Below are 115,639 nucleotides of genomic sequence, written 5' to 3' on the forward strand. Positions count from 1 at the left end.
ATGGGCATTTCAGAACTGAGAGAATTCATTTACTTTACTGGCATGTTAATGATCCCTGCACCCCATGATAAGAATTTAAAATTACTTACCTATAATTCATGCATTTAAAAGAAAAATAGCCTCAGGAGGTTCATTATGGCATACAGCTTTATCCATGGCAAATGTTACATTCCTATCCTTAACAAGAACAACCTCAGAATAAGCCCACAGAAAGAACCAGAGGAGCACATATGTCACAAATAATGCATTTCCCTCCCTTAGCCAAGCATTTTTCTCCATTCTTTAAAGATGTTGTGTTGTCCACAGAGGATTGCTTTGGCAAACCAAAGAACCCTCCACCAACTTGAGTAGAGAGCTATTCCAGTCATCCTACTGGGAAACAGATCATGTGTCCATCATATGTTCATAAGTCCCCAAGGGACTATCTCCTCCTGTATTGACTTGCCCTTTTATGTCCTTCTGGAGCTGGGTCTCCACATGTTGATATGGATGTGAAATCAACAGAAAGGATGATGTTAAGGCATTTTACCAAAGCTTCCCTAATCTTCAAGGGTGACATGGTTCTAAGGGATCACAGCCATACAGACTGTGTTTCCAGGATTTGATCATTTCTATCAGGGGCATCACATATCTTCTTCACCCCCCAAGGGAGCACCAAAGACACCCACATGAACCGCCGTGCGTTCCCCAGTGCTCTCCACATTGCATGAAATGGAGGAAGAAGCTGATACAATAGGACCATTAATAATAATATACATGAGTTATTCAGCTCTTTCCAAACCTAAGCTACTGAGATCAAAATAGATTACCATCCTCAACTGCTTAGGGAGGGAGAAATAGCTGGGTATACAACATGGGTTAACCGGGATGGTCCTGGCCTTTTGTCAGCAGCCATCAGTGCCCTGCTCCTCCAACTCCAGAGAAAGACCACGCTGAAGCCCACACTGAGAAGTGCAGATTAACCTGTTCATACTATGCAGCAGGGTTGGACAGGCAGTGCTACTGTTGATCCAAGCCAGGCAACACAGCTGAGCAGTCCCCTTGCAAGTCCAGCTAGCTTGGGGAACAATTCTAGTTTAAAAAAAAAAAAAAAAAAAAAACGTGAACTGCAGTCACTAGCTCTTATACTTTATATCACTGTTTTCACCTTTAATTTATTTACTTGAAGTAAACATTAAAGGAGAATGGGGTAGAACATGAAAGAAACCTTTAGATGCAGGGCAATTCAACCAACCAAATTGCTGCCTAGAAAATACATAAAAGGTGTGATACATTAACATACTGGTCACGCAGCTCCAAAAGCAAGTAATGAACACCACCAAATCTATTTTATCATCTTTTAGGCAACATGAGATTTTCCCTTTTACTTGCTAATTTGTTCTGACCATTATACTATTCGACTGTATTTAAACCAGATGCAGGTTGTTGGGATTATTCCTTTTTGTATTTGTTGTTCATCTGCTGTGCTTGGCTAACAAGAACTGCTTTTGTTAAGAATTTTTGCTGCAATATATTTAAAGATCAGATGTCATCTAATTCCTTAACCCTAAAATCTTAAAGGCTTATCAGGATCTCTTTTTACTTTACCAGATTAAATCTGAAGCAACTTTTTTCTTGAAGACCGCAGTTGTAAGTAACACTATGCTCCTAAAACAGATAGATCTGTTATGTCTTATAACATTGTTAAAGGCACAGCTTGAAGGTTGCAGGATTTGGGGGCTTATCGCTTTCTCTGGCAGTCAGTGCCTGCACCTTCAACCAGAGAAGTGACTTGAAATTAGATGATCCTGCAGGGCCCAGCCTACAGCCATTGCCATTCTCTAGTAATCAGATGGTGTGCCCAGAGAGAGGTTTAAGAAGCAGGGTGATAATGCAAGCAGCCATAGATGTGGGGTCAAGGGGCAGAAAAGAATTGTCTTTTCCAGGACTACTCAGGGTCAGCTTTACAGAGATGTGCCCTTCTACCAGAATGCGAACATAAACATTGAGAGATTTCTCTTTTCTGGGTCTATTTCTAGCTCCACTAGTCCTTGCTCCCTTCTGCTTCCATGTGCCCCTTTCAAAAGGGGCAGCAAGCAGCCTGGAAACATCCTGCCTCCAAAAACCTGTTATCCCTTCCATGGCTGACATACAACCACAGAGGCCGTTGAGAAGACAATTTTCCAGATGCCCATCATGTAAAACTCTCACTCATGCATTTTTTGTCCTTTAATTTGGTCCTGCCAGGCAGCTACCAGCACAAGAAGCTTATGATGATAAGTTCATAGGAAGAGTAACTTTGTTTTAGAGATGAACAGTACCTGTGCTGACTAGCCTCACAAACCAGGCTACAAGCTGCTAGCTGCTTTTTGTCAGTCCTGTAGAAGTTCTCCTACTTCCTTACTAATATTAAGAGCTCCCAAATCTTGCAAGATGTCTTATTTCCCCCTGTATAGCTGTAGTCCAGGCTTTAAGAGCAGCATGCAATGGCAGCTGCTGGAGCCAGCCTGACAGAAAATATAACTGTCACTGCCATGCTACATTTTGTTCTGTGATTTTTCAGGAGAAAACAAGAAGAAGAACATTCCATTCTTTCACCATAGTATCTCTCGATTGAGAGGAAGGAAGGAAGGAAGGAAGGAAGGAAGGAAGGAAGGAAGGAAGGAAGGAAGGAAGGAAGGAAGGAAGGAAGGAAGGAAGGATGGAAGGAAGGAAGAGAGAGAGAGAGAGAAAGAAAGAAAGAAAGAAAGAAAGAAAGAAAGAAAGAAAGAAAGAAAGAAAGAAAGAAAGAAAGAAAGAAAGAAAGAAAGAAAGAAAGAAAGAAAGAAAGAAAGAAAGAAAAAGAAATACAATTTCCCAGGCACAAAAAGTACTTTTCTTATTGTTTCTTCATAGGATAAAAAGGAATTTCATCACAGGCCCCAAAAACTTTTCAGCGGATCCTTTGTCAAAATTAACATGTCTCTGGACAAAGAGTTTCATTTTTGAGCATTTTCTAAGATTAAAAAAAAAAATAGTGAAAATAATCAGTCTCTGCTACTGATGATACAATGTGTCGCAAAAAGCATTACTGTGTATTGAAACAAAACAAGCCTTTCCATCAAATATGAAAGGTCATTTAAATTACAGGTAGACTGCTCCAATATGGAGATAAGTTGCATCCTGCTCATTACTGACCTCATATTATTATATTACTGATACCTGTGAGCTGCCCTAACTGAGTGCTTCTTGTTGTCAGATAAACACAGCCATGATGAAAACCATATATTGTCACTGAGACAAATGAACAGCCTAAGAAAAAGAAAAAAATCTGTTGTAGTATACAAGTATATGCAACATATATTATATACTATGAAAGTATAATTAAAAATTATGTTACTTCTATCAAAGCCCAAGTCACAATTGCATATACAGTTGAATATAGTTTGGCAGAAATATTTCCTTTAGTTCAATGCAAGCAAAAATCTTGGCCTGATGTCTATTGGTTAAGTCCTTAAGGAAGTAAAGTAAAAATGGTTTTCTTGACCCCAAACTATTATTGGTGCTAATCACAAAGACAATCAAAAGATCAGACCATTTGGGGCACTTTTGTTAAAGGTGCTTTACAAGTGCCTGATAAGTGGAGTTTTATAAAAAATTACACAAAAATTAAAAATAACACAAATATGTAAGAATGCAGGAATATAATAATAGCAGTAACATCAAAAAAAAATAAAAGTGATGGACATTCCCTGTTCAGATGGAAGCACTGCTTTTTGTACTAGCAGGTGGTGGTAGTCCCCTTGAAAGACAGACAAGCACAGGAGACACATTGACCACTTCAAGGGCTGCCCTGGTGCTCTCGTGCTCTGCTTGTTCACGTTGCCCTGTGCCTTTCTCACCGGATAGGAAATAAACCCAAATCTCCACAGCTCATCCAGTGCACCACCCAACTAGGTCATCAGAGTGACTCACACTGTGCAGAGACATGTACCACAAGTGTGGAAGCCCTAAGCAAGTGGACCAGCACCTGCACTTTCAGAGGATCAGGAAGGCACGCAGAGAAATCCACACAAGAAAATTATTAACCAAAAATTATTTGTCAGAGGAAATTCTGGGAACATGATATTTTGTCTCCGCCACCCCTTCACAGTCACTCTCTGCCCCTGCTCCACATGGGGTCCCTCCCACAGGATGCCATCCTTCCCGAACTGAGCCTGCGGGGGCTGCCCACAGGCAGCAGCTCTTCAAGAACTGCTCCCACATGGCTCCGTACCACGGGGTCCATCCCCCAGAAGCAAACTGCTCCAGCACGGGTCCCCCACGGGCGGCAGCCCCCCCCAAACCCCCTGCTCCTGCGTGGGCTCCTCTCCATGGGCTGCGGCTCTGGCCCAGGGCCTGCTCCTGCAGAGGCTTTCCATGTGCCACAGACTCCTTCATTTTGAATGGTGGTAGTGACTAGAAAGGAGTCCAAAGTAGATGGTACATTCAAAAATAGGTTTAGAAGGGGTCATAGGCAAGTGGTCACTAGCTGGAAAATTTCACACGGTGTTAGCTTTTGATGGCCATGAGTTTTCCGAATCATTTCTACTTGGTTTCTCTTCATAAAGCTCTCAGAGAAGGTTCTTTATTTACAGCTCCAGATGGAATTTGTGCTTGGAGAACCTATTTTATACTGCTAACTAAAAAAAAAACTACTTAAATCCTCATACAAAATTTAATAGGAAAGTGGATCATGTGTAGGTTTGGAGAGCTTGGTTAACGCCTGGTAATTTAAACCACTGTTCTTGTGTTATTACAAAATGAAGTTGATTGTTGTTCTCACCCTCTCTTAACAAAAGTTACAAAATATTTCATATTATGATTCAGAAAGACTATCTCACAACTGCTAGGAAATTCCAATCTAAAGCAAGTAGTATTTTTCAACTTTAAGTACACTTTTTCGCCTTTAAGTACACACTTATCACTCCCACATGTACTATATGCCCTATGCCCTTAACGTATGTGCCAAAAGGGAGCCTATGCCTCTCTGTGGATGTCCATGCTGCTAGTCATTATGTACACCCATGTGACTACAGAGAGCAATGTAGTGGATAAGGGCAAAAGGAAAGCACAAGTAAATATGTACTGAGCCAAAGAGGATGGTAGTGGTTATATGGTTATTTGTGTTGGTTAAACTCTATGAGCGGCAGATCATTTTCCAGCTTAACATAATTACGTACTTGCAGAAGTTGTTGTTTTGTAGTGTTGGGGGTGGTTTTGGATTTTTTGTTAATTGTCTGAGGAGATCTCTTTTAATACTATTATCAGAGCAGCTCCAGTATTTAAAGAGGAAATTAAGATTATGAAATGTTACATGACTGTGGGAGTGTAATGCTATTCTACAGCTGGAACTCACAGAAAGTAGTTCAACAGTGGTGACTCAGGGTAATTAAATACCTGGACAAGCTTGAGAAGTGGGCCTGTGTGAACCTAATGAGGTTCAACAAGTCCAAGTGCAAGGTGCTGCACCTGGGTCAGGGCAATCCCAGACATGAGCACAGACTGGGAGAAGAATTCAGTGAGAGCAGCCCTGTGGAGAAGGACTTTGGGGTTCTGATGGACAAAAAGCTCAACATGAGCCAGCAGTGCATGCTTGCACCCCAGAAGGCCAACGGCGTCCTAGGCTGTATCAACAGAGAAATGGCCAGCAGGTTGAGGGAAGTGATTGTCCCCCTCTGCTCTGCATTTGTGAGGTCCCACCTGGAGTGCTGCATCCAGGTCTGGGGCCCCCAGCACAAAAAGGATGTGGAGCTGTTAGAGAGGGTCCAGAGGAGGGCTACAAAGGTGATCACAGTGCTGGATTACTTCTCCCATGAAGACAGGCTGAGAAAGCTGGGGTTGTTCATCCTGGAGAAAAGCAGACTCTGGGAAGACCTCACTGCAACTTTTCAATACTTAAAGGGGGCTTATAAAAAGGATGAAGGCAGATAATGATAGAACAATGGGGAATGGTTTTAAACTAAAAGAGGAGAGATTTAGATTAGATGTTAGTAGAGAATGCTTTACTCAGAGGGTGGCAAGACACTGGAACAGGTGGCCCAAAGAAATTATGGATGCCCCATCCACGACAGTGTTCAAGGCCAGGCTGGATGGGGCTTTGGGCAGCCTGGTGTAGTGGGTGTCCCCTGCCCATAGCAGGGGGGTTGGAACAGGGATGGTCTTTAAGGTCCCTTCCAACCCAAGACATTCAATGATTCTGTGATAAATTCTCTGTGGAAAAATGCAAACATCCTTCTAGAAGTATCTTAATTTGCATCAGACAGAGAGGTGACTCTGGTAGCTTATTAGAGTTGAAAAATAACATTATAATTGTTGGAATTGCCTCTGATCATATTTTAATTATAAATGTTTCCAAGCACTCCAGGAGAAAAACATAACCAGTTGTTCCCATTCTAAAGTGATTTAGAATACAAATTTAATGAAGTTATCACCACTGGAAAGCCATTTCACTATTTCTACTTGAGCATAAAGAGTAATGACAGCATTGGTAGTGGAGAAATCAAGTTCCCTGACCTTTATTTAAAAGCTTTCTGATATTTGACTTAAGGTGTTTGCATGTGATGACTGAATAGAACAGTTCCAACACAAATTCCTGTCAGACTTTGCCTGACTCCTCATGTCAACTACCGGACTCCATATCTAGCTCATATCTGCTATCCTAAGGCGGTGGGACTCGTGGCTTCAGGTCAAGCAGATCAATTAAAGTTTTCCTCTTTTCTAAAATCTGTTAAATCAGTCTAACGGCTTCAAAAATCTGAGCTGAACCAGGTACCATTCATTGGTACTGAGAAGAAAGAAGGCCAGTCACTACCTGCTATCCAAGACACACACACACACACAAAGGTTTTGGTGACAATTTTGATAGAAAGTGAAGAGCCTTCTGGCACAAGGAAGAAAAAGCATTTTGGGAAAAGGGAGCAGGGTAGTAGCTAAACCACACAGAAGTCACATATGCACATGCCTCGCCAGAGATTAGGTGAGGTGCTTAAAGTCTACATTTGAATACCCCATGTTTTCCAAGAGATGAGTGGAACCGGAAAAATGTTTGGTTCAAATCCATACAGGCAGAGGGAACAGAAGACCACTTTATACCAAATGAATGGAGTACCTTTTATAGATTCTTTCCAATTTCAGTTCAAATTTTTAATTAGTTTGCAATGCTAAAGACAATCAAAGGCATCTGTGTCTTGTAATCAGTCCAAAATTTGTAGTATTTTTCCTGGTGTGTTTTATCCCTTGGACAATCTGCTTGTATCTTATCTATTTCTTTCATGTACTATACATACAATTTACATAAAAGCTCATTTTCCTAACCGTATGTGTATATTTTTACTGTAAACTCTCTCTTATATAAAGACCATCTATGCCTTGCCAAACACATTTTCTTGAGCTGTTTCTTAAAGAAAAAAGCTGTTTATCTTGAGTAAGTCTGTAAGCATAGCTGTATGTGTGCTTTCCAACCTGTAAAAACCTGAAGACAACACACTACTATACAGGTATAATTAAGAAGTTGTCCTTTCCTCACAATGGAAAGCTGACACTATGCAAAGATTCAGTGCTCGTTTGCTTTTTGTTCCAACATTCAAAACAGCAACCCTGGGAGAAGTGGAGATTGAATAGCCTGAATAGTGGGAAGGAAAACATGATCTTTTTCACCCGCCCGGTCGTTGGTCTGAGTCCAGGTATGGGCAGCAGTAATCCAAGGCCATCCAGTAGCTATGTCGAAATCTGTGTGTCATGAATTAGTGGCCACCTGCCAGGCACTGATTAGGCATCGCTAACCGGTGGTCCTTGAAGGACAAAGTGATGGCACATTGATGGGGAAACGTGAGAAGCTTGTTCAACTGCTGCCTGGGCTGGACCAGCTCTGTGGGTAAACAGCAGACTTCGCACTCACAGACTTAAGTTTGGATCTTCTCACAAGCAGGCATTTTTTCAGATGCAGTAGTCAATGTCAATATTTTTTTTTGTTTGTTTTGTTTTGTTTGTTTTTTGTTTTTACCTTGTCTATTGTCTAACAATGCCCAATGTCTAAACATTACACTTCTCTCTGTTATCTAGCATATGGATCAGGGTGAGTTTAAAGGCACACCCATGACCCACCCACAGCACAGCCTTCCCAGCTCTATCCCAGAGCTGAGTGTAACTCTGACTCTGACTTGGCTTCTGAATTAGACTAAAATAACGAAACAGACGTGCATTTCAACCTGTCACATATCCAAGGACACAAGCATGTGCCATTTGACTGCCTCAGTAAAGTTTACATCGACACTGTCAACCACTCCTGGAAAGACAGGCAGACTCCTCTATCTGCACTTTATCAAGAGGAAGAAATTAAGACCTGGACCTACAGGGACTCAAAAATAAATGGATGTTAAGTGCCTCCTGCTTGTGAAAAGCTAGCCTGAGGCTTTTTCCACATCTCCCACCCTGGCTGTATCTGTGTGAGGTGAAAGTACTCCTGTCCCCAGCTGCTCTCCTTTTCCCCTTGCCAAAAGCTAACACCTGCCAGGGTCTACCCAAATAACTGCACATGTAACTTCCCCCTCGCACAGTTCAAGGAAAGTGGTATGGGCTAGCCCAGACTTGCTGTCTCATGATCAAGGAAATCAACTGAGAGCGTGGGTTGAGGTGATGGAGGGGACATGGGGCACTTTAAAGGGGTTTTGCTGAGCACAACTGCCTCCAGCTACCTGCCCAGAGCTCTACTGAGAAACATCTTTGATGTCTGTGGGCAAAGATGCTACTGTAACACCCACAGCAAATCTGCCTGGGCAAGGGCGTCGTCTTCGTCCTCTGTCCTGCTCCTAGGATGCCCCTGCCCAAGTGCTTCACCTCACTCCAGCTCCCTGCCCCAGGTTCAGAGAGGAGAACGTGGAAGAACGCTGGACGTAAGCCCAGTTCTCCTACATCCTAGGCTGAAGTTCCTCCTTCTGCTCGTAGCAGAAAGAGGCGAATGAGAAACTTACTGATCTGCTGCTAATCTTAGAAGAGCCTCATCCAAACCACACAAAATTGGCTTCCACTTCACAACAATCTTCCAGCCCAGTGAAAGCAAGTCTTCTCCAAGTACCATTTACAGTCAAATACTATGCGGTTTCTTGTAGGTGGAGGCACAGTCAGTGCTTGGCTCGGCACACAAGGTTTCTGGTCTTCCTAAGCGTTTGCAGTAAGCACCTCAGGAAATGGAGAGCACCTGGTATTAATGATGTAACCTCACTGACAGAGGAAGACACACATGCACACAGACACAAAAACATTTATAGAGGGTGTAGGTTCTCCTTTGTAGTTTCTCAGTCTTTCATTTCAAACATGGCAGCTATGGTATATCATCCTGCTTGCAGTGGCAAAACATCTGAAACCACACACAGATTCTTGCACAAAAAGTGAATTTATCTCTTGTGGCCCGTCTCATTAGAAACACATAATAGGTATTCCAAGGCTTCTGCAGCTCCTGCAGCCTTCCTCAAAGAGCCTTGTTTTCTGTTACAGATCAAGCGAACTGCCTTGTTCAAAGGTCACAGGGGGAAGTCTGTAAAAGAACAGGAATTCAAATTCAGCTCGCCCAAATCCCAAAATGACTATAACTCTGTAATTAATTTATTCTATGTAGCAAAAATGTTATGCATCTTATTTTATTATTTGGAAGTAGGGCCTTCTGATTTTTATATTTCATCATAGGCATCAGCTCCATAAATACTGTCTGCATGTGACTGATCCTACGCAGTGTCTCAAGTCAGACTACTAAAACACGTCTGCAAGATCAGGGCCTAGACTTGTTTTCAGTCATTCTTGTAAGGTAAGATTTAGGTTCAGAACAGCTAAGCCACATCTCGGAATGCTTTAGGAGGAAACCTAAAGGTTTGCCAGAACCTGAGCACATATCTGTCCTCTGTTCTTTTCAAAGTCTCCCAACAAGCTCTATTAAAGCAATGTGTATTAGCTCCACTGAAATGGGTGACAAGAAACACAAACGTATGATCAGTGATATCACAAAGTGCTACCAAACTATGTCACTCTTTTCAGTTGTTATCACTTGTTATGCTTGCTGGAAAAAACTTAGAAGGAGGATGGTCACGAGAGGGCAAATTAACTGCAATTCAGTCAACAGAGTGAGCACACAGCAACAACAAACCTTGATTACAGCACCAAGTTTCACCATAAATAACGAAGAGAGAATAATTTACCTGCAAAACGGCAAACTGGATTAAAAACGAGAAATTTCTAAGATTAATTTTTACACCAAGCCTCTAAAGAGCTATTCACGGTCCTTTACTGCCATCTACAGTCTTCTGATAACAGTAGGGTTTCCAAACCAGCAGACACGTGTATCTTAGTAAAGGCATGGTCCCCTTAAATGTTAGGAGTGTTCTGTGGCCATCAGATTTTTTTTTTTCCATGAAAATATCATAAGAAAATATGAATAATATCATAAGAAAAATAATAATAATATTAATAATAATAATAATATCATGAATAATATCATAAGAAAAAAGATCAAAATATTACTCCTTTTGAGTCTAATGTTCACGCTTTTTCCAGCCTATTGTGCTTTCTGTCTCACCTCTCTGTTGTCTTTGCTAATTGAAGATGCATGTCAGACCCAAAGGGATTTGATACACCAGAAAATGTTTAATATGCTGATAAAAGAGAGTGGTTTAGAAATTGCTACATACTGAATGTGTCTTTTTTACATGCTGATTTTTTTTATAATTATGCGTCATTATAGTTACAGCACTGAAAATGAGTTTTAATAGAATATATTCCTTAATATCTATTACTAAAAAAATACAAACATCTTTTCTTTTATGCAAAAGTTTCTTGGACTCTAAAAGCATGTTATAATACACTTTTTCAGTGGTGATGCCCGTCTCTAACTTTGTTCTGCTCTGGGTTATGGAAACATATCAGCTAAAACTTCATTGGGTTATTTACCCATCAGGGTGCAGAACATACAGAGTGTACAAAGGTATGTCAGCTTAGCAAGCCACCACATACCAGTAGTGAGCAACCACAACAAACCATGATCTTCCATGAAACTTCTCCCATTCTGTGAGGTAAAACCACAGCCTGAATGGTCATTGAAACAAACGAGTCTAACCCAGGTGTGTTGCAGGTAATACCTTTTGGCCATGCACTGCATCTCCTGAGACTAGGAATAATTTAGTAAGCCGTGGCAACTAGTTCATGTGGACAATCCGTTCAGCTCATTTAGAGTCAATCTGTCATGGCTGAGGATTGTAAAGCAGAGAATTAACAGGGTTTGCAGGGTCAGAATCATGGCTAGACCAGGAATGCTCTATGCTCAACCATAATGACTTTTTCTAGCCAAAGAAAAGGTCCAGGGTTAAGAAGAGAAAATAGACATGAAAATGTGGTTTTGGAAAGAATAGGCTGTTTTATAGTAATAAACTAAACTGAGAATAATAGTAATAAGCTAAACGGAGAATATTCACTGGTTGTCAAAGAGCAAATAAGGCACTTCAGAACACCAGGTTCTGCCTTGAAGGGAGCAGCTCAAGCTCAGCTGCACCATTTACATTAATGTCTCTAAGACCTGTTGTAGCTCAAGTGTAAGTCATACTTGCCAGAAACTGGGTGACTGATGGGTGGCTTAACCTTGTTTCTGCGCGTCTTGTACCTCTGTTGCTCAGAGGTGACAGTCAGTCTGTAGATACTGAACACAGTGTATGTGCCCACTGCAAGATAAGCTGTTGCTTCTGAAAAGTGAGTAGCAGAGCTGGGAACACCAAGCTGCTGTGGTATACAGCTGCCTGACCAGACCAGCCTTTCCCAAATCAGTAGTATCACCCCTCCCCATAAGGCAGCAGCTTTTGGCTCCTGCTGTGTTCAGAAGTCAGCAGGGAGGAGAGGTGTGACCTGCTGTCCTGTACAGATGCTTTTCTTGAGCTTCTGTAGCACCATGCTCCTGTCTCTGCCCTGCTGCTTCGTGTTTAAAATCCACCCACGCACCCTCCTGGGGACTCTTGCTTCTGGCACTAACCCCTGCTGTACAGCAAGTATTCAAAGTAAATTGTTTCAGTGTTTCTAGTACAGTGTAAGGACTTGGTAGGCTTTGGTCTGAAGCAAAGAATGAGCCTGAAAAGATCCATAATTTGAAGACACTCATTCAGGATGATTAGTATTTTCTGAAAGATTGAGTACTGTCTCGCTTGCAGCGTATGGGCCAGATCCTGTCTTCCAGACACTTGCAGCTATAGCCCTCTTGATGCAGCTGGGGTCAGCTTTATCTCAAGAGCCAAATGCTTCTTCTGGTGTCTGGTCAAATCACAGTGCCTAATACTAGTTCCAGGAGTCTATTAAGAGGCATGGGTTGACCTAGAGGCATATCTGACACAGGCATGTGAACAGAAAAAAAATCACATCAAGAAAATCATCAAGAAGGATTGCAAAACTGGGATCCAGCCACACAACTGATGGGGTCAGGAACCCTAGCTTGAACACTTGCAGGTCCCCAGGTATCAATGGCAACAAAAAAATATACATTTAATTGTTGGAGCAAAGGTCTCTGGAAAATTTAAACACTAGCATAAGGATCAAATAGGGAAATGGGGAGAGAAAGTGACCCATGGCTTGTCTAATACATAATGTTTTTATTGCACTGGCTGCTTCAAGGAAATGGTACGTAATAGTACATCTAATCCCTGCTGCCAGTATGTGTCCTTGCAACTGTTAGCACAGCAAAACAGTAGCCAAAAAGTAAAGATCAAGGACACACCAATATTAAAAACCACTTTAAAAAGAGGTAAATTACATTCCCTGACATGATTTTTTATCTTCAATATATTGCCCTATCTGAAGGAGTCATTGCAAAAAGAAAGGAGGTTTATGGTTATGTACATAAATGTACATATGGAAAAAATGCAGGACAAATTGCTCAGGTAAATGAAGAGATTATGTTACCAGAGACATTATAGTTAAGAATCATACCATACGAATCAGTGTGCCGTGCTGTGGCTGAATTTTCATGTAGCCACACTGACATCTTGTGGCTTGTGCAGAACATTTAACTATGCACCTGAGAATTAACTTGTAAGTTATTATGGCATGGTGAGATATTATTTTTTTTTTTCAGCAGAATAGTATATGTTGTATATGTATAGTATACATTAGATGTTCCAATATTTAAGGTGATAGATAAACTAACTCTCGTTTCAGTTTCTGCTTTTGCAAGCAGAACCTGCTCTGTTAACTTGGTCTCCATTTGCAAATCTCAGTCTAATGGTAGAGCTGTATTTAAAGTCAGTCTCTCAAAAGATGGATCTAGAAGTAAAAATTGTAAAAATGGCTTGGCACTCATGCCATTTTGAAGATTACACATGACTGTGGATCCTTGTTACTTTTTTTCTTTTTTAATGTCAGGATTAAAGTTTATGAAACACTAAACCAGCCCTTTTTGGTCAGCTGACAGGTGCCCTTACATCAGTCTCTAGTGTCCAGCAGTAACTGCTTACAGAATATGGTTCTGCCCAAATGAAACTGGAAGATCTGACAGATCTTAACTTCTACAGTCTTAATGAGACATCATCCTCATACCACTTATAATCCACTCTGACTGCCAAGAGCATAAGATTTTTCTTACGATAATTTTAGCATTTTAGGATTTTTCTTTTCAAGGATGGTGTTGGAGCAAGGGCAAGGAAGGACAAGGATGGAGTTCTGTCCAAGAAAGGCTGGATAAAAGAGTGTGTACTGAGAGGGTCAGAAGACACATCTGCACTGTGCCATGGTAGCCAGCACAGCAGATCCTCAAGCTAATAGCAGCCAAGTCAGCAGCATGTGCAGCCTCCTGCCCCTGCTGAATTCGGGGCTGGGGAGCTCAGCTACTCAGCTCTGGGCATTGAATTACTCCATCTCCTTTGGGCCACTCGGCGTCACAAGGACTCAAGATGAGCTCTGTGATCTTTGCACCATGGTCCACTTAGCTGTACAGGCTTGCTCCAAGCTGTCATTGCCATTGCACCAGGTCTTGAGCATCAAGCCCAGTAATCTTCAAGGGCAAGGAAGAGTTAGCAAGCATAAATTATAAAACAAGGTGAAAATCAAATTGGAAAGTAAGAAAGACAAAACCTGCCATAGGAAAAGCCAGTAATCCTCTCTTCCCTGTTTTCCATGGCTCCATGGAGAAAAAAGCAGCTCTCAGGTCTGCAGCATTGAGTTAAAGCTCTGTACTGACACTTGATACAGCACTGAATGTCCCCTGTGTCCACCGTGTGAATTCTTACAGACATTGAGGGAAATAGGGATTGCTTGTTATGTACAGTTCAGAACTGCTAATACAATAAATACCCTGTACCTTAGGAAAAGGCTCCTCCAGAGAACAATTCAAAGCAACAGCATACCTAAAGCTGTGAAACAGACAGAACTGTCATCTCCCTCTCTCTCCTTGGAGGATGCAGAAGGAGCCAAGAGACCTGTCTCCTGACCCAGGACACTTGGGTGACAGTCCCTGAAGTTAAGGACAGATGTCCTAGAAGTGCTCACAAGACCTTGCAAGCTCCCCCACACAGGAGCTGAGTGTGGGTGTAGTCCTCGATGACAAGTGGCACCAGCACAAGCAGAATGCTCTGCTAATAAAAGCTGGAGTTTTTTTTTTTCCCCCATTTATTTTTAACATGAGAGAATAGAAAGGGAGTAATTAATGTCACTGTGTTGAGAGAGGTATTTCTGAGGGCAGAATGGAGCCACGTGCCCAAGTAGCTCGAATGACTTCGGCTGAAGTTACAAAGAAGAAGCGGCCCGAGCAGAACTTGAGCAATAAACTTAGTTGAATGTCTCCCACACAGCTTCACTCATGTACCTCAAACACAGGCTGGATGCAATGTCCTTTCTGTCACAGATGGGATCTGCTTTTCATCAACAGCTGACATTCACACCAAATTGTAGAGTTTAACATTTATCCCCAAACACATAAAGCCTGCTAATAAAAACGGACTGGGAACTATTTGGTTACGGTTACTAAGGCACCAATAGGCAAGAGTGGGAGTTTACATCTCCCAGCCTCGGGCTGTTCCCATCGTCCCCGACATGCTGCTCTCAAGCCATCTCTCCTCCAAGCTTCCTTGCACTTTAAACAAATTTCCACCAGCCTCTGACTCTAAAACATCCAAAGTCCTCTCGCATGAAAAAGGGTGGGAAAGATGTTCCCTCAGCAAGCGTACTTTTTTTTCCCACAGGGTGATTCTGAAAGAGTGGAAGTATATAAAACTGGATTATTTAAAAACAGTGGTGTAGGGTCTTGGGGTGAGGGGATACCTTGTCTGTGTGAGGTCTGCCGGCTCTGCTCTTGGAGTTTCTGCGGCCACCTCAATAACATATCTGAAACAGTGCCTGCTAGGCACTTGTTTTCTCCTACCTTTAAAACTGAGTATAATAGAGGGAAGAAGGCAAGGTCATTCCATTGCTTATTTCCCATTTGTCTTGATAGTCCCTTAAAATATACGCATTATCTAAAGACTGAGAGATTCGCCTGACTTTATTGCTAGGCAGCAGGCAGTGTTTGCAATACAGACGCCTGCATAGATGTAGTGCTCAGTCTTCCAGTCTGTCAGGTCAACACATTTTATGGCTGGTAACAACCACAGAGAGTAATTATGAGCAGTGACAGTGTAACTGATAACTAATTTCAGGACCACTTTGTTCCAATAGTGGCAGCTGGCACACAGGTATGTGATTACAGCAACCCTCCCTGCAGGCCTTCAGCAGTCACCATATCTAGAAATGTCAAATGATGGTAGATGGCATCAGCTTATCATTCACTATGGTTGCAAGAAATTCTTGAGAAATTTAGCAACAGGTCTGTATTGAGATCTCTAAACTTCTCAAAATCTGAGCAACCATGCCAGCCACAACTGTCAGCACTGTCACTGCAGAAGCCCAGATCAAGTCACACACTCAACTCTTCTTCATAGTAGGGCTTGAAGCTGCAGAGGTCAGTTTTAAATGGAATAAATTCTTCTGAAATATTACTGAAGCTGCTAGGAACTATGGATGTAACTACAGCAGGGTTTTCAGGATGAAGCAATACCTTTTATTAGACATACTGATAAAACTGGAATAAACAGGCATGTTGTGAGGCACCCTAGCCGAGATTCTTCTGAGCCAAAAGGGACTTATGTGCCCCAAAGAGTGTCCAGTTTTTCCCATCAGTCTAGCAGAGGACCATACTTCTCCACAGAAACCTTCTCTCACTTATGGGAGATCATCACAGCAACATGATTACCGTTTGTGGCAGCACCACAACAATTCAAGGTCTTCTTCTGGTCTGAAACAACAGACAAGATGGAGACACACAAGCTCTTTTTCAGAATGATTGCTATGAAAAAAGCTTCTGCTCTATCTGCTTCTCACCACAGTCCCCATCTTACCTAACTAGACCACTATGTGGCAAAGCTTTTCCTTCAGCTCTGTTGATAAATATTACAGCACCACATGGTAGAGGACATATTTTTTTAAATGTCCAGACCCATATTGTACTTATCTGTGAAATGACAATGCTGTTGAGATCTGGTCCTGTCAGCAAAGTCAGTGTCTGTACCTCCATGAGGTAATACAGTCTGGGGAAGAGAACAAAGCCTGATAAATCTGAATTTGTCAAACACTGTCTCTTAGATCCTCATGAAGATGTTTAGATAGGCTTTGCAGGCTCTAAGAAGTAAGCTCATGGCTGTGGTGTCTAGTACTTGTCATATGTTATTATTGTATATAGTATTGCGTAGGGGAATAATTATATGTTTCCTTTGAGATACCATGAATTATACTGGTCAGGCTAAGGGACAGCATGCTGGTTTTTTGATCAATGAATCGTCTGACCAAATGAAGATATCCTATTTCTTGTACTATAAATGTGTACAGACTTTCCCTCACATGGACTTGCAGAAGTTAAGCTCAGATTGGCCCTGGATAAAGGAAGAGGCAAAATGAAGATCTTCAGCTTCCCTCAGCACCAAAGTACAAAGTGTTACTGGGAAGATCCACCGGCAGTCAGCATCATCTCTGTGTAGCCCTTTCAGGGCTGTATCCATTACAAACAAAGCCCCAGGGGTCAGATCCACCCTCCTCTGTGCTCCCCAGGTAAGTGGCATTGGTATTTATTGGAGTAGGTTTTCAGCTGAATACACATGGAGTTAATTAATGCAGCCCACATTGACGTTAATGACAGCCAAGCACCTAATCCTCCACATGCAGCAGGCTGAAAACGTTACCCTATGAAACTGCAGCTTCAGAGTTATTGTACTTCAGTTTGTGCAGTTTCCCTTACGCTGCACTGAATGGATTTTCATTCTGTGTCCAGCAGCATTCCAGTTCCTCCAGTAGCAAACAATAAATGAATCTTAGGAGGCTCTGGTGTACTTAGGAGGCTCTGGTGAACCTATCAAAAGAGGCAATTTATTTCTGAACTTGGCACTCGGCGCAGCATGCCTTGTAAATGTCAATTCGTGTATGTGTGAGCATCTGACACTACTCAGCAACACATGGCTGGGGCCAAGAATTTGACTGATTCTGGCTGATCTGCAAGCCTAAAAATATTCTCTTTTATCAATATCCATTTTTGTGCTTATTTGCATGCTAAGAAAATTCTAAGCAGCCAGTGGTTTCATGGATCAATCCACAACAGCACCGTGGAGATCAAGTACGTGATGACCTGCCATAAACTGTGCGATGACACAGTCAGAGCCATTGCATAAGAAATGGCCCATATATAGGCATACTTTGATTTTCACTGTTTGTCTGTTCTAATCCTGCAGGAATCAGAGACATTTTAATCTCTTTTATTGTTTTGTATTCATTTACATGTGGTGCCCAAAGGCCTCTGGCAAGCAGAGAGAGAGCTATATAAGTCAAATGCATTGTTGTTACTAGTGCAGCTCCTATCATGGGCCCAATTCTCTTCCCATTGACGTCAATGGCAAATCTTCCAATAACTTCAGTGGGAGCTCAATTAAGCCAAAAATCCATGATCACACCCTGTTTTGTTTTATACTAACAGTACTGTGGGCTCCAGATGAAAATCTTAGCTCATTACAGTATGGGAAACATAGGGGACTCTTACAGAGTTGTTGATGATAAATAGGTGTATTTACTTGGCAAGCTGCTCCATTTATCATTGGAACGTGGAAATGGTGGGTGCCAAAAAAGACCTTCAGACACACAAAAAAAAAAAAAAAAAAGAAAAGAAAAATCTCTAACTGTTTTTAGAACAACTCAGGAGAGATATGTGGGTTTATATGACAGTTTTGAACTTCAAGAATTAGCTGATAATGCTGCACTGTGGTAAAGCAATTCAATACTCAAACTACCCCATTAGTTTACAGCTTGGGAATACTATTTTTACCATTTCATCAATCCTCTTCATCTGGTGAATCTCAGTACTGCCCTATCACTTTTAGTTTCACCCACTGAGCCCCTTTGTTTATTTCTTTAGTGTTCATTTCTTTCCTTCCTTTCCCTAGCCTTATTACCCTTTTTTCCTTCATTTTTATACTCCTGTGCTCACCACTTTCCTTCTGTGTTTGCCGCCTCTCAAAGGCCCCTCTCTCTGTTACAAAGGAAAGTTAGCCACTTACTGCCACTCAGCTCTTCACACCTGAAAAACTTTTTCTGCCAATTGCCAGCTTCTGTCCTTCAGGACCAACATATGCATGCTGCTCCTAACTCCCACTTTTATCACTCCTCCATTTTATTGATTCAGATTTTATTCCTCTTCCTTAGCACTTCAAAATGTCCCACCTAAATGTATTGTTTTTCCACAATTTCTTTTCCTGACATGGAAGTTCAGTCTTCTTTTTCTAGCAGACTCTGCAGCCCATAAATTGTATTGACAGCATTGATCTCTTTTGAAATCCAAAGGGTAGGTCAAAACAAGTTGGATGGAAACCCAGCTAAAATTCCAAGCTCAAAGCATGATGGCTAATTAATGGCTGAAAACTGGACTGACAGCCAGCCACAAATGACATTCCTTGGGGGTTTATGTGGGGATCAATGTTATTTAACACAATTATAAATGATCTGAATGATGGGATTAAGTGCACACACCAAGTTTGTGGATGACACCATACTGAGAACAGAGGTAGATACGCTGGAAGGAGATGAGCCACCACACAGAGAGACTTTAACAGGCTGGAAGAATGAGCCAACAAGACTGTTGTATAACATGAGGTTAAAATGATAAATGCCTGAGGTTTAATGAAGACAAATGTGAAGTCTTGCAGCTGGGATGAAATAATCCCAACCAGCAGTCCAAGCTGGTGAATTGCTGCATGCAGAGTAGCTCTGTAGAAAAAGCTATGGGGGTCTGAGCAGACTGCAATCTGAGCGTAGGCAAAGATTGCAGTCTGCAATCTCAGCAAAGAAGGCAAACTGTGTCCCAAGCTATATCAGCAAGAGTACATCCAGCAAGCCAAGGGATGCAATTATTCTTCTTGCTTGACATTCATCAGGCCACACCTGGAATACTTCACCCAGTTTTGCTTTCTCCCCTCTCAAAAGAGACATTGAAAAATCTGAAACAACGTGGTAGATAACAACCACTGATAATTAGAATGCTGGAGAACTTGATGCAAAAGGAAAAACTGAAGGAGTTGTGCTTTCAAGCCTAAAGAAAGTCCATGGGGAATAAAATCACAGTCTTCTAACGCCTAAGGACACTTAGAGATATGGGTGCTAAGGGACTTTTTTTAGTGATGGGACTCAGTAGGTCAGGTTGAGGGCTGTTCTTGATGATCTTGAAGGTCTTTTCCAACCTAGATGATTCTGTGACTCTATGATTCTAAAAGGTAATTTTAGAGAGGTAGAGAGAGGTACAGAGAAGTATGCACTTCACATGGATGCACAACAAGGCAAGATGCAATAGGAACAAGTTACTACAGGAAAAATGCCATCTAGATAAAATAAATATAGATAAAATAAATATATATATATATTCACTATGAGAACAACTGCACATTAAAAAAGGTTGCTCAAAGAGGTGGTGGAATCACTGCTCCAGACTTGGCTTGACAGGGCCCTTCATAACCAAACCTAAGGTCCTGTTTTCAACAGAGGGTTGGTCTAGATGATGTCCAGGGATTCCTTCCAGTCTAGGCTATTCTGTGAAAGCATCAAGGAACAGACACGTATCAGATTCTGGATGTCTCCTTAGAATGAGGCTTAGAAGCCAAGGCAGGCAGGTGATATAATAGACATAGGAAATGTTCAGTAGATGAAAGTAGGTGAAAGTAGGTAACTTAGTACACTTGAAGAACAATGATCTCTCTAGGTTCTCCTCCCTGATGAACTCAGGGCTTATCTCTGACAGGAATAATTGAGAAATGGATGAGTTGTTTTTCACGTTACCACAGTGCCCAAGAAATTCAGCCATGGAGCAACACACTGCAGGGTTAGATATTGCCCAGAGAACAAGAGATGGTTGCTATCTGAAAGAATTTGTTCATGTATAAGACAGTGTAAACCAAGAGGCAAATGAAACATACAGACCCCATGGAGAGTGCCAGAGACGTAGTATTAGTCAACATGACAGCATTGGTTGGGAAACAGCTCTGGGAAACAGGAGCTGAATAGTTGATGGTGCTGAATAGTTGATGGTCAGGGTGTGAAGCTTCAGTCAGCAGCAAGTAGCACTAGATGCAAACTGAAGCCTTTGCACTCACTGTGAGCTGAGCGGCCAACAGCCTTGCAGCTCTCATCGTGCTGCTGAAAAGTTTCTGGAGCATGTGCTGATGAAGGCCTAATGCGTCATCTCTGGTGGCCCTGAAACATCCCTACCACCTTACAGCCTCCAAAGGCATCCTGCAGATAATACATGGGTGTGGGTTAGGATGGGCCATTTACTGAAATCTCTGTAGCAGCAAGGCAGTGGTGGTGGTGGGGGGGGGGATCCTATCTGAGAAATGTATGCAAGTGCTCAAATTGTGTGAAATGTTATTATTTTTTTTTTCCCTAATTCCTGGAAGGTCTGAGGTCTATCTATGAACCAGCAGAAAAGTCAGGCTGCAAATTAGGGGAAAAGGGAGATTGCATTTAATGTTGCACAGTAATGTCTCAGCATATGCCACAGGCACTACACCACTCTATGTTTCACCACAGACGTTCAATGAATTACTTTTACAAGTTACTTTCTTTTGTAAGTCTACAAAAGTGATGGTTGCATCAAGAGATTTCAGATTTCTGGCTGAAGAGGACTAGGTCCGTGCCAAAATCATTGTGCTGAAACACAGGGAGTGCAAAGTGCAGGGGACAGTTAGCAAGGTGCTTGACAAGATGTAGGCTCATCCCATACCCATTTTTCTGACAAGACCGCTCAGTTTCTGCTGCTAAGGGCAACTCATATCCCTCAAGGAGGAGCTGCAGGATCCACCTTCACATGTGCTACAAAAGCTTCTGCCAATGTTGGCAGAAGGCTTAATGGCACAGTTAGCGCAAGTCAGCGTTTCTTAAATCCAGGCAGACGTCTCCTTTTAACTGTCTGCCTTATTGCTGTGCAACAGGTCATCTGAAACAACTACGCAACTTCCCCCAACACTGAACAGCATAAATTGTTCACCTCTGAGGTATTTTCAGAAACAGTTTCAGGAAGCATGTCACTTGAGATACTGTGTAATCTCCTTTGCTGTTAGGAACACATTTTAAATGAATGACCAAGTGAACGACTGTACACATGGCCTCAAAATTATCTGTGTTTTCTTAGAAGCAACATCTGCAGGTTTAGAAAAAATCAAAACAGACACACAGGAAGAAAACACTGCTAACTGGAAGAAAATACTTCCTGAACAAACAACTTCATGACACTGTATTAATGAGTTTAGCAATTTGTACATGTCATCATCATGCTTTTAGTAGGTCCTTCTGGAAAACTAAAAAGAATAAAGATTATTTGCCATTATATAGCCATATAAGAAGACCAGCAACCCTAGTTATTGCAGTCCATTTTAAATGTGTTTACTCAAAATATTGCTTGTTTTTATTTTCATAACATTTCTGAGAAACAGGGAAGTGAATCATAAAGAACTTAAGTGACTTGCTTAAAGTGAAATTAAAGCGAAGGAGAGCCTTGAACCCTCTTGAGTGCTACATTAACCACTGGACCATCCTACCTTACACTCTAAAATACACATGGTGTCACCTCCAGCATATAACAGGAGTTAGAAAGCTAATCTGTAAAATGAATATATTTCTACTTATATTTAGTCATGATATTTTTCTTTTTCCTGAAGCAGATACTTATTCTAACTTCTACGTTTTGTAAGTGCTGCAAAGCCACATCTATTAAGAAAGAATGAGTTAGATTCTGCTTTGCATCATGTATCAACATGTTTTTCTCTTCTCCATCATGTATTAACAATTTTCTGTTCTGTATCATGAATCAATACATACCAAATGCAAGTCTATTATCCCCTGTCTCTCCAGACAGCCTCTGGAAGACAGAGAGTGAAAAAGATTAACTAGAAACAGAAACTGAAGAACGTGTGCTTGCATAAATGCAAAACAAGACATGGTTTGGCTGCTGGAAATTTATGGTGATAATGAAGAAGTCAAGGAGAATTCAGCTTGGATTTCAAGAACATCAGAAGTCTGCTGAGCTGGCAGGTGGACAAATATGCCTTGTAAACTCAACAAAATTCCATAAAAGCTGCTGTTGCATAGACATGAGGCCATATCTTGCCTTCTTTTCTGTGTTGTTTTTCAGAATATGACCTCAGTGGTGTAGAAAGTCTTCCAGTGTGTATTTTGCATTCACTTTTATTTTTTCTCTCCCCTCTGGTAAAGAAACAAAGTAAGAAAAATTGTGATTGCACATATAAATGTTCAATTTGTTCTTTCAATGTTACGGGATAAATTCACTTTCCCAGCTGAAAGTTTGGGGCCAGAGTTTTTGTTTGGTTGGGTAGTTGGTTTGGTTTGGTTTTTGTTTTTCTGCATGGCTGAGCTTTTAGGACAGCAGCACATCTGAAAACCCAGCAAAGATGGAAAGCAATAGCAGACAGAGGTGGTGACAACTGCATTTAAATAGGTCGTGTACAGTTTTCCTACCGGCACAACAGCAGACCCATGAGACAGTCAGGAAAACAAACCATAATGTTTAAAAAATATATAAAATGATAAAATAAAGCATAAGCCTTACCCCCAAATCTGTATTGACCCTGACGCCAGCTCCTCCATTAAGAGCACTTCAGTTTTATGTCATTGAGGGCAGGGGAGGGGTGGAACAGATAAATATTTATTTGTATTAACAGACATAGTATGTCAATTATATTTATATCCTTTTTCTTTTATGCTCACTTGGATGCTTACTCAAATGGTAGGAAACCAGAGTACACACACTTCAGCTCATGGTAATTGCAAGCACAATATAAATTGCCATCAGTGATAAATCAGGGGCTTAGTCACAAGATGTTATGGCAGGTGATCAGAGAAAGAAACATTTTGAATACTTCATAAACGGTCTTGGGGACATGGAATTCCCTGCTCCCATCCCAAGAGTTCAGATTTCTACAAGCTAATCAAGTCATGGTATTTTTTATAAAGATATCACAGCAATGTGGTACATTATGTGGTGGTTTTCTTCTGTGCATAACCACAGATTGCCACACATTGCAAGCAACTACAAATTGTAAGTGCTGCTGCAAGTATTTACAGTATCAGTAGTTCCTCAGACTAAAGAACCCTGAAATATTGGATCATATAGGCTTAAAAGTCATCTTTTGAGAAGAAAAAGCAACCAGTGGACTCAGCTGACAGACACTTAATACTTTATTGTACTTTAATCAAAGTCCAATTAGTCACAAGATAAATTCAAACAGATTTCAGCAATAAAATTGATGTTTCGGTTTTGTCTTACGCAACCAACGAGCAAAAGAATAATGTTTTGTTTTGTTTAGTTTTTTAATGGAAAACATTTTTGTTTGAGTTAAGGTACATTTACAAAATTAACTGCCAAATTTGAAACTATTTGAAAAAGAGAAATATTTTAATTGGCTTTCAAACGTTTTTTGATGTGGCTAATTTGTTATCTTTTCCATCCACGCACCTAAAACCATTGTCTGACTGAGAGTTCTTTCAGGTACTGCATTAGCACTGTGATTATTATTCCTAGTGTAGTATCTGGACTGTTGTAGTAGCTCTATAAAATGTGTTCTTGATGGTAGACAAATCTTGCCACCAAATATTCTTTAATACTCTCTTAGCTGGTGTGCATTAAAGATAAATAACTATCAAATGATACATGTGACTTCATCTAATATTCTTGGTAAAATATTTATTATGTCTGTGGCTATACGCTGGTCTCACTCTTTCTCCCACTCTTTATTTTTCACAATTTAGTGATTAATGGCTAAAAAAGACAAAACCTTCGCCAATTTGAACAAATAGTTCTAGGGACTTGATACATCTGGGCACAATTCCAAATTCAAGGAGGCGCCAGTAAACTAATGAAGAATGTTACTCATCTGTTCTAGCCACACAAAACCAGGATTTCATCTAGTACAAACTACACGGGGTCAAGCACAGTCAACATTTCGTTTGGAGTTCTCAAACTGTTCCTGGGTGTTGGTGACTCACCAGGCCAAGTTCAGTGTGTCTTAGCTTGGTCCTAGGATGCACCACTCTTGTACGTGAGTTAGCAAAGACATAGGTTTTTGAGTCCTCAAGGCCGATAAAGATTATGTTTTGTTTTTTTTTTTACTGTTGTTGTGAGACAAGCTCTGCTAAAGTCAGCTGTCCTAGACAAATTCCAGCTCTGAATAATTTATGCCCGCATAAGTGACCTATAAAGATTAAGCATATATGGTTTAATTTTTTTCCTTCCAGCACGGGAGCTGAACCCTGTAGCTATGGTAAAGACAGCTGAGAGACTAGAGACCTACCAGCACAGCTGATAAATGCAGTGTTTTGTGAATGAAAACAAGGGATCTCTCCTGCAACCTAGAGCCAAACAAGTTGGAGTAGTTTTGCAGAGGCTAGGGATGCCAATTTCCACAGCCAACAGTGCATCCACAGATGATAGGGCTTAGGGTCACACATGGCCATCCTTGACCAGAAAAGCACAGTAAGGAAGATCAAAGGAAGGAACACCTTCCATTACAGTCAGCTGGGACTCTTCTGTCTGGAAAAGAGATGTCTGAAAGTGAAGTCTACAAAATCGCATTATGACGTGGAGGGGTTGCTTCCTCTAGCAGTATAAAAAATATAAAGTATTTAATGAACCTTGTAGGATCCAAGTTCTGGACAAACCAAAGGACATGTTTTGTCATTCTGTGTGCATGCTTTCTGCAGAATGCTGTGGATACTAAAGTTTTACGTGAACCAAAGGGCAGATACAGCAAACACACAGAACAGAAAGCCACAGTAAATGATTTGTAAATACATGGAAACTGCATTTGATACAGAAATCTGGAAGCTGGGGAAATATTAGGTAAAAGTACCATATGTGTGTAGCCTACTCTCCTACTCTTCTCCAGGCATCTGGTTTAGGCTCTGTCAGGAAGAAAACCTGAGACAGCTCCACCTTTGGTATAACTCTATTACTTTTGCCATGACTGTTCTGGGAAAATAAAACACCCTTCTGCAGCTAGTGGTGTAAACCAGCTGGGTCTGTCTGCAGTGTCTGGCAAAACTGGGCACAAGGTTCAAATTCAGCTCTGCCATGTTGCCTTGATGATCTGAATTTTGTTAAATTCCGTGAAATAAGGTGCAGACAGTGAGGAATAGTACTAAAATCTTCAATCTCAACATTCCTGATGAAGTATCTAACAGACACTTGTAAGAGACAGTTTCATGGAAACAATGTGATAAATTTTAATCACTTGTGGATCCTGACATTTAATCTATTTTGGTTTCCATTAGATATGACACCATGATAAAACTCTTCACCTGTTTGGTAGCAGACATAACCGGATATCTTAACAGTTATTGGTACACATACCTGTTTCCATTGATTTGCAGCTGGGTGTTTCAGCAATGCCTGCTGCAATGCTTCTTGCACATCATTAGCAGGTCAGTGCAAACAAGCTTTCCAAGCACAGTGCTGGGTATCTCTTCTGTTCTCTCTGAGAGCAGCTAGCTGCAGTTGTCAAGGAAATATTTAGGATGGTGTACTTTGCCTTAAAAATGTGCAGTTTAAATGCAATGGAAAAGGAGCTGTGAGAAGATATTAAAAATTAACATTGACAATGGTGTATGGAAAGAGATTTAATTAAAATTTATAGATGTCTTCTATTTAATGTGAATCTCAGGCCTCTCTAAATCAAAATCACCAGCAGAAAATATTTTTAACAGAAAAAACACTGTGGTGGGCATAGTCTGCCAAGGCCCCAAATCAGTAAAATAACTTATGCCTGTGGTTAACGTGTTTGCTGAACAGGATCCTTTGTGCAACGCAAAGGAAAGCTACTAGACTGGGACAGGCAATAAACCGTCTCTTCAGCAGGAGACATTGTAATAAACTGCAGGCAAAATCTCTCTATTAATCTCTACTATTACATCTGTAGGATTGCATGATTTTTATTTAATCTATGTCAGATGAACACTTAATTTGCAAAAACAAATCTGCTTTTATACACATAAGTCAAATACAAAACTGTTCTGCAGTCTGCACTGTAAATGAGACAGGGACCAGCATACTTGCAGAACTGAATCATAATTCAGAGGCATTGAGGTTGTCCTGAAAATCTTATTACTGGCACTTCCTGGCAGGTGCTTAATTTTCAACCTGATGTCATAGGACTTTTGCAAATAACAGGAAATGGCTTAGGGAGTTTATTTAGTTGATTTGGACTTTTTGCCTTTGTCATCAGAAATATTTCTATAGGCTGCTTTCTTGTATCCCTGCACAAATTCCTGCCTGTGCCACTACTAAATTCTACTGGTACCTAGGCATAACCTGGTTTCAAATTTGTTACGCTTATCGACCAACTGACACCACTGGTGCCTCTTTGCACTGAATCTTGGACTGGGCCTGGGGTGCTGCAGCACCCTCACAGGGCAGCTACAAGAGTAAAACACCATTTCAGGCATCTCCAGTGCATGTTCAAAATGTCTTCAGAAATCTTAAGACTTCTCACCACACCCCCACTGCTCTCTGTCTTTTGTTATACGCTGGTGCACTCCATCTGACACAGCTCTGCTAACACAGTGTAGGAGTAAATGCAGCACAACCTGCAGGTAGAAGGAAGGAGGAGAACACCCAGTATATGAACGCTGAGACAAACAAGCAGTTTCTCAAAGACAGCACTAGGAATAACTGAAAAACCCAAATGTAAGTTCAGTATTTCCCAGAAGAAATAGCAGAAACAAGAACGAGTAAAAGTCTTTTAGCTGAGTGTGGATGCAGAGGGGTGAAGTATTTTATGTTAGAAAATCCCAGTCCGTGTAATTTCTGTTGTGACTTCATGATCTGCTGCTCACAGGATGTCATCCCCTTGTTTTGGTGGAGTGACAAAAGCAAAAGAGGACATGAATTAAACGAAGAAGAAAGGGAGCAGAACTATTTAGGGAAAAACTAATTAGAATAAAACATAGGCCAGTCTAAAGAACAGGGCATGTGCAATTGCAGCCATTAGCAAGCAAAGCAGCATCGGAGGAGCAGATCAGTAGGTCAGAGCAGTTGATGCTTAGGCTGTCCTTTAGTGAGGTATTAAGGACTCAAAAAGGATGTTGAGACAGCTGAGTTTTGCTAACTAAGGAATTCATTTCTCAAACAGCATGACCCAGAGAAGAGTTTGCCTGTGACACTTATCACCTTACTCGTGCAGAGGTTCTAAGTTCAAATCCTGTGAGGCAGAGGTGGGACCAAGCCTCCATGTGCCCTGGGTATCAGATGTGAGGACAGCACTGTCTTCAAGCCCACCTCCACCAGTTCCTCAAGCCAGCTCCTTTGTTTCCTTAGTTCCTGCTAGAGGTGTTCCAGACAGGAACGCACTGCTCCAATTCTGCTGAATTTCATACAAAACCCTTTCAAAATTATTGTAGGTTGAAAAACAAATTGAAGAACCTAATGTTCAGTACAACCCAAATGAGGCTCACTTCTGACTTTTGTTTGGCTGGCTGAACTGTACACTGACACAATCCCTCGAACATGGTGTGAAACCCTCTTAGAGCAAGGCTAGTACTCTCTGTTGTATGGTCACCCTCATGTCTATTCACGGAGGCAAGTTCACACTGCAGTGAAATGAACAGCACTAGTCGTTCTTCTCTGCTTGCTTCAGGAGGCTGTGATTTGCCTACTGTGCATCTGTACTGAGATAGACTGAGAAGGTTCAGATTTTGACAAGGTCTGAAGAGAACCTTTCCTCTCAGCAGAGACCCAGATCAGCTCTATTTAGAAATATGTAGATGAATCACTGTAAAGGCTGTATAAACAAAAGCATTCTTCCTGCTGATTTGAGGCAGGACAACTTAGTAACATATTTCTGTAGGAATTTAAATCTTCAGTTATTTCTGGAATTCTGACTGCACTGCCAATTAAATTTGTAATTCAATAAATAGTGTTTTTTGTATATTAATTAAAGACTACAAGTCACTCACTTTGTATCACCAGTCTAAAGAGTTGCACAAAAACATTTGTTTTGGATGTCTTCGAAGCTTGTTTTCCAAGATAAGCAATCAACGGTTAACAAACATGAATGGCATTTTTAAACAGAATTTAAGATGAGAAAATAAATAGATTTGTTTTATGGGGGAAAAAAAGGCCTGTACATGGACAGGAAAGTCCCTGCTTTAACTAAATACGGTAATTAAAATAACAAGCACAATCCTGGCAATAAAGCATTTAGTCCAAAAAAGAAGGAAAACATTATTTCACCATCTCCTCTGGAGCAGGAAAGGTAACATAATTCTACCTCTATTTTGCAGATGAAAACTATAATGCACAAGTCAGCAATATTTAAATTCAAAAATTCAAATAGAAACATAAAAGCCAAAGTAGACACCCAGAATAGCCTGGATCCTTACCTTGGGCTGAGTTTACCTGACTGTGCCACAGTTTAAGATTAGTGATAGTGACAGAGACCCTTGGGGAGAAAGGCTCTCACTATAACCATGGGTAAGGACCAGTAACTCCACTGGTTCCCAGTTCATGAGCACACCCTGGCACAACATTTGCTGCCTATTCGGCCAATCTGACATCTCCCAAAACTGTGACATATGATCACAGACAGGAGGGGAAGGTGATGACATAAACACATGTCCTCCAAGGACAAGAGTGACACCACCAAATTCTTTCACATAAATAGGTGACAACTATCAGGAGTTGTATGCACTTCTTTGGGACCTAGAAATATGTATTAAACTTAAGGAAATATCAAACCAAGTGTCTTTACAGCAATATGTATTTAATTTGATTTCAAAGACTGTGGATGCCATTTCTGTCTCTCCCAAAAAAGTCATGTCTCGTTTATTACAGATTACATGCTGAAGTTTATCTCATAGTGCTCCCAGTATCTTTGATGACTTTGTTTCAAGGAGAGACCAAAATATCTTCAGATTACTGTCCCTGTGGCCATGAAGACTGCAAATTATGTTTCCTAAATGACGCCTAAAAAGCAGGTCTGGGTGCCTGCGTTTATAAAGACACAGTGGCAGTGCTGGGTTCCTCTGCCCTGGCATCCTGTCCCCCATGGCAGGCAAAACGAGAGGTTTAGCAAAAAGCACAAGAAAACAGCAGCACACAGAGATGTTCTTCTCTCTGAAGAGATAGATAGACATTCCCAGCCTGCTGTGATTTGCTTCTCAGAAACCTCTTCAGACAGCAACTGTATTTAGTTTTGTGGAGATTCCATGAGCCTGTCCAGTCTCTCTTTGAGCCTGTGTAATCTCATAGCACTCACAAATGCTTTGACTGAACTAGGAAAATGTACATAAACGAAGGATGTGAGTCAAATATGATGTTCATATCATGCACTGTAGGCATCCAACATGGGTAGATATGACAGGAAGAAGGGAATCATCCTCAGGTCTGCGTTTCAGGTGGAGACTTCGACAGGGAAGCCATCTCCATAAGAGAGCAGTGCTCTACATCTTTTCTGACTCCCCTGGTGTCTTCGCATTCACCACAGAATGATTCTGAAGGTTTTGTCACATTTAGTTAAATGCATGTGTGCAAGAAAGTTTTTAATTTATAGTAATTACAATTCAGAGTTTAAAAAATTAAATGAGAATATACCAAAAAGTACATGTTTTTAAGTTATCCATTCGGATTTAACAAATAATTTCTAAGACAAAGAGAAGAGCTCACTTTGTTTTAAACTTTCTTATTATTTTAGCCTCTTTTAAATTCTTGGATTTTTCTTCTGAGTTCAGTGAGCTTAACAGTGCTTTTATAGAGCAAGTGTTTAACATGTGTTGACCATGCAACCAGCAGGGTAAGTTCCACAGAAGAAAATTATTTAAAGCTCCATAAATCAGAAGAGAATTTACAACTTTCGGTTCTTTTTTTCTGGGAATAGTTTGAATGTGAGACAACAAATATATACTAAAATAAAAAGCATATTTAAATATATTACAAATGAAAATCTACTGTATTCTTGCAGAGAGATTAGTCCACTAATTCACTGTCTATGCAGCATCATGGGAGTCCTAAATTCAGATATTATATGTGGTAGTTACATGTTTTCCACAAGCTGATTGTTTGGATGAAAATGAGTAGGGAAATGAGGAAAAGTATCTCAGTATGTTTGCACAAACTTTAGCATCCCAGTCAGTAATAAAGGTTCCACACTTGTTGCGTACTGTCAGAATCTCTTTCCTATTTGAATGGACATACATGTATTTGTATGGACATATATATGTAAAAGACATACATGCATTCTCATAGGATTTTAAGACAATCATGAAGAATGTTTCTTGTACGGACATGATAAACTGAAACACAATATGAAAATTAAAAATCTGTTGAAGCAGCACAGAATAACTGTAGTAGGTACAACCACCCATCTTAAAATTGTTGTTATCGCATTGACACCTGAAAGCTTAATCAGAAGTTAAACCCTAAACTCTAGATAAGCATGTTTGCAACATGAGCAAAATATAACTGTGGCATCAGGTTAGAAGCATGGTGGAGAAATACATCGTTCTTCTCTCGCGGGTGTTAGAAATCAAAATAATATCTTACTTCCAACACTTTCCTTTAGAAATCTGTCACGAGCCAAAGCTTCACATTTTTTACAAGTTAATTTATTATTCGTTTTGCAATCACTTGCTGCATGCCATATGCAGTGTTCTGTGAAACAAGCTAACTGATTACAAAGCCCTGAAATAAACTCATACCCATGTTCAGCAAAAAAATAAAGTTTCTTATGCTCTGTCCACTTTAAAGCAAGGTTTGGAAAGGAGACCTGGGGTATGGTGAACCTGGAACTCCGCAAGACATCAGAGGACTTTAAAGTATACATCCAGCACTTCCAGATGGGAAGGTCTAATGCCTGGTTTCTGAGATATCTTACAGATACCATCCAAGTCCTCAGAGATCATTCTGCACACTGCAAAGGCAATGCCCAATAGAGCATGACTGGCAGGTTGTATTCAAAAGAAAATTGAATATGAGATCAACAGTGGAGATGAGAATCTGACTATGACATCAGTGTGTGCGGAACTTATACAACGCCTGCACCACTCCTGGCTCCTGTCTGCCCCTGACCATGATATTCATTATGTCTGTTCATATAAAACATTGTGCTTGGTTTACAAAGGGTAATGAATTTTCATTAGACCTCAGCCTGGTGTTCCTTCCCCTCCCTCTTGCTAGAACAGGCTGCAGACTTGAAGCACCAGAAATACACTGGTCACTCTGATACCAAGATGAAAAAACATTTTCCAAAACAGGAGGAGGATGCTGGAAACACAAGCAAAACCTGTCAGCTACAACGCAGCAAAGATGACGGTGTAAGTGACATGGCTCCAGAGGACACAGACATCATGAGGCAGCTGCCCTGAAACCTCTGTATCAAAGTGGGCTGAGAGGAGCTGATCAGGAAAATGAAAATGCCTTGTGACTTGGCAGTTGCACTTCATAACTTCATGTATGCTCCAGAGTGCCTGCTCGTTTGCCAAAAATCCATCTAAGAAAAAAGGCCACACTGGCTATTTTCCATTCATGATGACTCTGACGGGTATCTGTTGTGGGGAGAGGGATGGCTGATGGGCTGTGAGGGCCATGTAAGGAGTGAATTGTGCAAACAGTACATGTGGGAAAGGACAAAGGGAAACTGTGCTATGAGCCTGGGGACACACTGGTCCCTGCCCATCCTGCATCAAAAGCAGCAGAGGTTGTGTTCATACAGAAGTAAATCATTTGCATAATCTCATGTTAAATTAAGCATGAACATAACTTCAAGCACTGTAAGATGTTAGTGTAATGTCTATACTTGTAATGAGTGGGGTTGTAATGAGTTTAGGAGACAGGAATAATTTTTCAGGTGAATTTATTATTTTACCTGTCGTATTTCCTCTGTTTGAACATTTTGCCAAGCCAAGCATCTGAGGGTGTCTGGTGCTGCTCTTTGATGATATGTGGGTTACTGCATTATTTTAAAGACCAGACACATTAAAAGGAAAATGTCTGCATTATGCAGAAGAACATGGTAGCTCTTTGGGGGAAATACCTGTAGAATCCGGAATCCTTTTGCATTGCCATGTAGTGATCTTTGCTCCAGTAAAGAAGCAACTGACTAGACATGTGATCATATCATTTTAAATTTCCTTTCTGTTTTTTTTCCTTTTCATTAAAAATCTTCTATGAAAACTTGTTGGCACATATTTTTAGTCTGTAACGCATACCATTGCTAATGAGGACAACTGCGGTAGGCTGTAAATAGAGAATCCCATTTAGAACATAAATGCTAACAGACTGGCTCTTCCTCCCTCAAAACCGCAGAGCAGGACTGGACCCCAAAAACTCTGCCACTTCCATTGATTCATCTCCAAGTGGCTTTGCATGGATAGCAATAAACATGACAGCAGTGGATGGGGAAGAAAGCATGCATATTAAATGAAGCGGCTGCTCTCAACACATCACTAAACAGAGCAGGCATGCTTCTGGCTGGCAGCTTTCCTCCCAGGGCACATTAGACTCTCTTAGGTTTCTCTTTGTCACGTCTAACTGCCATGACAGTGTCCTCCCCCTTAGCCATGGCAAGGGACCTGCACCTTTGGAGAGCTGCAGCATTCTTTTGTGATCCCAAAGAGACTCTGCTGCTGTGCCAAACTGACAATGGAGCTGATGTTTCGTTCACCTTTCTTGCAACTTACAGGAGACAGAATTGGGTCTCCTGACCCAGAGACAGAATTTTCCTTGTGAAAACCACCTATAGGAGACAAAAAAAAAAAAATTTAGACTGAGGATTCTTGGACAGAAAATTAGGTGGATCTGCACTGATGAGCTAAGAAGTTGAAAGCCATTTTTAACAGACTGATCTGACCACCTGAATAGAGAATCCTATTTAATTTAGATGAGCTGAATTTTCAGTGTTTAAAACTAAACACTGTTGCAAACATAAGACTTAAAACAGGGTCTGAAATCAGGACCTTCTATTATTCCTGTTAATTCAAACAGGAATAACGTCAGGCATGAAGGAGCAATGGTTTCAGTGAGCTGATACTTTTATGTTTTTTGGCAAGGCACTATTCATTACTTTCACAGCACAGCTGGCAATATTTGCCTAAAAATACAATATTGAAGAAAACGTAACTGCTTTCTGTTTGATAGCAATGGATGCTTTAGCTATAAGTTGCTTAGGAAATGACGTTTTACCTTGTAGCTATAACACGAAATCACTGTAGGTTACTTTTTAAATGTTACTGATTCTGCATTTTTCAGCGGCAGTGACTTGCATGTTCTTCATCAGAACTTTTTATAGTTTTGTAGTTTTTGTAGTTTTTGTAGTTTTCACTTTAATGGGCTAAGGTTTTCAGGGTTTTTTTTGTTTATTTGTTTGTTAGTTTTTCCTTTATTCCTATGCCTGATGAAAATTCAGTTATTTTACAGCAGTAAGAAGGTAGGTCCATTGTTAAAAAGTTCTTTCATAAAAGTAATTTAAAATCTATAATAATTTTTGTGTTCGGTGTCTTCTTCTGAAATTGCTTTCTTTATGTAAGAGATATGCAGTAGGCGTGCATACGAAGCCCAAACCAGGAAACAAAACCAGTGAGTTTAGAGAGTAAGTACATCTATGTCAATCTTTGATCTGAAGTCATTTCATTTCCCTGCTCTGTCACAGATCTCTTCATCAACCTGAACAAAGGCTGTCCATCTCTTTGAGCCTGAATTTCCCTATCATTATAAATGAGCAATAGTCCTTCCCTGCCTAAATAAATTGATATCATTTATACACTACAGACTAGGAGAGGTCAAGTACTATATTTATGAAGACTGTGCAAGTGCTTAAGAAAAAGAAAGTACTTTAAATGCTTAGAATTACTGTACCGACTTCCCCTGCATAAAAAGAAAGTATGCCTTGAATGTTTTACCCTGCAGTGCAAAAGGATAATACCCCTCAGGATACTTTTTCATTGCATGAAATAGCTCTATACTGAAGACTTCCTTTCCAAATGAAGTAATGTCAACACCAAAAACCAAGTTAATATTTTTTATTTAATTGGTTTTTGTTACATTTACTATTTGAAATTAAACCCCTCTGAAAATCAGAAAGAAAAGGATGATAGAAATGTATAGAGTCTCTTTCATTATATGCAGACATGATTCCATTAGTAAACCTGGATTCTAAGATGTCGTCAGGTTTGAATGGACAAATTGTGACACTTTCAAGAGTGTTTATTAGACACTCCATGAAAATACTCTGTATTTAAACTGTCTCTAGTTGATTATATGCAGAAACTGCAACACTGAAATGGATGATTATTTTTGGAGGTCTTGAGTTCAGAATATCAGTTTCTTTTTTGCTTCTGAAAAATCATTAACAAGTTCATGTATTTCACTTAATATTTGCAGTGTTTGGGCTTTTTTTAAGAACATATCCATTTGAATTGTCATGCTGCTAACACTGTAATCAATCAGGAGACACAGCTGTAAAAGATACTTAAGATACTTTGATCTCCATTTTAAAGGACAGCTATAAAAGTAAGACTATTCCTGATTAAATAAATGATCTTGAAATAGATTTTGTGATGGTGCTACTCAAACAGGAAAGAGTATCAGTTTAAGAAGTGTAATTTGGGGCAAGCTAAAATTTGATTTTGATTCTAAGAATATGAAGTTCTTAATTTCAGGGAAAAAATAGACCAGAAATAGCTTCTTCATTGACTCCTCTGTCACTTTTACAAGGTTTGTAAGGTTACTTTGAAGTTGCAAGAAAAGACAGCTTTATTACTCGTCTCATATTCACTAAGAAACAAAAAAGAAAAGAAAGCAAGGTAAGCAAGCGGGAAAATAGACATTACTAGAGGCACACAGAGCTTGGGCAAGAGGCTGACGGTCTACCACATATTTCCAGGCCAGATTCATCACTGCAGCATATATGATGCAAGTCACTAGTACAACACTCTTCCAGCTGGCAGTGGCCACCAGTTCAGGGTGTGGGATTTCACTGCATACGATAAAATTTACCTACTGCTGATTTCCTTACTCATTTTTTTTTTCTGAACTGCTTTGACATATCTGTGGCTCTAATTGTGTGACTCCTTTTGGTGGCCTATTTCCACATCTACTGCATTCAAATGCCTTAATTTACAATGGAACAAGATAACAAGCCAATATAGGATCATGCAGTTAATGTAGTCTCACTAGCACTTGCTCATATTACAAGAAATTTAAGAGATTTTATTCAAGATTGTTAAAACTTGGTAAGTAGATTACTCTTCCTTTTAAAATACATTTAATGGGAAAGGCCACAAGTAGACCAGAAAGCTAGCTCTATTCTGCAGGTAGGTACTGCTATTACTTAAAAACTTGTGTAAATATTTTTTTTTAACAAAACTATGTTTCTAATTAATTGTAATCAAATAAACACCTCAGGCCAAAAATGAAATGTTGCTGCCAAAGTTTTCATAAGCATCTGCAGTTACCATAAAATGTTCAGGCTTTCACACTTCCCTGACCCCTTGCAGGTCTACCTCATTACAGGTGCCTGAACACCCCCTGAAAATGAGGCTGCATTTAGCTACACAGGTGAATACAAACGTAGTCACCCCAACTAGTACGTCCTAGGCCTAATACTCAGGGTGCTCTGATTACCTGCTAAGCCCATAAAATTGCAGTTCACAGCATTTTCTTCCTGGTACAAAATTAGAAGGATTCATTTTAGCCTGAATTTCACGTGTATCAAGTTAACACTAAAACCTTCTGGCAGACTGAAACTTAATAAAATATCACTATACTTTCTTCACACAGGGAAGCATCATGAACTATTAAAATCCTCCCCACCCCCCCAAAAAAAAAAAAAAAAAAAAGCGGGAGACAAATAATAATGGTAGTTTTGGTGTACTGGTACTCAGATGTGAATGAAAATATATGAGTATTTCCTGTGCGTAGTTGGAATTGGAATACCGGAGGCATCTTCCTCCAGAAAGTAACAGCTGTAAGTTGTTTTAGATCTTGTAGGAGTGAACTGAAACTCTTCCATTAAAGTCTAAAGAAAATGTTAACATTTTTTAAATGTTCTGGCTAACTTAAGATGTGTTACTTAGCTGTTTCTCCTCCACAAACGTCATTCTCTGAGTGTCAGGAACCATGTCCCAACTACCAGAACCAGAAAGCTTCAACAACTGTTCAATCACAAGCTCTTTTCACAAGTGCCTGCTTCCTTTTACCTACAGATATAAATTGCTTGGAAAGCTGTGGCTATTTTGTAGAGCTGAAGCAATGCTTGGATATAAATATGCTCTCAGCAACCAGATATGGTATTAAAACAACTAAAAAATGGTTGAGTTTTCCTCCATTATTGTTAACCATCAAAACACAGCTCTTACTCTTGAAGACTGCAGACACAGACAGATTTTAAAGCAGTTGTTACAGCTGACCCTGTGAAACTCACTGTGAAACAGTGAGTTATTTCACACTGAACACTCCTAATGGATACACAGAAGAACTAAACGTAGTAGAAGTTACTTTTTCTCCTCTATTTAAAAGTGAATTATTCTTCACCATCAGAGTTGCCAGAACTTCCTGGCATGTGGGACAAGCCAGATGCTGGAGATACAGGACTTGAGAAAGTGAGCAAATGCAGTGGGGTAAGTCCACAGACCATGAAGTTACTCTGTTGAAGAATTTATTGAATACTTAAACTCTCAGGAGAGTCAGGGAATGGTGGAAGTGATGGAAGTGGTAGAGCCAGACTGTACCAGAATATTGGGTAGTGCTTAAGGAAAAGGACTGAGCCAATGCTTAAATTCTATGGAAAGATCTATCTGAGGGTAAGACCTGGAATAAATGTGTGGAAAACTATTATCCAATTACTTGTTCTCCCAGGCAAAGTGATGAAATCCTGCAAACTTGCCTCTGTTACGTACTGAGACCATAGGGTCTATGTCAACACTAGTATTGCATGAAGTACGTGTGTGATACTGACATTTATTTACTTGTTCTGAGCCAAATCCCTCACACCATTGCTCATACATAAAAACACATGCAATCCTAACAATAATTGGGTATATTTATACAATTTAGAAATCTTTGCCTTAAGACACCCAAGCGACCAACTGAAACAGTTTGAAAAGAATGTATGTGTGTGTGCGTATATATATATAAAATTTCTAAAACTTCAACTGATCTTGCTTGATTAAAAACAATTAGGTTGTGCAATCATTTGGCTCCATTGCTTTTGAAATACTCGGCTACATGAGGGGCAGAATAATTTTAAGCTCTAACTGGTCAAATGAAGGAACTTCTTTTGCTGTTACAAGAGCACCTTCTACTGCCTGGGTAATGGCATTGTGTTAGGAATGCAAAATCTTACAAAGGCAGGTCCCTCAGAACATGAAGTCTCACCAGAGCCTTCCTAAGAAGTTTTAAAGTACGATTGCAGGTACAGTGTTACAAAGGAAATTATGTACATTTCAGTCTAAAACTTGCATTTTTAGAAATAAAGATTCTTGGAGCTTCAGTTCAAAATCTCATATATTTTCATATTTATACACTTATCCACACAGATGTTTTTTCCCAATTTGAATATGTCATGGATTGTACTTATGTTGAATTTCTTGGTACCATTTCAGTTCATGAAGCATGGCTGTTTGTACTATTTGTAATTTGCTAGGGTGGAGAATCACATAGCCCACAAACCACCTATTAATAAAGCATCATTTTTAATTACAATATGTTTCCAATATTTACGCATATGTATTTTATGTTCTCAAGGAACAACAGTGTTCTGCCAATCTGTGCATTAAAAGAACACTAAAAGTTGTTTACAACCATCAGATACACTTTGCCTTTACAGATTCATCTGCCAAGGAATACTGAAGCTTTTTCTTCCTTTTTTTTTTTTTCTGTTTTTGTTCTTTGTCTTTTTGACAAATCTGCCCAAGCTGATACTAAGAATCCTCACCTAAATGTCTTTTTCAGGGCAAAAAAATAGCCATTCAAAAGCTGTATATTAAGGATTATATTAACTAATTCAATTGCAATAAGACTCCAGAAAGAAACACTGACCTTAATAAACCTCACGGACACTAAAAGCGATGATTCAGCAATTGAACACAAAACAATAGGCTACAGAAGTCATCCATTAAATCACTCAGTGGTGACAATCTTTTGTGTCTTGCAAAAGATTTGTGCGCACCATGCTATTTACAGCTTTACCATGAATTAGTTACCTGTTTCTCCATTAATATCGGGAACAACTGCCACTAAAGAGTACTGTAGACTCTTGTGCTAATGATTGGCACCCTCGCTGTTCCCTTAAATACCATTAGAGAGGCTGTATCCTCTTCAAGATCTGTTTACACTTTCTACTGAACCTCCTAACTCAAATCTCATCCTGATGTATTTCCATTCCTGCTCTTGATATTCCCTCTGCAAGGTCTCTCACACACACAAAGCAGTTTCACCATATACACCCACGTTGCCCTTGTAATTAATTCCTTCAGTGTCCCTTCACCCATGCAGAGAGACCTCTTCCCAGGGAAGGCTAGTTTCACCTCCCCAGGGGGCCTTAGGGGATGACTTTCTAAGTCTGCAGTCTTTACGGATCATCTTCTTGAAATTAAACATCCGGTTACAGGAAATAATACTTTTAAAGACATCAAATTCCAAATATTTCTTCAAAAAAAACACTCAAGCTCCCCTCTCTGCCTACTTATATGTAGATAACACGTTTGTTTGTGTTTTTTTAATTTTTTTTTTTTAAGGATAAATGTAAGGCAACTTGAAAAATCTAATCCAGAACTGTGTTCCAAATGGTTCCTATTTCAGGCATGCTGTGGAAAAAATAGCATACATGAATACTGTAGTACACATGGCCACCAATGGATGAATAAAGAAAAGAGACTTGTTTTCTTTGAATACCAGCTTGGGACTGGTATTGCAATAATAGTGTGTGAGTATGGCTTTATTCTGTCATTTTTTGATGTTAAGACTTCCAGGAGCTCTTCCATGAATATTGTCTTTAATGCTTTGCATAACCATCTAGAGGTTATTGTACTGTTTGATTAGGATGCAATAAGATAGCTTTGTATATATATTACTGTCACCCACAAACAGTGCACCATTGCACCTAAGCAGTAAATGGGAAGTCTGATTAAATATTTGTCAGAGATAAATATTCAGCAGAAAACTTAGCACCTCGTTTTTACATAATATTTTCCCTGATCAAAATTCAGCCAGTTTAACTGTTCTCCCTTTTCTAAGAGTGTCTGGATAATATCAAATGGTTGCACTTAGGCTAATTCTGCTCTTGTGTGAGGGAATTCATTTTGACATCATGCTAGACTTGGCATCATTTTCGGGTACATACCACTGGGGACAGGTGGAATTTCAATAATAACTCTTGTCTCCTTGGTTGTGTTATAAATCTAACCTGTGGAATCCAAGCAGATGAAGCAAAAGTGTGCTGAGGTAAACTGTATTTTATAGAGATTGAACTTTTTTTATTGAGTGTATACCTTAAATCCTATAGGTAACATTAGTTTAACCACTTTTTATGTTGTGAATCATACAGAACAGTGATTTGTTTTTATAACACGTCTTTCTTTTGCCAGCTTCTCAAATTATTTTGTAAGGGCCCGGATATAACAAGAATTTTATAGAACTTTTGTGGAATAAAAAATTCAAGGCATTTCTGCAGTTTGTTTATTTCTTTAAAATGAACTATAGTATAAAACTACTTACACTGCACTTAAAATATTTCCCCCATATGCTCTTAATAAGCAGTGCTGCTGCACTGTGCTGGTATGAAATGGATGAGGGTGACCATCTGGGGCCATTTCTCACACAAAGGGAAATGGCTGAATAATTTAGTCATTTAACATGACTGCTACAATTAGCCAAGATGTAACATAGTCATATAATTACTCCAAATATAGACTTTTTGAGAATTCGAAGAGCTTGGCTGGCTGTTTATAAAAATAGTTTTATTCCCCCCTCTCACAAGCAGTTTAGCAATAAGGGCTCGCGTCCGCTCCACTCTGTCTATTTTTGCCCCTGTGTGTTTGTGCATTGTGTGTTGACAACTGTAGCATGTTTGTACTACAAACTGTGCTTTGAATGAGGGCTTAAATCTGTTCAAGTTTCCTAATGTGAAAGGAATGTTGGCATAGCTAGAGAGAAAAAGAATCCCTTTTAGGACTCTTCCTGCATGGAGAAAGAAACTTTTTTTCTCCACAGTAAATGTGATTTGAATAGAACAGAAGGACTAATTGTTTTTCTCTTGTTCTGGCACATATGTTGTGAATCGGGTGTGACCATATTTAACTGCAGCATCTATTCAAACTGGTAGCAAGTAATTAAGCGCTAAATAATAGTTTTATTTGCAAAGGAGCTTTTGTACAGCCCTTGCTATAGATTTTAACACGTATCCTTTGAGTAAAATGCTTTTCAGTGTTTATTTATTTAAAGACAATATATTTAAATATATATATATATATATGTAATCCTTAACAGATAACTTAAAGGTAGGTAATGTAAGTGACAGACATAATGATCTTTGATTGCAAGGAGTAATCTTTTTTCTTGCTGTCTTTGGCGAAGACAACAAGGAGTTACAAGCTTAAACTGAAATGAAACAGGGTAGGCATTTTGAAAAGTGCTTCCTAATTTTAAGGACAACATGGAAGTGTAATAGATTGCCTAGAACATTACAGAGTCTACATCACTGATGTTTTAAGGACACACCACATAGGTATCTGTCAAGAACAACCATGATGCTGTTGATCGTGCTGTAGATGAGGGAATGGACTGCCTAATCCGCTCATATTGATGGAAGTGGGAGTAATGGTAGGTTTACGCATCTTTGCTACTGCTTCACCAGAAAGTGAGTCAGGCCCTTGTACAGGCCCTAATGCTACAGGCCTCTCCAAGACTGTGTCAAATACTCCACACATCTTTGGATGTCTTCAGCAGTATGTGCAACCCTCCCCTTACTTCTCCCTCCCCGCTCCACAGCTCCCATGCACCAACATTTGCAGATGGTCATCCGGAGAGAGCCCAAAGCTTCCCTTCCCTGTGCCAGAGCTGCAACAGTCCTCCTCTCCCACCATCAGAAGGGAAAGGCTGGTTTAGGTATTCTGGACGGATGCTGCTCAGGCAGGTAATTTTGGGCAATGGGAGTCAGTCAGAAAACTACAGTTCCTTTCATCACTTGTAGGTATGGGAAGATGAGATGTATTAGCAATGTCTCTTCATGTTTGTCCTGTTCTTATGCTCTTGTCCAGGCATCTCCTCTTGTCCCCAGCTGGAGCCAGGGATTTGATCCAGTGAATTGACAGTGCCTTCAGACAAAGTGGGGGCATCTTATTGGATAGCTGTGCCATGCTACTGCCCATCCAGACCAAGGCATGGTCTGAGCTTATGTGCTATCAGGGTGGCGCTGACCACCACGGGCTGCCTCCCACGGGATAACACGCAGCTAGCTACCTGCAGCACCTGCCGGCAGCTGCTTCCCACCCATCTCACCACAGCAGTGAAGGAGACAGCATGGTGGGCCCAGGGCCCCGCAGGCAGTGACAGCCCAACATCGATGGCCCAAAAAAGCAAGGGAAGACATAACCCTTGCCAGGTCTCATCCAAGGGTTGCCTGCTGAAACCAGGAATGACAGCAGTCCTGCACATGGACCTCTGTGCTCTTGCAAGCCTCCAGTCCCTCAGAGCCAAGGGGCAAGCTCAGTGCCATGCTGGGTCTCCACGGAGGGCCTGGGCCAAAGATATCCAGGGGCAGGCCTGCACCCCTGCTGTGCTTGGCACTGAAGGTGGGTGGCCGTGTAACTTGCGCTTGTGGGAATGCAGGTGATGGTGGAGAAGAGCATTGCCATGACTGGCTGCCCTTCCTCAGCTGATGACTACTGAACACTCAGAGACCCTTCAGCCTGAGCATGCCTTTCACATGCCTTGGGCAGGAATGGAGCTGCACTGCACTTCTGGGCATGGCACCATTCCCCTAGCCATCACCCAGAGTGTTCAGGGCAAGGAGGAGGCCCCAGAGCAGCATCTGCAAAGAGATACCTGGTAGGGCCACATCAGTTCAGTCCTCCCCCAGGGGGACTATTTCTAAAGGCAAGGCAGTCCTTGCAGCCAAACTTGCAATGTGCATCACTTCTCCAGAACTATGAGCCCAATGCCCGTCTCCATAACCCTCAAGTGCTCCCCTGCCACCCCATCACCTTAGCAAGTGAAAGGTATGAAATGTACAGAAATCTGCACGTTTCCCAGGAGCACTGGCACAGGACAATAGTGGACATGAGCAGGGAGCAGGAATCCTGGAGGATCTCCCAAATGGATGCAGCCTACACCCCAACTTATGGTATCCCCATCAAGGACTGGCATGATGCTGATGAGGAGCTTCCAGTTTGGATTCCTCTAAAGTGATGCCCATTCATACATACTGAAACCTCTCCACAAGCTGCATCAATGCATGGTAAAATGTAGGCAATCAGATCATTGTAAAAACACACTACAGTTCCAGAATAAATTGCTAGTGTTAATGCAGCTTTAACGCTCAGATGTCAGGGGAGATTCTCTTTTATTCCTTTGTATCTTCTTTCCTGCCATATTTTTGCTTTCTCATTCTGTGAATTCCTCAGCAGCAAAGCATAATAAACAAGATGATAATAGAGAGAATATGAAATCTCTCTGTACTGTTTGGAACAGGCTTTCAGAAGCAGTAAAACATTACCAGTAACAAAGAAGAAAAATATCAACATGAAGATCTTCAGACTAACTACTGCTAGTGCAGGGATATCCATTACCTTTATGGCAGGTTTTTGGTGATCTTTGTAATTTACATATATATATATATATATATGCACACACACACACAAATAGTAACTTATATACACACACCTTCTTCCTTTAAATTTCTTCTCTTTCTTATAATTTGCATTATGCAATTTAACTACACTAAAATAAAATTAAGGTTATGAAGTGAAGCATTCAAAAGTTAAGGTATATAAAATTTAATTTCATCTAGGAAATTTTAATTCAATGTCCTAACACTATGTATTATATTTTTGTTGTCTAATTGCATGATCATTTACTGTATTTTCTCGTGGGAAAATATATTGGATTGTTTGTTCTTTAGTCTATTAAAACCACAGTTATTCTATCTTCTGCATCTTCTTCCTTTAATGTACTTTTAATAAACATCATCAAATTGCTGCCATTAATGCATAATTACACAAAACAGTCCTTTAAGTAAGACTTTGTAAGTAAGGACTTTGGAAAATGTCAGTTGGCACTGAGCTTCTGCCAGTAATAAATGTATCTATGTTGCATGTATTTAGTAACCAAAGCCCTTCATTCATATATTCCTTTTCTGCAAGGAGGAAAGAAAGAAATCTTTGTTGTGATACCAAAAGTATATAGAACATCGTCTGCTTGTCTAAATAGCTATTCATTTCTAGAAGTCTTTTCAAGCTAGTTGCTATTAATTAATGACCAAATATTTGAGTACGTTTGCTTCAGATATGGGATATTGGGACAGAGATGGAAAAGCATTGAAAAGGTGACAAGTCATGCATAATTTTGACTTTTAGAGAAGTCACTAATGTTTATTGTCTGTATCACTGACATTTCTAAAAATGTCATTCATATTACAATCTCAGTGTGACATCAGAAAAAATATTTGAAAATAAAAAGAATTTTTAGATAAACTTTATGTTAGTGAAATGTCATAAGGTCAAAAAAAAGATATGGATTAAAAACATGTCTGTTTATGTTATGGAACAGATGAGACAACTGAGGTTTGCTACTTGCATGTTTTCTTAAGTAAGTTATTTCAGTCTCCCTGAAAGAAAATCTGCATTTTAGCTGGTAATCCAGTATGTGCATCAAGCTGTTTGGTATACTGTAATGGTGCTGCAGTTTATTTGAGATGGAGTGTATCTATTTGTCTATTCCTTCCTTCATTCATCCACTCACTCCTCCTTTTTCCAGCAGCCAGGCTGTCTGACTCCTGCAGATCTTCAGCCTCTCATCCCTTGTTACGGCAACCAGCTGCCACATAGCTGACCCACCAGCATCCACTGCTGTCCTCAGAAAACACATCCTTAGTAGAATCCATCTCTTTTTCTGAACATCTTGCCACTGACGGAAGATTTTTGTCCTTACCTCATCAGGTCACAGGGCCTGCAGAAATAAACTCTGTCAGTTCTTGATCTTTTCCCTTCTTTCTTCCACTCCATTACAAGGAACTACATCTGCACTAAAATCAGACTTTTGACTAACTTCTGAAGTTCTTCTCATTTTATCTCAGTAAAGTTCTCCTAGACCTTGAGAAAAGTCATATGGTTTTAAGTTGTGTATTATGAAAACATGGAAGGGAAACTTTTAATAAAATGTTAACTTTGGATGCAGCTTATGTTGCATGCAAATAGTTCAAAGGAAGGGTTTATAAAGTTATATATAGTGTGTGAAGAAATAAGACTTCTCCTTCTCATTAAAAAATATTTTTGCTGTAACAACAGTCCTTATAAAGTAACTGCATTTTGATGCTTTTGCTTCTCTTGGGAAAACCACTCCTTTGCTTGCTAAGTCCACATCTGCACAGAGCCAGAAACTACAGTGGAAATAAAACATTTAGTAGCTGGTTTATTTCTATTCCTAGCTTTGGTTTTTTTTGTTTTGTTTTCAGACTGGCAGACCTAGGAGTGCTGGGAAGACATTGAAATCAATTGCTTATGGGGGAAAAAAATGTCTTTCAAAGGTTATCTTTCTAGCTGGTTAAAGTACCACTGTTCTCCACATCTTCTCATCCAGTTTTCTTTAGCCAGAACACTGCTGATAAGCAATGCAGGGCCTAGTTAGGTAGACAAATGAAACGAGAAAGGCAAAAAGAATGGAAGATAATGTAAGTTGATATGCAATTACAAATTGAATAAGATTCTGTCTCCTTTGCAAAACCATTTACAAACATATCAGTAATGCCTGAGGGTTAAGAACACAGGCGTTTGTTGTTGTTGTTTTTCCTATGCCAATGGCTGTCTCATTGGCTCCGAGTGCAGAGTAGCCAGCTTCAAAAGGCCTGCAGGGAGCCCGTAACTATCCCAGCTGCAGTGGCCCATGCCACACCTGGCCCCTGACTGCTACCAGATACATGCATTCACAGCCAGCTGATGACTGTGGAATTTGTTTTTTTCCTGCTTTTCCTGCCATAGAGATGCTTGTAGATGGAGAACAAGCCTCCCTCCCCAGGTATGACTTCTTACTGTGGCATTAGCAGCAGGATAAACTTCATGTTTATCCTTACCTGCCACACTGCTTTGCACACAAGTATCTATTTACAAGCTGTTTCCGCAGGAGGCACACAGCCTGGGGCTACTTCACTTCTTTCCCAACCACATCTCTGTGCCAGCGGCAGAAGGATGCAGTAGCAGGGGCCGTGCTCAGGCACCCTGGGCACAGTCATCAGGCTTGTGACACCACTGGGCTCGGCTGTGTCACCTCCACCACAGGAGCAGTGGACTCATTTCTTGGGGGAAAAGGAAGCATAGCTAGATCCAAATCTAAGGGGAAGGCTTTTGACATCATGAAGTATTTATGTCTTCAAGTTCAGCTGCAATGATTTTGGGTTTTGCTTGTTTCCTTGTTTTCCAGAACCGCCCATTCAAGAAGCTCTAGAAAGGAATGTTGTATCACTTTTTTTTTTTCTTCCTGTTTGTTACTAAACCTGGAACTCTGATGTTCTTCATGCTAGGAAAGGCATCTCAGTTTTTCATGCTGTCATCAGGAACACAATCCTTAGCACAGAGAGAAAGGGCAAAATGGTCATCAGGAATGAACACTTGCTTCAGCATTAACTAGAATAAAACCTAATCTTCCAATTATAATCCCATATGGGGATATCTGTAAGGTCTTAGGCAAATCACATCTTCTCTCTGCCTCAAAACCTCCATCTATAAACTGTAGCTAAGTGCAGGAGTTAACTATGTGACAGGTGGACAGGGAAAAATAAGTGAGGAGCAAATACCTGAAATCCTTCTTACTAATTTTATACACTTATAAATGCATTGTTCTGGTTTGCACTATTTCCAGTGAAAGAAGAATGAATGGTACTTTGAAGAATTACATTGGCCTTTAAATACAAACTTGATAGCTGTTTTAGAAAGGCCCGAACTAAACAGTCGATGCCAAACGCTACACTAGTATTTTTCAATAATTGCTCCAGGACTCATACAGAGAAAACAGCACACAATGAATACAAGGTTCTTATTAACACTTTGACCAAAGTCATATGATTTGCCATTCTGCTTCTTAGAAGTTTGGAAGCTGTTTTTGCTTTGTTTTCTGCTGTAAGAGTTCCATAGCAAATATGTAAGTGGTACTTCACTCACAGTTCCTGAGGTTTACACGTGGGCTATGTAAGTAATAACAATCAAGGTGCAGTAAATTTCCTGAGGATTAATGACTGGCTGGGAGGAGATGAAGGTCAGCAGAACAGCCAAGGATCATTAACCCAAGCTGGTCATTAATCTCAAGAATTTACCTCACACCAAGGTCAGTATTGTTATTTTAAGCTGTAAATGAAAAAAATGTGGCCAAGTGGATTTTTATTTGATAGTTTTAACTGTAGTGTCTAGGATATTTTAGAAAAATTAATTATAGTCAGGTGAATTAGGTAATCAGACCACCAGCCCATCTTTCAAGAGTTTGATTAGTCTTGGTTTCTTTAACACATGTACTGAGCTATGACAGGCAGAAAGGATTTATAACACTTTTCTTCAATGTGCAATTGTTGTAGACCTATTAAATAGTGAGCTTGTTTATGTATCCATTTACAGGTTTTGTTTCCATCCCTAATTTTATCTCATAGAGCTTATTATCATCTCTCAAAATTTTTTCTTGATTGAACATCCGTTTAAATTTGTTAGAGTTTTGAAAGTGATGTTTCAAATAACTGTTATTTGTAAAGTGAGGGTATTATAGATAACTACAGGGTGTCTATAATTTAGGGAACATTTACTTCAAGATGTGCACTACTCCCCTTAGGTGAAAAAAGTAATGGCAAATTTGATGTATAACTACTATTCACATTTGCATTTATGGTAGCCTAGCATATAAATTAACACTGCCATTTCTGTATCATTTTCTGTACCATTTCTGTATCATCTTTATAGATACTCATCTAATTTGTATGTCTGTGCACATCTGGTGGGCTTAAAAGTCTTTAAATTCCCCTCGATTAGGTAGGATGCAGCCATCAGCTCTGTTGTTGGCCTCAGTGTCCTGCTTCAGGAGTGCAAACTTCCCCCACACTTTCTGGAAATAAGTCTCCAAAAAGCAAATGCTGCCAGTCCTTGTCTTTAGGCAACAAAGGTACCCTAGGAGATCAAATGTGCCTAAATGCCTCTCTCCTGGCACATTCTGATTTATTAACGATATAGGTGGCAGTTGAAGAACACACACACAGACTCTGCAAAAAGAAAACAAATTGTCATTTATCTTATACCATACAAAAAAATATTTGGATCTTTCTAAAGCAAATAATTATTTCCCTGTTTCAATGTGGAGTTTGCCTAGTGTTTTAAAATGTTTCCTCTTGGTAGAAAATTTGTCCCCTTAAGTTCCTTTTCAACTTCTCAGCCCTTGCAATTTTAAATCCCCACTCTTATTTTCCTCTATTCTCCCAGCTGGAGATTTGCTGTTGAAAGGGACCAAATGGGGCTTTGAGTTTAGTCCCTCAAGTTTACAAGCAACTGTGCAATAGGCGCAGACCTGCAGAGCTTTGACTGCATTTGACCCAACTCACCATAGACCACAAAATGCTTTCCAACATTTCTTAGAAATGTTAGCTCCACAGTGAAAGACCAAAGCCAAGGTGTAACGTGCTACACAAAGACAGCAGGAGTGACAAGGATCAGTTGCAGTCATTTTTCTTGCTTGGCTACATCCTGTTTCCATATGAGGTCAATATGCAATGCTTTAGAGCATGGCTTACCAGCCAGGCACCTTGAAGATTTTTAATACAATTCTAAATCACCTCATTTATTCTTACTGACATATGTTATGTCTCTACTTGTAACATATTTTTAGCATTTCCTTTAAAATATATTAACAGGTGTGCTTGTGAAAAAAAATGGACAGCTTAAGGAGACTGTTGTTGCTGGACGAAGACCCAATTTGAGTGCAGTCCAATGAAAATATTACATTATACAGCCTTACAAGCCACACACCCCCCCCGCAAAAAAAAAAAAAAAAAAAAAAAAAACACATTCCTCATATCTCACATTTTGACTGCAGATCAGGCTCTTTCAGCCAGAAAGAAGCTAATCTTCAGGCTCCTTCCCACAATATATATTAGTTTCTTCTTTCTGTCTTTTTTGTCTTTTACTTTTCCTTAAAAATAAAAATAATAATAATTAAAAAAAAAAAGGAAATGTGTTTAAATAAATGTAAGGTTAATTGAAAACCTGCAAAATCCGTGAAATACAGGATTGTGTCATAATTTATGACGTGCTAGCAGATGTTTTTTTCTATAGAAAGCTATCGCAAGTGTGGAGTCAAATCCATAGCCCTTAGCATTAAGTTAGAATATTTTAGTGGCAATCTTGTCTTGATTGTCTTGTGCTGTGATGAAGTCCTTCATTATGGGCCAAAATTCTGATTCTTTTTTTGACTGAACATGTGACTTCACAAATGTTTCTACTAAAATAGCTTTATATGAATACTCATCAACTGTCTACAGTATGTACAGCTATAGAGACAACACATATTTTGCACATTAATGTTTTTTTCCTATGGTCTGTCAAGATGCTTTATTTACATAACCCTCAAGAAAATCTTTCCTCTGATGTGCCTGATGAAATGTTCTATCTAGTACCTATTAAGCTTGCTATATCAATACTCAGAATTTTGCTAGACAGCTGCCTAAACTCCCCCTTTTGAATCATTAGTGTAATGGAGTCACTATGAAAGATATTTAAAGGTTGTTTTGAAATGAAAATCCTTTTTAATATCTCTTTATTAGATTTTCATATTAAAATACACACAGGGAAAACTGCCACCCAAAATGTAATTACATGCAGATTTTGTTTTGTTTCATAACAGTCGCGCTGACTATCTGAACACATTAACATTGTCCAGAAAATAATACGGATAAGACCGTGCTGGCAAAATGTTCATAATGTATCCAAACAAAAAGATAAAAAGACACATGATATTCAGAAATACAAGAATCGCAGCCTGTTAATCTAAGATCAGTGTCAATGTAATCAGTACCAGCAGTATCAGCCAGAGGAAGGTACAATCTTCTACAGGGTGGGTATTTTCCCTGATGTTTTAACAAGTGTGTTGTATAATAAAGGACACCCAAGCAAGTTTTTAGATGACAGCTAACTGGGGGGACCAGTTCTATGCTGGGAGGATGAAAAGCAATGGCCACAGGTTGAAACAAGAGAGGCTTGAGCTGGGTATAATGAAAAAAGCTCTCACCCTGAGGAGAGTCAGGCAGTGGAGCAGGTTGCCAGTGAGGTTGTCCAGGCTCCATCTTCAGAGGGTTTCAAGGCCGGCCTGGTTAACACCCTGAGCAGCCTGGTCTGCTTCCAGAGCTGGGTCAGCTCAGGGCAGGAGGTGGGACCAGAGACCTCCTCCCCACTAAAGTCACTCCTTCATCTGGTATTCAAAAGCCTTTTAACAGAAAGAGCAAGATTAAAAAATATCACCTCAAACTTTCTCGCAATGTTTGGATGTCCTTTGGATAACCAAGAATAATTTAGGATAGCTAAGATAACTCAGTTCAAATTGAATCACCTTGCCCAGTGAGTTTCTCCCAACATTCCTGGTGCAACCTCCTTCGTCAAATCATCAGAAAATGTTCGTTCTCTATAAACAACTCTCAGTAGTCATTCTTAATGTAGAATAACCCCATCAGAATTAAAGCTAAGTGCATAATTGTGCATATTTCTCTAATAACCTGGCTGTTTAATATATCTTATTCTAAATAACCATTTGTGGTTGGCTGCAAGCCTTGAAGCAAAAGGGTTGGTGTCTTAAATACCTGTTCCTTAAATAAATTGCTTCAAACTATTGGCTTCAAGTACATATTTTGAAAATTAGTTCTATTATTTCATTACGTGGAAAAAAAAAGTCTTTCTTACTTATGAGTTTTATGGGTTCCTGAGAACTCACATAAAGTTCCTATTTCTTCAGTCCGTGCAATGTATTTTCAGCATTCAGTTTTATAAGCTTCAATCACATTTTATTCTTATTCTTCCCTTCTCAAGCATCCTAATCTATTCTTCAGAAAGTCAGTTCTTTCCTAGCTTCAACAGCTTTCCATCAACAATTTACGAGCTTCTTTACAAAAATACACAATGTTATATATGTATAGATATACATCAGATAACGTACACGTGTATATATATAATTACATACATACTATATATGTGTGCATATATATAAACACCAATATATAATAGTATAACAGTATTTCTGATTTTCTTTTCTTTCCTATTCTAACCTAAGCTATTCTTATGCACATATATTAGCTTTGTTAAATGCTAATCTCTTGCATTTGTTAAACAGATTTTCACTGATTTCTCCACGCCAGCAACTGATCTGAAGAGTGCCAACTAATTCACTCTGAAATGTGCTTGCTGAATATGCAGCCTAAAAGACTTTTTTCTATTGTATACAGCCTTGGAAGAAATAACCTTCTAGCGGGTATGTTTTTCTCCCGTGTCACATTAGTCCCTACAGATGTACACATTTCATTAATAATGTAATTAAAAAGTCTGTTTTATGTATGCATACATTCACACACTTAAAACTGGTATTTCTTTGGTAAATTCCTTGCCTACTGAGCATGACTGCGTTACAGTTTTGCTATTTGCAAGAGATGCTAAATGAACCTCTTAATTTTACTGTAGGTGGTGATTATAGATAAAAATGTACAAGGAATACAAGTTGCTTTTTAGACTACGATGATTACTTCTGACAGACTAACATGGGGGCTAGAGTAACCCATGTTATTTTTAACTGTTTTAAAAAGACTCCCATTCTTTTATAATAATCATGAAGGAATATGAGTATATTGACATGTAACTGCACATTATTTCCCCATTTTCCTTCTGAATTCTCCATTCAGAGTCCTGAGAGACAAAATAAGAAGGCAATGTCTAAATTGCCAATCATGATCAAGCACCTTACTATTTGGCAGGCAGGAATTAAGTGAATTTCTTATCTTGCTGGTTTGTTTTTTAGATACCAGTTCTACAAAACATCTTTAGTCTTATTTTCCTTTCAAAACTAACAGTCTAAAAAGGAAAAAAAAAGGGGGGGGGGGGCAGAAATGCGCTTAAAATAGCTGAAGAAGCCAACCTGTCTCTTTGGGAGATCAAACATCATTCCTAACCTCTAAAGGAGGCAACGCTGGTAACTCAGTTATAAAAGAAAGCTCCACTACAACTCTACTGCTTGAGGTGTTGTATTTTAAGATGTAATGTAAATCAAAGGACTTGATAATTTGTGACTTCAAAATCCCGAGATTTTTTTTTTTTTTGCACTAGCAGAAGGTTTTTCCTTGACTTCTGGCTTAAATCCAGTTAAAATAATTATATATGACTACTTACCTAAACCTTCTCTTTCTGCTCAGTTGATTACGGTATTATTCATTTTCTCTCCTGAAGTGTTGAAATACTTCTGTACACTATTAAAATGTTTCTTGCCTTCTCCCTGAGGTAGCTGCATTTCAATGATGAGTGATGTAATTCCTTCAATACAATAGTTTGTAATTGGTTTGTTAAGTTTAGTATGCACTCTGGGATTTTTTCAGGAAGGGCTACAAACAAGTATCCATCATTCTTACTCTCTAGTATGTCATCTCTGGACCTTTCTTAGCACGTTTAGAAATTCCACAGCTGTGATTAAACATTACCATACCACGGTGTGTTGAAGCAATGTCATGATGTAAGGGCAAGAATTTTCATCAGTCAGTAGGGAAGCAAGGAAGTGAACAAAGATTCAATCTACTCACTGCAGAAATACAAAAGAAAGAGCAATATGTAAAAAACAACATTGACTCATGTAACAGTATCTGTGGAGAAGATTAATTGGAGTATAAACTCCAGAGTTTGGCCTTTGGTATGGCCAGGGAACTCAGTAATGCAATTAGAAAGGCAAATGTAATTTGGGGGGGAAAAAAATAATAATTATCCCAAGTCTTGGGAATGTATATTTGTAGGAATATGCTTAATTGGTTAAATAATTGTCTCAAGTAAGATATTATTAATATGCAGTGTCAAAAAGTAAGAGAAAATAAAATTAAAAAAAAATGATCAGTAAAAAGCTACGCCTTAAAAGCTAGAAAATACCATGTACAATAATCGTTAAAATCAATTTGAAACAGTCTTAATGAAGATATTAAAAAATAGAACAAAAAGTTTTGCACACATGTTCAAAAAGACAAGGAAGAAAGAAGCGGGCACTCTGTACCACTAAGCTGGGATAGAGATTAAAAACAAGAGGACAGGTGATGATTTTGGCTATGATGGCAATGGCAGTACATCTTGCTACATCACTGCAGCGTCTGTCTCCATTTTTAAGTAAGAAAAATGAAACACAATGAATCTACTCAGACTCCCATTCAACTTTTGATGTGGTGTTATGTGGAAAAGTATATACTAAGCTGGAGATGATGGCATTGGCAGAGGAAACGTGAAGTGAACAAGGAACTGAATACAGATGAGCTACTCATACATCATATTGAAAAGGGGCAGTATCAAGTTAAAAAGAAGTCGCTAAAGGTGGCTTCCTGAAAGATCGGTCTCGCGGCTGAATTCACTTAGTGTTTTTATTGCTATCCTTGCCACCACTCTGATAAGGGCATGAAGTCAGGAGACAACACGCACAGGAGCAAGATGACCAGAACGCGAGCAACAGACATGCAGAGCGGACTAGTAAAAATAATAAAATGCTACAGAATTCTCACTTTATAGTCAACTTTATATTTGGAAACCATTGAGGAAAAGCCTAAGGAAAAACAGATGAGCACAAAATGGTAAGAAACCACTTTTGTGAGGAGAACGCAAACATGATCCTGTGGTGTTCTGGGACAGATAAAGAAACCAGTGCATTTTGCAAGGCACCACTAGGGCATTACTGGGAATGTTTTGTAGAAGTCACGTTCAGGGTTAAGTCAGACTTGAATCCACAGGCAGAAAGACTGAAAACATGGTAAGAGAAATGAAGAGAATGTCTTATGACAGGAAACTTTCAAGAGCACGTCTTACATAGTGAAGTGAAACAAAGGCTGATGAGAGCCTTTCTTCATCTACTAATCCATCAAACAAAAACTGTGAAAGGACCTGTTTAAGCTGACACAGTTGCCAGAAAAATGAGTATAAAGCCTATCACCACCACATTAAGGCTGAGAATTACAAGGTTTCTAATCATTACAGCACTGAAGTGTTGTAACAGCCTTTCACTAGGAATACTGACCGTAAGAAACCTGGCTACTTCTATGAAGACATCTGCTCAGTTTACAAAAGAGGTTTTATGATGTAGTTACCTGCTGGACTCCATACGTAAAGCGGTTTCTTCCATATCACTCTTAGCAGCCCTCTCATTGCAGTGCTCCTGCTGGCACCACTGCCTCATGTGCACAGAAAAAAAAGAGTATTCACAGGTCCGGCACCGGTCTACATCTTTTTCCAGGATACAGAGGGCCAGAAGCAGCCATGAAATGTTTGAGAAGTTTATGATGGAGGTCTCTGAGGGCTGACAGGCAGCCAGGAAGTTATGGGTTAAACCTCGCTGTGTGAGAGAATCAGCACTGAATTCCAAATGGGACAGGGCCATACAGCTCAGTTAGGGTAAACAAATGGTTATGATTCCTGTCAAGAACAATTTTTCATCTCCATAAAGCTTAGTTTAATAACATGGCACGGGCACCATTGAAAATGGGACTATTAACTTTCCAACAATTTCCCCAAATTGAAATAGAATCTGTTTTGGCAAAAACAGTATAGTTGTCTACCAAGAAAAACATTTTAGGTAGTTATATAAGCAATAAAAATAAATGTTTTATAAAATTCACCCAGAAGGACTTATAAGTATTAAAACAAACAATAATAATTAACCAGTTTTCATGAACTATGAAACAGCCAAAACCAACAATTCGTACAGCTGAAGATGGTGAAGTCATTCCTTCTACTGCACTCCAAAGCCTGACCACCTGTAGAGATTTTAAAAGATATATATCCAAAGAATTAATTTCCCTAATAAGGACAGAGTGCAAAATTCTGTCACTTAACATGATTTTGCCAAAGTAACAGAATTTTATGCAAACTTAATATGTTTTATAACTACTTGTTCTTCTGGAGCAGAAGCAAATCGTTGGGAAGACGGGTGAAACAAAGGAGCATCTACCAAATTTCCTGTTGCATTAAAAACCCCAATATTGTCTCCAGTCAGGCTCCTACTCATTACTGCTCCCTGAAGCAGTCTGCCCTTCTCCGCTGATGAAGAGAAATTAAAAAGAAGAAACAGGTTAGCGTTAATCTCTGTTAAAATGTTCCATTTTGACACAAATATGATAATTTTACTGTGCATCAGTCCAGGACTTTCCACTGAAAGGAAGCTATTAGTATTTTCTTGTAGGCTAGGATCTCATTTAGCCTATCTGCAGACACCATGTTGAAAGAAGGAATAATTTACCAGAATGAATGTGGGACAGAGCACGACTGGGAGATAAACTAGGAGTAAACAACAGTTAATTTTGTTGGCAAAATGAAGGTTGGGATGGGTTATGACAATATTTCGTAAATGTATTTTTAGGGGGAATGAATCAAAGAATTACAGAATCATCTAGGTTGGAAGAGACCTCCAAGATCACCGAGTCCAACCTCTGACCTAACACTAACAAGTCCTCCACTAAACCATATCACTAAGCTCTACATCTAAACGTCTTTTGAAGACCTCCAGGCATGGCGACTCAACCACTTCCCTGGGCAGCCCATTCCAATGCCTAACAACCCTTTCAGTAATAAAGTGAAAAAACATTTTAAATTAAAAGGTCAGGTCCGGGAATAAATTTACTCTGAAAACTGAAGTTGCTTTAACTTTTGAATTTTCAGACCTGGCATTTTGTGCTAGGCAGTGGTGTAAGGAATCTAAAGTCTAAGATAAAGCCTGATGATTTCATTTCTGTGCTAGGACAAAAATTGAATTATAAACTCAACATTGGATCTCTGGTTATGGATTTCTGGCTGATTGCACTGACTTACTCCCACAGAGGGGACACACAGGAGAGATGCCCAGTACCATCTGACCACGCTGCTTTGTGTGTACTGCTACTATACTAATTATGACTCCCCATTAAGTTCCGTTGGCTGCCTGAGAAAGCACTGAGTCTGAGGGTAACGAGCAGGGTGCTGATTTTATTTGGCGGTGCTGAAGGCGGGCCACAGAACACTGTGACGTTACTGAGCTGCCCCACTCGCCTGACCGGCAGCCATGGCTCCGACAAGCAGGCACGGCCCCTCCCGCGCGCCCCCTGAGGCGCCGAGTCCACGTGACCACCGCGGCCGTTGAGGCGTGCCCAACGGCCACCGCCCCCGCGCTAGGGGCGGGGCGAAGCCGCCGCCGCCCTCCCATTGGCTGTTCCGGCGGCGCTCCGGGTGGCTCCCCGCCCCCTCTCCCATCCGCCTCCTCAGGGCCGTCCGGGCGGGTCGGCGCATGCGCGCCGATGGCGGGCCCGGCGCTCCCCACGCCGCGGTACGAGCACGTGGGGCGGTTCGGGGAGGTGTACGCGCCGGCCGAGGACACCTTCCTGCTGCTCGACGCGCTGGAGCGCGACGCGGCGCGCCTGCGGGACGCCGGGTAGCCGCGGCGGGAAGCGCGGGGGGGCAGCCAATGGGAGGGAGGGGGCGGGGCCTGAGGGAGGGGGCGGGGCCTGAGGGAGGGGGCGGGGCCTGAGGGAGGGGGCGGGGCCTGAGGGAGGGGGCGGGGCCTGGGGTTCAGTCATGGCGGTGGAGGGGGCACGTCTTTGCTGTGAGGGTGACAGAGCGCTGGCACGGGCTGCCCAGAGAGGCTGTGGCGTCTCCTTCTCTGGAGACATTCAGAACCCTCCTGGATGCCATCCTGTGCAACGTGCTCTAGGTGACCCTGCTCAGCAGAGGGGTTGGACCAGGTGATCTTCAGAGGTCCTTCCTGTCCAGCCCTGCCCATTCTGTGATTCTGTGCTGCAGTAAACCCGTAATAGGTGCTGTAGAAGTGCAGCCTGTGCTGTCGACATGGTGTAGTTAATGGAAACTTTAATACTGGGCACAGGGAAACTTGCACGTTTCCCAAATTGCCCTGTGATAAACAGGAATTAGTTATACAGGCACAAGCAGAGCTGGCAGTCGACATGAAGCAGACCACACAAGGTGGGCTTTGAGGGCCTTGTGGTCAGCAAGTATTTCAGCATGTCTGGGAGAAGGGGCTTCGGCAGCAGGTTTCATCACGCTGTCAAGAATAATTCTCTGTGTGTTGTAGATGCTTTTATATGGTGCAAAAAAACTCACCCAGAATTTTCTGTCTTTAGAATTGACATCTGCCTTGAAATAGGGTCTGGATCCGGTGTGGTTTCAACATTTTTAGCTTCCATTATTGGATCCAGTGCACTCTACATGTAGGTATAACAACACTTACTCAAACTGTTGCATGCAATAATAAAGAACACTTTGTCCTCAAAATACATATTTTTCCATTTTACAGTCAAAAGTTATACTTTTCACAAAGAAATGCTAGCTCAGTTCTACAGATACAAAAAAATCAAAGTGAAAGGAGCCTGAACTATTTACTTCAGGTTCTGTAACAAGTAAGCAGTGGTGTGGTTAAACTCAAATTTTCCACTTCTTAGACAAATTGCTGAGCTTACACTTGTGTTTTCCATGTTGAATCCTAAATTTTAGCCACTGAGTAATCTTGCTGAGTTTTGATGACATATCACTTCCCTGATTGTTCGCAGTAACTGAATTTTGTTTGTGACTGTATGCATATATACTTACACAGAGCTGGCATTGAAAAGGTAAACATCCTGTTAAATGTTTATTTTCACATACTTCAGGTTTCAGACAGTCATTAAAGAATTTCCAGGGCAGTGTTGAGTGGTATAACTCCTGATACATGGTATTTTCCTGGCTGTTTTTTGCTACTACTTGCAATGTAAAGGGTATTCACTGAGATTGTGTTAGCTAGCATATAGTTTGCAGTGTTAAACTTCCAGATCGAGTAGCCGTTAACTTACATTTTCTAATATTTTTATTTAAGATGTACAGATATCAATCCGATGGCAGCTTACTGCACCCTGGAGACAGCTCTGCTCAACAATGTTCACCTTCAGCCAGTCATTACTGACTTGGTAAGACAGATGTTTCAGTAATACCTTCTTCATAGTTTTCATTTTACTTTTTAGAGATACTGAAAAGTAACCATAAAGTCCAAAAGAACAAATATTCTCTTGATAAGGACAGATGAAAAAATGATGAAAGACCAAAGTGAAAGAATAAAATAATACCTTTGTGTCTGCTGTATGTCTCTCTCGCTCTTCTACATTTCATGTAACGTTGTCTTAAGACTGTTTAAATTGTTCAGTTTCTCTCGCGCTTAGAAAGTTCCTGAGTCAGGCTGAAGTGTTTGGAACCAAACCAAAGTTGACAGTGCATTGCACTCAAGAAGAAAAAAAAGGTAGACAAGGATCTACATGTACTTTTAACTAATCCAGTATTACTGGAGTCATGCAGCACAGACAGATGGACAAATAGCTTGTTTTCTAGAACGGTGATGTAGCCGCATAACAGAAGATAGGCTTCAAATTTAGATTACTGTCTTACATAAAACTAACTATCCAGAATTTAAAGAAACTTCTTAAATACTTTCTGGTTACTCCCAGGTCATCTGTAGGTCTGATTTCCATTATTACCTGATGAATGCTTAAGTGTTTTGCAACTTAATGCCACACTTTTTTTGTTGTTGTTGTTGTTTTTTAGGTTGGTCTGTGTGGCAATTTAAATTAATACAAAGATATCCAGGACTATGTAACTATTTTTTAAAAAATGTAAATAATGATTCCTTGTTATTAATTTCATCTGTAGGTCAACGGATTGTCACCAAGATTAAATGGGAAGGTTGATCTACTGCTCTTTAATCCGCCATATGTGGTAACACCCTCTGAAGAGGTAAGAAAAAATAAATTTAAAATCCACAATAAAAATAGTTCTGCTGTCAGAGGAGATGGCAAATCAAATAAACTGTGGTACAAAAACTCAGCTTGTAGTTGTTCAATTACCTTTTCTTAATTTGCAGTGTAGGCTCTTTGTTTCAAAATAGTAAATGGTTTTGTGGAACCAGTCAATAACTGTACAAGTTGTAACAACTGTTTTAGTGAAAATGATTTATTAGAACTGATAGTAACACTACATGGGAATAAAGATTGCTGGAGGTAATTTCTCCATCAAGACTTGTTAGACATGCACTTTCCATTGAAAACCTTCTATAAAAATATCTTAGCATTTTTGTTTTTCCTCTGCTTCCTCAGACTCTGTGTTTATGAGTCTGATTCTGAAAGAGTCAAAGGGTTCACTGGCCACCTTTCACTTGGCAAATGAGATCATACAAGAAAATACATGTAAAGCATGTGACAAAATGCATCTCTTTCAATTAAACGTTATAAATAGAACTTGAAACAAAAGCAATGCATTCATCTTGCAAGGAGTAGTTCTGAAGGAATTTTGCTTTATAAACCAATCTGCTGAATCAAAGTTACCAGAGTTCTAATGGCAGATGCCCAAAGGCAGAGATCATGATGATGTTTCTCTTCTAAGTACCACCAACACTTGTATTATTCTGTATTGAGTAAGATGGTCTTTGCTTTCATTCTTCCTAGGTGAAAAGCCATGGAATAGAGGCATCCTGGGCTGGTGGCAAAAGGGGCAGAGAAGTAATGGATCGAGTTTTTCCACTAGTGGCAGACTTGCTTTCACCAGGAGGATTATTCTACTTGGTCACAATTAAAGAAAATAATCCAGGTGATCGCTCTCCTTTGACCCTCTTGTGCCAAACTAGATTTAACACTATTCATCAAATTGTTGATCACAGCAATGTTCTGGAGGTTATCAGACCTCAGTAAACATGAGCAAAGAAGTACCCAATGTGATTTTAATCTAATGTGGCAATACCATATTACTTAAGATTGACAGTTTCAAAGTCTGAAATCTTCTGAACTAGGTAATGAAGCCTGTCCAACCCTTTCTTACAAAAGAGAATAGTGTTGTAAACTTATAGGTAAAAAAAAAGCCTTCAGTTGGAAATGTCAATTATTTCTGACCTGCGTAGAGAAGAGATTCGGAATTGCTCCTTCTGCTTAATAGGTTGTACATTATGAGGTGGTTGCAAGGACAGTGATTATTCCTTCACTGTTTTGATTGATTAGGCAGCTTTTGGGAGAAGGTGCTATGAATTTCAGTTTTTTCCTACAAATTAGCTTCATAAATGAACTTTTTATTGTTATAATACCAAAATACTGAACCACAGTTAGTATAACATAAACTTTATTTCTTCCAGATGGAAGACTACTTTGCATAAAAATTACTGTCTGAAAGAGTAAAATGACAAATTATAATCTTTGTACTGTATATTTTGCAGACACTTTAGCATTGCCTTTTATAGCTATATGAACTTTATTGTAACACTGTGCTTTCAATTACAGATGAAATTCTGGAAACAATGAAGAAACACGGCTTAGAAGGCACACGAGCACTTTCCAGACAAGCAGGACAAGAGATGCTTACCATCCTCAAATTTAGGAAACCTGGATAACTGTTCTTACTACATATACCAGACGTACAGGAAGTTGAATACAGACCATTGAAGCTGTCAAATCATTTCTCACACTCTTAAGGTGTATCCTCACTTCCTGACTACTGCAGTGAAACTGATCAAGACTGTTTTTATTCTAGAGGTCAACCAGCTTTTATCTGCTGTCAGAGGTACAGCTGTCCTCTGGCTTTCCACAGGACAGTTGCAGGTGAACTGTGAAATACCCTACCCCATCACATTTTGCACTTCACCACTTTTTCCCTCTGTAAATAAGAATTTGTATATTTGTCTTTGTTGCTTATTAAAAGAATGTACTTGATATAATGCTTCCTGTTTTAATAGTTACTCTGTACCTGTGCGGGGTTTAAATATTTGGTGTGACTCATTTTGGTGTAGTATGAAGCACTTTTGCAAGTCTAACGCACAGTTACTGAGTTTGTTTCTGTAGTAGGAAAACCAGATACTTCTGAACAGAAGGATGCAGGAAGTGCATCTCAGGAGCTGAAAAAAATAGCTACTGCTCTCCTGCTGTTTTGTATGGGTTGATTGTGCTCCTTTCTGTGCCATTTTACAAGGAGGGTACATACCACTGTAAAGATGTAGAGTTCTCATCTGTGAAAAGGCATTGAGGAAAAAAAACATATGAGATGCTATTAAGAAGGCTAGTTACTGGGTACCTGAAAACAATGAATATACGTAGAGAAGTAGAATGAGTCCTCTCTGAAAATCATTATACAAAACAGGAAGCTGTTTCCTGAACACGAGATCCTCACAAAGAGCTTTCCTCTGCAGCTTCCTCCCTGTGAAGTGCCCACAAAAGGTGCAGCATTATCCCAGGGACATTATGGTGTGAGGTGGGCACAGTCCTAGGAGGAAGACACTGCTCATGTGCAACACAAAGCTAGAGTCAGCGTAGGCGCACAGCAGTGCTAACACTGTCTTGGAGAACGCTTTCAAAGAAACTCTTCATTAACGTTTTGTGGCAACAGAACTTTAAACGATTAGCTCTCTCTTTTCATGGGAACTAAAGTCACAAGTTTTTCCGTAGGATGCTGGGGCACTGGAAAGACTATTCCGTATAAGACTTCAGAACTACACATATGACTGTCTACTTGCCCAGCCTGCACAAACATTAAAAGTTTTTCCACGTTTGGAACTGACCACCCAAAAAACTCATCTGGGAGATTGAAAAAAGGAGGTTATAGACAGGCAGAACAACATACAAGAAATTTAAGTGTAGGGCCTGTTAGAAGAAACACATGACTGCAAGCATAGCTGGATCATCTGAGGATTTGAGATACCATACTGCAAAGTAACACAAGAAGCTGCTTTTGACTGATACAGGTCAAAAGTTGATGCTTTTCTGGCATAAAGGTTATTCCTTGCACTAGCCTGAAGAACATACAAAAAAGCATTGGACAGCAGAAGGTGTGCACTCATTATTGTTTTACATCCTAAGGTCACCATTTTCCAGCTCAGAAGATCACTGCCAAACACAACAATTCAGCAATTCGAGCAGAGCTGGTACATCCCTTTCAGTAACTTTTTTTGACAGTATGTTTTTATATAGATGCATATGAACGTGAATATGTACACCCAGGAGGAGGGTGTAGAAAGCAGTTTCAGTCATACATAGGCTGTTGCTTGATATTTGTTATATACCAGACTCCCTACCACTTGGAACTAAGTCTAACAAAGTAAGTTTTATTGACCAAAGTGAGGCTAGGCTCAAGTCTTTGATTCTTAACTTCAGAATATCTTGTCCAAGGACTGTCAAAGGCGGGAAACAGAGATGAAACCTTGTGGCCATCTGTGAATGACATGTTTCCATAGTCTACTTCCAGTGAAGAATATAAGCAGTTTGTGTCCTTGCAACTTACCAACTGGTCAATTATAAGTTACACTTCAGTTCAACAGCCCCCTAACTCTAGAATCTTTTATAGTTGACAGCAGACCCTTTGCTAAGCAACACTTCTGGTTTTGTTCAGTTCTCCCTTACTATAAGGAAAGGAGGTTTTCTGCTCACTAATTTTGCTTTTATGAAGAATTATGGTTTTGGTGTTATATCTGTACTGCTGCTCCTCCTTAAGACAATTCTAGAAGGATAACTGAAGTTAGGGTGCTGTGCAAAGGTCACAACATCAAAAGACAATTTTAAGATGTAGTTTGATTTGTACCATTCATTTCTGTAATTTGCCACACAGAGGAAGAGAAAACAATCCAGAGACTACAAAGACTGACAAAATTCATTTATTCCTTCCCTTTTATTGACTTTTCAAAGAAATCCACCACAGAACAATACTATCCAAGTTAGAACATATTAGTACGCTACTGCTGCTTAAAAAAAAAAAAAAAAAAAAAAAGACTAGTGGAATGAAGACAATGTTAAATTCTGATATATCTGTCATATTCGCTTAGAACCCTTATTACGGGACACTGGAAGTAGAGGGTAAATTCAGTGGTATTTTATGTGCCAGCTAATGAAGACATTAACTGCAATAATGGCAACACAAGAATTGATCACAACACAAGAATTGTATGTCTTCTTAAAGGCCAGTCTGCACTACATAGGTAGTGGTTTTCATTGTCATGCAGGAATGATTGGGCTCTCTACTCACTTAGGCTTCAGAGTACTCAAGTTTTTAGGGTGCTGGATGGCTCAGGATTTTTGAGAATATAAGATGGTTAAAGGTGAAAGCTCAATTTATAAACACTGATTTAGAGCATGCTATGTTTAAATTTTATATTTTATATTTTTATTTTTTAATTTTATATTTTATATTTTTAAATTTTATATTTGAAAGTTATCGCCCTAATTCCATGCCTTAACATATAACAGCAAAAAATCAAGTCTTTATACCACCTATGTTAAATTCACCTGTTACATTAGGAGGCATGATCTGGCTTAAGCACATACCACCATGTTAGAATATACCTAAAATAAGAGGTTTTAATCAACTATGTTGTGGCTTAAACACCACTTTTTAGACATAACCCTACATTACTTTTGAATTTTTAACATACCTTAATATCTTAAAAATATACAAATTAAAATAAATTATTCTTATATATTTCTTTATATCAAAGAAGAATCTTCAAACTTTTACAAAAAACAGTCCAGAGGTAAATGTGTCATATCCCACTAGTCAAGAATTTAAAGTAACTGACATTATTTCCAAGTAGTTTGCTTCTTTTAACATACTGTTTATTGTCCCCTCTTCATTTATGACATAGCTCACAGAAATAAGGCAGACCGTTTTATTTCAGAAGAATGTCTCTCGACAAAGCGGACAGGTGGATTTGTTGCTGGATGTGAACCATTTGTACTGAAAGAGAAGTATGAGTGCTTAATATATGAATGCAAGTTGACTAACAAGAATATTGATTTATCACTTGTAACAAGCATTACTTGCCAATAAAGTTAACTATCAAAATATTCATTTTGCTTAAAAAAAAAAAAGCCAAAGAACAGTTAAAAATCCTTTCCTCTTATGTATTTGTGTGTGTACACAAAGCACAAAAGTTTTATACTGAACAAACAAATGAAAGAAAAACAAAGGAATTCTTGTCCAGTCTAATTTCAGACAGAAGTAATGTTTTCAAAGCAGCATGAATTCCTCTATTGTATGGCAATACAGATGCTAACCTGTACCAGCATACTCAGTAACCACGCAACCAGTGCCTATGATGACTTGGATATAGTTAACTGTAAATTGTACAGATCAGCAGGGTTTACTGAAGAGCATGCTGTGTAAACTAAATTTAAACTTTTCTGTTCCCGTATCTGAGCTGCTAACATCAAAATGCTGTTGCTACACCCTACATAGATGTAACGGCTGAATCTTAGAACACAAAACAGTTATTATCTGCTTAGTGTAGAAACTCCTCTCTCATTACATGCCTTTGCAGCTTAGTACAAAATCCATGCAAATTTTTAGGAATTCACTTAATCCCAGATAATCCAACAACAAAATGAGAAACTGATGGCATTTCACTAGAGGTATCTAGTTCAAACTATTAATAAATAGTTTGCCTATTTAGAAGGATTTAGCATAGCTACTTACCAAGCAAGCTGAATGAAACTTTTTCTTACATGTTCTGCAAGCTTTTTTGGGAAGAGAATAGTTGGAACCATGAATGACTGAAAAACAGATCATGCAATCTTCTACACCCTCAAAACGTTTATCCACGTTATTTTTCCACAAAGATAAGCCTTCCATAATACTTCCATTCTAACAGAGAAAAAACAGTTATTAATATACTATAGCACTCCTTCAGAGTATTCTTACTGTTAATTCACAAGCACATAGAGGAAACAAAGCCTCTATACTTTAAAATCTGAAATTACATGCAGTAATTTATAAAGCCAACCCATGAACTACAGATAGTAGTTTAACCTTTAGAAATGCAAGTAATTCTCACAACAAAAGGAATGCACTTCTAACGTCAAAAATTTCATTCAACATTTTCTTTGTTTTGTTCTAGCCAAAGATGTGCAACTTAACAACCACCAAACTTTTAGAATTTCATGTACTGTGTTTCTTTTCCAAAGTATAGTTAGAATGGCATAGGGTGAACACTGGCCCATCCCTTATGAGATCTAGATTCTCATCTTTGACTGTGGATTTATCAGGACTTACTAGGCAGGTAATTTTACCTACCTCTTTGTTTTAGCATCTGGAGAAAAGCAGATGATAAGAGTGATCAAATCTATAAAGTCACATTTGAAATCTGATGAGAGTCATTATATAAATCTAAATACTATATTATTAGGAAAATTTTTCTATTATCAGGACTACGTTTTCAAAACTAGGGGCTTTCTCTAAACTCACTTGATGCGTTAGGTATGTGCTTAACTGTAGCATCCAATTGCGCCATTGCTGAACAGCCACACCAACTCTCTTTCCACTCTCAACTGTTATGGACCCCAGCGGGTAATTTGTTGGAAGCTGTATTATTAGTTCAATAAATATATCATCAACTGAATAGGTAGCAATGACTTCCCGTGCAGCAGACCGAGCTTTTACCTATGAAAAAAAATGCAAGTATTAAAAATCTCCACAACCAGAGAGATTTACACACCATTTCTAGCCTTACATTAAATAATTCTCTTAGACCAGGAAAACACTTTTCTCAAAGTAGAAATGTTCTCATATATTGGCAATCTGAAAAGAAATTACCAGCCATTTTTCCAATCTAGTGGCTGATTATATTTTTTAATGAACCAAACAATCTTGCATTTACCGGAGTCCTCTATTTTTCCAACATTCATAAAATTTTTTTCTGAATGAAAAATGAAAACATTCATAAAATTTTTTTCCAACTTATTCTAATATACACCAACTTACTATATAGATAGCAAGCTAAATTACGTTCTCATCAGTCATATAGAACAACAAAAATGAAATCATATAAAATACTGTCATACAGTCTTGTTCTGAGAAGCAACATTTCTCTATAGATGTGCAAAAAATAAAAAAAATAACAAGAAGTCTCACTAACCGTCATGCCATTAAATAACTGTGTGCTAGTTTGAACAGAAGATATTTCCTGTGAAGAAAGCACGCTGCTGACATACTTGCTTGTAAATTTATCTACAACATTGAAGACACGTTTCTCACAGCTATTCCACCAAAGCCTAACCATGGCTGGCAAGTCTTTCAAAGTTATATGATACACAGTACAAGCCAAGTGTGGAATTTGGGATGACAGGGCTCCTGTTCCTGCGAGAGAAATAAAAGGATGTTGAAATACTATTAACAAATTAGTCACAAATGTTGCTTCTTTCACAACATATTCAAAAATATATATATATATAACTGTGGTAATAAGAAATTAATTTACCTGCTCCTTCTAACTTTGTTACTATAACTGGTTGTTTGACTCCACTTTTCTCTATGACTCTAGTTTCTTAGATTAACACTTCGTAGCTGGAAATGCATCTTCTAATTTAGAGATGAACTCTAGGTGGACTACCAGAAATCAAGAATAATTTTACATTCTAGAAATTACAAATTACTCACTTCGGAGTGATCAAGCAGTAAGATGTTTGGAGCACATCTGAGGTTTGCAGTGTTCTATGCAAGTATATAAACAAATAAGGAACATCCTTCTCTTGGGAAGCTGTGTTAGTAATTCCCCAAACTACCCTATTTCTACCTTTCTTACTGTCATCCAGATAAACAGTTCTGCAACATACAATGATATTCAAGCACAAAAATAAAAAATGAAAACTCAGTATCTTTGCAGGTACATAAAAAGGTGTATGAAAATTTATAAGGGTACATAAAATAGCATTTTCAATGAAGCATTTTCAATTTATTTTTTTTAAACAGAAAAGCATATTTAAGCTTCAACAGTATCAAAACTCGTTCAAATGCACAAATGCCATTTTTTTACTAACCTTTGACATCTAAATGAAGCTCTTCAGTAAAGAAGGTCTTTGTATCCTTATTCGGAACTTCTGAAGTTGGCCCAGAAAAGACAGGATTTTCAGGCATAAGCCTGAACAAGTGATAAAGCAGTTTATTCAAGCTTTTTGTTCTTCTAAGGTATTGTGAATAGAGAACTCGTAGCTGATAGTGTTAAAAAAACAAACAAACAAAAAAAACCAACACAAAAAGCAGATGAGACTTAATAAAAATAGTTTTCTCTGCAAATAATACAAATACGTTTCTGTCGGGAGGAAGAGCAATCCTGAGATTTGGAATTTGTGTTAAGAACGATTTAGCTCTCTGCAAACTTCTAAAAAACTAGAAAAGCATAAAATGTAGCAAACTTGTTTGAAAATGGCAAAAAGAAACATCTATTAATGAATGTTAAATTTTTATCAACGCTAATATTGCCATCCCTAACTATAGCATACAGAAATACAGATCTATTGATGCTTTCAGAATCCCACTAATTCCACAAAAAATGGAGGTAGGAAGATGCACAATTAAAAGAATAAAAAGGCTGAATGAAACCTCAAGGCTCAAACCACGTGAGCGTATTAAGAAATTCACTTTAAAGGAAAATGCTCTGAGTATATACCTGAGAAGAAGCCGCTTTGAAGAAAGTTAATGTTAACTTCCAAGTGAGAAGATATCCAAGAACAAGGCAGAACTCATCACTCAAGGGCTGAATAACTGCAAATTCTCCAACTGGAATGCATTCTAGGATGTTTTCTAGTAAGACCTCTTGAGTGGCAAGGACAGACATAAGAGCAGCTGGAGGCGATCTATGGAAAGACGTTATCTGGCATTGTAAACTCAAAACTTCAGTAGAGCATTAACTGAATTTATATTCACAGCCTTCCTAGCAACCTTTTAGTAAAAGCATGTACGTAGAACATCTAAGGAGGTCTTTTATTACAGGAAAAATTTACTTGCAGATTGGCACACTAGTGCTAGATTTTACCAGTTCTTTTTCCTGAAACAGACCGTTGGTCTCTTTACCTTTCAGAAGAAGAACATAAACTGAATGCTGATCCCAATCTGAAAATGTGAATTTGGTCTATGGCTGAGCTGATTTAACCCATGTCAGGGAACGCTTCAATTTCTTCTTTGTCAAGCCACCAACAAAAGAGCAATTGAACAATGGATCTCCTAACCATTGAATGTGTTGGGTGTGGGTTTTAGCAATGCATTATAACATCTTTTGCAGCTCTGTAGTAAAACATGCTATTAATTGCTGGGCTGAAGTTTTTTTTAATTTTTGTTTAAATCAATTATTGTATTCCCTCTTCAAACTGTTGACTTTATCAGATTCAAGATGTATAAAACACCCAGGTCAGTTTTGGAGGTCTTCACGTTTAATTTAATTCTTGGATAAGTTTGTCTAAAAGGAACAATCCAGGAAATTGAAGTTACTTGTGCAACTAGAAATATTCTCAATACAGCAGTCCCATATAAAAACTCTTGAGATTGTACAATGGAACATATATGCTCCAGTTACTCTAGTAACTGTACCCAGAAAACTATTAAACATTAAAAATGTTATTTCCAGTTTTAGCACAAAGGCAGATTTAATCAATTTTATTTTATATATTCAATATTTATACCCCTACTGTCATAACCATCTTAATTTTTTATTTTAACATCTTCTGACAGACACTACTCTGCTGCACATCAACTTTTCTAACAGATAATAAAAACAGGGAAAACGGTAGTAAAAAAATGAGGAAAAAATACACACAATGCTGATTCTTCCTCTTCGTCACCATAGGATTTGAGATCTTCATCATCAAATTTAGGCAATTCAGGCATTAATCTACAGAAACACAGAAAAGAAATGAAATTTAATTTTTACTATGTTCATAGTATGTGTGTAATGTACAGTTCTTTGATTATCAATGTCAACATTACTGATAATCAATATAATCAGGGAAATACTTATTAACACCTTTTTGTTAAGTAAAGAATCTTTAAGAGATATGTCATGCGAAGTTGGTTACAGATCGACAGAGCTTGTAGCCCTGCTCAGCTCTTCTCCAAACCTTTTAAACATCCCAAGTCATGCTAAAATAAATTTCCCCATCTCAGAACAAAGCTATACTGAGGCATTAAGTTGTAAGAAGTATAATGGTTGCTTCTTCTGCTCAAGTCTGCTGCTCTGCAGCCTGCATTTTGAGAAGTCAAATGCATACTGTTTTTCAAATTCTGTATTCTTTCCGTAATTAAAGATATCCAAAAAAGTTCACAAGAATACCACATATTTTTTTTCACTTTCTTACATAAATTAGTGAAAATAAAATGGTCTTGCTGTTTAATGAGATTGTGGTTACCAGATCAAACTTGGAATGTTTCAGTTTACACTTCAGGATTTATGAGCATTAAAAATAGGTGCTAAAGAAATAGCCTGCTAGTTACAACACTGATATCTATCTGTAACTATGGTACAGAAAATAAAATTGTATTTTCATGTACCGCAGTAGAATTTCTCAGTATATATTTAATCTGCTTTTATAATTAAATTTAGCATTCATAGCTTTAGAGCCTATACTCTGATCCAGAATACAAGTTGCCCAGTTAAGCATTTTCTCCCATAATGACACAAAACTTTACTAAACATAAGTGCGTGTTCTACGGTATACTGGAGAAAAAAATAAAAAAGTAAAAAAAAAAGCAGGGGAAGGAGATGAGGAGTGAGAAATTTGTTGATTCTTACTTATACAACATGTGGTAGACAGAAATCTGTACAGGTCTAGCCCAGAAAAGCAACAATGGAGACAGTGTGTTTAACAGAGTCTGTAGTTTATCGGGAAGATTTGTTTTCTGGCCTGCAACAAACTTCGCTGGCAATTTATGGTTTAACAACTGGTCCTTTGATATGTAAGTTAGAGCTTCACCCAAAGATGTTAATACAGAGTTCTGAAAAGAGCCTTCAGCCGCAGTTTTGGTTTCTCCTATTTAAAACAGAGACAGGTAAGCTGTGATGCAGAATGTGCAGATGATATCATAAACAATAATAATTAGAAACAACTCACATTGTGTTTAGAAGAATTCATCTAATATTAAGAGCCAAAGAATATAATTCCTTTACTAATTAACATGTGTTCAGGAAAGCACTATTTTTTAATGAACTATGTTAAAATAATATTCCTAGAAATTGAAAAATATGGCCCAGCAAGTTCTATTTCAGAATAGGCTGATATGTATCACTAACTAATAGCCTCCTTGCCAGTTACCATATACTCGCCTGTGACTTTCACCAACAGAGGTAACAGCAAATTGTGAATTCCCTCAGAAAAGAATTCTTTCCATTCACTGATCAAGTTCACAGGAAGGTTTTCAGTAGTCTCAGGAGCTGCAGATTCAAAGTAAGCACTAAGGGCAGATGCCAAGTCACAACTGACACAAGCAAAAATCTGCACAAGTGGGATATGATAGAGCGAATGGTTTTCACAGGTTGTCTAGGAGGAAAAAAAAAAAAAAGAGGAACATTTCTTAATTACAAATCTGCTTTGAAATAGTTTTTTCACATTCCCCGTCTATATCCACGAGTAATTTCACAGAAGATTCAGCTGCAAAGACTGTTTTATAACTATTTGATAAGAAAGTTTGAAAATGTAATTTGTACTTTAATAAAACATGCTGAAACGAATTTCTAAGTCCCACCAATGTTTCAAATTCTAGATTGCTTCCCTTATGTGACCTTCTTTATAATGACAGACAGAAACTGCCACCAAGTGGATTTGAATAGAAATGTATGCAACTGTAGACAATCTGTTGCACTTGTAGAGCCAAGCGAGCCAAAACTGCACATGAAGTGAGCTCACTTTTCTCTCCCAAATATAAAACAATCCATATTATGCCTGCATTTCCAAATCGTAAGAAGAAACTGACAATGCATTATTGGAAACTGGAAGTTATTGAAGTGATTATCAGGAGAATATTTTGTTTATCCTAAAGCAGCTCCTTTTAATTTTTATACTTACTAAATTCATCCCTCACACCCTGGAAAAAAACAGTAATATCATTAAATCTTAAAAATATTCCTAAGCACTTGATCTATGCAACAACTTTTTTGTAAAAGTTCTTTTACAAAAATAAAGTTTTAAGGCACATACTGCACAGGTAAGATTAATCCTGAGACCAAGAAAGATCACATGAAAGTTTCCATGCCCTGGTGGTATCTTCCACTGTCTTGCTGATTTGATTTTGGAAACAGAAGATCTGGCTGTCTTACAACTAGAGGCTTATTTCATCCTTCTCTATAGCAGCAAACCTCAAACTAGTATTGTTTGTGCTTTTAAACCACACATAAGCTTTGCCAAAGCTCAGTGAAAAAAAAAAAAAAATTCTGTGCATTCTGTGAATTTCTTAAAAATTCTTTTTAACATTATGCCAAATATTTGCTAAACTGAGATGACTACGTTCCTGCCACATCCAGGGAATAATCTAAAAAATTAGCTGTATCAATACTGAAAATGCAACATAAGCACTCCTGGTATGTAAAGTTTATATTCTTAGTTTCACTCTAGGGTTGAGATACAAGTTATCTTTGAAATGATCCTTACTTAAAAGTACTAGGAAATTAACACACCCTAGATGAAACAAAATTCATAGTATCACAGAATGGTTTGGGTTGGAAGGGACCCTTCAGGATCACCTGGTTCCAACCCCCCTGCTGTGGGCACGGACACCTTCCACTAGACCAGGTTGCCAAAAGTTACAACTGTTAAGACAATTGTCATTAAGACATTCTGATTTCCATTCTTCTTGGCAATCCTTATGTACCTTTGTTCAAATCTAACTGCTATATGTCATAGCTTCTACCATGTTTCACTGCATCATCCAGATATCCACCTTCCCATTTTGTACAGATGTTCACATGAACAGGTGAACTTTTAACATACAGCTTTCAAAGTCTGAGGATAAAATGTTGATCAGAGAGCCCACTAAGATAATAAAAATGGAGTTATTTCCTAGCCTATTTTTTAATTTTGAAATTCCTCCTTCCTTACCAGTAGCCCTAGCCAAAATTAGTCTAGAACCTTCAGAGGGCATTAGGAGATTGTATTAGGAACTGCAATGCAATGGTTAGTAACAGTCTCTTTCATCTTACCTCTAACCAAGCCAGCATGGAGCACATGATGAAGTCCCATTCATTATCAGCCAAAGGAGCTGTGGAATACTTCAGCAACAATGGAAGGTAACGGATCATCTCTATGTTGAAACCCAGCAACTGAGCACTTGTTTCTTTCAGATTGCTGAAATAAAAATACAGCTGAAGCTAACTTATTATCATGTTATAACCACAAGTATTTATTTTCTTGCCTTTGCTTCTCCTCAGACAAATTAGTCTTGTACCAGGCTCTTTGACCTAGGTGCTTCTGACACTGTATTTCAGAGCTAGGATCCCCCCTTGGCTACCGATCCTAAATAAGTCAGTCAACTGGTACAAAACAGATAATCAGAGGTACTAGCTCATTTGCATGTTATATTAACAGATTCCTAAAATTGTAACACTTACATGAACTGTGAAAATTAGCAATTTTAACTTAATCATTGCAACAACAAAAAAAATCTTTTTTTTTTAATTAAAAATTGACTTAAAAAATAAAAGCTCTCAAATGCCCCAGTACTGTATATTATTTTCAGATTGTGTTGCTTGGGTTTTTCTCACTTCACTCAAACAAACATCGGTGTATTTTTACTCCTTATTGGAAGTTTAGCTTTCCAAGTTACATTTTCAGGTGCAAAATTTAAAAAACAGACACTTAAGTTTGGTACCCAAGTTTTCTTTCTGCTAGCTAAATAAGGAATCAGAATTTTGAACTGAATATCCAGCTGCACCTGCAAAGCTGGTCAGTTCTGCATGCTTTGGAAAAGAGTTATCATCTGGATGCATAAACAAGCTCCTGGTTTCCCAGCCTTGATTACAGGTTTAATGTCAGACCAACTTTTTTACACCTATTTATCTTCATATAATTCCCTTCAGTAAACTAATTAGATACTTAGAGACAGGTATATTAAACTGAGGGATGCCGTTCAGTTCTACAAAGGCTTGAAAATGTAGTATTAATGCAGCAGATGACAGTTTTAACTTACAATTTGATTTTAAGTTAATAACCACCCTGTGTTTTTAAACTCTTTACAAATTGAAAAAATATAAAATAAAATTATCAAATTGTCTCAAAGTTGCACCCACCAGCTAAAGAGAAAGCTGTCCTCATTATCGTTTTTCCAAGACATTATGATTTTTAGTATCCCAGGTAATAGATGATCACAATCAATACTACTGTCATTCAAGCAGGAGTTCAAAATGGAAAGACACCCAAATGCTCCTATGACATAATAAAAACATCCTCAGTAGGTCTTAATTATCAGGGCAGACAAACATTAGAATGTGTGTCAATTGATTGGATACTTTAATATTAATATCATGACGTAGTTTGGATAATAGCTAAGCTTTTTTCTTTCAATACTTAGCCCACAGATGCCCTTGTTAAATCAAAATTACTGCATCCAACCCAAACTAAAAAAAAAAAAAAAACAAAAAAACTCAAACCACTAAACCAAAAACTCCTATAAGAGTCATACTTGGTTTACACAATTAAAAAAGAAAAATACCTGGTAAGATTTAAATTTAATTGTGCTATTAAAAATGTAGTATCCCAAACAATAATTTGGACAGATAATTAAGTAAATGGAAACACAAGGTATGAATTCCAATACTATTGCAAGAGCGATAGCTTTTAGTTTCACAGTAAAATACTACAGTTGTATTAGCATCGTTTTCCATTTTTAAGGAAAACCGCATGCACCCAGATCTCTTGGAGAACGTTTCTTACAGGCACGATAACACGGAACTGAGTTAAAGTACCACATATGCATAGCAAAAAACCACACACTTCACTTAAGCAGCAATGATTTACAAGAAATTTACCAGCACTTTCCTGATCTGAAAAAAAACTAAACCTTGAATGGTGAGCCCACATCCTACGTCACACTTAATGGGAAAAATTGCGAATATATTGTCTGTTCAGGAACCCCTAGGAAAATGAGAAGCAGCAGAAAGGAAAATGCAGACCAGAGTTACAAACAAGAGTACAAGGAACAGAGTAGCAAGGGAACAGTGAGGATTCTTCTTCCTATTTTCTGTTTAAAGTTTCAAGGCCCCATTTGGTTGGTTCACTGGTTCACACATAGAGTCAGGACAGCTTAACAAACTAAGTCTGAAGAGCAAGTGTTAAGGAAACTATAACTGCAGTAAGATTCAAGATTCCTCTCAACTGCTGCATGAAACGAATACTGAAAATTTTCACATTCTGAGGACATTCATTTGAAAGAGCTCATCTGAAAACACGAAGACACTGCAAAGGGACAGATGACAACAGTTTAAAATGACCAGTTTCTTCAATTTAAGTACGGTTCTGTTAAGAAAACAAGCAAGTTTTCAGGTTTTTATAAGACTTATGAAGTATGTTCAGGAAACCATGAAAGCAGTACTGAGAGAGAGAAGATAAGGTGTGCGTGTTTTTGTTTGTTTGTTTTAACTGCATAATAAGAATGTAGAAGGACTTTGTATAATTATTTCCAAAGACTGCTCTTGAAAAGCAGTGAGTTTGTGAAAATTAGCATTTTTTCTAAGGGACATTCAAGGCAATGTTGTAACACATCTCAATCACTTCATTAAGTAATTTTTCAAAAGCTGTTAAAAGTGCATGCACAGGAGCTCTGACTGAGCATACTATATCATCCCATGCACTGGATGAACTGTTCAAAAATTATACAAGAACTTCGAAAGAGTTTGGATGCTGAAGCATCTAAAATCAATCACAACACTACCAGTAGACAGCAGAAATAATTTGCATGCTATGTAAAGCCTAAACGATTAATAGAAAACTTTGATATTTACAAATGTGTCTAAATCAGAAAGACTGATATTGCTAAAAGTATTTTGATACTGCCTCACTCCTTGTTTGATCTATCTTTTAAGTTCTAATTTTGGACCAGGCAGCATAGCCTGTACTTCCTTAGTAAGACAGAAAACCGCTATGCCAAACAGTCTAAAAGAAATATGCAAAATGAAAAGATATTTCTTTCTAGTAAAATTGATACAATTATAATTAACACATCTTAGCTAAAAGCAAACATTATTACAAAGTGACATTCTTAAATTCTAATGAAGTGGGCTGAGGTAGAAAACATACTGACCATCAGTACTGGAGAGCTCTGTCTGTGCACATGTCATAAGTTTGGCCACGCAGTGGAAGACCAGTTCTTTCTTTTCTTCCTCAGTTAAAAAGGCTGATAAGCACTGAAGTGTATGCAATCTGCCCTCTGTTAATGGCAGAAACCTATTCATGCAAGCAGAATATCAAAAATAAACAAACCCAAAAGTTTAACTAGTAAACAAGATGTTGACTGGTTCATAATGAACACACAACCACGTTAATATTCTGTGATGTAACTAATTCCATACATTACAGTGTTTCACTTTTACACAACACATACATATACTACCACATTTTTGGTCTTCACATGTCATTCATTAGAATCAGTATCATTTACCATCATCAATATTTGCAATGTAAACTTTGCACAAAAGGTCATAGGCAACAGCATTTAGATACCCTTCACTTGTCTTAAAAAGATGTTTCATTTCACAGGACACCGCGTTTTCTGCACGAATCAGTTTGGCCATGGTTAAGGACCAGAGTCTTCCATGTTCCTCCGACCTTCAAAAGAAGAAAGACCCTGGTTAATAACTGCAGATAAACGATGTTTCACAACAAAAGTGTTTTATGAAGCATCAATATACAAAAGGAAATATGGTAACACTTAATACTCTATAAAAGGCAAAATACAAAGACAGAATTGTGTTTCAATTCAGGGTTGTACTTCAGTTGAGGTTTTACTTGCTCTTACATACCTATCAAATATTGTTTGCTGAAGGTCAGTTGTATTACTAAGGGTACTGAACTTCTCATATGTGATATGCATTTCTTCTAACATATGAAGATATTCAAGAAGCAAGTAAGGAGGATTCTCCAACTCTTCAATCCATTGTAATGAATACAACAGCTCTGCAACTAATTAAACAGCAAAAATAACTACTGAATATACTCAGTGAATATGCAAGAAGTTCCAGCTTTTTTTTTGGTTATGTTTTGTTTTTAATATATTTTTAATGCATTAAGAAGATGACATTTACACACAACTTCAGGTACTTGAGAGCATGAACTGGGTAGCTGCAATTGCATCATAAAATACAAAGAAAAAGTTACAATAATCTATTCTAGAAGTTCAGGAAATTTTAAACCCTAAATCCTCTCTTTTTATTTTTTTAATATACATTTCTTGCAGACAAGGCAATCAAGATCTAAATCAAAAAAAATAATAATCTGATGCTAAGAGCTAGCATAGGTTTTTCTTTTTTCCTTTTCCAACAGCTTACACGGACCTACACTGAACAACTACACTCTTCTTCACAGTGAGACTTTTGGAGGTAGAATTGTTAATTTGAAGATGCTGGCTCTAATCTGAGCATTCTCAAACAAAAAGAAATGAAATTCCACCTCGTTGAATTAAGAAAAATTGCTGCCTCAAAATATCTTTATGTTACAGCTAAACATTCAAGGCTATTATTTGATGGCATGGACACAGTTCCTGTTGCCCATTCATTCCAATGCACCACACATGCTTTGGCAATGAACAACTTAAATTTTAGAGACGCTTGAATCTACAATGAACTTCAAAGTTGTGTTGAGACAGCATGTATATACTAGCAAAAGGCTCTAAATTTAAATGTAAGCACTACACATACTCATACTTTTAAAGGAGAACTTAAGAAAAAAATATGTAAAGGGAAAAAGAATGATTTCTGATGGTTAAATGCCAAACTTTACCTATTCGTTTCTAATTATCAATTAATGTTGATATAGAACTAGTATAAAATAAAAATTTCTTTAAGTTTTATCACTAGAACTTACTTATATTGTCAATTTTCTTTCTTTCAGCATCATCATTTCCATGGTCCATACCATTTTCCAATACAAGCAACGCCATTTTACTTAATAAGGCTGAAGTACACAGATGCCCTGGAAGTTTAGTTGTGCCACATAGCTTAACACAGGATCCCAAATGCTCACAATTCATACTCAGCCTTCCTTCCAAAAGAGGTTTGTGCATCCACTGTAATATGTACATAAAAAGCATGTGAACAAATAATTGACATTTTAACAATACATATAAGTAGTAGTTAAAAATTCAGAATTATAAAAAGAAAAACATGAAAGATACAAATTTACACCGAAAGCATAATGATGAGGATCACCCACTCCAGTATATAAAAAAATACAGCAGTAACTTAAAACTGCATCGTTGCCTCAGAAATAAGTGTGTACCCTTAGAACTCTATACAACATTACAAAAAGTAGCAGGGTTACTAAAGATTGGTAGTTGGTCAGGAAATTATTTCTTTCTCCCAATCTATTCATGTCAGCATTTTGTTTAAGGTCAGCACATCATGTTCTTCTGCAGATATTAGTGTCTTGCAAAAAAGAATCTTACAGAATAATTAAGATAAGAACATCCTCCTGGGGTATATTCTCTCAGACAAGATTTCTGAGTTGTAAAACAAGTTGCTGGTATTCCATGCAGAAAAAGATAATTTCACAGATTTTGATTTTCTCCAGTAGTGGGAGAAATGTGCGCATAAGAATACAGATTTTGTCCTCCAGCATGGGTAGAGGCTGAAAAGAACCACTGGACAGATACATGTATTATCATAACTGCAGTACTATGTCAAAGACAGAGACTTAGAAACAGGTAAGACTGACTACAGTGTGAAAGTCAATTATCACTTTCATACCTCAGCAGAAAGAGACTCGCGCAATTTCACCCACTCAGTTCTGTTGGGTGTAACATGCTCAACATAAGATCCCACCAGACATCCCGACTGTCTGTCAGCTTCCAGAAGTGCAGACAATAAATCACTAACTGCAGAGATCAGAACCTGAAGGCTGAGAAAAAGGGAAAACGGTGCAAACAAGTTTGGCACTATGCAGTAAAATCCAGCTCTTTTATACCTTATATACAATGCTATTTACATGCTGTTTTAATTATGCTATAAGCCACAGTTCCCACCTCTGACAGGCTGAAAAAAGTAAACAATGCAGATGTATTACATCTTGTGTATTATGAAATGGACATGGATATTACAATTACCTTTTAACATCCAATGTGGAAGATTGAATTTGATTCTTGATCCACAGTGCAGATTTAAGCAAAAAGGTGCTGCTCTGTTTCTGCATACTCCGAAGCTGATGGACAAGTGACTTTACACCAGACATCCAAGTGTGTTTTAACTTACATACAAGTAAATCTATTACAGAAAAAAACATAAGAAATTATATCCTACAGCAATAATCACATGTCTAAAGGTACTAGAGCAAGAAAAGAATTCTCTTTTCTGTACGATTACGTATGATAACTGTCATACAGGCAAATATGTAGGTTTCCAGTTGTGGAACAATTTTAAACTCATGGTGGTCAGAAATATAAATTTTTTTTTTCAAATTACCTGTTAAGTGTGTAGCATCCTGCCTCTGAGCACACAGCTGGAAGATGGTAAGCAGCAAGTCTTCTGAGGATGGCATCAGTAAACACCCTTTAACTGAGCTGAAAAAGCTTGAGGCTACATCGCAGATGAAAGACACTGAAGGTTCAGTATTTCCAGCTTCTGAAAGGTCTCTAGCTTTAGATAGAGCCGCTTGAAGTTTATCAATAATCTTTTCGACGTAAGTTTCCCCAATCAAAGATTCTAGTAGAAATAAGAAAAGGACAGTGTGCTTTGATAACCTGACAAACATAATCACTCAAAGACATCATATTAATACGCACTTGTTTTTTATTTACTAATATTGAATGTAAAAATCAAGCAACAAAGTAGTTTCAGTCTAAAGTATGCCTAAACTCTCGTTCTTATTCAACAGCCATTTCAGATCACATAGCCAAGGGTCCAAATAACCAAATATCCCTTCTCTAAACCAACTTAAACAAAAGGCATGTCAACAGAGCACATACAGAGTGATACCTCTATCCCTTTTATGTCTTCCTAATTTCTGGCAATCCATTTTAACAAGCAAACCAACCCACAATGGGTCCACAACCACCAATTTTTATATTCTATTTTTGAAGGTAAATTTTAGATAGTATTGTTCAAAAGCCAGTATTATTTTACAGCACATCAGCTAATAAATCCATCTACTGAAGTTCTCCTCAATTTTTCAAACTTGCAAATCTGAATCTGTTCTTTATACATTGACCTTCGTTTACCTACAAAAAACAAAACAAAATGTGATGATCATGATGCACATGGTGCTTATGAAACTAAACTGGGCATGATGTTTGGCTCAAGTTAAAAAAAAAATAGGAGGAGGACTAGATGTTAGAAATTAAGTACTCTGGAAGATCTCAAGTTCCTTCCGATGTTCTACAAAATTAAGTGCAGTATTTACATTTCATGAAGTCCAAAGAATAAACATGCTTACCATTTTTAAAGCGTTGTGACAACACCAAGCTCAGGACGGTCCACCTTTCTGAAGAGGCTGATTGTGTTGAGGCTGGTACGGGTTTTAAACCGAGGTGACACAAATCATCTGCCAGCATTACAAGTCTTTCTCCAAGCGTACTTCCTTTCAGCCAGTCAGAGACTAAGGAAAGTTTTGTTGTACTTGAACATGCCTGAATCACAGGAAAGTCATTCTAATAATCTTTTGAGGTTATTAACTTTTATTACTAAGCATAGGATTAATATTCAGGCATCAGAAATAATACATAAAACCTACAAAAGCAGAGTGGGAATTGTATCACGTCACAAAAAGCCTTGTCTCTAAGCGCATGTGTCTGTGATAATTCCCTCCCCCCCTTAAATAGTGACGGATACCTAATCCGCCACTATTTTATGGCTTTCTAAAAAACATACATGAGCATACATACCCATTTTCAAAGCAAACATGCACACAGTGATAGTCAATGGAGAATGATGATTAGATGACTAATATAGATGATATATCTAAAATTATCAGTCTAATACCCAACCCTATTTTCTCTGGCTTCAAAGGAATGACCAGAAATGAATCAGATATCTGGTTCAAAGTGCAAATCAATCAAAAACAGAAGGTAAAAGATGCTTTTTAAGTATATATTTATATGTAAATACATTGTCATATATATATATATATATACACAAAATTATTTAATTTCAAAGACTAACCCCAGACTTAAATGGGGTTAAAACAACACACTGAAACTATTATTACATGATTTTATCATTACTTAAAAAAAAAAAGTCACTCTAACCCGTATAAGCAAAGCTAAAACCAGGGAAATATTCAAAACCATGCAAAACAATAAAGAAGAGGTACCTTCTGAATTATCTGAAGAAAAATAATCCATTTCAGATCCATCTGGAAGGAAAACAGAATTGCATAAAATTTAACAGAAATTCTTTGCTGAATTGGAAGCATTTAATATTTTTATTTTTGTTTGCTTGTTTTACAACTTCACTTTCTGCAGAAGATAAGCACGAATTACTAAGTTGCAGGAATAAAGTTATTGAATCACAGAACGGTTTGGGTTGGAAGGGGCCTTAAAGTCCCTCTAATTCCAACCCTCTTGCCACGGGCAGGAACACCTCCCACTAGAATGATTAGTTGATTAGTTATTTTGCCTCTCAAGTCTCTCTCCATCACATAGACCAATAAAGGACGGTATTTAAGAGAAGGGTTGCTGACAACCGATATAAAAGCACACTGTATAAAGAAGCAGATAAGAATAGAGAATTTCTGATGTTATTTATATATTTGTAAATATATTTATATATGAGACATATCTCATAAGCTTTCACTCCAACACTTTAACGTCAACATTTTCTAAGTCTACCTTCATTACACTGAACTTATGTCCAAATTCATGTAGAATACCTTCCATTCCACATCCCCAAAATAAAGATTCATCAACCACAGTCCATGAAGAGTAGTAACTTCAATAAAATCTAGTAAGAAAATTTACAATACCTTTGTTAAATCATCAAGAATGACTTTCCTTTCATCATTACTGCTGCAACAATTAAGCACACTGTACAAAATATCAACCAGAAACTGTGTGTCTTTCCTCCAGTCTTCTTTCAGCCAAGTTATTACATTCATATAAAGAAATTGTACAGATGGATTTTCACGATGAACTTTTGTTTCTTTCTGGGCTTCAGCAGTAGAGCTTGTGTCATTTCCCTGCTCTAAAAGTACTTGAAAAACTCTGTCTGAAGAAAAAGAACTGAGCAGGGCAGAAAGGAATTTCAAATGCTGCTCTGACTTCTGTTCATTGACATACACAATACTCAATTCAGAAAGGTTACAGACTAAATTTTCTAGTGGTTCTTTCCTTAGAAGTGAACTATGCTGTAGGTCAGCCTGAATTTCAGAGTCACTATTCTTTCTCACTTCTGTGAGCTTTCCATTTTCTGTGTTCCTTTCAGATTCACCCTCATCTTTAAATTTGATTTTCACAGATTTTCTGTTGTTTGGTTTTGTAGCAGTCTTTGGATTCTGAAGAACTTCTAGCATACCAGATAAGGCAAACAATGGTTTCTCATCAGCATCCAACTTATCAACATGAAGCACACACAATTTTAAAAGACGGTCCCAAAAATTTGTCAATAGTTTCTGGAAAACTTCTTCTGTACCATCATCACTGGAGACTTCAGCTTTAGCTTCCCAGGAGCTCAGTGTTTCTGCTATTTGATAAAATAGTGGTCCATTTTGTAACCTGGGCTCCTGAAGTACAGCATCGATGATAGGAACTAGCTATAAAGACAAAAAAAAAAAAAAGGAAAAAAAAAAAGAACATTGAACATTGATCCAACTAGGTAAGTATTTTGTTCTTTGTAATACCAGGAAATACTAACAATTTGAAAAACATTCTAGAACCAATGTCAAAAGCCTCAGAAAGAATCATGCTTATATACATAATAAAAATATACAGGATGCTCATTTTTTTTTCCTTTTTTCATGTAATTTAAACTGTGCAGAGGTATGGCTGATTTTATAGCAAGAAAAACATTGAACAACTTCAGTATTATTTTTTTCCATAAAATTCAGTGAGGTTTTCAACAGAGAAGTAAGTCTTCACAGAAATGTATGTTCACCTTTCTTTAACGTTGTTTTATTAAATGTATACACACAAATATTTAATAAATACCTGGTCATTTATTAGCATTTGATGGATTTGTCTTTGGTCATCTTCTTCATTTACTTTCTGTAGTATGGCAAAGCGCAAACATTCCATAAACGCAGTTATAATTGCTGAACTTTCTGAAGGACTGGCTATTGCTCGCTCGCTTGACAACCTGTTGAAAGGTAACACTGGTTGGGGGAAGACACTCAGTTATCTGTGCTTCTGAGAAGCCCAGTACACGTGCACTTCAATGCACAAGGTAACCTTGAGTATGTTGCTTTTATCCAGACAACACCAATATTAAAACACGTGTCAGACTGAAACAAATGCAACAGGACATGTTCAAAGAGTTAAAAACAGTAAGTCCAGGCATGTAATATAAACTACATTAAGATAACTTTTTAATTTTGTTTTAGCATTCAGTGCAGGAAGGGAACTATGTAACTTGAGGAAACTTAACACAGTCAAGTATACTGTCTACTGTTTCAGCTATTTGTCAAAACTCATCTGCAATTTTCTATATGCTCTTCAAAACCAATCCTTACATAACTACTTTCTCCAAGAACTCTGTTAATGACCATCCCAAAAATCAAGAACTGAATTTTGTTTAAATAAGTTGTATTTTAGTCTTTCAGAAAATGATGTATATATGCTTGAGTATATAATGCATAAATATGTAATATTTAAATTACATTTGATAGACAGTTGGTTTTCACATTTTAAAGGCAAAATATGATAGCAGTTCAAATCCTTTAAAATCTATATCATGAGAATTCAACTTCCTGCATACAGTAAATTTCACAACCACCACGCTAATCTTCACTAACCTCTGTAATAAAAAGTGAGACCTCTGCACTGGTGAGAGGTGCCTGGTATCTCAAGAGTCACTCAACTTTAAATTCATTTTCCATTTTAAAAGTTATAGAATAAACATTCTTATCTTTCCTTGTCAAAGTTTTATGTTTTTGGCAAGGGATACATAACAAAAAAAAGAAGGTTGAAGGTTTAAGATGACAGGGACAGCTGCAAAGGATTGACTCTAGCTTTGGATAAAAATATTTTGAAACTACAGTTTTCAAATATCATAATGGAAAGAGTTTTTTCCACAAAAATAAATGATGCATATTTAGTTAATATCAAATGATTGACATATCAAGATATGTCAATATCCTTGACATACCAAGTCAAAGGATATAAATGCTTAAAAGAAGATTAGTTCTGTTCCCAAACATGAAAGAGACCTATGATAAACAAATAAATACAGTTTGTGGTTCATACCCTTGAATTATAGAGCTGAAAAAAGTTCTGAAATATTCCAGCTTTGGTTCTGTGATGCCAGGAGGTACCTTGCTAATGAACGGCAAGAGATTTGGGTATATAACAGTAGCGAGGCCTCGTCCACCTTCACGAAGCACTGTCCATAGCTTTGGTAGAACTCCCTTTTTGGCATTTACATGACTCCAACAGTCCTATGGAAAGAAACATATTTATTGTAAATTAAATGAGAGTACGTTGACTTAGAAGAACTCCCTACCTAGACATTTAATCTACCTCCCTAAACTGTAGCTGAAGAAAGTTACTGTAAAATTTCAATTGACTTTCAAATATTTAAGGAATACAGGTATTTTTAAAAATTACTTTCTCCCTATTTCAGCTTGTGAATATTAAGAAGCTAGTGCAATAAAACTGTTCCAGTATTGTTTAAAATCAATGGAATTTTGAAAGGAAGGAGTGTGTCCCATTGATAAATTCATGTTAATAATTATGAGGAAAACACAGTCAAACTGTTCTTCCTTATTCTCCCTTCACAAAGAACTCTGGCGCTCACTCAAAAGTTAAGTGTGACATTCCAATAAAACACCGGCCCCTCAGGTTTATTATATTACCTCAACAGTGGCAATAACATAAAGCACAGCTTCCCAAAGGAAAGGACACACCACTGCATCACTGTCGTCAATGCTGAGAAGAACAGCAGGACAAACTCTTGGTGCTTCACCTTTCACCAGCTCAGGCAAGTACTGGCAAAAAGCAGAAGCCAGCTCAAAGAAAGCTGAACGAACCTGACAGGCCAAAGAAAAATAAAAATGTTAGGCAAATGACAATACATTGCCACTACACATAGATTTATAACAGTCCTTTTAAAGTTAAAGTAACTTACAACAGGCAGCCCTGTATTTTAGCACATCAGCAAAGGTTTGAATATTAATAAAAATAAATATTTGATAAACCTGTTTAAAATTTTAAATTCATTTGTTCAGGAATAAGACACGTTAAACATTTCATTTTATAATATATATCTGGAAAGGCACATTTTTTCCAAAAGCACCTTAAAACGTTTTAATAAATAACTACCAAAATAAATTCAACACTCTATGTAGCTATTGGTCTTGGCAGTAGCAAGATAAAACAGTTAAAAACGAAAATCTAGAAGCACTAAGAGCACATGCAGTAAACTATTTTTTTTTCTTCTTTATGAATTTGAAAGGACTGCAGACTGCTAAGAAGATGATTGTGATACTGAAATAATATATTAGCCTATTAGACAAATTTTAAAACAATGTTGTCTACTTAAGACCTAGAAATCTGAAGACTGTTTCAAACATAAATCAGCAAACTACAACGATCATTCGTGGAGAACAGAAGGAATTAGTACCCGCTTAGGTTCAATGCATTATCTTCAACTAAAATCCAACAAAATAAATAATTAAAACAGAATTACCTGTGGTGTGCTGTGTTTGCCATATTTCCAAAATTTGTTTTGAGACAGAAGTGACATTAATTTTTCCTCCAATGACTGCATCTCTTTCTTTGGCAGCATGCTAAGCAACTTTTTTAAAGCTAACAACGAACAGGTCAAAATCCGGAAAAATTTGGCTTCTCTTTCTTCCTCTGGTACAGTTCTAAGAAAAACAAAACAAAAGCAAAATGCAAATTAATCAACTGGCATTCCATAGGTTCTAAGGGTAACAAAGCACTTTATAAAGTGTTAGAAAGAGTTTCAAGTCATCCTGTCTTCCAGCTGTTCATAAATACTATTTCTAAAAGATATGAAAAAAGAATTGGATGACTGATAAGTATAAATGCTTTTGGAAATGTTAAGTCCCACAGAAAGCTACTGGGATCTGGACTCATGTAACTATTCTGTCTTTTGAAACAGAACTAAATCCACTGCCTCCAGGAACAAGAATGAACCCAATACAGACCAAGACCTAAACCACACACATTAAAGCAGGCTAACATACTGGGGATCACTGAGTGTATCAGGTGTTTCCTTCAGAAGGTGATCTTGAAGAACCTGGAGGGGAGAAAAAAAATATATAAATATACACACATACGAAAGAACCTAATACTTCCACGTGAATAATATAGTCTGTAAGTTTATTCAGAAACAGCTCTATAGTAAAACTTCAGAAACCGAGTCAAGTCTCTTAAACATATTTTAGATATGCTACTGAGAAAGGACACAATTTAATGGACCTCTGTTAAACACAGTACCTGTGGTACTGTACTGGTTGAATCAAAACTTCATAATACTTTGTAAGTTGCAGTCCTGTGGTGACATGCTTCTGGCAAAAAGAAGCCAAACTGAGACAAAACAACATCGTTATGTTTGTGTATGATGTTATGTTTGTGTTCAGCATTCTTTAATCACCTACCACTGCAGATAAACTACTCTTGCATCATTATTCCATCTGCCTGCAACATTATCTGATGACCAAGAATCATTACACGGAAATAAAAAATTACCTTACTGAAATTTAACCATGAACAGGTGGGGGAAGGATGAGTTTTAAACTCCTATTAAAAGCTGACATATACTCACACAAAGCTTTAAAGACATACTAACTTACATTAAGAATTTCATCTTTACAGAATGCTAAGGCTTCGGGTTGTTTGCTTGAAGGAAAAGCTTTTTCAAAAGCTACTTTTGCAGCAGAAGCAGCAGGGGAGTAAGTGTCACACTGAGCAATCAGCCAGTATCCCATGATACTTTTTAAATAAGGTGCCAAGTGTTTTTTTACTTTAAGAATCAGTTGCTCAAAAGACTGCTGCGTTGCTTCTCGAACACGGCGATCATGATCCTGTTAAAGCAAAAAGTGTATTTTCAATGCCAAGTAGTTCAAAACAGAAATGACAAAAAAAAAAGCTGTCTCTTAGTTCAGCCATTTTTGCAATGAATCAAGCTATGCGGATCTGAAAATACGCGAGTATCCCTACATCAAGGGAAGAGTCCTAGTGTAGCACCAACATATTCCCAATATATTGCACATCCAGAATTGTTACCTTTTCCTGATATCCATAACTACACTTGCTATCGCCATTTTATACAACCATCTAACAGAAAGGAAAAAAAAAAAAAAGGAAGAAAAAAAACAGAAAGCCTTGAAGATGCTTTTTGGATTAAAACAAGCATAAGCCTACACAAACTGTGTATCACTTATTTGCAGCCATCCATTATTTGTGTATGCATTAACAACATCATAACTGTCTAAGCTCTTGGCTCCCAAAAGAAACATTAAGAATTGCTTTAATGAACAGAATAGTGATTCATCTTCTTCACTATCATGTTCAGAACAGTATCCAGTCCAGACAGTTTGCAGATGTATTAAATATTCTATCAGAAAATTATGGATTAGCTGGCTACATATATACATATTTAATAATAAGTCTGGCCAGATATTAATCTTAGATCAAAAAGATATACAATTTTCTTAACAAAACAGCACATTCTCTTTATCTGTTCTGGTATCTACATAAAAGAACTTTTCAAGAGAAGAAATATTTTATAATCCTTTTAAGATGAAGGCCCAACAAACAGCACTTACAGCCCAGGCATCAACAGTTCAAGGTTCCACTTACTGCCTATATGGAAACATCTCAGTAACAAAGAATGCTACTTTTCTTCGTCTTTTTTTTTTTTAATTTTCTTCTAGAATAAGCCAGCAATTCCAACAAACTTAAATATATCAGTAGGACCACATTACAGGTTTTCACAGGAAGTATCCAGAAAAGTTCTTAATTTCGATACTTTAGTACTTACTAGTGAAATTTTACAATAAATTCTTGGCCAGTACGGAAGGACACCTTTAACCACTTCGGCTTCTCTTTCTTTGCACATCGTCCCAAACTCCTGCATAGCCTAAAACCAAGATATCAACAGCATGATTTAAGAAGTGTCAGATATACACATTCTCTAGTTTACCAGCTTCTACTAGACACTGCCTCTATTTTCCAAAATCAATTCATTTCTAGCAATTGGTTATCCATAGAGTTAATTTTATGAATGCTCTGTCAGCAGTGCCTGACAGACCTATAAGTCCTCCAAGGCACCTTCTGTACTGCAACTCTAGTAAATTTACTGGTACAAACATACAACTGGCTACCATGTTAGATTTCTCTGCCATCCTTAAGAAAAAACGAATGCTCTTCCAACAAAAATACTTTTTTTATGGGGGACAAAGGATACACCTACTTTTAATTTTGTTATGATGTCCCTTTTAGAGAGTTTTCGCAACACCATTCGAAAATCAGCATCCACCAGGCTGTCTATTTCCTCTGCTCCTTGAACTGCAGGAACATATCCGAGATCACTCTGAGACGTTCCAAAGCCAATAAAGCCAGGCACTGTTCCACGTTCTTTGGCGAGGAGCTCTGCGGCTCGGCCGCTGCTAGAAGGCTGACAAAAAACGGACACACGTCAGTTATACTTGTCAGTTACTTTATTTACTTTTGTGTGAATCAGGCATTCAAAATAATGATTAGTGAATATATAATGTAAATCATTACGTTACATAATTAGCTTTCTATTTAAACAAAGCCTCACAAAAAAGGCCATCCATACTTTAAATATAGAAGTTTGACCTAGAAAATTAGTTTTCTCTGTAGAATCAGCATTCCATTTCTTTGTCATGACTTTAATGCATGAATACTTTACGAGAAGCTACTTTACTTTTACACACGTTCAGAAAACGTAAAATAGAAAAGCCCTTCCATAAGTTAACAGTTTATTAAGGAACTATTTATCCTCCTTCACTACTTTTCCAGTTCTTCTTGTGTTACTGTGTATCGCAATACAGCTCCCAAGGAATGCTCATGTTGTCATGGGGGACAATTAAAACGTGCTTCAAAGCATGCTATAAAGTGGGTGACATTGGTACTTGGGTGATGGTTGGACCAGATGATCTTGGAGGTCTTTTCCAATCCTAATGATTCTGCGATTCTAAAGGGCTAAGAAGAATTCTGAGGAATGGAGCAAAAGGGTACGTGTGTAACACCGCGTAATGACACCCCATCATCGTTACAGGGAGTGCTTTGCAATTCAACTTGTCATCCAGTTTGTCCCAGTTAAGTCGACTCCTTGCTCATCATACGAGCGGCCTTTTTGGAAGTCTGTCCTAGGACCGAACGATGCTTTAAGGTTCTCTGTCACCCCTTACACTCCAAATACCCATTAATTCTTAATGACAGCCATAGATTCGATTTTTTTTAATTAACGCCAACTTGCCGAAGTTCACCGCATTCTCCAACTTCCTCGAGGCACGTAAGCCACGTTTCGAGCTCACCACGCGCCCGTTTTTTTTTTTTAACCCATTTTTTTTTTCCGCGGGGGAAGCCCCAGCACCGAGGACACCCCTCTCTCCCCCACCGAGGCGAGCTCCAAACTACGGAACGGCTCCCGCAGGGCGGCCGCAGCCCCCCCGGGGCCCGGGGCCCGGCACGGCCCGAGGGCACCCCCGGGGCCCGGCCGCGCTGCCCCCGCCGCTCCCGGTGCGAGCGGCGCCGCCACGTCGGGGCGGCAGCCGCCGCGGTGCCGGCGCTCACCCGCAGGTTGCCCTTGGTGCGCTGCTTGTTCTTGCCCCCCATGATGGCGGCGGCGCTTCCGGCGGCACGGGGAGCGCCGCTGCGTCACGGGAGGGGCGGGGCCACGGGGGGCGGGGCCGCGTGCGGTATTAGCGGGTATCGCACGGGCCGGCTAGTCGGCATTGGCATCTCCCACACGGGCCTGGTGAAACCGGGTACAAAAACAGTCAGCAAACTCCGGGACTCAACAGGGTACCCTTTATTATGCTGGAGTGCACTTCCAGGGAGCCCGGCCCCTGCTGTACCCTGTGCAGACGTAGCATCCCACACCCGTACGCACGCTTACCTAGGGAAAATTCTCGTGCCTTACTTAGAGAAGGCGCCCTACCTCGTCCGATTTGCATGAGTAAGGTGCTCCTATTTCATTTCTGTATAAAACATATTAATCTCATCACTTAATATACATTCAGGTAGAAAGTACAATAAAAGATTGTTACCAAAACGTCTTCATGTAGTGTATGTAAACAATAATGTCAGGTAAACATCTCATCTCTTCTCCTCAGATGTCCACACTTCATTTTTGTCTATTCCTACTCATATACTCATTCACTAAAACCCCATGTTCTGTAACTCTGCCCAGTCGGTTATCAAACTTATTTTCTTTCCTCGTAATTAGCTACGTCCCCTAAATTCCCTTATATAAATTATATTCCCTGCAATAAAGCATTCATTCAGTCATTTTCATTACTCAAATCGAACTGAATACTTGTTTTCATAGAAAACTGGATTTGTCGTATCAAGCAAGGATAATCAATTCCCTCTCTGATCAACAGCTGCAGAACAGCTAAGGAATCTGTTATGAGGATTAACTTACAAATGTAGGCACTTGGACCTATGGTGACCTAATGCCCTTCAACCCCAAAGTACATTTGAAAAATGTCAGCACATCCTTTTTTTTCTAAAAATTGATATAGCTGCCCCAAATCCATATGATTTCCTCTGGGACCATGCGCATCAAAACATTTTTCTTCCAAAGCGGAGAACTTTCTTTGCTTCTGAATCTCAGCATGTCCTCCACCTTCCAAAGAAACATCTTCTCTGTGCCGAATTAGTATTCTTTTCCACGTTAGTCTTTTTACTCTGAAAGCAAGTGGAGAAATATAAGTCTATCCATAAAATACAGACTGTTTCATAAAACACTATGAAATAGCTATTATCACAGAAATCAATACAATTAATTTGTACACAAATTTCTGGACAGAGATTATGGTTCAGATTATGGTTCCCTAGCTGGTCACAGGAATACTACCCACAAGCAAATATTCCCATAAGCAGCAGCTTGTTTCATTTTATCTCTGCCAAAAACATTAACGCTTTTCATCACAAAATAATTGATGAAGATGCAATTTCAATTTCATTGCTCACTTCTGCCTTGCCTGTGCTAATTCTCACGTTCTCATCATGCGTTGTCACTCTCTCTTTACTGTTATAATTAAATAGTAATGTTTAGTTAGTCTCTGCCATACAGAAACATAAATGATGGGAATAGAATAAAATATGAATGTAAGCCAATATAAACACATAAATATGTAACAAGCCTTGGTTACTGTAGTCCATTGCTATACCACTGACATACAGAGGAAGATAAAACAGAAATAAATGTGCAAGAATTAGTAACTTTGACTGCTGTATCGAGCAGTACTGTGAATATTCATAGTTGCAAATACATTATGATTTTAAAAAAAGTTCTTTGCAGACCTTTAAAGGCTGTACGGTGGTTGAGCATCCCACCAGTGGCCACAAACGCAACACATAAAAACACAACATTCAAACTAGTAATGGCATTTAAGCATAAAGAAAAACTAACCTTGACCAGAACTCTTCACAATTACTTTGTAGACCTTCTACACAAACAACGCCTGGTTTCCCCGGCATACAAAACCCTGACAGAGAGAGCTCCTTCGCCCATTCAATAATATTCTTTCTTTTTTGCTTGTTGTAAATGTGGTGACTATAGATCCACAATCTAGTGAAAATGACGTCCTCAGACTGCGTGGTATTTGATGTCATCACTGAGGAGGCTGAAAGCTCTCTGTCAATGTAAGCAGATGCATGGTCTTTAACCCATTCTCTTGCACTCAACATGCAAGGCTCACCACTGCAGTTTTGCATCAAATATGTTTTTAGATCTGAGTTCAGCTGAATCTGCTGAGAGCGGCTTAATAATGGTGACCTAAAAAAAAAAAAAGTGTAGTTGTAATATGCTTATGATTTATCATGCTATTCAAACAGTTTACTTCAAGCTGCCAAAAAAAAAAAAATAGGCCACATGCACTTACTATTGATACTTAAGTCAAATTAGCTACAAAAAGATCATAAATAACACTTATTGTGCTAACTCTTGAGTACGCATATAGTACTACCAATCTGTACGAGAATCAAGACAAAGGCACATAAGAAGTAAGCAAGGTGACTGAACTGATTTTATATAATGTTGAATGATAGAAAGTACCTCTTTAAACAGAAAAGTTCCCCCCAAAATAGTCTGGGAATAACAGCATTTTGAAAAGGGAAGAATACGACTACTGGGTAACTTGTTACTCTTTTAAGTAGTGTTAAGCCTTGTCAAAACTGACAAACAGACTTACTGAGCATCAAACCTATGAACAGCTACATGTAACCCCTTTGTACAGAAGATGGCACTCCTTGCTTTTCCTATTTTTCTCAGTTATTTGCTGAAGCAACTGAAGAAATCATATCCTTGTAGGTTTTTCTTCAGCATCATTGTCCATCTGGCTTAATTTAGCAGCAAACTAACCAAAAAAGACTAATTTGGGTATTATATCTGTATTTTTCATAACATACCTCACCGTAATTTCTGGTGGAACAGTTGGATATTTAAACGGTAAAGCACAGACCATAGAGAATTCCACCTAAAAACGATCAAATGTTAAGTTCAAGGAAACCCTAAAAATCCCACAATATTATTTTTAGGATAAGAATTAAAAAGCCAACCCCCAAAGTATCCAAACGAACATCTTTACGATACCATCGAGGCACCGGGGACCTCGGGCTTTACGTTGAGTATAAACTGGACTTTCGAAGAGGGCACCTCTGTGGCCTCGCTTTCAGCAGAAAGCTTTAGCTCTGCCAGAGCCAGCGGGTCGGTGACGAGGAACTCCTCCTCGCGGGGAAACATGCTGGAGAGCAAGTCCAGCTCCGACACCTGCGCCTCGGCTTCCTCGCGGCTGGCCATTTCTGCGGCTTCCTAAGCGAAAAAGAAAGCAGGGGGAGAAAAGAGTGGCTTTACTATGGGAAGGAATTCATCGTGTACCTACAACAAACCGCACCGGGCCTTACAGCCGCGCTAGGGGGCGTTAAAAGCTCGGGGTCAGGGTGACAGCTCAGGACGCCGCCATTACGCTCCGCCATTACCCTGCTTCCTCCTCCCCTCCCCCCAGCACCGCCTCCATGCTTAGGGCACCGCCGCTTCACCGCCGGCAACTGCGCACGCGCCCCCTCAGAGCACTGCTTCCCCGCTTCACCCTACGCCACCGCGCATGCGCCGCCCTTTCCCCGCCTTCCCCTCCGCCCTACCGTTCCCTCGCACTTCCAGCATGCAGCGCGCCGGAAGTACGCGCGGCAGCCGGTGACCGTTGCCCGGCGCTGAGGTGAAGTGGCCGAGCCGGGCCGCCCCCAGCCGCCATGCGCCGCCCGGCCGCCAGCACCGCCGCGCCGGCATCAGGTGAGGGGCGGGAGGCGGCGGGCCGTGCTGCGCCGTTCCGGGCCGTGCCCGCGGCGCTCCTCCCGGCGCAGCCGTTCCCCCTCGGCTCGCTTCCGCGGCGCTCCGCTCGCGGCCGGGCCGCCTCACGGCCGGGGGTGCTCGGCTTTTCCTATTGGCTGCGGTGCCTGTCAGTAAGGGCGCTGAGGAGGGCGAGGGCCAATCGGAAGCGGGCGGGGCGGGGCCGGCTGCGCGGCGGGACCGGGCAGCACGTGGGCGGCGGTGGGGGTAGAGGGGAGGGGGGGGCGATGTGTCAGGCCGCCCGCTGGTAGAAACTAAACTGGTAGCGAAATTAGGCCCCGCCGGGCCTTTCCCTGCGTAAGCAGTTTGGTGGAAAAAGCTGGAGAGGAGCCTGTCGGACGAGTCCGTCCGCACGCGGCGTGGGTTAAGTGAAGGGCGCTGAGTGTTGGTGCGGTCCTGTCGTGCTGCCAGGGGTGAGGCAGCTCGGGAAGGCTGAGAGCTGGGGCTGGGCAGGCTCCGGGGGGACCTCATGGCAGCCTTTCAGTACTTGAAGGCGGCTTACAAAAAAAGATGGAGAGCGACTCTGATCAATCTGTTAATGACAGGACACGGGGTAATGATTTTAAACTAAAAGGGGAGATTTATAGGTTAGGAGGAAATTCTTCACTGTGAGGGTGGTGAGGCCCTGGCACAGGCTGCCCAGAGAAGCTGTGGATGCCCCATCCCGGGAGGTGTTCAAGGCCAGGTTGGATGAGGCCCTGGGCAACCTGATCTAGCGGGAGGTGTCCCTGCCTATGGCAGGGGGTTGGACCAATATGATCTTTAATGTCCCTTCCAACCTAAGCCATTCTATGATTAATGCTTTAGAGTTGCTTGTAAAAGATTGAGTTTTGTAGCTTGTGTGGAAAGACAGGCTGTAGAGGGAGTTTATTGGATGAGCTGTCATTTCTCTTTCCAAACAAATTGAATGCTCAGTTGTAAAAGGTGATACTTCTGCTCTTGATGTGGCTGCCTACCTATCATTTAACAACTGGGTCATCTCTTCTAAAAGCACACCACTGAAAAGGTTCTTCCTACAAAAAGTTCTTTGTGGGTATCATGTCTAAACTCTCACAGGCTTACTTGCTCTTTGATACCCATGGGCTGGCTTCAGTTTTTGGCTGTGACAGCTCCAAGCAGGCAGCTGTTCAGCTGGGGCAGGTGTGGTGCTGAGTTCAAGGTAAGAAATGGTTCTGAAAGGATGGATGTTACAAGTCAGATTGAGTGGCGTGCTGACACATTTACATGAAGCTGACTTGAGGGGTGGAGAACAGAGTTAGGCAGATCTGCAAAGGCTGCATAAAACTGCAGAGACTCAATTTTGAACCTTTTTAGATTTCATGTTTTCAGTGTACTGCAAATGCCAATTTTAATATTTGTGAAATAAGTCACAGAGCCTTAGAGAATACAGACTAAAAGATAAAAATCATAGAATCACAAAATGGTTTGGATTGGAAGAGACCTTAAAGACCATCTGATTCCAACCCCCCTGCCATGGGCAGGGACACCTCCCACCAGACCAGGTTGCTCAAAGCCCCTTCCAGCCTGGCCTTGAACACCTCCAGGGATGGGGCAGCCACAGCTTCTCTGGGCAACCTGTGCCAGTGCCTCACCACCCTCACGGTAAGGAATTTCCTCCTTATATCTAATCCAATTCTACCCTCTTTTATTTTAAAACCATTACTCCTTGTTCTGTCACTACACTCCCTGACAAAGAGTCCCTCCCCAGCTTTCCTGTAGGCCTTCTTTAGGGGGAGGCTGCTAGACTGGAAGGCCATTATACAGGCTGTAAGGTCACCCCGGAGCCTCCTCTTCTCCAGGCTGAACAACCCCAACTCCCTCAGCCTGTCTTCACAGGAGGGGTGCTCCAGCCCCTTGATCATCTTCGTGGCCCTCCTCTGGACCCGTTCTAATAGGTCCGTGTTCTTCTTGTGCTGGGGGCCCCAGGCCTGGATGCAGGATTCCAAGTGGGGCCTCACAAGGGCAGAGGTGGGGGGCGGAATATCCTGCTGTGTGTGTAGTAGCCGAGTTTTTGAAGGGAATCACTTGGCGTAGGGCTCTGTTGGAATGTCACTCTTGTCTAGAAAGGTTTACAGTCATACCCAATACCAGCCCCATATTTGCTTGTTATGGTGGGAAGGCAATGATAAATTTTCCCCAAAAAAAGGAAATTTAAAATTTGGAACTCACGTTTTTGGATTTTTAAATATGTTAAGAGTACTTGCATGTGTCAGACTTTTAAAAAGATGGAAGGAATTTGCAGTAGAGAAAACCGAATGATCGTAATTGCAAGAAAAAACTTGATGATTTAATGAGGACAAACCCAATTCCATTTCCTAAAATCCCCGTTTTCAGTTACTTAGAGTCTAAGTCCTAAAAGTGTATAGGATTTTCAATATATAACTTAGTATACAAGAGGAACAAGGTGGATGCTTTTGATTTAAGGTCTTAACCCCTTTTTTTTTTTTTTTGTAATTCACACTGGTATCTTGTCTCTACCACAGTTACAGTTGTTCCATGTTAAAGTATAATTAATTCCTTTTGAAAATGTCAAACAAGTTAATTCACTTCAAGGGCCATCTCAACCATGGAAATAATTTATTGTTTAGCAAGTATTAAGTAAAACCAAAATGTAATTTCCAATTTCCTATTTTTCCTTGCTAGGTCACTGTTCTATTTAAAGAAAATCACAGGCTACAAATATGGGAAAGAAACGCACCAAAGGCAAAACTGCACAGTCTGATGAGTCTCTGGATATGCTGGGTATGTTTCTTCAGAGAAGTCTTGTAGTCCAACAGGAAAAAAACATTTGTTTTGACTTCAAAGAAGGCTTGCAAACTCTTTAATATCAGAATGCCTTTACACTAGGTAGCTTCACTGGCTTTGAAGACGTGGTTATAAAGTGTGGGTTTGTATAAATGAAACTGAAGTCCTTTAAGAATCTTTAGTGTTGCTGCTTTTTAAGTGTGCTGTAAAATAATAATAAGACCTTGGAAACTATTACTCAGACGCTACCCTGTTCTTAACTGACACATAGATCTTTTTGTCCTGGTCTTGCGTTAGCTTCTGTGTTCTATGGCTTTTTAACTTCTTTGATCTTGACACCAGAAAAAAAAAAAAAAAAAGACGAATGGTCTGCCATGACTGTTCCTCATCTTTCTCCAGGAAAAAAAAAAAAAATCAGTCATGGTGTAACTGCTGATGGCCTATCACTTCTTTGGCTAATAACAGGCTAGCTTACCCTGACAAAGTCCTGGAAAGCTGGAAATGGAAAGTATTGTAACACCACTGTAGAGCAGCAGCCAAGATACAAACCTTTGTTTAAAAAATACAGTGTTGAAGTTGAAGATGAAGCCTGTGGGTGTTTGTGTTTGTTTTTAACAGCTTAAATAATGCATCTAAGTACCTGCATTTGGCTCTTACTGGCTAGTGTTTGTACTGAGATAAAATCCTGTACGCTTGGTCAGAAATTGAATGGTAGGTACAAAACTAATACTTGTTTTAGCTCACGCGAAGAAGAGTTTAGCATCTTGAGGCTGTAGTTGTGAATACAGTCCTGAACAAAGACAGATTCAGAGCTGTTATGCAGTCTCTGATCTAATCCATAAAAACGCCTCTGTAGACCTAAGGCTTAAGACTGTTGAATTATGTAAACAGCTAAGTAACTTCTCAATAAAAGTTTGACAAAAATAGGATTTTAACATATTAAGTACATATGATGCTTTCCTTTTAGCATGTGTTTCTTTACTCTGTGCTTTTTGACTTTGAGATAACTATTCATACTGTCAGAAATTTGACCTTGTATTTGGAAATGTAGACATTTGTAACTGCAAATAGTGAAGAATTGTAGGTTGCTGATGATAAACATTTGAACCTACGCTGTATTAAAAAAAAATCAAACCTTTAAAATATGTTCCTCGTTAATTGTTTTGAGGAACTTGAATCAGCTTGCCATGTGCATTGTCTGTCACTCTTGATTTCTCTGCGTAGAAAAAGTTTACAGATGGCTTTTCTTCATTCTCAACTGTCAGTCTTAGCAGCAAATGCCTATTCTCAGCATAACCATTCTCAGCAGAGTTTGGTTAGATAGATGGAGTTCACACCAGGACCAGAAGATGCAGCTCTAAGTAGGGTGTAGAATTGTAATGCAAAGTGATAGTGATATCAATAGGGTGATTCTGCTATTCTTTTCTACCATAGTCTGCAGCATAATTTCACAGGGACAGCTCAGCTGGAAACATAATCTCCACCTCTGTAGGCAGCCAGGTGCTGCCTTGGAGACTGGGAACTGTGGCAGTGGGCTGTGGCTGCTCCCTTAGAGGTGTGGGAAATGTAACACCACAATAGTAGAAGCCTATTGCCGGGCACAATAGGTAGGTATCCAAAAGCTTTGACAGCTCCTCTGACAGATGTAGATATGAGTGATACTTGGGCTTTTTTTGTTTGGTTGTTTTTTTAAGTAATGTAATAGCTTAGGATGCAGCAACAATACCCTCCAATTGTGAATGAGGGTAACAAAGTATTTTTCTGAAAAGTTTTTTGGTGTGTCTGCTAAATTATCAATGTTCCTTTGACTCTGGAAGGGTCATCATAGCTTCTGGATTACAGCCCGTGTCTTTGAAGCCTAGACACACGTTTGTTACAGTACCTAGAGTATTCTTGTGCTTTTTATTTTGTAGAACCTATGTGCAAGCATATTCGTAAAGGACTGGAACAAGGTCATCTGAAAAAGGCCCTGCTAAACGTCGAATGGCATGTTTGCCAGGACTGCAAGGCAGACAATAAGACACGAGAGAAATCCGAGGAGGAGACCGACGAAAGCCCTTCAATATGGTTATGTCTAAAATGTGGCCATAGGGTATCTCCTTGTTTTCTTGTTAATTTCTATTCAGATCTTTCGGCGCTTCCTAATATAGCGGAGCAACAGAGTTTCTACTTAAACTGTTATAACTACGTTTTGATTATTATTATTTTAAAGGTGATGCTACGTGAATGATTTGATATACTTTAGTGTTATGAAAAATGTCAGGTCTGAATTGCAAGTGAAGTACTTAGAAATGCAGTACTTAGAAGCTTGGCACAAAGGCATTTAGCAGACTTAAGGCGAAAACACAATCTTGAGGACTTACTTTCCTAGAAAGTCCATATTATTTCTCTAAGAAAATATACATTTCTGTTAATGCTCCTAATTTTTTATTTTCCCGTATTATCTTGTGCTAACACTAGTTTATTAAAGTTAGAACTGCATGCTGAAGAGCTTTTATTTTTGTTGTTGTTTTTTTCTGTTGCGTTCTTCAAGCGGTTCAAACTGAAATTTGTAAATTAGATTTCCAGTCCTCAGACGACTTTAGGGTTATTTTGCACCCAGTAAGGTACTTTTCTCTCTGCAGAAATAAATGTCTGAAATAGAGCCATCTATTTATCCTAATTAATTGAACATAATTAAACAGTTTTCATTTAAATACTTTCTTTATACACTGACTATATATGTTTCATTGATAGTCAACTGGATTTTGTGACACTTCTGGTTATCAACATTATAGGGCTGTGGCAGAAATTCTCAAGAACAGCATGCTTTAAAGCATTACACAACGCCAAGATCAGATCCCCATTGTTTGGTTCTCAGTTTGGACAACTGGAGTGTGTGGTGAGTTTGTCAGGCAACAGTTAACACATAGAAGGCAACAGAGGTTGGGATATAATTTGTGTTTTCGATGTGATTTCTGGGAGTTATCTCTAGAAATATATAAAGCATTCCACACACAAAAACGCCAGCAGTCTTTGTTAAGATCTGCTGAATAAATATTACTCTTCTGTAAAAATTGTAACTAGAAAATTTTCATAATTGAACCTAGAATTGAGCAAGTAGTAAATACTGTTGGTTTAGTATTTTACTGCTTTTGCTTGATCAGAATACTGACAAATGGAAGCATGTTATGTAGCTCTAAATCTTAACTTCCGTCCTCTGGGGAAACTCCTTCCTGATGCACACTTAATGAAAAACTTGATTCTTTTTTTTTCTCAATAATTATGACCTCATCATACTATAGTTAAGAAGCACAGCTGTAGAATTACAAGGTGCCAGTGGATCTGTCAATACAAATGCTATCTCCCTGGTAGTATTTCCTTCTCTTAAAAGGAATAGAGTGTTACTGTGTAAGGGAGAACCTTAATATTCTAAACTGTGCCATGCAGGAATATTGTATATGACATAGTTTTGATTTTGCTTAAGGTCACCTTTTTCTAACTTTACTGTTTGTTCATTTTATATAACATTATCTCATTACTTGATCAGATTTCGCACGTATGTGTGATGACCAGTGTTTCCATTGTACTCTGGAATGGAAATGGACATTGCCAGAAATATATATTGCTAATGAATTTGTTAATTTATTTTTGTGATTTTTAAATCAGTGTTAAAAATACAGTTTCTAAACACTTTATTTTCTCAGTTCTAAAATGGCTGTAGTTTTTAAATCAGCCTCCTTGTGAATGAGAGGAAGCTGTTTAAGCAAGGTATTTTGCTTCCTTCTAGAATTCTTCATTTGTACAGACTTGTCCAAGAGGTTATTCACAGGATGGTATATTGGGTGTAAATTATTGTTATAAATCAGTACTACAATCCAGAACTATATTTCACCCTGGGTTTAGTACATAAAAGCAAAAGCCAAAAGCAGTTTTAATCAGAATTTATTAATTCTGCGAATGTATGAGTAAATGTCTGTAGCGTGCGTGCATACATGATTGAAATTGTATTTGAATAATACCTGTAAATTGCTAAAGAAATGGTTTTGAGCATGGAAAGAAAGAGGAGAGTTTTAATAATTCATTAAGTTCTGCTGTTTTGGGGTTACAAGTGCTGCTGTACATGTTTTCAGTGTGCCTTTTACCCATTGGTCAAACAGGAATCATTACACTCATCTTTTCAATCCCTTAATAATTTCAAGTCTTTAAATTAAAAACAGTTGACAGTTGAAAGGTTATTTTGTTAAAAATTGCCCATGGAAATAACTATTGTATGTTATTCCAGGAGTGAGAATGTCAGTCTGGTTAATTATTAAATAAATACATACATACATACTCAAGGATTCCACGGGTATTGCCAGTTTTTTGTTGTTGTTTTTTTTTCCTCTCATTGAGACATGAAAAAGCAGGAATATTCTCAGCGAATACTGAGGATGCTAGAGATATAGGAAGGCAATTTACTGCAGACTTCTGCTGCTTTTAAGATCAGAAACGAGTCTGACTTAAGGTAATCCTGAGATCTGCTAAATGCATTTGTGCCTAATAACTGTAATTGACATGTTTCAAAGTGCAGAAGTATTTGCGTTCTCTTCAAAACCTTTTGTGATCTCTTCAAAGAGGGCAGATTCAATTGGGCAGAACTACAAAATTGGTACATACAACTCTCCTTATGCTGTATGTGTTCTGGCAGAATTTAACTCTTACTCAAGACTTAATTACTGCAGCTTCTCTCACAATTTTGTTTAAAACAAATTAGCGGTCTAACCATGTGTTTTCTTTTTCCCTAAAAAGATGAACAGGTTTATATCCTAAACAAAAGAGTAAAATAAAATTTTAAAAAAGGCATGCAGGACTAATGGAGCACACTTATCCAGTTTAAATACAGTGAAACACTTCATTGGCTAGAATAAACAGATATTTTTTTTCCATGCCATAGAATTGGTACATTGCTTCCTATGGGGCTGATATCTCAGTTTCTTTATGTGGGCAAAATCTGCCCAGTACTTGTTTTGCATGTAGCATAGGTTTGTAAGAACATCTTTTAAGGGTCTAATTTATGTTTGTAGGTCATCACTTCCAATCACTGAAATTGTTCAGTGAAGATGATTTTTAACTTACTTTCTTAATCAGAAGTAAATTGAACACTTCTGTAAGAATTCAAAATCTCAACAAAACAAAAACAAACAAACAAAAAAAAAGACACACAAAACAAACCTTGTAATTTTATAACTTTGTGTAATAAATTTAATCAAACAAGTAAATAGTTGAGGAATTGTAATAGAAAAAATAGGATTAATTGTTTTTCTCTTTTGGGGGTGGGTGGGCTGATACAGGTGCTACATATGTGATAATGAAGTTCCATACAACACTTCAACACGGTTGGGCCAGACTGTGGAATATGTTAAAAAACAAGTTTGTCATGACTCATCACGTTCAGGTAAGTAACTATAGCATATAGACAGTAAATCAGAAAGTCCCTTTAGTGCAGCATACAGTTCTGTAAATCGAGAATGTGCAAGAATTAGTTTCTGGAGCACTTTATGGTAAATTAAAAGGCAAATTTATTCCTTTATGTTTTTCTTTGTCAGAATTCTGAAATCATAACATCCTAGCCCACTTAATCTGACCAGGATTTTGTTTAGTGTCCCCATACCTGTTACAAACCAGAAATACAGGAATAGGAGGGGAAAAAAATTAAGTATGACATTGGGCTGTTCTGTGAGTTAGGAATTGACTCTCAGTATTTGGAAGTGTCATATTTATTCATCAATATTGCTCAGTCTTTCTTGAGATTTGAGGGAAAAAATAAGTTGTTGCTTAAGGATAACTTGATTTTTATTTTTTAGGTATTTCTGTAAACATTTTGAATGTGCCAGCTGGAATGGTTAGGCCTCCAGCTGATGCAGCTTATTTCCTAATGGAAGAAGAGTGATGCGTAGCCACAAAAATCAAATTCTCTTTTTAGTATATTTAGCTGTAGTGCATTGAGAACTCTCTAAAATGGTGTTTTCAGCCTGCAGTCTGTCTGCAAAACATAGTTGTTGTTTTTTATTGCTGTGTTTTTTTCGTTTGTTTTTTCTTTTAAACAACTCCCATAGTTTCCACAACATGCTGTGCTCTGCAAAACTCTCTGTCTACAAGGCACTTCCGCTGGAATACTTAGAAGTATTTGCTTATCAAAATAAATACTTTAACTCAAGGCTACCAAAATTTAGGCTCTTTGGGAAATAGATCACACCCGATGCAAGTAGTAGTCATCTTAGTCGTCATCTCTGAGTATTTTGTTCAGGAATCAGCTGAGGTTTTACCAGAAGGAATTTTTTTTTTTGTGGAATTTTACCACAAGGAATCAGAATCTTTGGGTGTGTTCCGTCAGCCTTTACCAGATAGGTGGTTTCTCTACATTTAAAATTTGAACTTAAATTGGTTGCCAGAATATTTTTTTTTCTTAGGTTTGAACTAGAGTGCTAATGAATACCTGGATGCAGTTGTCTGCTTCAGGTGTTCCAGCTGTTTTCTTGTTCATCTGCAAAGATTGTATTGTCCGTTCTCCTTGTTTTCTCTGAGCTATCGTTACATTGTCTTAAGTCAGTCTTGGCTCACAGCCCCATACATTGGAAACCTTATCAAGACTAGACTGTCAAAGTGGTAGAACGACTACAGGTGTTACTCTGAAAACTACCTAGAGTTCGTTTATGGTTTTGTTTAACAGGTCATTGAATTTTCAAGCTGTACAACAAGGTAATAAGGGGGGAAATAACTAATGTGTCTTGAAGAGCATGAACCTCCCAGTTTCATCTATTTAGATTAATGTAGTGAACATAGGAGTTCTTTGACAGTGGGAAACCTGTGCGTTTAATTTCAAACAATAAGGCCATGTCAAGAGGGATATTATCTCAGATGTCATCTTACTGGATATTGTAGAAACCCCTAAAACAGAGGATGTTGCAACAAGAATGAAATTTCAGATAACACATGCTGAGTTTCAGAAATTGTTGGCGTTAATGGCTTGCGAACTAAATGTCATGTTTAAATTCTATGCTGCTCTGAAATGGTTTCAAATGTTTGTTTGCTTGTTTTAGACCAAGTGCTAGGAGTTAGGAAGCTAAACCAGTAGTGTTGCAGCTATAGAACTACAGAATTAATTTTAATGTTTAAACTTTAAACATCATAGATTGCTGCTGCCTGTAAAAACTTTTTCCTAGCCCATTCCTTGTTTGTGGGTAAATGTATGTTTGTTTGTTTGTTCCAGCAGAAAAGCAGCAAGAGAATAAAGACTTCGGAAATAAAAAGGTAGAAAAAGACAGCAGAAATGAGCAAGAAAAAGAAGTCTTGCTCAAAGAAGAGAATTCTCATTCAAGTACTAACTCAGAAGTGACTGTTAAAGGACTTAGTAACTTGGGGAATACATGTTTCTTTAATGCAGTGATGCAGGTACAGTAGTTACTGCTGCTTTTAAAAATAATTAAGTAGAATAAAAAGGGAGTTGCAAAAAAAGGCCAAAAAAAAAAAAACCTTTTTTACTCTATTGTACAATGGCACAACTAGAATATGATTTTTATCTGCCAAGAATGATGGGTTCATTTTAAAAATAGTTTGTTGGCCCAGAGCAGTATGAAGGAATGGAGCTGCAGGTTCAGACTTGCACTAAGTGAAGATTTAACCAGTTGCCTTGTCTTTGAAGGACAGCATCTTTTCTTTATAGAGATTAAGCATGCCAAATTCCTAATTTAGTAAAAAAAAAATAAAATAAAAATACAGTCTGGTTCATCACCCTCACTGACCTCTTAGAATGTGAGAGATTAAAAACCAAAGACTATGGGCGTTTACTGAAACAAAATACTCTCTCTCAGCAACAGGAAATCAAATAGAGGTAAATATTAACTGCATGAGCATACTGCATTGCCATCTCATGTGTCTTGGATATGAGACAAGAAGTGTTTGGATAAAATGAACGTCCTTTTTTTTTGTATGTATTCATTCAGAAAATGCATTCTTGTGCTTTTTAGCTCCTGATACTGAAGCTTTACTTGAGCAAATTTCCCGTTGTACTTGCAGGTTTTAGTAAACGCAGTTCAGTTTTATTTCTTAACGTGTTTTAAACCAAGGAAATAGTTACATTTTACCTTTTGACTTAAAAACGGATAGTAGTAAGTAGACTGTGTCAAAAGGAATGTCTTATGAAAAATAATACGTTTAGGGTTTCTGCAACCTAAAGTAATACATAAAGAGAGTAGTTGCAAGTCCCATCAGCTCTATGTAATTTATCTTTAGCTGTTAAGCATTGTTAGAATTTCCAGAGTTGTGTCCAGGGTAGAAGTTACCATTTTAGTCCTGTTTGGCAAAAGTAACTTGCCGTTAATCTGGTTGCCGCAAATTCCATGGCAAGTGGAACTCCTTTGCCCTTCGTCTTGTTCCCTGGCTACCAATCCTTTTTCTGTGTTTTTTCTTCTACAGAATTTGTCACAAACTCCAGTCCTGAGGGAGCTGCTTAAAGAAGCTAAAATGCCTGACACGACAGTTAAAATTGAGTCACCTGAGTTATCTATGGTATATAAGCTTCAGCCTCCATAGTGTTTTTTTGTTTTTGTTTTTCCCGATTCTGTTAAAGAAACAAACAGTACTCTGTATTTTAAAACCGTTTAACTTAAAATGTTTTACATTGTTAGTATTTAAAATGTAAAATCAGTGGGAATTTCACCATTGAATTTAATAGAGCTACTACTGAAGTCAGTAGTGCCCTTTCAGTTCTAAAGTGATGAAAACATGTAACTTTTGATATAGTGTAATTTGTCTAAATGCAACATAGGAAACTAGAGGATGTCTTCAGCACTAACTTAAATAATGCACGTATCATTACAATACAGATTTGGCTGGGAAAGAAGGGTTTTGCATTTTGAGAAATTGTAGTACTTTCCTGAATAAAAGCAAGAAATCCGGAGTTGCAATTAAGCAACAAATTGTTAAGGATTCTTAGCCCAGTGTTTCTACACTGTGCGATGAGAAACCATTTCTTGTTTGTTTTTGTCAGTTTAACATACTGCAATTTTGGAATTTAATCAGTTTGGAATTTCAGACAAGGAAAAACTTAATTCCAGAAGTATCTGTCATCAAATTAAGGCGAAACAATTCTATTGCTTTTGTTTAAAACAGGAACCTCAGCTAATAAAACTAGATCCGCCAGGTCCTTTGACATTAGCCATGCATCAGTTCCTGACAGAAATGCAAGAGACAAAGAAAGGGGTAGTCACCCCTAAGGAACTTTTTGCTCAGGTTTGTAAAAAGTGAGTATCTGTATAATTGCTTGGTATAGTGAGTATGGAAAAAAAATGTTAGTTGTTTAAACAAAGGTCAGTTCTCTTCTTTTTCTTGAGCTCGCATCACAACATGTAAAATTTCCATAATATGTAAAAAGCTTTTGGAAAAAAAATTATAAAGAGCCAAAATATAAGTGAATAGAAGTAAAATGAAAGATACTCAGTGATATGCTCAGATTGGCTAGCCTTACGTTTTTGGAAACTACCATAATACATTTGTTGCTCTTGTATACATGAATGCTTGAGACTTTGGTCCTGTATGTTTGGAATGAATTGTGTATCTCTAAGGTCAATTATACTTTTCATTTATCAATTTACACTTCATTTAACAGAGCAATACGATTTAAAGGTTATCAGCAGCAAGACAGTCAAGAGTTGCTTCGTTACTTACTTGATGGCATGAGAGCAGAAGAAATCCAAGTGAGTGGTAATTCCATAGCTGCCTATACCTTTCTTCTTCCTACCCCAGACCAAGACTTTAACCCCTTCTGAGGGGAGAAAAAGCATTCTTTCTCAGAGAAGTCAACCCCTTGTAGAGTGGTTTGTGCTGCCCATAAGCACTTGCAGTGTATTACAACAGAAGTGTAAAACCTGGCAGCCTCTGAGTAGTACAGTTGCAAAGGAGCAACCACAAGTAATGTTAATTTTACAAAAGAAATAAATTTGTTTATGGCCTGTTGTTAAAGGTTGCCCTTGTTGTGTAAGTTTCAAAGGCAGTGGTGTTTTCTGCTTTTCTGGAAGGCAATGTACTGCCTATTCTCTACGCTCTTCCGGTAAAATCAAGTAGAAAGGTTCAGTTTTGTTTGCTCTAAAGGGTCTTTGGTTAATTTAACGTTTTTCATATAAATGTCTGTTGACCTTCAGAAAGTAGATTGACTTGTCCAAAACCATAGAAATAATAAGTTGGAGCGTGTGCAGTCATCCTAAATCATGTCCTTTTGTGTTCATTTCTGAAAAGTCTGAAAGAATGCTTGTGGGAATCCCATGGTGTTCTTTTTTTTTTTAATTGTCCAGTTCTAATTTTGAAAAGTATTTCATCCTCGTGTTAATTTGTCATAGGGTTGGAAGGGACCTTAAAGACCATCCAATTCCAACCCTCCTGCCATGGGCAGGGACACCTCCCACCAGACCAGGTTGCCCAAAGCCCCATCCAAGCAAGTGTTGAACACTTCCAGGGATGGGGCATCCACAGCTTCTCTGGGCAACCTGGTCCAATGCCTCACCATCCACCCTCATAGTAAAGAACTACTTCCTATTATCTAAATCTATTTTTTTAATAGTTTAAATCCATTACTCATTGTCCTATTACTACACTCCCTGATCAAGAGTCCTTCCCCAGCTTTCCCGTAGGCCCCTGTTAGGAAGGCTGCTGTAAGGTCTGCCCGGAGCCTTCTCTTCTCCAGGCTGAACAATCCCAACTCCCTCAGCCTGTCTTCACAGGAGAGGTGCGGCAGCCCTCTGATTATCCTCGTGGCCCTCCTATGGACTCATTCTAACAGGTCCATGTCCTTCTGCTGTGGCCCCAGCGTTGAACCACAGTGCTCCAGGTGGGGTCTCATAAGAGCAGAGCAGAGGGGGAGAATCATTTCCCTCACCCTGCTGGCCACCCTGCTTTTGATGGATACCCAGAATACAGCTGGCTATCAGGGCTGCAGGTGTGCACTGCAGGCTCATGTCGAGCTTCTCGTCCACCAGAACCCCCAAGTCCTTCTCAGGGCTGCCCTCAATCCATTCTCCACCCAGCCTGTATTTGTGCTTGGGATTGCCCCAGCCCAAATGCAGGACTTACACTTGGCCTTGTAGAACCTCATGAGGTTCTCACATGTCCACCTCTCAAGCCTGTGCAGATCCCTCTGGTTGGCATCCCTTCTCTCCTGCATGTTGACTGCACCACACAGCTTGGTGTCATCAGCAAACTTGCTGAGGGTACCCTTGATCCCACTGTCCATGTTGCCAACAAAGATGTTGAAAGTCTTTTAACATAAAGATGTTAAAATATTTCTTATATACTAATTGCAATATTTTGGTGTATTTATTGATTGGTTGGTTTTTTTAATATCAAAATGTGGGAACTGTTGCGTCTCTATAGGCAGTTGTGCTGTTTGTATTGATTTTCTTAATTAGTAAAGATTTTTTATCTCCATATGAATCATTTTGTAAAGGTAACTGAATTAGTTTAAGAAATTGTGCAATGTCAATTTGTTCTGAAAATTTCAGCGAGTAAGTGTTGGAATACTGAAGGCTCTGACGGACTCTAACAAACAAAATGAAGAAGAAATGAAAAAGAAAATTAAAGGTAAAATACGTGTTTGTGATGATGTGATAAATAAATTTTTCTTTTCATTCAAGTATGCAAACTAATGTTAACAGTTACAACTAAAAGATACATTTTTAATAAACAACTTTATGCTACATCTTGTATGTGTGTGTATCTATAGCATAAGGCTTGAAAATGTTAAATGGTCTATTTAAAGGTTTTACTGACCTCAGTGGCATTTCTTTTGTAACAGAGTAAAAGAGAGTTGATTCTACAGTCATTATACATTAGAAGATGTTTGGGTAGTTTTTAATTATTCAAGTATTATGAAAGAAGCTAAGATATTAGCACATGAATGTAAAAACTTACTCAATCCTTATAGTTCATTATTAGTTATCAGTGTTACCAAAAACAAGTTTGTTGGATTTTTATTGCTGTTTTTAAAAAAACAAAAACAAAAACAAAAAAAACCCACACTGAACAGAGTTTAAACTTTTCAATGTGACTTGGGTTGGGTTAGAAGATGAAGACCAAGCTTAAGCTCAGAATATGCACTACACTGGAGATATAACTTGAGGAAATTGTGTTTGTTCGTAGAGCACTTAATACTGATGAAAGCTGTTGCTTGTTTTTTTTTCTTTAGCTTCAGACAGTTGTCTGAGTTAAATCCAGGGAGGAAGCAGGAACTCCTATTGGGATGTGGTAGTTCTGAGAAAATAAAAAATGCATTTGACTTGAGAAAGCAGTGAAGTTGTCAGTTCAGTCAAAGTGTCTTCTGTAAATGTTTTCACACCCATTCCTTTAATATGTAAAAGAATCTTAATTTAAGAATCTTCTGTACTTCCTAAGTAAACTAGAACAGGCACTGGTGCATGCTATGTACATTTTATATACTGCATTTTTAACTCGGTATGTCATAGTTAAATTAGTTGAGTATATTATATGCAATATTACTGACTTTACTATATCCTTTGTCAATTTTCAGAATATGAGAAGAAAAAGGGAATAAAAAGTTTCATAGATCGAATCTTTGGTGGAGAATTAACCAGTACGATTATGTGTGAGGAATGCAGAACAGTAAGTAAACTGCCTGCCTTAAATAACCCGGAGCATGTAATGTAATGTAATCTGCAGAACTCCAGAGTAACTATCTGTAGAAATAAGTGGAGTTAGAGAGATTTGCTTCAGTTAATGTGTTTCTATGAGTTGACTAGCTACATGCTTTTTGAAGAGTGGCATGGTTTGACTGGAATCTAGCTTTATAGCATAAGGGAAGAAAATCTTCCAGTTCCTTTCAAAAGAGTTCCCAAAAAAAAGAGGGCAGCAGCATCATCAAGCTGCCTCTGCCAAAAAAATTTACTCAGATTCCTGCTGAACACCTTCCAGTGGTGCCAACTGTAGAGTGGATGAATTGTTCTATTTCAGCAGTATGCTATTGGGAACTTTTTCCTTTTCCCTCAGACAACTAGGTCTCCCTTTGTCACATGGGAATGATTGTGGGATTGTGAGGAAATAGGTAAGGAAGAAGGCACTGTGAGGATAATGCATCCTGAGAACAAACTAATTACAGATATTAGTGAGTGGGCTAGATGCATATCCCATCTGATCACAGAATCAATCCCATAGGCACTAAACTGGGTTCCCATGTGCTAGGCTACAAGAAAACTGAAACTTGGGAAAGCATTTCTTGTTTGTGGAGTAATGTAACTGGTAGATTTTGGTCATAGGTAGTTATCTACATTTACCAACAGCTTTGTTTTATGTTTGTATGAACAAGTAAAAGGATGCTTTGAATGCAAACGAGGATATGTACAGATAAGTCTATTGACAGCAAGCCAGCTAATTCCAAAAAATTAAATTGGAGTGTTTAATGTTCATTTAAAGGTGTCCTTGGTTCATGAATCTTTCCTTGATTTGTCACTTCCCGTATCAGATGATCAGGTAAGAAACTGTACGTGCTTTATGTCTGGCTTCTTTTCATATAAGCAAACAAAACTACCTTTATTCTCCAATCACGAGGGAATTAATTTATGCAGCTTTCTAAATGTGTGTTTCAGAAGCTAAAATAATAAACCTGCCCCCAGAAGGTAGAAAATAAGATTTTCAGGAGAGTTATTTGTTTAAGTTGATCATGTTTTGATTTACATGATTGATCTCAAAAACTGACACTCAAAAACATTGATTTCTCTGAGTTTTATACTGGCAATCTGCATATATAATGTGTCAGATTTGCCATGTAGCACTGCTCACACAAGAACTAGGAATGCTTTTTGAAATGAAATCCCCTCAACCAAAGGGTTCACGTTGTCTGCAATGAACAAATTTTGCTTTAACAGAAGCAAATAAAGGATAATACTACAAATTGTGCGGCACACAGTTCAACTGAAAATGTCTCCACTTGAGTGAAATACTACTCCTCAGTGAATTTAATTAGATTTACGTCTGTTAGAGGCAAAGGTAATGTCCTTTTACATGTTCAGAATTCAGCCTTGATAGACATACTTTTTGATACTGTTTCATTCTGCAAGTCATTGTTTCACATGGACTCCTTCTGGAGTGAGATGCCTCTTCTGTAAGCATTAGGGTGGCTGGCATCAATGCGTTAAGTCGTATGTTAGAGTCAATGAAATGACATATTTTGAGCTGAAAACTCAGATAACATCCCTGCAGTTTTCTCTGAAATTCTGTGTTGTTATTCAGGACAGTAACATATCTACTTTTGTGGCTATGTGTTTTTTGATTTTTTTTATTATTTGTTTTTTTGTTTGTTTGTAGAAAATAAAAAACACAAATGAGAGAAATGCTAAAAAAAACAAAGAAAAGGAATCTGAAGATGAAGAAGAAGATAAAAATGATGGCTGTTACATTAAACAGAGAGATGAGCCCCTTGGTACAAGTAAGCACCTTCAGAAAAAAACAAAGAAACTGGCCAAAAAACAAGCCAAGGTTGGTTTTGATAAATATTTCACTTTTATTTATGAAGCACTTGCAACTTATGGTAAAAAATAAAAAAAATTCTTTTTGCTTTCTCAGTTTAGATACAGGAGGAGGGGATGGCTTAAAATTTTTCCTCAGACAAATGTGCATCCAAGACGGTCAATTGTACATATGTCATAGCTATGAAGAAGTTACGTGCTCTGTTAATAGTTGCCATGATAGGTATAACATAATATTCAGAGGTGTAGTGGGGGCTATATCTGAGCAAGGATAAATTCAATGTTAGTTAAACTGATGACCTCAGATTACTAAATCATAGATAACTTCCCCCTTTGACACCTATGACATACAACAAAGAATTTGATAAAGAAATGGCTGGAAATGCTAAATATCATTGAAACTTTTTACATGCTTATACATTATTTCTACCAATTTGCAGAGCCAGCGCCGCCAGCAGAAGCTCCAAGGAAAGGTACTTCAATTGAGAGATATCTGTGCTACTGAACAGTCAGAAAAAGCTGTAGAATATAACCAGGAAAGAGAGGGAGAAATTAACTCTGAAACTCCTGATGTGAAGCAAGAAGAGGAATCATCAAATGATTGCAAAGATCACTGCTTAACTCACGAAGACTTAAGTATAGAGGGAACTGAAAGAGAAGTTCAGAACATGCTTGAAAATACAGGAAAACCAGAACAAGAGTGTGCAGAAAAGGAGTCTCTCATGGATCTCCCTGCAGAAGTTTTAGATTCTCCTATGAAGCTTGTCAATGGCCTTGACAACCTATCTTTGAAAGATGAGGATGATGAAAACGAAGATGAGGAAGGGCTTGCTACTGACTTTTCAAAAATACACTTGAGTGATAATGTTGAATCTGATACGAGCATCTTAGATGACCTTCAAACTGTTCCAGCCAAGACATGTGAAGTACTAACTGAAGATCCCGAAATGGCATTTTGTACTCTTGCAAACAGGGAAGACCTGAACCCAGAAGAAGGTTCAATACATCACTGTTTGTATCAATTTACCCATAATGAGAAACTTAGTGAGAAGAATAAACTACTCTGTGATGTATGTACGCAAAGACATTGTGGACCAAAGAACATGAGAAGTATGATAAAATATCTTTTTTATTTTTAACAGATTTCATGATTGACTCCTATATGGGTTCCTATCTAGTGCTTGGGTGGTTGGCGGGGCTGTTCCTAAAACGGTATTTACGTAGCTTCAAACTTAGCTTGCATCAGTATTTACTGTGCAGATTGTGAGAACCTCTTTCACACAAACTAATACAAGTTCTTAACTGAGCAGAACAATGGGCTCACAAGCTTGCGTACAGAATAATGGAGGACTAGAAAAGAAGAGTGGTCAAAGAGGAGTGGGTTTGGGTTGGGTTTTGGGGTAGCACGGTCATTGCAATCTAGAAATTCATTATGTGGATGAATGTAGGAAGTGGTTATTTACCAGATGACTTCTGTTCCTTTCTCAAATATGAAAATTCTGTTGTAACAGTCATAGGGAAATCATGTTGAAGACCAATGATAGCTACGTGCAATTTCTGAATCATAGAGAGCACGCGAGAATTCATCCTGCTTTTGCTGATGATGCTTAGACAGTGTGAGCAGCTACTTTTGTGATATGGGAGCTGCAGGATGGCAGTTTCACAGTTCATCATGTTAAAGGGGAGTGTTCAGTTTCACACTCATTGTAGTGGATGACATTGTAACAGTATAAATAGTGAAAATAATCAAATTCTTGCTGTAACATTTCTTTAGATATTAATCAATTGATGGTTTTTCTGTTCTGCAGGTGAAAAGAAGTATGTTTATACTAACGCTAAGAAGCAAATGCTAATCTCTCTTGCTCCTCCAATTTTAACTCTTCACTTAAAGAGATTTCAACAGGTAACAAACAGGTTGTTATTACAAAAATGTGCGTGTTTAATACGTATATATGCATGTAGTACTAGCTTAACTTAGATCTAATGTTAGCATATTTCCATTTTCCTACAACCTGTTTTTTTTGCTTATTTTCTCAGCATGTGGGAGGTAGTTGTGTGCAGGGTTGTTTTTGTTTGGTGGGTTTTTGTGGTTCTTTTTGTGGTGGGAGGGACTGGGGTGATTTTTTTCCAGGAAAAAACACATTCTAGCAGTAATTGAGGCAACGTTTTTTGTGAGCTTACTTGCAATGTATTTCTTCACCATGGTTACTACTTATTGTATTAAGTAGCATGTTAGAATTGTTTCCTGCAACTACAGCAGTTCATAAACTCTTGTATTTCCATGCAGATAGAATAGGATTCCTTACTAAATGAATTTAACAAATAGGCTAGTTGAATGGAAAACAATACAACTGAAGTCCTATTTGTAGACACCAAAGTAAAGTGACTTACCTTTTTCCTCAAGTTCTTGGAAAACTTTAAATTTAGGGCTTTAACTCCTCAAGAAGAAAAAGAGGAAATAAATAAGGTTGGGAGACAGCATTGCCTTTTCTCAGTTTAAAGTCATTAAGTATTTTGACTGAAATGCTTAAAATAAATAAATAAAATAAGGGAGGTAATTCAGCAGATGAAAAGCATTCCACAGGGAAAATGGAAATGTGTAGAATATTCCAAGAGACTATAATACAATTAAGGAAAAACATTTGTCATCTCTTACATTGCTTTTCCAGTTTGTTACTGGAAGTTATTTGAATAAGGAGGGAGTAGATGTTTTGTCAGTTTTGACAATCTAAAATTAGATTATCAGGCATACTACAGTATCCGAAAAGCAAGAGATGTCTTCATAATTACATGAGTATGTAGACCTGATTCTTCTTCCAAATCTGCTACCATGAAGTTACCTTCAGAGTGAGTTGAAGAGCCATCTTAACTGGTGCAGCATCTAGGGGCAAGGAGGTATTGGCCAGGAGACCTCGGGCTTTTGAGGAAACAACACAGCGTTGTTTCTTTGCAGTTTTGTCTAATGTAAAACTAACTTTTTAGTGTTAAAAAATTAACCTGAAATATTTATTAAGCAAGCATGGTTTTAATGTGCTACACTTAACGTTATGGATTTTTCCTCTACTTTGTCTGTTTAATTGTCTGTTTAAGGCTGGATTTAATCTACGGAAGGTTAACAGGCATATCAAGTTTCCAGAAGTGATAGACTTGGCTCCTTTCTGTACAGTTAAATGTAAAGTAAGTGGAAAAACAGTCAGATTTTCCTTTCCCATGTTTTAATATGCTTTCACAGTTAAGCTGCTTAGCGGAATCTGTGTAGAATGCTTATCACATTATTGTGTGATAATACAATTTAACTTCTAAGTGCAACTTGTACTTGAGCCTGTCAGTGTATTTCCACTGATCATAGTTGCAGCACCTCGCATGAAGGTGTAATGACAACTTCCCTTTCACCAGCAAACAAATGGAAGTGTTTATATTCTTGCCTGTTTAAAATCCAGTGCCTGACTGACATACCTTAACTTTCACTTTTACAGAATGTGGCTGAAGGGAGTACAAAAGTATTATACTCTCTCTATGGAGTTGTTGAGCACAGTGGAACAATGAGGTCTGGGCACTACACTGCTTATGCTAAAACGAGAAATATGAACAAACATCTTTCTGATCTTGTCCTTAAAGGACAATCTCCTCAAGGTAAATAATTACAAGTATCTTTACCAATCACTTCTTACTGCCAAACAGTAACAGGATTAAGTACTTCAGTTCTTTGTAATAACTTTAGCTCCTAAATTCTTACTTTGACAGCTTTAGAAACTGAACCAGTAAAAGGACAGTGGTTCCACATCAGTGATACCCATGTACAAGCTGTGTCTGTATCAAAAGTGCTGAGTTCACAAGCCTATCTCCTGTTCTATGAGCGACTGCTGTAAATCATCTGAGAAGCCTTCTTGTACCCATCTTAAGCAGCCTGAAAGAAGGCAGGAACTTGCAAATCATGTTAACATGTTGGAGCTACTGTCTACAACTGCAAGAATACACTTTGTGCTTCTTAGACACACTGACCAATGGTTAACTTATACTTTTTCCAGTGTTTTCACTACTTTTAAATAAAAGTCTTTTTTCAAAATTACAGCTTCAAGTTTCTAGTGAGTAAGGTGTGTGTTGTTACAGACAAGCAACTGCTGCTTTCCTAGTCTCTTGCAAGTGCCATATGTTTTAGCAATTCTTTCACTTTACAGTGACCAGCAATAATTCTGAACTAGTTATCTCAGTTACATCTGTATGTATTTTAGAGCCTCTTGCACTTAGACCCCACTTCTTTCTTTCTTTCTTCACCTCACAGAGCTGAGACAAATGCAGTATCAGCCATCTTTCTGCTCTTGGTTTATTTCATATGGGAACCCTCAATTTGCAAACTCTGGGAATTCTGTGGCAAAGGAATCTTACTGTGATATTTTGATGGGGCTAAGAACTTGTCCGTCTCTCCCTCTCAGTACAGGTGTTCCAGTACAGCCTTTTTGTGCTGGAGAGTTAAGAAAGCTGGTCCTTCACTGACTTAGAGGTTTTTAAGCTCTCCTCTCCACAGGCTAGGCTTCACGCGATGCTTCACATAAATAAAATTCTGGCTACTTGTGCTAAAGCAGCAGCTGTTTTCATTCAATGAATTTTTCACAACACCCTTACTAAGAAAATGGGTATCCTTATGTGTTCTTGTTACCCTTAAAGTCAGCAGCAGCAGCACTTGTGCAGCTGACTAATCAGTATGCCAATCCTTCAGAAAACTTGCTGAGTTTTTCAACCATGCCAGCTACAGGCCATAAAGCAAGCACTAGTGTAGATGTTGTACAGCAGCCTTATTTAGGCATACGATACTTCGAGACTTGATTTAGCCTTCCACTCCCTCCTGGCTGTGAAATAGAGTAGTACTGGCAAGTAATAAAAGGATTAATTAAGTGGCTTGAATTTCAAGCACAGTTCTTCTTTAAAATGACTGAGATACGTGAGCTGTTTATTTTCCACAAGGAATCTTAACACAGGGCTTCAGCTTTTCCCCTTAAGTGCACGCAAGATGTTCTAGTGCTCTGCAAAGGGTGTGCTTGGCAGTACTCAACAGCTAACATTCTCTGCTCTTATTTTTAAGGCTATTAGGATGAGATGCATTTCACCCATCAGACTGACAAAAATTTTGAGAGTACGGAGCCTCTCAAAGTGTGAGGATGCAACAGATGCATGATGTAACACTGAACTTAGGTATAGACTACAGACTCACAGTGGCTGCTGTTCTTAATTACCTCAAACCTCATTTGACTTTTTACACTCGAATACTGGTAAGGACCCCAATGAGGTACAATGTTTATAGATGATGATTTCAGAAGTTACCTGTTCCCTGCAACAAGCTTATGGTTAACTCACCTCTTGTACCCAGCTCAGGTAGCAGGGGCCGGGGCTGCCCTGCGCCGGCCCCACAGCAGGGCACCAAGATGGCAGCGCCTCAGGGGCAGCCTGGGGAAGGGAGGGCAAAAACTGCACGGCAGGGGCAGTGAGGGGAACGGTGTGAGGAGCAGTCCTGTGGACACCCCAGGGAGAGGAGGTGCCCAGGCTCTGGAGCAGATGGAGGTGCCCTGAAGGAACTGCCCTCAATGGAGAGGAACCTATGCTGGAGCAATTTTTCATCAAGGTCCATAACCTCTGGAACAGCTCCTGGACAGCTGTTAACCATGGGAGGGATCTTAGAGCAGGGAAAAAGGGTACGAAAGGGGGAGTAACAGAAGAATAAATGGTAAGGACT

The 115,639-nt window shown here is 38.6% G+C and overlaps 4 protein-coding genes and 1 long non-coding RNA gene across 11 annotated transcripts; 3 read left to right on the top strand and 2 right to left on the bottom strand.

Moving 5' to 3' along the window:
• The first annotated feature begins 44,174 nt into the window (after positions 1–44,174).
• On the top strand, positions 44,175–52,508 carry LOC308197269. The gene is made up of 4 exons (XR_013952704.1): positions 44,175–45,805; positions 45,911–47,107; positions 51,134–51,271; positions 52,383–52,508. It is a non-coding gene; the product is annotated as an uncharacterized lncRNA (long non-coding RNA).
• Positions 52,509–56,205: 3,697 nt separating this feature from the next.
• On the top strand, positions 56,206–60,727 carry HEMK2 (HemK methyltransferase 2, ETF1 glutamine and histone H4 lysine). Of its 2 annotated transcripts, none has more exons than XM_080597274.1 (6): positions 56,206–56,428; positions 57,135–57,221; positions 57,863–57,953; positions 58,687–58,770; positions 59,478–59,619; positions 60,300–60,727. In XM_080597274.1, the coding sequence occupies exons 1-6, from the start codon at positions 56,295–56,297 to the stop codon at positions 60,407–60,409; spliced, it is 648 nt and encodes a 215-aa protein (XP_080453400.1). In that variant the 5' UTR covers positions 56,206–56,294; the 3' UTR covers positions 60,410–60,727. The 2 variants fall into 2 exon arrangements, with proteins under 2 accessions (XP_080453400.1, XP_080453401.1); XM_080597275.1 differs by having other exon boundaries at positions 56,280–56,323.
• Positions 60,728–62,654: 1,927 nt separating this feature from the next.
• LTN1 (listerin E3 ubiquitin protein ligase 1) lies at positions 62,655–89,062 on the bottom strand. Its single transcript, XM_080596233.1, has 30 exons — positions 88,897–89,062; positions 87,548–87,751; positions 87,116–87,214; positions 85,926–86,156; positions 85,317–85,369; positions 84,794–84,974; positions 83,961–84,134; positions 83,353–83,543; positions 82,099–82,246; positions 80,919–81,704; positions 80,268–80,309; positions 79,392–79,584; positions 78,422–78,661; positions 78,067–78,223; positions 77,711–77,861; positions 76,830–77,031; positions 75,770–75,929; positions 75,471–75,575; positions 75,052–75,194; positions 73,043–73,178; positions 71,957–72,101; positions 70,088–70,301; positions 69,557–69,794; positions 68,585–68,659; positions 67,442–67,628; positions 66,813–66,984; positions 65,912–66,132; positions 65,242–65,436; positions 64,474–64,641; positions 62,655–63,735 (listed from the first exon to the last, which is right to left on the bottom strand). The coding sequence occupies exons 1-30, from the start codon at positions 88,936–88,938 to the stop codon at positions 63,673–63,675; spliced, it is 5,316 nt and encodes a 1,771-aa protein (XP_080452359.1). The 5' UTR covers positions 88,939–89,062; the 3' UTR covers positions 62,655–63,672.
• A 57-nt stretch (positions 89,063–89,119) lies between these two features.
• RWDD2B (RWD domain containing 2B) lies at positions 89,120–92,599 on the bottom strand. 3 transcript variants are annotated; one of them, XM_080597005.1, is made up of 5 exons: positions 92,473–92,599; positions 91,925–92,143; positions 91,741–91,808; positions 90,743–91,108; positions 89,120–90,015 (listed from the first exon to the last, which is right to left on the bottom strand). In XM_080597005.1, the coding sequence occupies exons 2-5, from the start codon at positions 92,129–92,131 to the stop codon at positions 89,778–89,780; spliced, it is 879 nt and encodes a 292-aa protein (XP_080453131.1). In that variant the 5' UTR covers positions 92,132–92,143; positions 92,473–92,599; the 3' UTR covers positions 89,120–89,777. The 3 variants fall into 3 exon arrangements, with proteins under 3 accessions (XP_080453131.1, XP_080453130.1, XP_080453132.1); XM_080597004.1 differs by lacking the exon at positions 92,473–92,599 and adding an exon at positions 92,236–92,455; XM_080597006.1 differs by lacking the exon at positions 92,473–92,599 and adding an exon at positions 92,311–92,438.
• Positions 92,485–113,977, top strand: USP16 (ubiquitin specific peptidase 16). Of its 4 annotated transcripts, none has more exons than XM_080596357.1 (18): positions 92,485–92,620; positions 95,321–95,419; positions 97,336–97,514; positions 98,200–98,303; positions 100,735–100,838; positions 102,654–102,835; positions 103,859–103,951; positions 104,555–104,685; positions 105,051–105,138; positions 106,936–107,014; positions 107,961–108,052; positions 108,860–108,916; positions 109,751–109,921; positions 110,352–111,021; positions 111,720–111,814; positions 113,002–113,088; positions 113,388–113,544; positions 113,656–113,977. In XM_080596357.1, the coding sequence occupies exons 2-18, from the start codon at positions 95,359–95,361 to the stop codon at positions 113,778–113,780; spliced, it is 2,475 nt and encodes an 824-aa protein (XP_080452483.1). In that variant the 5' UTR covers positions 92,485–92,620; positions 95,321–95,358; the 3' UTR covers positions 113,781–113,977. The 4 variants fall into 4 exon arrangements, with proteins under 4 accessions (XP_080452483.1, XP_080452485.1, XP_080452484.1 ...); XM_080596359.1 differs by having other exon boundaries at positions 102,657–102,835; XM_080596358.1 differs by lacking the exon at positions 92,485–92,620 and adding an exon at positions 94,342–94,572.
• Positions 113,978–115,639: the final 1,662 nt, after the last annotated feature.

Source organism: Anser brachyrhynchus, assembly GCF_964034855.1.
Source record: "Anser brachyrhynchus genome assembly, chromosome: 1".
NCBI classification, from domain to species: domain Eukaryota; kingdom Metazoa; phylum Chordata; class Aves; order Anseriformes; family Anatidae; genus Anser; species Anser brachyrhynchus.

What these genes read in the sequence shown, in the direction of transcription:
- HEMK2 (XM_080597274.1), top strand. Translation starts at nt 56,295, where the DNA reads ATGGCGGGCCCGGCGCTCCCCACGCCGCGGTACGAGCACGTGGGGCGG. An exon ending in GGATCCAGTGCACTCTACAT is followed by an intron (nt 57,222 to 57,862) that starts GTAGGTATAACA and finishes TTTTTATTTAAG; the next exon opens with ATGTACAGATATCAATCCGA. An exon ending in TGGTAACACCCTCTGAAGAG is followed by an intron (nt 58,771 to 59,477) that starts GTAAGAAAAAAT and finishes CATTCTTCCTAG; the next exon opens with GTGAAAAGCCATGGAATAGA.
- LTN1 (XM_080596233.1), bottom strand. Translation starts at nt 88,938, where the DNA reads ATGGGGGGCAAGAACAAGCAGCGCACCAAGGGCAACCTGCGG. An exon ending in AAATGCTAATAAATGACCAG is followed by an intron (nt 81,705 to 82,098) that starts GTATTTATTAAA and finishes TTGTCTTTATAG; the next exon opens with CTAGTTCCTATCATCGATGC. An exon ending in AAAGAAAATTGACAATATAA is followed by an intron (nt 75,930 to 76,829) that starts GTAAGTTCTAGT and finishes CTGTTTAATTAG; the next exon opens with TTGCAGAGCTGTTGTATTCA.
- RWDD2B (XM_080597004.1), bottom strand. Translation starts at nt 92,307, where the DNA reads ATGGCGGAGCGTAATGGCGGCGTCCTGAGCTGTCACCCTGACCCCGAG. An exon ending in TAACGCCCCCTAGCGCGGCT is followed by an intron (nt 92,144 to 92,235) that starts GTAAGGCCCGGT and finishes TTTTTCGCTTAG; the next exon opens with GAAGCCGCAGAAATGGCCAG. An exon ending in TGTGAAGAGTTCTGGTCAAG is followed by an intron (nt 90,016 to 90,742) that starts GTTAGTTTTTCT and finishes ACTTGCTTTCAG; the next exon opens with AGTAAAAAGACTAACGTGGA.
- USP16 (XM_080596357.1), top strand. Translation starts at nt 95,359, where the DNA reads ATGGGAAAGAAACGCACCAAAGGCAAAACTGCACAGTCTGATGAGTCT. An exon ending in GTCTAAAATGTGGCCATAGG is followed by an intron (nt 97,515 to 98,199) that starts GTATCTCCTTGT and finishes TCAACATTATAG; the next exon opens with GGCTGTGGCAGAAATTCTCA. An exon ending in TGAGAGCAGAAGAAATCCAA is followed by an intron (nt 105,139 to 106,935) that starts GTGAGTGGTAAT and finishes TGAAAATTTCAG; the next exon opens with CGAGTAAGTGTTGGAATACT.